The sequence below is a fragment of the Parasteatoda tepidariorum genome, chromosome 1 (genome assembly GCF_982258835.1).
Source record: "Parasteatoda tepidariorum strain Cologne lab strain chromosome 1, Ptep-v5.0, whole genome shotgun sequence".
Lineage (NCBI taxonomy): Eukaryota > Metazoa > Arthropoda > Arachnida > Araneae > Theridiidae > Parasteatoda > Parasteatoda tepidariorum.
The window spans coordinates 94,207,225-94,351,403 of record NC_141755.1 but is presented as its reverse complement, the minus strand read 5'-3'; the positions used below and the strand labels follow the sequence as shown (position 1 = coordinate 94,351,403).

General features: G+C 27.7%; 7 protein-coding genes across 19 annotated transcripts in view; 4 read left to right on the top strand and 3 right to left on the bottom strand.

The window, feature by feature from the left end:
• The window catches only part of LOC107441409 (xaa-Pro aminopeptidase 3), a 9,329-nt gene extending 9,192 nt beyond the window's left edge, over positions 1–137 (top strand). Inside the window, exon 5 of the mRNA XM_016054651.4 lies at positions 1–137. This exon is cut by the window's left edge and continues 136 nt beyond it. Coding sequence (XP_015910137.2) covers positions 1–43 — 43 coding nt within the window. The 3' untranslated portion in view covers positions 44–137.
• A 2,416-nt stretch (positions 138–2,553) lies between these two features.
• On the bottom strand, positions 2,554–39,527 carry LOC107441410 (amidophosphoribosyltransferase). 10 transcript variants are annotated; one of them, XM_016054653.4, is made up of 10 exons: positions 39,244–39,527; positions 17,837–18,104; positions 16,863–17,124; positions 14,255–14,335; positions 11,716–11,796; positions 10,183–10,269; positions 9,372–9,599; positions 7,949–8,076; positions 5,821–6,042; positions 3,596–4,807 (listed from the first exon to the last, which is right to left on the bottom strand). In XM_016054653.4, the coding sequence occupies exons 1-10, from the start codon at positions 39,378–39,380 to the stop codon at positions 4,550–4,552; spliced, it is 1,752 nt and encodes a 583-aa protein (XP_015910139.1). In that variant the 5' UTR covers positions 39,381–39,527; the 3' UTR covers positions 3,596–4,549. The 10 variants fall into 10 exon arrangements, with proteins under 10 accessions (XP_015910144.1, XP_015910139.1, XP_015910141.1 ...); XM_016054655.4 differs by having other exon boundaries at positions 10,183–10,266; XM_016054652.4 differs by having other exon boundaries at positions 11,716–11,799; positions 39,244–39,502.
• Positions 39,528–39,572: 45 nt separating this feature from the next.
• Paics (PAICS bifunctional enzyme) lies at positions 39,573–51,368 on the top strand. Of its 3 annotated transcripts, none has more exons than XM_087169054.1 (8): positions 39,573–39,712; positions 41,413–41,610; positions 41,698–41,876; positions 44,196–44,400; positions 46,094–46,263; positions 46,890–47,067; positions 48,659–48,817; positions 50,575–51,368. In XM_087169054.1, exons 2-8 carry the CDS (start codon positions 41,415–41,417, stop codon positions 50,736–50,738), a joined length of 1,251 nt encoding a protein of 416 aa, XP_087025180.1. In that variant the 5' UTR covers positions 39,573–39,712; positions 41,413–41,414; the 3' UTR covers positions 50,739–51,368. The 3 variants fall into 3 exon arrangements, with proteins under 3 accessions (XP_087025180.1, XP_087025186.1, XP_087025175.1); XM_087169060.1 differs by lacking the exon at positions 39,573–39,712 and adding an exon at positions 39,817–39,956; XM_087169049.1 differs by lacking the exon at positions 39,573–39,712 and adding an exon at positions 39,867–40,045.
• A 5,250-nt stretch (positions 51,369–56,618) lies between these two features.
• Positions 56,619–59,786, bottom strand: LOC107441413 (uncharacterized). Its single transcript, XM_071179443.2, has one exon. The coding sequence runs from the start codon at positions 58,824–58,826 to the stop codon at positions 57,822–57,824; it is 1,005 nt and encodes a 334-aa protein (XP_071035544.2). The 5' UTR covers positions 58,827–59,786; the 3' UTR covers positions 56,619–57,821.
• A 14,165-nt stretch (positions 59,787–73,951) lies between these two features.
• Positions 73,952–108,628, top strand: pds5 (cohesin associated factor B pds5). Of its 2 annotated transcripts, none has more exons than XM_016054664.4 (30): positions 73,952–74,192; positions 77,688–77,805; positions 79,145–79,342; positions 80,349–80,435; positions 80,553–80,650; positions 82,482–82,608; positions 83,711–83,791; positions 83,872–84,009; positions 84,619–84,734; positions 84,826–84,920; positions 86,111–86,256; positions 87,856–88,007; positions 89,233–89,346; positions 89,615–89,647; positions 90,847–90,947; positions 91,068–91,207; positions 91,288–91,503; positions 92,579–92,739; positions 93,162–93,285; positions 93,362–93,517; positions 94,519–94,587; positions 95,258–95,391; positions 96,629–96,752; positions 98,368–98,572; positions 99,405–99,519; positions 100,803–100,932; positions 101,565–101,687; positions 102,268–102,324; positions 103,845–104,035; positions 106,352–108,628. In XM_016054664.4, exons 2-30 carry the CDS (start codon positions 77,704–77,706, stop codon positions 106,731–106,733), a joined length of 3,915 nt encoding a protein of 1,304 aa, XP_015910150.2. In that variant the 5' UTR covers positions 73,952–74,192; positions 77,688–77,703; the 3' UTR covers positions 106,734–108,628. The 2 variants fall into 2 exon arrangements, with proteins under 2 accessions (XP_015910150.2, XP_015910149.2); XM_016054663.4 differs by having other exon boundaries at positions 73,958–74,342.
• Positions 108,629–109,364: 736 nt separating this feature from the next.
• Dera (deoxyribose-phosphate aldolase) lies at positions 109,365–121,296 on the bottom strand. Its single transcript, XM_016054665.5, has 8 exons — positions 121,204–121,296; positions 121,086–121,137; positions 119,991–120,100; positions 117,057–117,204; positions 114,793–115,023; positions 111,120–111,251; positions 109,781–109,893; positions 109,365–109,700 (listed from the first exon to the last, which is right to left on the bottom strand). Exons 2-8 carry the CDS (start codon positions 121,126–121,128, stop codon positions 109,497–109,499), a joined length of 981 nt encoding a protein of 326 aa, XP_015910151.2. The 5' UTR covers positions 121,129–121,137; positions 121,204–121,296; the 3' UTR covers positions 109,365–109,496.
• Positions 121,297–121,392: 96 nt separating this feature from the next.
• On the top strand, positions 121,393–131,701 carry LOC107441416 (uncharacterized). Its single transcript, XM_016054666.5, has 5 exons — positions 121,393–121,696; positions 123,903–124,053; positions 124,931–125,028; positions 126,004–126,092; positions 130,082–131,701. Exons 1-5 carry the CDS (start codon positions 121,543–121,545, stop codon positions 130,487–130,489), a joined length of 900 nt encoding a protein of 299 aa, XP_015910152.2. The 5' UTR covers positions 121,393–121,542; the 3' UTR covers positions 130,490–131,701.
• Positions 131,702–144,179: the final 12,478 nt, after the last annotated feature.

Here is a 144,179-nt window from a genome sequence, read left to right as displayed (position 1 = left end):
GATAGAAAAATTGTTCAAAGATCAAACTATTGTACAGCTATGAAGTTCATACAGTTTTTTTTTCTTCATATTATTAATTATTGTTCTTTGTATAGTTTAAATTAGTTTTATATTTATTAAAGTTGGTTTTACAGATTCTTTTATATGTCTTGTTTATTTTTGTAAAAGTAGCTTTAAACCTGAATTTTAATTAGTGTTACTATGTAACTAATGGGCTCATAAGCTACGACTCAATACATTTATTTTCCCTTTATTTCAAACATTAGCATCTCATAAGATAATTGATTTTTTGCCTTGAAACTCATTACACCTGAAAGTTGCATTCGGTCGTGTCCTTTGCCCTCCTTCCTCTCTTACCCAGTAAGATCTCTCTTGTAACATTCCAACTCTCCAAATAAAATTTGTTTCTCTCATTGGTCGCCATACTTTCCCATGTTCTTGATCTACCTCTCCCCATGTTTCTATCTGGTCACCAAATCAATGCAATTCTCTTTGGCATGTTTTCTTCCTATGTGGCCAGTCCAGCTCTATTCTCTTATATGTACTATATGGATGCATAGATATATATATTAGTGGCTTGGTACTGGATTTACGGTATAGATCCCTGTTCAATTTGTTTGGCATTATATTTTTAAGTATTTTATTTGAAATGCTTCTATTTTGTTTTCTTAGTGGCTGCTATTTCCACAATACATATTTTTAATTATATTAATCTTTCCTGGCATAGAAACTATTGATTTTAAACAAACATTTATATATTTTTTAGACGCATTTAAACTAAGCGTATAGAACAATTAAAGAGCTATCTCTTTTAATGAAAAACCAATACTTCGTATTGTATTAGTGTCTGAAATAGTTTAAAGTTTTTTAATCGAGCAGTTTTAAAATAATAAAGATAAATTATCATTAGAAATTTAACCGATAATCAAAAACAGTAATGATGACTTTTAAAAGAGTTCAATTAATTGGTTCTATATATTAATACTTATATGAATATGTAAAGATTATAAAAAGAACTAGTAAGATTACAAAAGTTTAAGTATTATTATATTTACTTGGCCAGAACAATTTTAATTTTTGTCCATATTGAAGCTATGAATTTAAAGCACATGTGCATCAAATGTTCTTATTTTGTTACTATTATTACAAACAGTAAATATGTTAAACAAAATTTTAGAACAGTAATGTCCTTTTGAAAAACATATAATTTTCATGGCTAAAAATTTTTAGCCATCTGAATAAAAAAAACAGTGATGTCAAGAAATTTAATGAATTAATTTGAGTTGTAATTGAGAGTAATATTTGAGTTGTAATTGAGAGCCCTGTATATAGGCAGTAAAGACTTTTAAAGGGAGAAAATAAGTTCTTCAAAAATGACCTGCAATTTGTGAAGTCAAAGATAGAAAAGTAATGTACGGTTTACTACGTTCTACTTAAAAACAAGGCATTTATTTTAAATTTCAAAGTTTTTCAACAAATAGTTATATTAACTGGATAAAAGAATGTTTTCAAAATAATTATTTGAAAAAACATGGCGCAGTCTGAAGACAAAATTAACTGAAGCCTATATCTGACATATCGAAGAATAAATGTTTTTCTTTTAAGTCAGCATTACCATGCGTTGAAAAACTACTACTCATTTTGAAACTTGGTGTAAATTAATTACCTGACTTTATAAGCAGAACACAACAAACTGTAATTTTTATCTCCTTATATTTCTGCAAAATTAGTTTTTCTAACTGTCTCATTTTTGGAACATCTAATAAAATACATTGAGGAAAAAGTTTCATACTACATGCTTAATCTGACCATGCAATAAAACAATTACATTAACTACATCATTAAGTTAATTAAACACCATATTTAAAATGAAGCTTATGCGTATATGGCACAAATTTTTATATTGAATAGACTTGAATGCGATAATATTTATGTAATGGCTGATGAAATGCAATGGAATCGATGGTTGCCATTTCAAATAACTGTTGTAATAATACAGTTGAATAAGTTAGTTGAAAAAAGAATATGTTTATATTTTATTAATGAATTGTGATAGTTATTTTTTCAAATTTTTTTTTAATATAGTACATGATGGCAAAATATCAATTATTTGATAGTATTTTTTAACAAAAATTGGTGCTTTTCATAATAAAACAAAAACTTGAGAACTGTATTTTGGTTAATTTTTTTCAAGATCATCCAGCCTTATTTATCTCATTGAATTCAATCATTCTGTTAATTTAATCATATGTAGCTTCCAATCTACCTGCACTCTCTCTTTTTACTCACTTAAATATTTTTTAATGCTGAACTGTAAATTTGTGAAGAGTTGGAATTCCTTGATTATGTGGAAAATAGGAACTAACTATTTAAATTTAAGAAAAAATGATCATATTCTTTTAAAGGGTGGCTGTAACTTGTTTTAATCTTATAATAATTTGATTTAAAAGAGTGACAGATTTTATATTCCAGTGATTTTATGAATGGCGATAACTTACATAGTCTTAATTAACAGTGAGAGAAATTTTTCTAAGAATGTTTCTTTTACAAACGTTATATGTAAAACATAGTTTATTAAACAAAATTTATACATATAAGTGCAATAAATCATTATAAAAAAATATATGTAGTAATCTTTTTTATAACAGATATGGTATTATTTATTTTATCAATAGAATATCTGAATATTTACAGAAATAATGGGTTAGTGGCTATATACAGCTGATAGATAAAAGTATGAAAATATCACTATGTTAACTATATGGGGCTATTTTAATATATGGAAGTATTACATTCATGTTAACTCTTTCCACTAAAAATATGCCTTAGAAAGGATGTTTCTTAACATTCCAGAAATTTTCACTTCGTAATTTAAAAGCTACATTTTTAAGTAATTATAACAGCATCAAATTAATTAACTATGAAGGTACTAATATGAATCGAATCTTATTTATGGAAAAAAAAATCATTTGTCACTTAGAGTTAAAAAAGAAATTTTATACATTCAAATTTTTTAAAACAAAAATTTTACTATGAGAAAGTTAAAATTACTTCTAAAAACATGTTAATATAAGTTTCAACTTAATAATTTAATAAGGACGTAGCACATTTGTGTAACTTTTGTTTTTACCCATAGAATTAACATAGTGAACATTCTATAGTTGTATCTAACATCTGTGTTTATACATGTATATATAATCTTTTCTATTTCAATTGAGCAAATATTAATATAGAAAATTTTATTTTGATACAAAATAAAATTTTCTAATAAAAATATGTTTAGAACTTTTTTCTGAGTTAAGAAATAATCAGGTATACAAACTATCAGGAAAGACATGATTTCTTTAAAATTGAATGTCAAAAATAATTTTAAATCTTTACTATTTAATTTCACACAATGAAAGTTTTGATGTTTATTTTTAAATTGGCATGATATGACTATTTCTGTAAATGTTTGTGTTATAATGCATACATACATAAAAAAAATTTACCTTAAGCAATAAAGAATGTAATAAAGTTTACATTTATTCTCAATATTAAATCTAAATAGAAAATTTTTCTTAAATTGTTTTAGTTAAGTTTTAATTAAATCATATTTTTTTTTTATTAACCTTTTAATATAGGACCTGCAAAGCCTGTTATTTTGGTCCACTATTAGCCTTTAGAAAAGGGTTAAAAAAAAGTTTCTGTAATATATGTAATTGAGAAAAAATAAGTAAATTAAAATTTTATTACTGAATGTCTTGAATTAATATTCTTTATGCCTTTAGTGAATGAATCTATTAGACCTTAATTCACCTATTAAGTTTTATGAAAATTTTAGTAACCTACAAATAAATTTTCATAATATAAATATAATATTTATATATACATACAAATATGAATGTTATTCAAATTTAAAGCATAAATTTTATAGAAAGCATTACTTAAAATCTGAAACATACGAATATGAATGCTATTCTTTAAATTTAAAGCATAAATTTTATAGAAAGCATTACTTAATTTCTTATAAGAATGGAATATTTCAATTTAATTATAACTGCTAGCTGAATACATATTTGTGAAAATATATATCTTTGTATGCTGTTCATAGTTTACGAAAATTTTATGTAGCATATTTGTAATATATAATTGTAATTTAAATCAGTAACTACTTCCACAATGTCTACATTTATAAGAATTGACTTACTCATATATAAGCAGGTACTTGTGTACAATTGACATAATTTTAAGGCTGTCAATTGCTTTTTACAATATCATTTATCACAGTGCTAGAATTAGTTTAATTTATGTATGCCCCTTTGCACTCAAGTGTCCAAAACATCATTAATTAAATTGCCAACTGGTGGGCAAATGGCACTTATAAAAATATCCATATACAAAAATTCTGCTTTAGCCTCAGTCATTAAAACAAACAATTGAAAATACATATAAAAAAATCTTGAATTTCAGAATAAATATATGTGTTGTGAGCTCTGAAATTCATTGTACGATTGTTGATCTATGAGATCATGAAATAGGAACAATAATAAATATTTCTGAAGAGCATCTACCACTCCAAGGCAACGGGATATTCTCCTGTCAAACACGCTGTACAATGTCTCTCAGATTTTTTATCCATTGTTGAATTTGCTTTTACTGCATTTTTCAAGTTGGCAACATCGAGGTAAACTAAACTGTTGGCGCCAATTTGTTCAGCTAGCTGATCAGCATTCAATTTGTTGGCGATAAGCTCTTCCCTGGTTGGAATATTTATTCCCATATAACATGGATGATGAAGAGGTGGTGATGCTATACGTATATGAACCTAAAACAGAAAAATTATCTTAATTAATTAAAAACCATTAATCTTCATTATTAAATTAACATTGGCGTTATTTTTTTCACTCCTAATTCATCTCTAATCAGTATTTTTTTAATTTCATTTTTTTTCGAGAATTCTAAAAATATAAATTTAGGATGATCATTTTAATACACACTGTATGATAAATAATATTATTAAACATAATTCAAAAAAGTTATATTAAAAAAATAAAACAGTATTTACCAAGAATTTGGAAAATTGGATCTTCGTTGAATTGTTTAATTATTATTTGCATTATAACTAAAAGTGTAGTTTAGTAAAATACTAACAATTAGGAGTGAAATAACAAAAATGTTTTTAAATAATATTAAACTGTTTTTGTTCCTCTAACTGATTTTTTTTCTTAACTGTTACAATTACAAACAATCATTTGCTTCGATTCAAAAATTTTCAACAACAATAAAACTAACACCCAATATTATAGAGATTGGCCATTTGATGAGTAATTTAGAAGTTAAATATGATTTTCTTGTTTACACACAAGAAATGTATTGATGGTCTATTGGTGTCAGTTTGGGATTTATCCTAGAGGTGAACATTATATGTTTTTAAATATATTGTATGTTAAATAAGTTTCAAATAGATATTAAATATGTTTATCAAAAATATGTTTATCAGCTTTGATTTTTGGGAATCTTTGTTTAGATGGCAAATTTTTTGTTTCTGAAGTAAAATAACAATGGATTAAAGTGGATTCTTTCTTTTTGGGGGGAGGAGCTGGTCTCACACTTTGTCAAACACTGAAACTATGTAGACAAAACAAATATTTTACTCATAACTACTAAACTATAAACCTTAACAAACCTATTTCTTTCCTTATTTCTAAAAAAAAAAATTATGTTTTATTTTATTTACTGCCTTGCATCACAATGAAGAAAAGTTACTACATTCAGTCCCTTTTTTAAAAATTATTTTTAAAAAAAATAATAATTTTGTGTGTTAATTGTTTAAATTACCTCTTCTGCTCCTGCTTCCCTTAGCATTCTGATTATGGCCCCCATTGTGTTCCCCCTTACAATTGAATCATCAATCAGTACTATTCTTTTCCCTTTGAAGTTGGCACTCAGAGGACCAAATTTCTTGAGAACTGCCAACTGTCTTAGTCTTGTGCTTGGCTGGATGAAAGTTCTTCCCACATATCTGTTTTTACAGAGTACTTCCATGTAAGGGATTTTTGCCTGGAATAAGAATTTGTTAATTATTTGAATTATTACATCTATTTCAGAATAATTAATTATAAAATTAAAAAAATATTACTTATTTGCTAAATTGTAAGTCGTCATATTTTGAATTATATTTCATTCTGTGTTAAAAAAAAAAAAAAAGTTTCTAAGTTGACAAAATTAAAAAGTTAACAAAATTTCTAAGTTAACAAAAATGGAAAATATTTGTATAATTTCAATTAGCCTATATGGTCAAAAAAATAGATAAATAAATATTCAGTTTATGATGAAATTGTAGAAATATTGATGCTTAAAACAACTACTGTAACTTTAACTATATGTCATTATAAAAACATATTACTTTATGTTAAATAATGAGTAAAAGTGTATCCATAATTATGAATTCATTTAATTTATGAAAAGTTATATGAATCATAGTTTAATGAATTTAATATGTTGCAATAATAAACTTTTTAGCAGCTTGCCTTTTAAATGATCTTTTTAGTACTTCTTTTTATGATCGAAATTACTTAATATTGCATATAGTCAGATTTAGATATCAGAGTAAAAGATAAGTGTAACACAATTATACATGCCTCAATTCTTCATAAACCACATTAACTTTACAATCTCTTAAAGTAAACCGAAATTGGTAAATTTGTTGGTTTTTAGTCCTAATGCAATTGACAATTTTTTCTGTAAATGATTAATACTTATGTGCATATTTTTGCAATTCAAATTAATTGCATTCAAAAAATATTTTAAAACAATAATATTGATCCACTTTTAGAATGAGTGACTGAAATCCTGTAAAAAGGCTTGTTTTTGTAACGATGAGAAGGGCTCAAATTGTGATGGATAGTTGCAGTTGAGAGAGATTTTGGAATTTTAATAAGTGAGGAACCATTGTCAGAAAAAGGATTGCTTGCAACTTCTTCCCACCCCTTGGACAGTGCCCCCCTCATGATGACGATGAATATTGATCTGTTTCAGATATGTATGTTTTTATGTTTAATTTTATGTGAAATAACACAAAATTCTATTCAAAAGTCTTCAAAAGCATGATGTTTGAAAGAAAAAATATTTTACGGGAATTAAAATTTTTTTAAACTTGTGGCCACTGTTGGGAATTCAGTTTGTCATCTTTTATCTATAGCATTTATTTCTTTATTTTAACTTCAGATGATATCATAACTTTTAAAAAATATGATGTTAAAATTGAGTCTTATTTAATACATCTGCAATATAGCATGATATATGTATGTCATTGTAAAGTATTAAAATCTTGCAAAAGTGGCATACATTGATTTCACTCAAATAAATGCATTAATGTATGTCTGAAATACTTGTTATGTGAGCAAATACACGTATAGCTAGTATTTTATTAATTAATTAATTATTTTTTTAATATCATTATTTTATAACTTACACCTTTAAATGTTAACAGTCAGCATGTAGTGTTTGGAAAGCAAGTGAGCAAAAATGACATCTTTCTTTTCAAAGATCACTATCAGAACATGCTATTTTAAAAAATATTTTGGAAAAAAAATACTAAGAAATAAAACACTCTCCAGAGAATACATTAATTTTAGACTTGTATTGTGCAGTTTGGCTCTTCATTGTATTGTATCACAGTAATAAACACATGTAAGAAAAACATTTTCATAATTTTAAGCTGTACCATGTCTTAAAAGCCATGTCTTATTCAAAACCAGCTATAAATTTCAAAAACTGAATAAACTAGAATAGAAAAATACAAATGCACCAATGAAGAACATATAGCTCGGCTGAATTATTTTTGTCATGCAATTTGTTAACCTAATCTTCCTCTCTGACACCTATTTTATATTTAAATGGAGCAGTGGTTGATAAAGAACAAGTACTGCATAAAGAGAAAAGCTTAAAACAAATGAATACTAACTTGTTCTGCATATCCAATTGCAGCTGGAGTTGCAGATTCTGGCACTGCACTTACAACATCTGCTTCAATAGGAGCTTGTATTGCAAGCTGTCTACCACATTCCATTCTTGCTGTGTACACCATTTGACCTATAATAGTAATTAACAAATAGTTATTGATAAAAATTAGAAGTAAAAAATATTAAATTCGTTTGTATAAAAATAACTCCTCATTGCATTGTATCATGCATTTGAATTTGTAGCTTTTTATGTCTCTCCAAAGAAAAAGAAAAACAGAATACAATGATTTAAAAATTCTACTAAAATGATTTAAAAATTTTACTAAATTACTTAAATGTTAGTGTTTCCATTATTATTAAATGTCTATTTTAATTCACTATCTAGATCAGGGTTTCTTAACCTGTGGTTCATGAACCCCTAAGGGGTCCATGAGTTATAATTTGGGGGTCCGCTGACTACTAATTTTTAAAACGTTTGAAAGCCTACCCATTGCTTGTAAAGCGAGCTATGTCAGCTATTATTCCGTTTGCTACAGTGTATCTTTGCGAAGCGGGATTTTCCACAATTGTGACAATAAAAACATAACATTGAAATCGATTGAATGTTGAACATGATATGCACGTTGCTTTGTCGAAAACCATCCCCCAATGCAATTTATTAATTAAGGAAAAGCAGCAGCAACCTTCACATTAAAAATTTTAATTTAAAAAATTTTGTATACTATTAAAATAATAAAATTAAATGTTTTCTAATAATTGATGTTTTTTGCTTTTGATGTTTTTTGATTTTATTTTTTTCACAGGGGGGTGGTCCGTGACTTCTTAAAAATTTTTAAAAGGGGTCCATTATATCAAAAAGGTTAAGGAACACTGATCTAGATGGATAGAGATTTAATTTATCGATATCTGACGTACTCTATATAACAAGTTGATAATGTATTTGAAATATATACCTTGCCAACGTTGGAAAAATAAAATAACGGAGATTTTACTATCGACATTTTTTTAGGCTATGAGTGATTGATACATGATGTAAGTCAATTAGCAAAGTAAAAAATATGTATATAAGTCATATAATCTAAAGAAGATTTATTTAAACCTTTGTTTATAATTACTTAAACTATTAACACTCAATATACTGGAGTACTGGCAGTAACACCATCTGTTGAGGTATAAGAGAAGTAATTTTGCCATCAGCAGATATTTTATAGGCAAAAATATATTTTTTATTATATATATTATATATTTTTTTTTAAATTTCTGCAACAAATACGGGTAAATAGCAGACAGTCATAAAATGCAGGAGTCTTCGTTAAAAAACAGGAGACTTGGCAGTTTTGTATATAATACAGTATCTAGTAAATATAACAAATATGTTAGCAAGTTATATGGAATTTAATGAGGAGATAGTAGGGATTTACAAACCTTCCATCATGCTGTCTGGTCTTGCAAAATAAACATATTCAAAAATACAAAATGCTGGATTGCTGCTCCCTTTTGGTCTGGGAAGAATGCATATGGATCGAATACCCTTTTTCGTTATCTCAACAATCTCACCAGGCTCGACTTCACGAACCAGTCGTCCTGCGACAGAAGGAAATGCACAAGACTCCGACGACACAACATAACCTTCTAGTTCACTTTCATCATCATCTGCAAGATATATTTCATTAATAAATAAATAAAATAATTATACAATTTCTACTTTATGTTTACATTCATTTGTATGTGTATTTTTTTTTTAAATTTTATTTTCTTATATCCGTCATAATATATAAACTCAATTCTGTAGTTGCTGACATGGACTATAGATTGAAAAGAGACTTTATTTGTTTCGTGTTTGTTTATTTCTTACTTTTATTGTATTGTATTGAATTAACAAATTTACTCTTATTATTATTATTATCAAACTTGAATACTTCAACAACAGATTGCAAATAAATTGTCACAAAAATATCTCTCAAAGTTTAATAATTCACTCTAATAATTATAAATAAATTCACAGTATAAATGGGTTTCAAATTTGAACAATTCAAAAAAATAATGCGCAATCAAAAATTAACTACTTCTTAAATAAATTGAAATACCTTACAAGTTACAATAATTCAACAAAGCTATAACTACAGACAAATATAATTTTTAATAAACTATTATTAATACTTAAAAATTTATTATTCTTAAATTTATTATAATCTATTATTTTTACACAAAAATTATAACATGAACTCTCATATACCATTCAAATGACAAAAAGCATTCTGTAAGGTATCATATTCATTAGTTGGTTTAGACTTCACATCTTTCTTTTTCAAATCTTTGGCTGCTTTTAGGGACATGAAAACAAGCATTATTACATGTATGCTAAGCAAGCAACATTAACAAAAAAGCACAAGCAAAGGGAAAATGTATACAAGGATTACAAAAAGCAAGGTAAACTAAACTTATATACTTCTTAATGTAAATAATTTCATACTCTAATTTTAACTTTTTATTAATTATTTTTTTTTAAATATGTGTTAATTTCATAAAATTTTTAATGAAAGTAAATTTATTTCTAGTTTGTTGCTTGACCTAAGAGTTTTTCTTTTGAGAAATCAAGATTACTAGAATTTTAGCCAAAATTACTAGAATCAAGATTACTAGAATTTTAGCCAAAATTACTAGAATCACGATTACTAGAATTTTAGCCAAGATAACTAGAAGAGTTTGTTGCTTGACCTAAGAGTTTTTCTTTTGAGAAGTCAAGATTTGCTAGAAGAGTTTGTTGCTTGACCACCTAAGAGTTTTTCTTTTGAGAAGTCAAGATTAATATAATATTAAGATTGATTTTAAGTAAGGACAGCAAAAACGTTTTATAATAGAATTGTAAATGCTTTGGCAAGTAAAGTTTATAGTTTTTCTGAAAACTTTTCTACTTAACTCATTTAATAATTATGGTATAAACCATAATAACTATAGAATAAAAATTTTCCACATTATTTGTTTACTTTAAAAAGTAAGTAATGAAAATTGAATAAAACAGTTATCGAATGAGCCAGAAAACTGCAAAATTTAGAAGTTTTTGATTTCAGAATTTATAATATTATTTTTAAATAAGTGTTGATTTCATAAAATTTTTAATTAAAGTAAATTCATCCCTCGTTTGTTGCTTGACCTAAGAGTTTTTCTTTTGAGAAGTCAAGATTACTAGAAGAGTTTGTTGCTTGACCTAAGAGTTTTTCTTTTGAGAAGTCAAGATTACTAGAATATTGAGATTGAATTTTAACATTAAGGACAGCAAAAACGTTTTATAATAGAATTGTAAATGCTTAGGCAAGTAAAGTTCCTAGATTTTCTTAAAACTTTTCTACTTTAACTCATTTAATGATTATACTGTAAACTGTAATAACTATAGACTAAAGATTTTCAACATTATTTGTTTACTTTAAAAAGTAAGTAATGAAAATTGAATAAAAACAGTTATAAAATGAGCCAGAAACCTGCCAAATTTAGAAGTTTTTGATTTTCCTGAATTTATAATTTTAACTACCACTATTAGTCACATCTTAAATGAAAAATTTATGATGTTTTAATTTATGTAATTTTTTGAAGCATGCAAAAATAATAATAAGTAATGTAAATAATTGATATAAAATGAAAAAATTAATTTGTTTATTCAAAATTCATCTATAAAGAAATGAAATAATTCATCAACAGATATAGATTTCAATAAGCATTTTACAAATTAGCATGCAATTAAGACCTAGTTATAATAAGAACTTTTGTATACCATTTCGATGACTAACGCCATTGCGAAAAGTATGTCCATTTGCGAGGTTAGACTGCTCACCATTTTTTCGTAAACCTTTAGCTGCTTTTACAACATAAAAACAATCATTAATAGAGGAACTCTAAGCTGGCAACAAGATAAAAACAAAAGCAGAGGAGAAATGTTTATTGATTACAACAAAGGACAAAGCAAAATATAAAATAATTGATAAATTTTACTAATTACTATAATAAAATAAACACCAAATTTTAAGTTTAGCTATTTTTCACATACTTTTATTGAAACTTGCACATCAAATTATAATTTAGAAATCGAATATAAAAAATTATAACTGAAATTTTAGAGAATTAAAATATTAAATTATATGAGTCATTCAACAGCTAAACTTGATAAAAATGTATTACTACAAGTGGTTTGTGTAAGGTAAGCTTAACTTAGAAAATCTGAAATATTTTCGCTCAAATGTAACTTAAAATTATGTAATAAATAACATTTATTCAATAAAAAAAAAGAGAAAAAAATTAAAATATTTTTTAATTCGTTATCTTTTACAAATATTGAAAATGTATGGAATTTAGTCTTTTTACACAGCTAAATTTATTAGTATTAAATTCAAATTTACTGTAAGTAAGATCATCAGATACTATTTTATTTATCTCTATTTCTAAATAACAGAAATATAGGCATATATTTGTCACTAATTTGTATTTTGATAGCTTGACTCCAATTCTAACGGAAATATTAATAAAATTTCAGAGCTTTAATTAAAACAATTCATACTTAAGGTTTTTGAAAGATATTTGAAAACTCAATTCATAAGTGATAGCCACTGAATTAAAAGATTTAGGGAAAAAAATTACAAAATAAAACCTCAGAAACAATAAGAATTTGATAATTAATTAAAAAATTTCACATGAACATTTATCTTAGTTTGAAATATACTACAGTACAGAATCCGTTATCCGGAAATCAGAAAACCAAAAAACCGGAACGAAATTCGATACATTTTCCCACCATTTAAAAAATAAAAAAATTTTTTCCTCATAAGATTTTAGGATTTTTCTTTCTTTCTGAAAGATGTTTACCTTACCATCATTTTGGAAATAATCATTAGTGTATTACTTCATCGTTTTTTCTTCTTTTTAAGATTATTTCCTAATATATATATTTTTAGTTGGGTTTAACAATTAAAAAACGGATTTTCGTAGCGATTCAGAAAACCGGAAAATCAGTTATCCGGAATAGCGATGATCCCGATCGTTCCGGATAATCGGTTCCCTACTGTATTATAAAATAATTATAATTAAATTATAACTTCACACAATTCCTATAAACCTATTTTAAAAAATTAGAAGTATATAATCCAATCCTTACATTATATATTTCTATTCATAATTGTAATATTTCCCAATTTATATTAAAATACTTAAAAAAATTTATTTTAAATTTTATTTTCCCAAATTATTTTAATCTGAAAATGCATTAAAATGTTGATGGCTTCAGCACTATGGCTTGCAATGATAAAATTAAACACTTCCTGGATGAAATGTTTTCTTCTAGAGCATGCATTTTGTACCTCTGACTGTATTAGAAAAATTCATTTTGATTTTGAGCTTAATATTATTTAAAATTAATAAGCTATAACAAATTTAACTTAATATCACAATTAGAAATGCATAATGAATGTGATTATTATTGGCTTAAACCTTTGAAGCAGAATTTTTATTAAACATATTTTTCATACTTTTTTTATTATTCTATAAATTATGGTTATAAAATGCAGCATTTTTTTTTTTTTAAAGGTAAAATTTTTCAAACAAGGCTCACTTACAAAGAAAAATTTTCATTTATTTGCCCTTATTTAGATCTAAGAGAAACAGTTATTTATCACTGGAATATATTTAATTTAACAAATCAATTATTGATATATTTTTGAATATGAATGGAAAAATACTACATTTCATACTACATTTTCAGATTTTAGTGCAAATATAATTCTGATAGTTGGACAAAAAATTTTTAGTAACTATTAGACTGTTTTTAATAATTAAAAAATATCAAAATAGATTTTTGTTTGTAATTGGAGCATCAAAAAAGATATATAAAAGTGGTCCTGGCATTTCATCTGCATCAAAGGATTAATAAATTCTGAAATATCACAATAAAGTCTAAAAAACCAAGTTAGTTAAAGTACCTTTCTAAACAAAATAATTTTTTCCCTTTTTACAACCCCAACATCTACTAGAATTCAAAATTTATTTCACCTATCAAACCTTTCATGTGAGTTTTAAATAACAATGAAATAGTTAAATAATAGTTTAATAAAATGGTTACAAAGAAAAAAATTCATCACTTTACTAAATAAAAAAGATATCTGATATCACATATTATCGATTGGTACAAATTTAAGTCACTTTATTTCCTTAACATCAATTTAAGACCAATACAAATGCATGCAGTTAGTAGTATTTTATGAAAAACAAAGCAAGAAAAATCATGCAATGGTTAGTGTAATTTAAATCAACCTCTTATGTTATACCACACTGATTTTTAAGTGAATAATCTTCTGTTCCATTTCCATTTTGTAGACTGCCGTCTCTATTATTAATTAATTCATCTTCTAAAATTTGGATGCAAAAATAAAATGCATTAAAGCAAAGCAAACATAAGCATTTATTGTGTCATAATTAGAGTGTTTGTTTCTAAACCAACCTCTACTATTTTCAAAAATTTTGCAGGATTTTTAAAGGAAGAAATTAAATTTCAAGGCATATGGTTAGCATCCTGTATCTGAGTTACAACACTCTCGAGTTAAATAGACATGAGAACTACTAGACATGAAAATTTTAAATTTCCTGTCAGTTACCAGTGGCCAGTAGTTTAATAATTAAGTAGCCGCTTTTTCCTCAAACCTAACGAATCTGTGAACGATATTGATAGATCCTACTTTTTGCTTTTATTAAATTATATTTTTTAAATAAAAATCATATTAGAAACAATTTACCACTACAAAAAGTTAATTCAACAATAAAAATAATATAAATATATGACAAAATTTAGTTAAACATACTAAACATCATTTTAAAATATTTGAGGCGGCAAAATACATTTAATGCATACATTACAACTTTGAAATATATACGAGTAAATTGTTAAAGAACTCTCCTTCCAAATAAATCTTTCCATCACAAATTGATAGATTCAGAAGGATCAAAATTTTAAATAGAGACAGAATATTTTAATGAAAATTCTAGAATCTTTCTGCGTTATTTTACTTTTATCATTAAAAGATTAAAAAGCCACCAGTTGCTTCTATAATTTAAATCACTATTTTTTTTTCTCGTTATTGTTGTTGACTTGCCGTGAGAAGAGTGGTTATTTTCAGGTCTAGGAACTAACTAAGATATTCCAGAGAAAATTCTTCTGAGACAAGTCTGTTGCTTAGCAACCATATGGGGATATGATCAACAGGGAAAATCAAAGGGTTTTACAAAAGTTTTCTTGGTTGCCTAGCAACAGAGAAATTAGAAAAAAAATTCTGGGCTGTGGATTTATTGGATTTCTTTTTGACACAGCAAAAAGTTCCCTTCATAATTTTTTCTTCTTCTTTTTTTAAGAAGAACAGTGGGACATAATTGGTCTTACAGACATGTAACTCAATTAGAAAAAAAATACTAAAATAGTGCATGATTAATGATTCTATACTAACAAATTTGTTAGTATATTTTAAGACATTGAATATTATCCACCTTCACTAAGCAATTGTGTGTAAAAACTGCTTAGTAAAAGTGGATATTAATCAAAAAAAAAAATTTCATGAACAAAATCTTTTCCTCTTTTCCTAAAAAAATTACTGGAAAATCTCATATCTGGTTTTGGAATCAAACACTTTAATTATAGCAATAAAATATGGCAAGCCAGCAAATAAATAAATAAAAATAAAGCAAAAAACATAAAAATCAAAGCAAAATAAATTTCAGCATAATAGCAAATTAAATAGCAACGCTAAAGAAAAACTAAACTAAAGCACAATGAGCAACACTAATTTTCAAGAAACAAACTTATATGTGATTAATTAAATTTAATATTTAGAAAGTTCTTAAGAAAAGTATTTACTTAAACAAACACACACATATTTAAACCAAACCTTCAACATTTTTTATGTGATATTAATAATTTCAATGAAACAGAGAAATATGATCATTTTTTAAATTTCCAGTGAAAAATATTTTTTAATAAATGCTGATATAATATAGTGAAAAACTTCTTAAAATACTGTCAAAAATATTTATTCAAAAGTGTAGAAACTAAACAGAAAATATGAAAATAATATTAAAATATATCTCAAGGTATATAAAAAGCAATTATTCAAATTGCATAACCATTCTCAAGACCAAAAATATTTTTTGTTGGGATTAAAAAAATTAAATCTATTATCTATAACAAACAGTTACTAAATGAAATATCCTAATATTTAGTTTTAAAGATTTATTTAATAAAATATTCATTGTTGTTGTTGACGTATGCCTGCTAAGACAGAGGGGTGTGATTGATCTTGTTTCCTAGTGGCGCCATCTATGGCCAAGAATTCGACTTCTGCCACACCCATACGTCCCACTCGTTTATAGGGCAGACCTATCCATACATTCATCCATTCATCCACAGACCATAATTTTGACCTGAATCAGAGAACGATCAATCTCCAATTCAGTACCCCCAGTGGTATTTATTTGTTATGGGAACATGGTGGACTTTGCAACTCGACAGATTTAACGTGCATCAGTCACCATTTACTACATGAGGAATCTTCGGCCGGAGGAGTTCGAACCCACGAACTCTCGGACATGAGCCCAGCGCCCTTCCGATCAGGCTATCCCGATCGAAAATATTCATTCATTTGGTTAATAAGAGTAGATTTATACATAATTTTGTGTTTGGAATATGAAATAAACATGCTACAGTGCTCCAACAATCACATTTTACAGATGTACATACCAAATCTGCATAACTTGATGAATTAAATTTTATTCTTTCATGCATTAAATTCTAGACTATATCACGCAACTGAGCAATCTAGTTTAGGCTTAAAATCAAGTATTAAATAATGGAAAATCATATACAAAAGGAACTACACTAATTAAACTAACCCAATGAGCCCCTTGGTGGCACCAGTTTTCCAATACACAAAGGTCGGTTACCATATGGGTCTCTAACAGCATAAATTGTGTCACCATTCATTATAAGTAGAGCATAAGAGGTTTTTGTGCGACTCATAAGATTTTTTATCCTGGCTGGCCAGTCTGGTTTTCCTTCACATTCATTGTTTGGTTCTGGGGGTGGCATGCACAGGATCTGAACCATAAGTTCACTGTCCGATTCTGTTGACAAGCCAACGCCTTTCTCAATAATCTGAAAGAAAAGACTTGTTAATTTAGAACCATGGTTGAAATAAAGCAAAATCATAGAAGTGTGGAGAAAAGTAGCATTAAACAATGAATTTTCAATTAAAAAATAAAATAATAGCACAATTTTGTGAAACTTACAAGAAGAAAAATAGCTTCTGAAAAGAATAACGCTAATCCCGTTCGAAAAACTTGTCGTCAATGAAAAAGTGCAAAAGAATGTAAAACTAGAGCAAAACAAAGTTTTTAGCTAAAAGAATTACACAAAATAAAAATTGTGGTAAAAAGAATAGCTCACATTTCCCAGAACTACCTAGTGCAAGATTATCTTGCACCAGTCAGAACCAAATTATAATAACAACATAAAAATTATTACGTTTTTAGATAAAGGAACAACACAAAACTGAGCTTAAAAAAAGCATACAAACCACAGGGCTTGTTAGCAAATTCTTTGAAAATTAGGAGGGTATTGAACCATAATATCATTCAAATTTGCAGAACTTTAACATGGTACTCAAATAAATCATATTATCAGACTCCTTAAACGTAATTGCACGTTACTATGGCCTCACCTGAACAGTAACATGGTGCAAATAAACACCTTATTAACACCGTACTATGGTTCAAGGAACCGATATCACGGTTCAACATTAAATCAATATTCCTGAGATTGTAAAAATAATAAACAAAAAAAAATTTACACAGTTAAAAGAACTCACTTCTCTGCGAAGCTGTGGAGCATTGACTAGTTCACCATTATGGGCTATAGCAAGAACTCCATGCTTCGTATGAACGACGAACGGCTGCGTATTCAAGTGTTGCGTTCCTCCGGCTGTGGAGTACCTTGTGTGACCAATACCCAAGTTACCTTTCAGTTTTGCCAGATCCTCTTCCTTGAAGGCATGGGTCACTAAGCCAGCCATTTTATGGGTGTTCACATTGCTCAAATCTCCATTGCTGGTGGTGATTCCGCAACTTTCCTGACCTCTAAGAAAAGGGTTAAAAATTAATTAATTTACTTTAAAACAATAGCACTTTTCTACTGAAAAATTCGGAAAAGTCGGACTTGGAAATAAAATAGGACAAAACCAAACAAACGCTTGACAAGAGATGTTTTTTTAAAAGGAAGAAGAAGAAAAAAACGGGCGTCGGACAGCCGACCCAATTTTTGTAATTTTAAGACCAATCCAAAAGACAAAGAAACTCTTCGATCCAATATTGGGAGAAATTTGTCTTCGTAAAGGACTTTTTGATGGAACTAACCTATACTCGCGTTACATGGAGAGGAAAACCACGAAAACCTTCCACGGTCAGCATGGTGCAAGGGGACTGATTCGTCTACCACTGAGGATATTTTACGTCAGGACTGTGGTCGACTCAAACCGGATGCGGAATTCGTATCGACCAGACATCGCTGGAATTCAAACCTGGTTAACCTCATTGGAAAGCGAACCATCGCGGCTCTGTGTTATACGTATCAAAAACTAATTGCTGTGAGTTAACAGAGATGGGTAAAAATGCACTTTAGTACTAATAATAGTACTTTATTTACGTTGCACAAGAGCAGCACAATGGGCTTTTGTTGACGGTTTTGGAAACATTCCTGAGGATGATCTGAAGGTTGTAATTTTGATCCTCTGCAGAGGGAATGGCTTCTCCTCTTTGGTAGCCCGTCGATCTGCGCGCAAAGTTGAGCACTTTACGATCAAACAGTTTAACGAGGACCGATACCACACACCCTCAGTGCCTTCGCTGGCTGATCAAACTAGCCAAGCACTAGCTCGCTGATCGCTACCAGTGATATTTGACTTCGGTGAAAAACGCGCTGTAAATTGAGCAAAACTTAACAATATTTATATTCAAAATCGCATAATGAAACAGTGGTAATTTTTAAAAAGATAGGAAATTTTTTAAAAAGAAAAAGCAATACCGTGTAATTAGCGAAATAACATTGTCATTAGTTCTTTATTTAGACCCGAAGACCGTTAAAATTTATGTTTACAAAAAAAATAAGCCAATTCATATTTACTAAAGCAAAAAGTTACATGCAAAATTCTACAGATAATGTTTACGCTTAATTTTGACTTTAGTTTTTAAATATACATGTTTTAAGTTAATTTATCTTAACCTTAATTTTTCTCTAAAAGTTGCGAACGTTAAAATATTTGTATTCTTTTTAATTTGTTTGCCAGTTTTTTTAATTTTCCATGGTACGCGAGTAAGAGTTTAACAATTTTTGTGTATAGCATACAAAAATAAATAAAATGTTTATTGAATAGTGTATAATAAAACGAAGTAAATCAGTTTTCTATTCTTTGATCATTCTTCCTCCCTTTGATTTCTCAAACATCGATAGCTTAAATGTATGTTGAAGTGACGAGTATATACGCTATTTAGGTTCTTATCAGTCGGATGAGGGACATCTTGTAAGAGATAAGTTGCAGAAAGAAGATTGACGCAACAGTTGTACGATGTTACGTTATAAGGTGAGATGAAAGTTGTTTAACTAAAAAATTCAGATAAGATTACAAAATATTACATATTTGGGATTGCTACAGCTACTTTAAGACGCGTGTTTGAAAAATAAGCACTTTCGTTTGATCTACTTCTTTAAAATTGAAGTACAAGCATAATTAAACTCCCCCAGTATTTTGCAGACAAATGCCCTCTTTATAAATGAAAACGTTTTTTCAATGTAGGCTTCGACACCTGTTGGAGTCTATTGAATAAATAAATATCTATCTTTTGTTTGATAAATTATTTTTGCTTGGTTTGCTGCGTCTGTTGTCAGTGGAGTAAATATAGTTTGTCTATGGAAAGAACTTCCCTCGCCACAAAGTCTGAGGACGTCTGCTGCTATGGCAACAAGAAACAGTAAAAGACGGGAGCTTCTCTTTCCCCTGGTTCCCTTTCTCCCTCTGACTCGAGCTAAAACCTGCTTAAATATTGACTTAAAGCCCTTACAAGAAATAATTAAACCTCGTAACAATAGTCACCGCCACTATACCAGACGAATGGAGAGGGAAGTTAGTTCCATAGACAGACTGTAACACCCCCGAGATCAGGGGGGGAGCACGAGGTTTGAAGGTGCACTCGTCAGATAAAAATAACACAATGAGTTAAAATTAAAAACACTTTTTATTTATAAACAATTTTTAGTTTACTTTTAAATAGTAATAACACTTAACTAAACTTTGAATATAATTACTATAAGTTAGTGGGATTTCTCTTCTTATAATTAAAAAAAAAAAAATTCATTTCAATATGGTAAGTGTGCAACAGTGTTTCAATTTATTAATTTAATTCTACTTTTTCAGTTTCTTAAATTAAAATAAAATTAATGATTTTTAATATCAGAATATCTCTTCACCATAGTGATTTTGTTTCTTTTTATAATTTTAAACTTTTTATGGTAAGTCTAAGATAAGGAGCTGCTAAGTCTGTTGTCAAAATTTCATGTCATCATGACTCATATGACGCCCTGCACACCCCTACAAAGAGCTGAACCTACAACATCGAACTACAGCTGTTAGGCACTTCCAACCATAAAACTGACTAAATTTAAAAAATTTAAGCGTTCTGTTTCCGTTCTAGTTCTGCTATACTATCGTGCAAGAAAGCTGAAATTGCACACCAATAATATTCTACTTGATGAACATCTTATTATGGTAGTAGAATATTGCACAATATTACAGTTTAACGACCATTAAATATTTTCCACGGTTAAAAACATTACCAAAACATAACATACTATTCTATATTCATTACTATTTTTTTTTCTCGCTGAAGCTCAAAATTTTTTAGGTTCAAATATAATTTTGAGCAACCAATTCATTAAAACTGAAGAGAGGATGCTGTTAATGACAAAGGAGCAGGCGGCTAAACTTTTCTACTTTTAAAATAAATTATCTTTTTTTTTTCCCTCGTATGTTTGATTATATGTAATGGGAGCTAATGATTTATTGTAGTTAACTCTAAATAATAATTAGTGTTATAGATTATAATTCTTTGCTGTTGTGTGGTTTGAACTACGAAAAAAAATAGAGTTTTTAATTTGCATTCCTCATCACAATCGTAAACAATTGTGATTTAAAAAAAAGGATTTTTTATGTCTTTAATTTACATTCGTAAAGGACTAATACATTTCTTGGAAATTTGGTTAATATAATGTTTTTCAAAATCAACAGACACATAATTAAGTTTCATCCTTAAGTATTTTGAATGAAACAACACTTCGCATAGTGAAAAAGTAATAACATGAATCAATATATCTCTAATTATTCCTAGATTTTAAGAAGGGAAAAAAAAAGCTTTGTCGCTAAGCGAAAGAAAGGAATTTGAAGAAGGAAAAAAAAAAGCTAATTTCATAATTCGAAGATTCTTTTTCTTTCGAAAAAAAGCTTATAGCTATTAATCTCTTTACATCAATATCACATCTTATCTCAATACTTGCGTCGCAAATATCCTTGAAATTTGAAAAAGTTATCTTTCAAGATTAATTAATTCTTCATGATTCATCATTTCCGACTTCAAATTTGAAACCCATAATTGAGCTGATTATCTTGAGTATAGTTTTTCTTCTTTTTTTTTTTTTTTGTTGAAAATACTGTATCTAAGAGAGAACGCTACAGTAACTGGTATGAAAAATAAATAAATAAATAAAATAAAATAAAATGGCATAATTAAATTGCATTAGTACGTGTACGTTATTTTCTAATTTATTTAAATACTTTATCAAAGAATGTCTTTAAAACTAAACGCGTGTATGATCCAAGGTAAGGGGACCAGACGCCCTAAAATATTGAGGACCTCGAATTGCATTGATTATTCTCAAATTCTTTCATACTCCTTGAGGACAAGAAGTGTTTCTAAATTTTAACACGCGTTCTCAAATGTTCCTGAATTTTTTCGAAAACTTTTTTTTAAATACATGAAGTGAAACATCAATAAAAAAAATCAGAAATGTTCCAGTTTTTTTTAACAAGATAGTCTTGTCTTATAGCGAATACAAACGAAAAGCTAAAATACACCATGTAAAGCTGAAAACGCAAAACTAGTCTTAAAATAATAAACAAATTTTAATTTAACAGAATATCATATGATACTGCTTGGTAATGAAATCAAGTTTGATGAAAATGGCTTTGTACCTGATATTAGTTATCAATTATAAAAAAAATTTTTAGTTGTACTTCTAAATCAAAATTTTCCGTAAATATATGGCGCACTCAAATCGTAATATTTTTCGACAACACTCAGCTGATTAGACCTCAATGTTTATAAATCAGTGGGCTAGATCAATGGGCTGTTTTTGCAAAAAGAATTTATTTCCACTATTCTTTTTTACTGAATGGCAACAGAATCGAACCCAAGAATGAGATAACATTTTGGAATTTACAATTATTTCTTTCAGATTAGTGCTTCCGGATAATGTTTTTTTTTTTCTTTTTTTTCAATAAAATGTTTACTGTAGAATCATAATAATAAAATAACAATTCTATATCTAAAAAAAAAATCATTGATCGTAAGTTGAGTCAAACCCACTTAATTTTAACAATAATATAAACCACTAAAATTGTATTACCTTTAATCTGTTTAACTAGTCAGTTTTTAATCGTCCATCACTCAAAATTTTTGAAAATATAGATAAACCAGATCTCTAAACTTTGATTTTGACGAAAAGAACAATTCTTATGGCTTTTCTTCACTAAATTTTCAGACTAAAATTTCCTGCCCTTTAAAGGGTTGAAGGTTGGATGTTTTGGAGGGTACCAAAGGCAAACAACATTTCAGACTCTAAAAAAGCTGATCATATGATGTAGTAAACTAGGTCTGACGGCTAAAAAGAAAGAAACATCACTGGAGTGGAATACCTTAAGTAGGGCCGTGTTCCCTTAAAAAACCGAGATAATGGCATAACATACAAATGTTAAGCTAATCAAACGATTTATGTTGTAAAACAAGAGTTCCGCAAATTCTTTAAACTCGGGATTGATGCCCAGTGCCCCCTCCATGCCATTAGACAACATATAGAAGCAAATAATAATAAAATTCCAGTAATTGACAAAAACAAGTGACAAAAGCACTGATCCCTCTTATGATCAAAACTATCCCCCCCCCCCTCTTCCACCACCGTAGTTAAGAATCGGTGTTGTAAACTAAGTCCGACGAAGAAAAGAGGAAGTATTACTAGGGCACCTCGGAGTGCCCTAGTATTCGGAGTTTTTATCGCAGAACCAAACGCTTTCCCTTACAAAAATTTAAGGTGTTTTGAGCTGTCAAGGTTGATTTGAGGTTTATTTGAAGTTGACTTCAAAAACAACCTTAAAAGATCAACCTCCCAAGGGGTATAATCAAGGTATGTGAAATTGTTTAATTCACACTTGAGGTTGGTTTTAGGTTGATGGAAATCTACTTAAGAGCAACCAAGTTTTGAGAGGTTATTTTTGAGATATACTGGTTATTTTTTCGACACTTCAGGCAAATAAGTATATTTGAGATGTGAATTTTATCACCCAATCTCAACTAATAGTATTGCTGAGTTATAAATGAGGTTGATTTTATGAGGTGTAAATTGAGGTTATTTTTGCTGCAAAACATAACCTTATTTTCTACCTGGAGTCCTTTTTTTTTTTTTTTTTTAACATTCGTCAACCTCAAAAATACTATTTGTAAGAGTTACGATATTAAATACCTTCGATCAAACGGGAAAAAAAGGAAAAATCAGTAGCGCCTGAAGAGGCTAAATGTAGAGGACTTTACTTAGTAAGGCGAGGTCTGACGAAAAAAAAAAAAGAAGAAAGATCACTGAGACAGCGCGACCTGAGGAGGCCGGCCCAAATGTAAACAAAATTACGCTCCCCAGAAAAATCTAACTGTGTTGTAAATTAAATCTGAGGGGTGACGACAAAATCTCCACTCTTTCTAATAGAAATTTCAAAAGAAAGGCGATTTTAAATTTTAAAAAAATAAAAATCTCGTACGCACTAAATGAACATGAAATCTACAACACTATTACATCATGCATGGGAAAATTCTTCCTGCTTCAAAACAAGCAACTATCAGACTCTTAACATCGTAGAGTAATCTAACCATCGTAAATCATCGAAGATAAATGGATGATCCGTGTTATGAAACTAAAGTATCATTCATTGACCTCGGAGCTTGTTTTTGAACAAATTCAAACTTCATTCAGAATAAAAGGAAGGAAAAAAAATACACGCTAGTTTTATCGAACTTCGAACTAGATATAAATTTTATGGAAATCAATAATACTTGAAAACAGAGTGGGGGGGGAATAAAACGGAACGACGACAAAATAACTTTACAGAATCCATGACTGATGACTCCATGTGACAGACTTTCTAGAATTGATGACACATCAAACATACCACCACAAAAGATTAAGCATGATAATTTATTCATTAATTTTTTTTTACATTTTTTACCTACACTAAACCGACTTTTACATTCAATGTATTATCAATTTACAATAAGTGTTTAATGCACATATGATTATGACGCATAGTTAGTATTAAAAAAAAAAAATTCCTTCAAATTCTTAAAGAAAGAATGCGCGAATGGAACACTCAACATTTTTGTTCCATTACGTAAGCACTGCTTCTTCATCATACACAAAGCTATTAGCTACGTTCTCCATTGTAAGAACATGCTAATCTGAATAGTAATAGAATGTTTAAGAGAAAAAAGAGAGGTAGGCATACGCACATAATCGTCTGATGCTAGTAGGTCAAATTACCTCTGTAATGTATACAAAAACAAAATATTTCTTAATACTAAATATCTTCTGATGTTTTTATTCCGTGGTTGTTGGCAGCATATTTTTTTTCTTATCTTCCAATTACACAATAGTTAAGAGCAATAAATATAAACCTGATAATTTGTAACATTCGAGCACAATTATCTCTAACTTCATCTCTTTTAAGATAAAATGTTGCCACTATAATTTAATTATCATGCAAACTAATGCGACTTGAAAAATTGACACCGTCTTGAATGCACATTCTTATACGGATGATATAGTTGGCATTATTTACATTAAAAATTATTCATGTATTGTAGGAAAAACAAAAGTGGAAGGGGAAAAAAATGTTACGCATAAGAAAGAAAAAGCCAAAAGTCAGCGATAAACTTTTAAATTGAGACTTTTACATAAACCAATTCTATACCGTCCACGGAGTGTTCGGAGCGCACCAATCGAGATTTTTTCAGAAATCATCTAGCTGCAAATACTGAGGCAAAAGCCAAACGGTTCAACATCTAAATTCTCGACACGCCGGGGGAATCATATTAACATCAGGGAACCAATCGAAAAGTGGTGCAGAACAAAACAACAGCAACAAATCATAAGAGAAATTATTAAAAGCACACTAGAAGATACCATTACAATGGACGATCCGATGGACCCTATACACTTAGGTTAACTTGATGTCTCCCCTCAATACCCTGATCTGCCAATCCACTTCTATTTTAACGCGTCATTCCCATTTTATATTTTTCAAACTTGAGCATCCTGGGGGACTCCGTTGGTCTTCTGTTCTATCACCTCAACACTAATTTTAATTCATCTTGATGTTTTTACTCACTTGTATATTCGCTTTTAGCGTTTTTATCAACAAAAATAGACGGGAAAGGAAAAGAAAGGGTTTTTTTTTATTTTTTATTGTATTCATATCTTTAATTGAGATGTTTATATCTTGTAACTACTCATTATGTATTGTAACACATACTGTATTCTCTGTAACTTTGTTGGGGTCTTCAATACTATTGTAATTTGGCTCAGTATAAGGGTGGGCCGTCGGCTTTAAGCACTGTAAGGCGGCCCTCCCAGCTGTTGGCATATGACTCTTGTATTTTATGCACTTTTTGCTTTTTATGTTCTTTTCTGTTTTTACTTGGTTTTAATAAACATTTACCCGTATGCCCTGAATTGGGGCAGGTCGGGGTAAATATTTTCATAAGAAAGAAAAAGGATAAATTCGTTCAATAAAATGGTGACAAAAATTTTCAATCGGTTGCACAAAATTTTCGAAACGAATTTCTTTATTATTAACTCCTCAAAATTAGTTTTTAAGAGATAAATCAAATTTTAAACAATAATTTTCGAAATTAATAAAAAAAAAATTTGGAATTCATTTTCAGAATTAATTTTGTAATGAAATTGCCACGATCAATAATAATTCAGCAATTAATAAAAATACAATAATTTACTATAATTAACATTTACCTAAGTAATTCAGGTGGATAAGTAATAACGCAGATGATTTTGAAAATTATTACGAACTGCAAATTATCGCAATTAAAAACAAATGGAAATAAAATTTTGAAAAAGTGGTATTGATTAAGAAAGTTTTTGAATATTTTCAAATTGATTAATTTATTTATAAATAAGTCTATTCACCGCTTCGCCCATTTACTAACGGTGTCGTAGTTGTTTCATCCTCGGGTCCAGGTTTTCATTTTCCCTCCCCTTCGACTCAAAGCCTCATATGATTCTACTGCTTAGCCCGTAAACTAGCTTGGCGCGATTATCGCCGCTCTTACACAAAATGTTTATTGCCGATGAAACTTATAGAATAAAATATATAACGAGTGTTCTTCCTCACATTTGGGTGGTGCGCTTGTAACCTTTTCAGCAATTTCTTGGGGGAAAAAAAGACTGCAAGATCATGTACTTACTTTGTTTGAAACTGAAAGGGGAACTAACAGTATTATGTTTTCAACAATCAAGAAGTTAGAGACATGCTTCTTTAAATTTTGTTTTTAAAAATTATATTTTTTAAAATAAAAGTTTGTTTTTTAAAAGAAATTTAATAGGAATTTCTTGTTTTTAAAAATATAAGCATTCTTATTGAAGGAATTTTTATTTTTAATAACAATATTTGTAAGTTTAAGGAAATTCTTAATTTCAAAAATCTAAATAGATTTTTTAAAATCATTATTTATTTTTATTACTGGTTGAAGGGAATTATTATTATTATTTTTTAAATATTGCTTTTTTATTTAAAGAAAATCAAATTTTTATTATTATTTATTAGAAAATTCTTATTTTGTTGAATATTATTTATTTTAAAAAAACATTCTTTGTTTAAAAAATATTTAATTGCTTTTTAAAAACCTTATTTCTATTTAAAAACATTATTTTCTATATTTAAATTTTTCTTAAAAGAAATTCTTTATTTTAAAATATAATTTATTTTTTAAAACTATTACTTGTTTGGGGATTTTAATTACATGGTACATTTATAAGTAAAAAATTTTATTTTTTAAATCTTATTTTACTCTTCCTGTTAGCGATTTTTCTAGTAAATTTTATTCAAACATTTATTTGATTACATGATTACCTCTTCTAATATTAATTAATATTTTATATTAATATTTTTAGAATATATATATCTTAATATTTTTAAAAACTATTATCTTCATTTATATCGAAACACAGCTAAATTATGCTAATAAATTTTTAAAAAAACTGTGGTTAAATATTTAAACTTTTAATCAAATTAGACTTTGAGTTTTCTATACATGGGATGTCAAAAACTGTGCAGTGAATACCTCTTGATCTAAGGGTTATAGAAACATGGTTAAAATTCCAAATATTTTTCAAATTAAGTTAGTATCATATAATAGTTATGATTGCGTGACTTGTTTTAGTAAGTTTTTAGAAAAGTAACCTTTTTAAACCTTGTTTTAATGCTTAAACCTAAAATCAGTACGCTCATTAAGTACTTTTATACAATAGTCAGTAAAAAAAGTTTTTAAAAAAAAATGGTAAAGTTTACCTCAAAAAAGAATTAAAAAAATCTTTTATTACTTTCTCACAAAGAAATAGGAGAAAGAAGTCGTCTGCATAACATTTTAGAAACCACAATAAAAACTTTCTCACTAACATGGTTACAAACTTAACTGAACTGCAAACTAATGAAAATTAAATTGAACTTCACTAAACTGAATATTTCAATCTTATGATAAGAGCCATGATGGCTCAGGAAAAGAGCGTTCGCCTTCAAATTAGATGAACAGGTTTCAAAAGCGGTAGACGGATCAAGGGTTAGTGTCCCTTTACCGTCAGCCTAACCATGATATGTTTTTGTGGTTTTCCACTCCATGTAACACAAATACAGATTAGTTCCATCAAAAAGTCCTCGACGAAGACACATTTCTCCCAACACTTGGTTCAGGAGTTCCCTTGTCTTCTGGATTGGGTTCAAAATAACAAGGATACGGAGTTGAAGTGGGACTAAACATATGAAAAGTTTAAAATTGAAATACCTAAGAATGAAAGATTTTTAAATGCAATGGCCTCTTAAATGGATTGCATTATAAAATTTATTCTTATTTGGTTGAAATTATCCAAAGCTAATAGCACTGAAAAATGTATAAATGAAATGCATTGATAGAAAGAAAATAGTTATAATTAATATTTAATTATTTTTACAAAGTTTATCTCGAAGTTGATGGTTGACAGTTAGCAATTTTTCATAAATTTGAAAGAAATAATGAAAATTTTACTTCGATTTACTTTTTTTTTGTTGAAATATTTAAATAAAACTTTCACTTAATAATATGAAGCATATTTATGAAAATTGCTCAAGGAAAATAAGAAAGAATTAAAACACAGAAATCTCAATTAAGTAATAATACTATTTTATAAATTTTGTAAAGTGTATTTTACAGATACTTTGAAGTATGAAAATATTGAAGTTATTTCAGTTAAAATTAAAGTTCGGTTAAAATAAATAATAGTTTTAAAAAAAATCGAACAATTTTATATCATATTCTAAATTTTTAATCTTGTTTTATAATCAGTTAATCCTTTTTTCTTAACTATAAACGAATGGATTTTTAGCAATAAATAAAAATAAATATTATTTCTTCATTTTGACAAGTTTTTTTTTATAATTATTCCCCTAATCAGTCAATTTTGACATCTAAAAAATACTATTTATTAATATACTCTAAAAAAACTATTTGAAAAACTGTTTAAAAAAATAAAAAACTATTTACACATTTATTTCGCCAATCTTCCTATTTCTAAACTAAGAAAATTGTACTACTCATGAAGTGAAATTGTGAAAGTTGCACCTACTAATTTTATTAAGAAATTAAGAAGTTTATTAAGAATTTATTAAAATATTACGACATATCTTGATTCTCACAATCAAAATATAAGTCAGTGAATAAGAATTAATCTAAAATAATACAGCATAAAGTAAAATTAATACTTGACCCATGAACATCATGCGCTTTTATCACGCACTTTTAAATATACGAGTGTTTTACAAAGTTTTGAAATATTAAAAATTCCAACTCACAAAATTTTTTTCCCAATTGAAATTCGAAATAAAATATTCTTAGATCAAAAAATCATGACAAGTAAACAAGCCTTTATTAATATGTAATATTAATATATAGTATAAATAAGGATGTATATAAGTATTTGGATAATGAATTAGAGCTGATAAAAATGAAGTTAAGATTAAGGTATGAGTAAGAATTAGCTTAGGTAAAGCCATATTAGACAGGTCTCTTTAAAAAAAAAAAATTTTTTTTTAGTATGTTTTAGTCTTACTCTGTAATACGAGCTTGATTGTTAATATACAGGGTGTTTATAAAGTCCCGGACCCATTTTGACGTCTAATAACTCATAAAATAATAAAGATAGATTAAAATTAATAACATAAATTGTTAGATAGACTCAAAAAGTTTCATGACCCCTGTCAATGAACTTCCACGTGTGCCCCCTTCGTCGCACGGAGAATATCAAGTCGATAGTCAATTTCACGCCAGGTAGCGACAAGCATGTCGATGTATGCATTCTCCTTAATATCTGCTCGAATAAAACATCACATAGAAAGTAAACATAGCATTGCAATAGTTGCCAAAAAAATGCAATTAATAAGCAGACGATATTTAGAAAAGTACAGATATTTAGACAGGAAAATGAAATTATCTGAAATTAACCACACGTGCAGACGATATTTACAAAAGTAAAGATATTCAAACCTGAAAAGGAAAATATAGGAGTTATTCCATCAATAAATGCCATAAGTTTGTTTATATCTTCATTATTTTATGAGTTATTAAACAGCAAAATGGGTCCGGGAATTTATAAACACCCTGTTATACATACCCTCCAACTGCTACGGAATTTCCGTAGTTTCAGAAATCTTCTTTTCAGACGGTAGCAAAATTAATGTCTTAATATTTAAAAGAAATTAATTTTAGCTTAACTTGTCCACTATTACTAATAAAAGTGCATGTCATATGGCTAGATTCTTAAGTTCTGATAAAAGTTTTATGAGAGATCCATTTGCTTTAAAAATTTCTACTTTGGTTCGCTACCACTAGAAAGAATTATTTTCAAAATCCTCATAAGTTGGAGGGTATGCCTGTATATATAGAATTCAATCAATTTGATTTAAATCAAGCAATTATATTTCATTTAAGTTCAGATTTTCTAATAAAATAATTTAAAAATTTTACCACTGAAACCCTTGTTAAAAATTATAATATTGAAGAAATCTTTACTATTCAAAAAAAGAAGAGAAAGAAAATAATAATAATTTAATAACTGCTCAAATTTGTTTTAAATTGTTTTAATATTTGCTTAAATATTTAAAATAATTCTCATATGACTGTAAAAAAAGAAGAATTTAGTTCGTAATACAAGGTTGATTGCTAATATATAGAATTCGATCAATATACCACTGAACCACTTGCTAAAAATTATAATATTAAAGTGATCTTAACTATTCAAAAAAATTTAAATAATTATTTAAATTCTTTTAAATAATTTTAATATTTGTTTAAATACTTAAAATAAGTCCCATATCTCTGTAAAATATATCAAAAAAGTGAAGTTAACTATCGATTAAATATCTGATGTAAAAATAACTTTAATTGACTGAATGCTTCAAATGATTTCAATCAATGACAATTAAATAAAAAATAAAGAATTAAATAAATTTCTCCAACTTTAAAATGAATATTAATCCAAACCTTCATTAAGTTTATATGCTATGTTTTAGTTACAGAAAATAACATTCTTTGGGAAAAACTGACCAAGTTTTGATGTCCTAAAAAATTTCTTATGAAGTTTTCTTATGATTTCTAGAAAAAAAAATTTAAAAATAAGATTCCTTAGTTTTAGAATTTTTTAAGTACGATGTTCCTCAAAAGAGAATAAATCAGAATTAAAAGAGAATAAATTTTACAAATTATTAATATCGAGTTGCTCAGATATATATTAAATTTAATGCAATAAGTACTATTCATGAAAAAGTATGATATAATTTAATTTAAAGACTAAACCTATTGGGTGCTGCTATGTCGATTGAGAATATTTCTTTTTCTTTCCAATTTCTTAGAATTATTGCATTTAATAATGAACATATAAAGCAGAAAAAAAGATTTTGTAATAAACAAATTGCTTTACTTTTATAGATAATTCCACACTTCCAACCAAAGCTCCCATTTCGGGACAGACGAACTGGGAGTCATTATCAAGTGCTAGTAATAAATTTTTTGAATTAGCTGGTATTAAGGAAAGCTTATTACCAAGCATTTTCTGCAATTAATGTTTTTAGCATTGTGTTAAAAAAAGCGATGGAAAAAAACCCACTATTTTCATATTTTACTTATTTTTATTATAAAAATCGAATACAAATAATTGAACTTCTGGGGTTGTATCTAATATAAGGTTTTTACCCTCTCTTGATGTTTGCACGAAATATAATGTCATAATATATTTAGCCAAGAAAAATAAACGGCTATTGAGGATAAGTTTTGCGATTTGTGGGAAAGAAAGGGATCTACATCTTTTTTTTAGATTAATATTTTGGCAAAATAATCTGCTGCGAACTCGTACGTTTGTGGAATGAGTATTTATAACATCAATTTCTACTTATGATATCGATATTGGAGTGCGATTTTCCATTATTTTGCAGTTTCGATTTCTCGAGCACGCGCAGTTAACTTTTTCAGGAGAATAGGGGTATATTTTTACATTATGAGCTGCCAAGTTGCGATTCCCCACATTGGCGAAATTTGTATCTAGTCCTTGGCATGACAATGACTGCAAACATACACTAACCCCTTTGCCCTACCCAGCCACTCACTTTCAGCGATTGGAAGGGGGGTGACAAACACGATGCGAGGATGAAAACTACATGTAACCTTACTAACAGATCCACTCATTAGTTCTTAGCACGCTTTACTTTCTTTTCCTCAACTTTTTCTTCTTTTTTTTATCTATAATATGAATAATTCTATATTCATAATAATTGTTGTCATAGTGACGCTAATCAATTTATAATATTCTTTTAAAACTAAAACATATTTGTAAAAAACATGTAAAATAAAGTAACTAAACAAACACAAAAAAATCTTAAAATGACAATAGACAAAATATGGGCCGTGGTGACTAGCATGATAGAGCACTCAAATCCCAATGAGGTGTCCCAGGTTCGAATCCCAGCGATTGATGATCAATACGAATTCTGCACCCGGCTTGCACCGACCATAGTACTGTCGTAAAGTATCCAAAGTGGTAGTTAGATCCTCTTGCCATTAAGGCGAATCCTCTACATGTAAAGCAAACGCTGACTAGTTTCATCAAAAAGTCTTCCACGAACGAAAATTTCTCCCAATACTCGATCCAGAAGTACCCTTGTCGTCTGGATTGGATTCAAAATCACAAGGTTACGGAGATGAACGTTGGTAGTTGTACGCTCAAAATTGGGTCGGCTGTTCAACGAGAATTGTAAAATTAAATAGATAAAATATAAAATTACGTCGTTAGTGATACAGAGTTAAAAAGCTATACATCAAACTATAAATATCGGAGCTTTGATTTTTTTTTTAAATATTATTTCTCTAAAATTTAATAAAAAAGATATCTATTTTTACACAGAAAACAAAAACACCAAAATATTTATTGAAAAAAATGGATTTATTGTAGAAAGATTTATTGGATGACTCGAAGCTAAAAATAATGAACGTGAAAACCCGATTACGAAACTGTCTGATGAAAAGCTATTAACCTTTCATGGTCAACCTTCTGCTTCCGCTTTATAAGTAAAGGAAATACTTTGTTCATTTCATTAAGGTGCTACAGAGGCGCTAAAACTAGAAGGAAAATTATCAGAAACTGAAAATGTCATAATTGCTGTGTCAAAAATGTCATAACAAAAAAATCCTAGTCTCTTAAACCGAAAAATTACAGTTGAGATCTTATACGAATTATTTTATGGTGAAAAAATAGATCCTTCACAAATTATTTTGTCACAAAAATAGATATTTAGCAAATTATTTCATCCCAAAAATAAATTATTCAAAACTTATTTATTATTTTCTTTTTTATCATAAAGACGGATTTTTTACGTATGATTTTATTTTAAAGACGAATCTTTCACAAATTATTTTGTCCTACAAATAAAAAACCCTTACACAAAATTCTTCCCTTAAAAAATTTAATCGACGACGTCATTAACTCTGCCCTTGGTGGTCAATAATTAAAAAAAAAAAAAATCAAGAATTAAATCGTGGCTCAAATCAAATCGAAATAAATCATCTTAACCCTGATTTAAAGCAAAATTTTTATAACAAAAATCCTTTCTTTTTTTTACCCACTTAAAAAGGGGAAGAAGTGCAGTAAATAAGAATAGCAAGTTTTTTTTAAGAATTTAAAAATTATATCGATATTTTTTGCAATAATTCCAATAGCGACTTTCCTTAAATAAAAACTTATCCTGCACACAATTGAATATTTTAAGTAAAATTGTTTCAAGGATCAAATAAATTCATAAAACACCTGTAAAGCCGTTCTTGTAGTTCATCTAAAGGTGCAGGAAAAATCCATTCCTTTACAATGCAGTAACATGTTTAGTAAATTCGATTAATCAATTATCTGTAGTTTTAAATTTGCTTCAAAGTTTTTCAACTGCTTACAATTAGTAATTTTTTTTTTTCAAAGAAAAGTTTTTTGTACAGAAATGCTTCAGCAAAATTACGCAATAAAATCCCCTGTAAAACTGTTCTTCTCGCACATTAACTAATAATGCAGAAAAAACAAATTTCCATCCGTTGCGGGGACATGTTTACCGTTTAAACAATTCTTTATAAATATAAAATTATACCGAAAATTTTTCGATGCTTTAAGAGCATGAAAAATCAGGCTAAATTTAGGAAAAATATGAAACAACTCAACAAAATATATTAAAAAGCAGACGACATTTTTGGAACTCTTTTTGATCAATTCAAGTAAAGTTGCTCCTGAAAGATTTTTTTCCATAGAGAAATGTGAATTAGCCGTTAAAGGATGAGAAAAATAAAAAATTACTGAAGGAGTTTGAATTTATTATATCATCAACTAAAGAATTATCATGGTATGGAATCGTCTGAATGGATGGAATTGTTAGTATCGTGTATTAGTTAGAAATCGATATACATATGTATACATATTTTTTTTTTTTCTAACGAGAATATAAAACGTATTTTTAATCTGACATGTAAGGAAACTAATTATTTACAACTCTAAATTAATAGGGGTAGGTATTTCTGAAAGATTATTCCTTATGCTTTGTTAGAATGTTAATTTAACAAAGCTGTCAATAGGAAGAATTGAATCACTGAATGGAGAGGGGGGGGGAGGCAAGAATGATCTCATTTTCTTGTTTATGAAGTAGGCAACAGGATAAGCCTTTTTGATATGAATAGTAAGTATTCTTGAGATTTTCAAGTGTTAAGGGAGATAATTTTACTTGAATGTAAAGAAACATATTTTCATAAAGAAATTTCTCAACCTTTGTTCAATGTAGGTGGTCAGTTTTCTTCCACTCTTACAAGTCATTTTGAGAAATTGTTGTTGCTGATTACTGCATTTCTATTACGAGTGTGAACTGAAACATGAAGAAAGAAAAAATTTTCTTCTTTCTTAAAATTTCATTAACAAATACTATGGTCAGACGTCAGCACTTTCTAATTTATTTTTTTTCTTTCTGCAAAATGAAGCTGACTTTCTTTTTTTTAAAACTCTTTTCGAATTACATCAAAACTAATATACACATTTTTTAAAATTTCTTTATCAGTTAATTATCTTTATAATTTACAAAATACTAATTTCTATTTATGGGGATGAAACGTTTCAATATTAGGATAAAAATTAGAACACTTTTGTTGGCATAAAATATGCATTATTCGGCATATTCACAATAGGAATTTATGTATAGAAAATGTATGCAACATATAGTTAATATTAAATGCCTACACATACACATGAAATTATTTATTCATAATATTTTATTTAAATTGTTTGAAATTGTATTATCAACTACATTTTCCTTTAATTTCAGCTTATTTTGTATAAAACTGAACTCTTCTTTGAAATTAAACTTTATTTGAGTGAAATCTATGTTTCAAAGAAGTTACAAAACGAAACCTGGTATATTCTTTGGTAGAGAGGGATATACATCCACATAACAATGAAAATGATAAGCAATAGCGTCTAAACAGATTTTTATAAGTTTTAAAATTATTTCGAAATGTTTTGCAATTATTTTTATGATTTTAGAATGCAGTTATCGATAAAGATACGAATTCATCTAGTTTCATCAAATGCGAAGTTTTTTACCCTTGACATACTCTGAAATCCATACAGTTGGTAGATTAAGATAATTTGGGGTTTCAAAAATTTGCTGACGATTTAAAAAAAAGTATTATCTGAACAAAATTTCATCATAAGCAATTGAGGAAAGACAAATTCATTTCTTACAGCATTATTTTAATTTTTCAAAATCAAAGTCTTTAAAAATAATCACAACCCGTATCTGCGGAAGTTACGAGAAAAACTATTATTTTTTCTGAGGTAAGACTAAAATTTTAAAGTAATAATAATCGGAAAATTTTAAATTTTAATCAACAACTCATTTCTCACTCAATATTTTTCAAAATACGAGGTAGTTTCTCTTTCCCTTTTGTTATTATAATTATTTTCATTAAAATCATATTCCTTAAAAAAAATTATAACTCTATTACTACTCATTTATCTTGTGATTCAAGAATTATTATTAATAAGACGAATCTTAAGTTTTAGAGCAAAGAATGTAAGCGAAATGTTTGTCAATCCTGTATATGTATTTCATGCAAGAATTTTATAATCATCTGATTTGGGTTTTGCAGACGTCCGCTGTGAGACAATACAGATTTCAAAGAGTCTGCAATAGCGTCAAATAATGATAAAACAGATATAAGTCGACTGATTTCGATTTGTGTGGTCTGTGTTTTCCAGATTTAGCGACGTCCAGATTTAGCGTTGTTTGACAGTACAGATTTCAAAATCTATGATAGCGTCAAATAATAAGTCGATTAGTTTCAATTTGTGATGACATTCAGTTTGAATGACAACTGTCATTATGAAGAACTGGGGAACGCACTTCAGTGGATGCTTGAAGCCCATTCACCTTCAGATTGGTGGGCACTAGCTTGCCATCGAAGTAAAATTGACTTGTGTGCGATGCTGACCATTGCCACATGCATGCCGTTGGTCACGAAATTGTGGAGCCTCAACTTCCATGACTCCTAACAAGCTGTTGTGGGAATATCTTAAACATTAATATTATAATTTGCATTTATTTAGATATAAATTAATTCGTTTTTGATTACGTTAATTAGATCATGGAATACCTATAGCATCTCATTCCTTATTGAAGGATATGGGGAAAATTTGGGGATTCAAATTATTTAAGTTGGTTAAAGCATGTAAAATCGGAAATTTTTAAAATATAATTTCACACAATTTTAAAAATAATTACAATTAGGAAAATTTGGGAAACTAAACTTTTAAAAACAGTTTCCTTGTCATAAATGAGCATTATAGATATAAACATTAAATATTAAGTGATTTGGTTCCAACTTTAACATTCGAATATTTTAAGATAAATTACTGGTAGAACATTTTTCTCTTTTTCTTTATTTAGCATTTTTCTGATTTCCCAACATAACCAATTGATGACTTTATATTTAAATTCGAAATCATATTTGCTTTTTTGAAAGGATAAAAGCTAAATTAATCACTAGAAATAGAATGTATCCACTTAGGTTAAACATAAATGCTCCATACGAAATCATTGTCAATAGAATGCTATTGTAGCTTTTATTTTTTAAAAAAATATCGTTAAAAAAAGTTTTAATACTAAAACTGATACAGGCTTAAATTGATATAATTTATCAGCGCCTGACTACCCAGTTAGAAAATTATTTAAGCTCGTAAAATTCATTCTTTATGATTCAAGTAAGTACCCGATTGTAAAACTAGTATAGTTCCAGCAACTTTATCATTTAATTGTAACAGCGGCACAAATAAAAACAATTTCGTAATTGTTATCACAAAACCATTGTCAAGAAAATTCGATTGAATGATAAAGAATACAAGCGTTATCTGACATCTTCATGTTAAAGTAAGGTAGTGACTAGTGAAGTCAATTTTAAAATGATAAGAGAGTGATAAGACTCTTGATAATTATCACCCTGAGACCGCTAAGCCTGATCGAACCTGAACAACCATTTTATGAACAATCATTTTATATTATATATATAAGTAAAATCAAAAGTAAACTTAAACTGTCTTTATCAACGAAGCTCAATGTTTGATCTAGTCGGTAAGACATCTGTTTTAATGCTGCAAACCAGCATGCTGATAAAACAAGAGCAAGAACCTAAAACGGAGGGAATTAATTCATCTTCGTTTTCATTGACTATGATGATTGTCATTAGCATAACTGCTACTTGTTAGCTACTGAAAAGTAAAGTAGATACCAGTTCACTACAAGCTAGCTATGTTGTGATGAACTTAAACGCTAGAAGCAAATATGGGTTATTACTAGTTGCAAATACGGGTAGTAGTAGTCTGGTAATAGCAAATATGGGTTATTACTAGTAGCAAGCACGACAAATTCTTTTTAATATTTTAGTTATCTAAATTTAATTCTGATACTCTAATACGCAATATCACAATTTTTAATAGTTCAGTATAGCTGAATTGGTTTCTTAATGGTATTACATACTGAAATAGAACGACTAGTTTGGACATTTGTTTAAAAAAGAAGAAGGAAAAAAAACATGTTATACAAAATTTTCTAAAAATCATTAATGATTTATAGCTAGTAATTTTACTAAAAGAGAAAATGGTTGCTACAAAAATTGACAAAATATCATAATAAAGTTAACTGAATATCTCGAATTTGTGAATATTTTCTTATTTATTTAGGTTCATTCAATGATTTTTCCTTCAAACTATACTCACACAAGCATAGTATGATTCAATTATATACAAATATCAGTATATTCAGTTATATACAGTTAGTCTAGCTTAGAAAATGAAATTATCTACTTAACAATAGAAAATAAAATTAATTTTTTCTTTTATTTTGTGTTCAGGGCAGTGTCGAAATATTAGCAAAATAGGAGAGTATCTAGTTAGAATATGATTGTACTTTAACCTGTAAAATAATTTTATAATGCTTTTAAAAATTATATTCCCGGTCTTATTAATTAAAATTCTTTTCTTTTCATAGTTTTACAGATGAATAATTTTAGGCCCTATCGAAATAAAATCCTTGCTGTAATAAATATAAAACAACTTTCGACAGACAGTAAAAAAAGTATTAAGACTATTTAAAAATCTAACAAAACTTTTATCAGAAAAACTTTTCACCTCGAACATATTTTTCAATGAAATAAAATTTAAGTTATTGAAATTCATTCGTTCAATAAAGTTAACAACACAACTTTAGTAGATAAAATAATCAAATTCCAACCAATAGTCGAAATAAAATAGAAAAAGTTATCTATAATCTATTAAATTGAAATAAAATTCCTTCTAATATATTCAAATAATGTCTCATTGATAATATCTTTCTCAAAAAAGAAAAATTATAATAAAAATTTAACTATTGACATAAAAATAATCATTTTGAAATAATTGTTTTATCTTTAACAACGTTTTGCGAGCTACATTTGATTTAAATCAATATAGTAAAATGAAAATATTTCTTAATAAAATAGATAATTACATTAAAATATTTTGAGCAAAATTGAATCAAAAACTTACCTATGCTGCAATGCGATCAAACCTAGGTAAATAATGTGGGCAACATCTAAATTAGTCGGCCACTCTCCCGTAGCTAGGCAACCAAAGATGCCGCAAGCTGTTTGCAGTTCAAAATCTTCATATTTAGACAAACTCATGTTAAATTATAGTTATTGACAGGCTAAACTATGCGCACATGTATAAACTTATTCAACGATTTGAGGTGGGCGCCAATATCAGCTCGAATAAAATCCACCACGTGATTTTACTACAAGGTCGCTTGTTTACGCTCAATCAGAAATATAACTCGCTGGTTGGCTGTAAAAGTTTTACTCTATCTGCTGATCAAACATGTATTCTTCCGCAAGGAAACAAGTTTTTACAAATTACTCAATTTAGCGCTCCATTTGAAAACTTTGTCAACAAACCCAGGCGTACAAATTGTCTGAATAACTAAAATTTTGTCAACTGCGTAGTATTCAAAATTCAAGTAAGTTTCTTGTAATCAATACTTAATTATGACTTCGTTTGTTTCATTTTTTATTTCTTTTTACCATTTCAATTTTTCTGAGAGAACCAAATGCTGTCTTGATGTGTGATATCAGTTTTTAAGTGCTTATTCAATTTAGATAACACTTATCTTGTCCTCCGTAGATAAAAACATTTTGAAATCAGTGATAACATTGAAATCATCTTATCTTATTTAGTCACTAAAGCGTTTCATCATTCCAAAGGTATAAATCTTCAGTTGGAATTAAGATTCCTAATCATTATTTCTTTACTCTTTTCTGCTACTAATTTTATTTTTCAAAAATGGTTTACGGTAAGTTTTTCTTTAAACAAACAAAATCCAATTTTTTAAATTTTAAACATATCTAAAGGTTTTATACCGCTTAAATGAATCTAAACTATAACAACACTTATTATTTGTCTTATCTTTATTTTGCAGGGTGGAATCTAGTAATACTTTGATTAGAGAATTATTTCATCATTAGCTACTGCTTTTTTTTTTTTAATTATTTAAATTTTTCCTGGCTTCATTTGATAACCTTTGAGCATAATCTGCCAGTAGTCAACTTTTTAACTTAGGCATTTTGAAATTATTTATGCATGGGAAAATGCCATCTTCGCTCAAATTTTTATATAAAATCTGAATCTGACCCATTTTAATTAATTTAATTCCATTAATTAAAAAAATAAATGTTTTAAATTTCAATCATGATCAATTTGTTACCTTATGCATTTAAAAATAATTTTCATACACTAATTTAACTTGCTCAATTAACCTGCTTGACTAATTAATCTGCTCAATTGATGCAATATAGCTTTTTAATCATCAACTGGTTTGCTGAAGACTTTATGAAAGTGATATTATTACCGCACCAATTTATTCTTGATCTAAAATGAGCATTCGATTGGAAGCTTTTCTTGTGCAGTTTCATATTTCAAAACAGAAGAATTTCTAAAAATTTCAAAAGCTTTTGCTTAAAATTAAATGTTTACAAAAAAGCTTTTATTGCAAATGCAATAAAAAGACTTATTTGGTAATTTTAGTTTAGTTTATATCATTTAAAAATTTTTTAGTGAATTTAAGAAGAAAAAAATTCTAATTTTAAACAGATACATACAGATGAACCGGAACTAATACTTATATGTATCTTAAACAATATGGAAGCTATTTCAAATCAGAACTAACAAGCAATTTATTTAAATTTTTACTAAGATGGAGAAAATAATCCAAATTACTTAACAGCACTCTGACTGCAAATTTTTTTTAAAAAATAATGCACTTAATTTCACAAACATGTTTAATATTTTTAATATTGAACATTACAGAAATTACTAAACTACTTTAACTTGAATTACTGCCTGTGCTAATTAATTAGCCTATATTTATTAAGTTTAGGCTCTCAAGCCTGTAAGATTGTTATAGTAATCCTTGAATTGCATCCATTGAAGAAAATTGAAATGTTTTTTGATACCTTGAATTAATATATCTCTACATTTTGGAATTTTAAAGCTATAATTTTGTCATACTTTTTCAAAGATTATCCGGAATTAGTTTGAATGATAGTTATAAAATTTTTGACATTATTTATATTGGTTTTTTCTAATTAACTATAAGTTGTAATTTATAATGAATGCCAAGATCATAATATGAAAATAAATGCATTACTATTTTATTTTTAGAAATGAAAGTAGGAGACCTTATAATTGAAGGCAAAACCAAGCAGATCTTCAATATTCTCAATGAGCCAGATAATGTCTTAATGATATCAAAAGATAGAATAACTGCTGGTGATGGAGCAAAAGCCCATGACATGGAAGGAAAATCGGTAATCTCGACTGCTACTACTGCCATGATCTTCAAATATCTAAATGAAATAGGTAGTCTGATTTTTCTTTTACAATATACTTTGTTCTGCTTATTTTTAATTTTTTTAACTAGCTTTTATTAAATTTTTAATATTTTAGGAATTAAAACTCACTTTATTAATCAACATGATGAGAAATCTTTGGTAGCCAAAAAATGCAGTATGATTCCCATTGAATGGGTTGCTCGACGCCATGCCACTGGCTCCTTTTTGCGAAGAAATCCAGGCGTGAAAGAAGGGTATCGTTTTTGCCCCTTAAAACTTGAGACGTTCTACAAGGTAAGTTGTAGCCAGTTGTTAGAAATACTTTTATTTCATTTATATGCATTTTGTGTGTGTGTGTAATGTAATATTAAAATCTGTTGTAATATTATGCATAATTTGTATTTATGTAAACCTGATTCAGAGAAAGGACTATGTATAAACTGTGAAATATACTCAGATTACTTGAAAAATTTTGAAACAAGCACTTGACTAACTATTTCAGAAATTTAATTATTTCATTGCTTTTACTAAAGTAGCAGACAAACGCAAAAAGTTATACTGTTGAAATATAATTTAGAAAAAATCTCCTAATTTATTTTTCTGGTTAAAATGTATTGAATGATTTTAAAATTAATCTAACAGCAGGAATTATCATCATGTTTTGTGATCTAAGTAAATATTCATTAAGTGATCAAAGTATTTCCTTCGTAATATGTGATAAAAGTAATAAAAAAGAACTTCAAATTAATTAGTAGTTCTTTATTATCTCAAGAAGAAGCGTACTAAATTTAAAGAAAGATATGCAGATACTACACTAGACTTTGCAAAGCTGTTTAGATATACTTCCTGTTCTTATCCTAGAAAAACAGATCCCTCTGGCCCATTTTATTAAAATGAATACCTTTTTTAACTAATTTTTTTACAACTAATTTTTTTTTAATTTGCTACTGTTTCTTTAACAGCATTTGTTGCCCTTAGAAGCAACGCATTTTGCATTTGAATGCTAAAGGTTGATGCCTTAGTTTGGACAATTGTGTCCACTAACTTAAAATATAGAATTTTGAAAACATTCTATTTTTGCTATTGATTGATTCAGGTATGAGATTCTTCCGCGGATTCGCGGATTTCCGCTTTTTCTCAGATTTTTCCATTTTTTCCGCTAATTTCCGCTGAAATTGTTATTTGCACAAGTTAAAATATTTTATGAGGAATTTAATTTTCCGCGGAGCGAAATTATTGAAGTCCTCATTCCTTCATCTGAAGTTTCTCTAAAAATCATTTTCTTGGGATAAAACTGGTTGACCTTTATACAGGGATGAGATTTTTTTCGCTTTTGTCTCTCGAATTTCAGCCTTTTTATCAAAAACTCAGATTATCTAAAAGCTTTTTTTTTTATTTATTTATAAATATCCCCTTTTTTTAAAAAAAAAATTCAGTCGTTGAAGTCAAATAATTATATTTATTTACGATTTTCAACGAAAAACAGAAAATTCAAACTACGTCCTAGCTGCTAACCCTTCCGCAATGTTTACTTATATTAGCTATTTTCTCTGATTTCACGCACAGAAAATAAGATTTTCCGTATTTTTCATCCGTCAGCGGGATAGCTCGTATTTTCGTAATTTAGACGTGGCTGTTTCTTGTATTCTGGAGTGAAAGCAAACAAAAAAAGCGAAAAAAAATAGAGGTGAAATTATTTATTTGCTCATTCAATTAATCTTGTAAATTTTTATTTATTGTGTAAACAAAAAATAATTCAAACAAGCTTTTTAGAAATTCCAAGTCCAGACTCTGCAAATATCTCGATTTTTATTCACGCGATTTTAATATCAATCATCGATTTTCGTATTTACCTGATTTAAAAGTTGCGCATTGCAATTCTGACTTACGCTTTTTAAATATCGTACATTATGACTCGTATTTACGAGATTTAAAAATCTAATATCGTGTTTTGTATTTTTGAATTTTTAAAATCGCGATTTTATTATCAATCATCGATTTTCGTATTTACCTGATTTAAAAGTTGAACGTTGCGATTCTTATTCAGGCCATTTAAATATTGTACATTGCGATTTTTATTTACGAGATTTTAAAACCCTATGTAGCTACGCGAGCTTAAAATCCAATATCGTGATTCGTTTTTGCCGTTGTAATATCTCGCGATTTTAAAATTATGCATCATGATTTGTATGTTCGCATTTTTTAAATTCGATGTAGAGTTTCATATTCACGTGATTTAAAAGCCTCATATCGGGATTTATAATCACATGGCTTACAAGTTTAAAAATCGCACTTTTTTTGTCAAATGTTTGTTTATATATGGATTTCCATATGGTTTATATATGGATTTCCATTTTGTTTATATATGGACATAACATTCTTGGATTTCCTCTTTTTTACTTTCTGACTACTCTCATCCCTGTTGATTGAACCTAAATGAAGGAATTTGCAAAGGCTCTCTATTTTTTACAATTCTACTCTGATTGCCTTAAAAGCTAATGAAAATATTCTCGGAGTGATGATTTTGTTGATGAAATACTTACGATATGCTGTGTTTTTGTTTATCTAATTTATATTCTGTGTATAGTTTTATAATTTCATTGATTTTAATAGGATGATGCTAATCATGATCCTCAGTGGTCAGATGAACAATTGATTTGTGCCGAGTTAGTTGTTGGTGGTCTTAAAATTGGAAAATATGAAGTAAAAATAATGCACAAGACAACAGCTTGCATTTTTGAAGTTCTGGAAAAAGCTTGGGCTTCTTTAGGATGCAGTTTAATTGATATGAAAGTTGAATACGGTGTTACAACTAATGGTTAGTATTTTTTTTATTTATTATTATTTATACGTTTTCTATTTATATTGTTTTCTTATCAGCTATTAATCTATCATGATATTTTAATCAATTTAGTGTTAAATATGCTTACATAATTTAAAGAATGCTACAATTATTAGTTAACTTCAACAAATAGTTTTAATTTTTGATGTTCATGATCAAATAACTGCATATTTAAGTAGAAACAGGGACATTAACGAGAACATGAAAAAGTCAGGGAATTTTATTATTTAGGGAAATATCAAAAAATTTAATAAATAACAGAGAATATTAATTTATATTCTCCTAATAACCCCCTCCAAAAAAGCAGAGAAAATTGATTATAGGTAACTAAAACAGGGTTGCCACAGGTGAGTAAAATGCGACTATTTGCAACTATTTTCGACATGAAGCAACTATGGCTAATTTTTTTTGCCTGAAAAGGCTATAAAAGCAACTATTTTCAGGAAAAGGGGAATTTTCTGTGCTCCTAGCAATGTTTTTTTTTTTTTTTAGCATAAATTAGGTTGACAGCCTGCAGCCCATGGTCGCTTCTGAACGTAATGAATTTTTTTTTTCTTCTAAAAAAATATATATATACATCTATTGAATTGCAAATTTGAGTCATCGCTTTTTAATGCTCTCAATTTGCACAGATTCCATTGTGAATCTATTTTGTTTCTATAACAGTTATTGCTACGAAACTCTGCATGATTTTAAAGAACCCAATTTTTAATACGATACTATGTTGCGTGAATTTTAAATTTTAGCAGTCACTTTTTCAATCTATATATATATATATTTGCTAAATCAATTATTGATAAAAGGAAAAACTATGTGAAAGAGAAAATTAATAGAAAGAGTGTGTTTTTTTTTAACAAAAAATTATTTTTCTGCTTTAATTCTAGCGTATTTAATGTTCTGCAAATATGCTTATTTTTTTGTATAAAAATTTAGTACTAGAACACTAACGTTTATTTAAAAATTATCATTTGACAAAGTGGATCATGGTATATTACAATGAAGTCATTTAATAAAATTTTACTCATAGTATTGAAACATTTTTGTTCTTATTTAGGCAACTATTTTCATAATTTTAGGCGACTATTTTCATACTTTAGGCTACTAGAACCAACTATTTTGTTCTTTTTTTCTGTGGCAACCGTGCTGAAAAGCCTAGTATTTTTTTCCAAAAAATTAGTCTTGTAATTTTTAGAAAGAAAACAGAATTTTTTTCTCCAAATAAAGTATTTAAAATATTTATATTTTTAAAATATTTGTATTTTTCTTTACAGAATTCTTTGCATATGTTCCAAAATCGTTAGATAATTTGTTCCTGATTATCAGATTATGTTTTGTTTCTGAAATAAAAATCTGTAAAAAAATTATTGGTCTAGAATAGATTAATAAATTATTGATTTTCAGATATATAAGTCTTTATTATTACAATTTGCCCTTTCGTTAATGCTATAAATTGCGAATGCTACTCAATAATTCTCTGTCATCTTAAATTCCCTTTTACCATAACTAATTGTAAGTAATGTTGTAAAAAAGCTTTTTTACATTGTATATTTTAGATATAATTTATTCCACATTTAACATTTTTAAAATATTGCATTCTTTTAAAAAAGAACAAATTTTTTTAAACACACTTAATGAATTTATAAGTAATTGTGTGTCATCCATAATTTAGGAGAACTTGTATTAGGCGATGTTATTGATAGTGATTCATGGAGGTTATGGCCATCTGGAGACAAAAGACTTATGGTTGATAAGCAGGTCTATAGAAATTTGTCAACTGTAACACAGGAAGACTTAGATAAAGTTAAAAGAAACTTTCAATGGGTTGCTGAAAAAGTGAAGGTAACAATAAAATGAATAATTTTTTATTAAATCTTTCTATGATCTGCCAAAATGTAATGTGACTAATTGGCATAATTTGGTTTTTTTTAAGCAGAATAATGGGCTTATTTGGATTTTTTTTTTTGTTGCCAGAGATAATATTTTTAAATATTATGTTTAATATAATATGATGCTCATCAATAAATAAAAAAATCCTACCAACAGTAACGGCTTAACTCCTCCAGAAGAGCATTAAATTTCAGACTAGCAATGTCTCTCATTGATTGAATCATAAGTTATTACTTATTATATTTTTTAATACCTTCATTAAATAAGAATAAAAGCTAGGTAATTTATAATAAAGCTCAAAACAGTTTTTAGAAAATCTATGATTTAAAAATCTATCTTAAATGGAATCTATAAGAAATAGTGGTTTCTGTGCTATAACATTTATCACCCTCAATACCGGACATGTGATCAAGCTTAATACTGCAATAACATATGCTAATTTTTTTTTTCCTTTAAAAAAAAAAAGACATTGCTTTACTATTAAAGAGATTTAACAAATGATGTGTCTTCTTTCGTTTTAGCTAGAAAAGGCTTTACATTTATGGTTAAATTATGAACTAATTTAATTATTATTTCAGGAATTTTTACCTTCTGCCAAAGGCCAAGTTGTAATTCTAATGGGATCTGCATCAGATAAGAGTCATTGTGCCAAAATTAAAGAAGCCTGTGATAAATTAAAAATTCCAACTATCTTGCGAGTAATGTCAGCACATAGAGGACCTGCTGCTTTATTAAATATCATCTCTGAATTTGAAGGTATAAACAGTGCATTTAGTACGATTTTGAGTTGAATTCTGCATATGTTTTGTAACTTAGGTCTTTATTATTGTATATAATAATCTAGATAATTTTTATGAAACAATTTTTTGAAAAAAAAATCAATACTATTAAGCATTATGGGTATCTTCACTGAGCTCAGAAAAACTTCCATATTCTTTTCAAGGACAAGTTTTAGAATGTACTGTTAATCAAAATCTTCTCCAATCAGTGATCAAAACTATTAATTAAATTGCTTTTTATTGTCATACCTTTCTAAAAAATTTAATAACCTTTTCAAATATAATGATGAATGGTGCTCAAATTATTAATCCCGAAACATTGAATCTAGAAATTTACAATCAACGCTCCATATTGTGACCCCTGTTTTCCGAACAAAAACTAGTGTTATAATGTCACTATTGTGAATGCCTATAAAAATTATGTTTGGTGGATATGTGTTATTAAAAATTAAATTTAAGATTAAAACTGAATATATTTTCTTAATTGAAAAATAATTAAGAATGTGTCAAAATAATTGATAATGTGACATTTGAGAGGCTGACAATCATGGCAAAGCAAGTGTTATAACGAGGTTATTTTAAAATGAGTGTAAATATGCCATAAATATTAACTCAGGGTTTTAAAAAAAATACTTTACTAATTTTAACAAATCTGTGTTTTACTTCAATAAGAATTTGGTGACTAACAGAAAAATTGCTGAAAACTGACTTTTTTCTACATAATGTGAAAAAAGAAAAAAAAAATCCAAATATTAGGAGAATCCTGACAAAAAAACAATATGTACCTTTTATATCATACTATTATTGTTCCTTACAACTATGCTTAATGATCTAACATAATTCTACATGCCTATTTGATAGTTATTAATCTCAGAATGCATGCTTAGTAATTGCAATTAGCAGTTAATGTATATGCTGTCCATTTCTAAATTGAATTAAATAGTTCAAGCTTGAAGAAGCAATTTTTTTCCATAATAAAGTGATAAATTGTAATTCCTTTATTTTTATTTTGGGAGTGGTCTTAACCCTATATAGTCCCCTATCTACGTCACTGCTTAAGGAGTAGATCTTATTCCATTGATTTCAAAAAAGCTTTACTCAGAAACAGGTGGTATGTTGATGCAGTTGGCCTTATCAATTTGGATTGGTGTCATATTTCAGCTAGGGTAGATCATTTGATCTCAAAGGACTGAAATCAAATTTAAGGGGGAAAATGTTTTCTTTTATAAATCTAAGATTAACATTTTAAACAGCAGTTTGCAAGCAGTCTTTAATGTCAAATGTTAAACTTTATTTCTTTCACACGTGATTAAATATGTCTTTGGAAAAACCTGTTTAGTACAACTAAGAATTCTAATTACTTATATCAGTTTGGTAATTCTAAAATTTGTAGTCTATATACTATTGCCAATGTGTTTATTTCGTAAATGTATAGCAATATACTTTCAGTATACTCTACTATATTCTAACAAGTCAATCAATTTTTGATGAAACTGATTTTCTTTCTTAACACTGCTGCACCTTTTTTTATTTGATGACTAATTAATTAATATCCTTTTTTATTCAAGGTCATGGTCAACCAACTGTATTCATAGCTGTTGCTGGCAGAAGTAATGGATTAGGTCCTGTTACATCAGGGAATACAATAGCTCCAGTAATTAATTGCCCACCCATTTCTTCTAACTGGGCTAGTGAAGATATTTGGTCTTCTCTTAGGTTGCCATCAGGTAAAAAATTAATACAAAACTTCTGTCACTTATTTTTATTTTCATAATCATTTGGTTAAACCTCATTACTTAAATTATTAGTCTTTAATTTTGCTGAATAAATTCAGATGTTTTTGTTTTCTGTGGGAGTAAAAAAAAAAAAATTTTCTTCGAAATTTTAATTACTGTTGTCCTTCAATTGTCTGAAGAATTGTAGCTAACCACTAATAAGCAAATTATATACATAATTCTCATAACATTTGCAGAAATATTTGGTTTGTATATATATTTTATAGTGTTATTTGCAAAATTGGTTTTATTAATGACAATTATAGTTTATAGATTTTACTTAAAGAAATTACTAGGTGACAGTATTTGAATGTTTTTAGTGAGAAGAACATTCTGAAATTTCGAAAGCTTCTTCTTTTTTTTCATTAGTAGCTTTCAGACAAGTTATAAAGGCATAATATATTTTGTTATACAAAAGACTTAATAAATTTGTGATTTTAGCAGGGTTTGAAAAAAAACCAACCCGCCTGTGTTTTATTGAAAAAACCTGGGGGAAATTGGGTTTTTTGATTTAGTGCTCATAAATTTTAAGTTTTACTTAGCAAATATTTTTATTTATTCAAAAGTGTTGTATGAGCTTAAAACTAGAAATAAATCCAAAAAGTTATTTTAATTTTGTTATATGTATTTTATATTAAGTTTAAATAATGCATTATCACTAATATATATTTGAATCTTCTTTATTGTTAAGTACATAACGTTTCACAATTTTTAACCCAAGCATTATAATATATAAATGCAGTAATATAAAAGGAATAAGTTTATTAATCTTTTTGTTTCAACATGCATTTATTTACTATATTTATTAAACATATATATTACCCATTATGAAATTATAGTCAGTAAAAACTAAAATTTCATCTGACTTTTGTTTTTAATAAAAAACTGAGATAAATATTGAATGGTTTACCATGGTTTTATATTAAGATTAATAGAAAATAAATTAAAATTATGTATAATTATAAAGAGTATCAGTTACTTCTCCATTATTTTCAAGTAATTAACCCTAAGAAAATAATTTCATTTTTAGATAAATAATTTTAAAAAGTTCTCTTTATAAAAAGTTTTAGCTTATTTTTTTAAGACTTGAAAATAAAACTGTTTAAATTTGTTAATGTATCACTTAGTTAAAAAAAAAAAAAGTTTCTTTTCAATTTTTTAACCATATGAATTAATAATAATAACCTGTTTATTTATATAAAAAGCATGCAACTATATTTGAAAAATTGATCTTTTCAGACTATATTATTTAAATTTCTATTTGATTTAATTTCATTAAAATATTACTTTTTGAAAAAACCCACTTAAAGTTTTCAATGCTACTATAAAATTATAGATTCAAGTTTCTTTTACTTTATAAATATTAAAAACTTAATCATATAAATCCTGCAACTCTATTTGACAGATATTTATGCCGCACAATAAATTATATAAAATTAAAATTAAATTATATACAATATAAATTTTAATTTAAATTTTTTTTTTTTTTTTTTTTTTTTTTGAAAAAATCATTCCAAGTGGTTTTTTTCAAGGTGGGCCCACCCAATAAAACCCGGGCGGGTTTTATGGATTTTTGCAATGTTGTGGTATCTGCTATCAAAAATAGTAATTAAAAAAATAATTTTTACATTTTTGTCGTTGTCAATTGAAATGTGTTCTAAGAAATTTATTTTATACATTGATTTATTTTTCTTTAAAAAAATTTTTAGGTCTTGGATGCACTACAATATTATTACCAGATGGTGCTGCAATTGCTGCTGCCCAAATCTTAGCATTGAACGATCATGTCATCTGGTCTCGACTTAGAGCAAGGCAATTGAATGTGTGGGTTGCTATGCTACAGACTGATAAGGATATAGTATCTGAAGAATAGTGCACATTTTAGGGTGTTCTTTTTTGTAAAAGAATCAAACATTTTAGTTGTCATTCCTAAATGTCTTTCAAATCAAAGTAATGTTTTTCTATATTCTATGGAAAACTCAAGCACCAATAATTCCTAGTTCTATTCTTATACGGGTTCTTAATCAGCACGCTAATATATATTTTAAGAATTCTTAAATTTTTCGAAAAAGTGTGCACAATAAGATACGGAAATAAATTTTTCGATAAGGAAAAGGAAAACTTTAATAAATCTTTGATACACAATGCAAAGTTTAAAAAAAATAAGATTTTATTTGATGCCTGAAAAAAATGAGTAGATATAAAAAGCCACTATCAGAAACATCTCTAAGTTTTATCAGCCAAATTGGTTTTGATGTTTATAATTTAGTGTTTCTCGATAATGATTTGTATTGCAACCCTAAATACCTATTCTTTTCTTACGCTACAATATTTTAAATGTTGCTCTATATATATATTTTTGAGACTGAAGAATTTTAAATGAATTTTTTGTTCCATTTATAAAAAAAAAAACAATAAAATATATTGATCATAGATCTAATGTGATCATTTACTGTAGATTTCTGTTTCATTTTTTATGTATATTAAATGCAAAATTTTTCAATTCTGTGTGATGTTGCCAATCCTTTGAAAATATTTTTATGGAACTATTGCCAAAATAAAAGTTTTATCAGTATAAATGGAATCCAACTTGGTTATCAGAGTGTACTGTATTCACTGCCCTTATTATACAAGAATGAAGTCAATATTATATACACATTAGATAACAGAACATTATTTAATGTAGAAAAACAAAAAAAAATGAATTTTTTTTTTTTAGATTGCGATGTTATCAAACTCTCAATTCAAGGAATAAGAAACTTTGATTGTATATGATTTTTCTAAGTTTGTCTAAATGAATTTTGCAATAAATTGCTGAATGGTTAATTTTAAATAAAAAGAATATTTCTATGATCTTTTGTTACAGTAATTTTAAAATAAGTTATTAAATTAAGTACATATAGCATTGTAAAAAATTAAGTTAAAAATTTTTTCAATTAATCAATACTGAGTTATTTATTATATTTTTTAAATCTTAATGCTTAATATTAAAAAGGAAAAATATTTCTTATATTAATGCTACGCTCAGTGGTCGGAAAAACTACATACTTTGTGTATTTTGCTACGACTACTTTGTTACAAATGTAACAAACTAAAACTTTTTTTAAATGTGTCTATAAACTACTTTCAAAATGTAGTAAATCATGTTTAAAATTGAAAAGAAAAAATTTGCTTTTATTCATGTTTACATGAGCAGATTGCTATTTTACAATTTTCCATACCCTTCTTGACAGTGAATATTTAGAATACTTACAATTTCATTGTGTTTAATGCTCTTTTCCTTTAAGAAATTATTTACCTCGAAAATATGTTCCCTTCCTTTAAAATAACATCAATGTTTCACGAGTGTACATTCACATGTGAAAGTGTGATTGATGTGATAAATAATTCATAATAGTTAGAAAATATGTGTAATTCTTGATAATGCTGAGCTGCAGCCACGGGCTTCTGAATTTCGTCCATAGACGGACCCGCGAAGATTTGCACCTATCAAATTCGAAAAATTAGTTGCATTAGAACTTCCTTACTAAACTAACGTTAAAGGTAGTTCGCAGAAATCACTGCAAAAAGATTTAACTACAGTAATTCAGGGCTGATTGTGCTCCGGAAAAAATCCAGAATTTTTGCTAACCATGATCCGGAGATCGAAGGTTCGGACGTTTCAAAAAATCGTTGATCACATAAGTTTCTGGGAATCAAATTTTCAAAGGTGGAACTTAAAAACACAGTTTATTTTATTTGTAAGGGAGAGTCAGATACTTTATAAGCTTATATTCAAGATTAATATTCATTTTTTATTAGTAAATAGTTATAATCATAAACTCAAGAAAAAAAGACATATTTGTGAATTTTAATTACTTCTCCAGGTCGACATAGGTATTTGTAAATGGTATAGGTATGTGTAAAATTTTAAATATATTTTAAGTAAACTAAGAAATATGAGAAAAAGGAAAAAACCTTGTTTAAATGTTTTTCGATTTAAAATTTTTTTTACTCAAGAAATTTTCACTTGGGCTCACAATCACCCCTGGTAATTTCACTACTTGTAGTGCGCTACTTCCGACCGCTGACTATGCATGTTTCTTATTTATAATTAGGAAAGTATTCATTGCAATTTCCCTAACTGCCTATAAGATAAAATCAGATTTTTTTTAAAAATTCAAATGTATTTAGATGTAAATCAGCTGAGTTATTCGCATAATATAATTTTTTATAATAAAATATTCAATAAAATTTTCTATTCAATATGAGCTTGTCCAACAGAAGGGCCAGAATGACAGGCTTCACCAAGCTCAGCGCTGTAAGCTAAAGGGTTAAAAAAGTAATGGATTATTTATACAAATTAGAATTTTTAGATTTAGGTTGTCAAAAAATTTATGCAAAATGTAATGATCTAATATTATGGGTTTATTTATACTTAACATTCTATAATGTTCATAAAATATTGAGAAGTTAATAGGTATTCTTTATATTAGATCATAGTTTTTAAAGGATTAGTATATATTTCCATATTATCAAATAAAAATATCCCTGAGACATCCAGATATCACACAAAATTAACATCTGATAAAAGTCTTCTAGTGCTATGTTATGTGCTGGATATCTGCAATAAGTCACTATATCTAAAAATGTCTATGAGATTTCTAGTAGATGTCGCAATATTCAAATATCTGTTCTCACATTGCAACCTCTACATTTATGAAGGGTATTTGGGAGATGTCAGTTGGATTTGGAAATATCCAGCTTTGCATAAGATCCACTCTTACTACATACGTTCTGGGTCGCATTGAACCTATCTTAACTTTGTTAAGAGAGTTGAGGGTTTGCAGCTGTCCCGATATTTCTGATACAAAACATTCTGCCCCAATTGTTTAGCCTTTTGTGTATGTTCAGAACAATCTAATTTCTATGAATACTAGTGCGGGTTTTAAATATTCGATTTCAAAAATCAAAAAAAAACTTTTATTTCTTATTTTAATAATACTACTAAAACTCAGTTGTTCAAGTTATCTTGTTTCAGACTATTGGTCATCTTATTGGAAAGAAACTCAAAATTTTTGAGAATTTTTTTTTTATCCATCTAATTACAGTGAAAATACTTTTTCATTTAATTAATTACACATATAGGATGTAATAAAAAATTTTACTATCTGTGATTTTAAACATTGTTTTTAATGAAATTTAACCATCACCATTTAATCACCTCGTAATTTTACAAGTGTGTTGTGTAATTTTAGTTGCAACTGCATATGAAAGTGTAAAAACAGTTTTGTAATATTGTAAAAATTTCGACTGATAAATGACAGAATTCTTCTGTCTTCATTTAACTCTTTTATCCTTATTATCTCCCCATTTATTATAGTCTTGATTTTAATCCTCATGGCAAAATTTGTACATTACATGCCCAGAATTCTGTAACAAAAATCAACATTAAACATGGGTGATTTCCAAACGTTTTTCTGTAACTCAATCATGGATGATCTATGATGGTTGAGGCACAAACATCTGATAGACAACAATGGTAGTTAAGTGTTTATTATGTATGATAGTGCATTATTACTCTTGATATAGTGCCTAGAATTCTATCACAAAAATCAACCTCATACACCAAACATAAGTGATTTCCGAATGTTTTTCTTTAACTCGATCGTGGATGGCACACACATCTGATAGGCAGCTATAATAGTTAGACTTAGAAGTGGGCAGCTCTAAAGAGCAGGGCACATCGACCTGAGGTCTATTGTATGCAAGCTATAATAGTTAGATGAACATTATGCATGATAAATATTGCAGGATCCCCTGATGCAGTGTAAAATCTAATCTTTCATGCTGTGCTATATGGGAAATATATAATCATGATTGATTGTAAAGGTTTTTTTATAACATATATTAAAGCAAAATTTTTTCCTGTTGAATTTTGTTATTATAGGTAAAGGAGCAGTGTAACAAGTCACTAAAAAAAAATTTCTTGAAGAGTGTGACGAGTCATAAGTATCTATATAAGTATAAATCTCTCAACGAGTCCTAAGTATCTTGAACCATTAAAATTGCATAAGGGAAACTGGGCAAAGTAAAAAAAATCGTCAAACATCTCAAGAAAAACAGATGGAGCATAAAAAGTTGCCAGTGCCAACATTAGGATTGCTACAAAGAAATGATTTATCACTTTAGGGAGAAATATTGATAAGTGATTTTTTACCATTAAAGCAAACAAAAAACCTCTTTTTTAAACAGAAGGTTTAAACAAAAATCCTGCAATACCCAGGTAAACCCCAAACACAATTACACCTGATTGAAGTTTAAACAGATTCTTTTTTCCCCGCACAACAGCAAAAATATCAAGACTTCAATTTTTTTTTATTTTCAAAAGAAAAAATTTAAAATAAAGATTTTTAATATTAACATTCAAAGAATAATATATGTATTTTATGTTTATTTTAATCAATGCCAAAATCTAAACAGTAATTTGTTTGAAATTTAATTTTATTCTTTCAGGCTTGTCTTTAAAACACATCTTATTTCTTTGTTCATAACAGTTGTATTAAAAAGAACCTAAAATAATTTTTTTCTCAATAAAAAAAAATCATATATATTTTACAAAATTTTTTACATTCATTTTAAAACTGCAGTAGAAATGTAATTGATTTGAAAAAACACTTGCATCATCTAAATAGACAATTAGATTTTTTTCTCAGTTTGATCCCAATTTTTTTTTTCCGGTTACGAAATCCTAAATCATGAAGCTTCTTTTGGCAGAACCCCGACTTTATAGAAACCAGGATATGATTTCATTTTTCAAAATCAGTATTAAAGTTTGCTTGAGCTAAAAAATACTACTAGCAAAATCTGAGTTCATCAAGCATTTTTTAAAGTAGTATCACAATATATTTTGTGATGCTGAAAATTTGATGTGGAAATTGTTGGGCCAGAAGACAACTAACTGTATTAACTGCCAAGAAAAGGATGTGAAAATATCATTGATTAACTAGTTCATAATCACTAATTGAGCGTTACGTCGAAAAATAATAGAAAATCCAGATCATCAGAAGTTACAAATAATTTTTGCTAATGAGTTTTTGAAACCAGCATTGCGTTTTTTTAACAAGCAATTTGCTAGTCGATGAAAATTGCTTTCTGTTATCAACTCTTAATATACTAAGCAGCAAAAAAAAAAAAAGACTACAAATTAATTTAGAAGAAATTTTTTCTTCTTTTATCACAATCTTAATTTTTATGCTAGGCAACTGAATTAGAAAGTCTGCAGTGGTTTCTAGTTTATGTAATATGCGTAAATTGAATGAAATAAACTGATTTATAGTTTTCGAAAAAGAACTTGTAAACTATAAGAATGGTTATCAGAGAAAAATATTCTTCATTTTTAAATTTGGTAACTTTATTTTGAATTGTAAAGTTTGATGATAGATGCTGATACAGTTATTGGTAAATGCATGTTCTTTTCGTAATTCATTGTATTTTCTTTTCCTGTTATTGAAAAGTATATGCACTTATTTAAAAGTTATTTCTTTTTTCATTGGCATTTTATTTCAATAATGTCATAAAATTAATCAAAATATTAATTAAATAATAAATTATTAGTTGGCTAAAAACATAGTTGCAGGTTTCAAAAATCATAATTGGTTAAAAAAAAAATCCTGATTCACTGAACCACAGTGGTCTTTCCATGGAACCCTAAAGTTCCACGGGACACCTTTTGGGAACCTTTGATTTAGTATATAATTTTCCATTAGTCTTATTTTTCAGATTTATTTTATTATGAATTATCTAGACTTATCTGAATAAAGTTTCTCTTTTTATAAAAAGGAAAATATTTAAATAAATTTTCTCTGAGATTATTTTATTAAACAATGCACATAAAAAAGTTTCTCACAAGAATGAACAAAATAGTTCTAATACTTAGTGTTCACACTAGCAATAAAAAATTAGTGGTCCAATAGGACCACCTAGGTATTAATCTAGTGGTCCAAAAACTTAATACAGTAGACAAACTTGAGAAAAAAAACAACCTTACAATTACATAATTCATGTTATGGAATCTATCAAAATTTATTGAATGCCATCTATAATAAATACCCTAAAACAATTTAATTTCTTCAACTATTATCCCATAATAATTAAAGATTAGTATTTATTAAAATTAATTAGAAACATTAGCAAAATTAAATAAAACATTAGCTAACGGATTAAACATAAGAGATTAAAATGCTCTGCCAACTAACAAAATATGAGAGCTAACGAAATATGTAGACAAAGAACAAATTATATTGTATATCAGAACATGAATGCAAAGCACAGCACAACATATAAATTTGAAATTCCAACATTTTATTTAAAAACGCTTGTACTATACTTTCAGTTATTCTATTTGAATAACACGCATCTAAATTTCATATCATACACAGTACAATAAAATTAATACAACATATTTTTTAAATGCATGGAATTCGATGCAAAAAAAAAATAATTATTATTTTCGTTAGAATTTTGTAAATATTAAGCAAATATCAAGGCGACAAATTTGCTGCTTATGTATAAGATTTTAGAGACATTTGTAGAACATTTGGTGACAATTAGTGTCATGTTGCCATACTGACTTAAACCCTATTAATATTACATGGTGGCCACAAATGTGAAAATTTCAGAAAGCGAAACAAATGACAATTCATGAGATTAATTACAATTCACTTTTTGAAATTAGTTTATTTTACCGGCTAGATATATATTTGCTTTAATATACAAATTCATCTTTATAGAAGAAAAGATTTAATAAAATCAGTTATTTTTCTCGTTTTGGCCATCCCGTATTAATAGGTTTTCTGCAAGAATCATACAGACAACAGATTTCTTTCTCCAGCATAATCAACTTAACATTTGTTATTTTCAGGGCACAGTTTTATTTACACGAGATTTATGAGACAGACATTGCATGAGGCTTTAGTTAATGATGTTTAGATAAATGATGTTTAGTTACATGATGTTTAGTTAAATTAGATTTCCTTATGAAAGATTTTTCACATATAGTGCATGAATAAGGTTTAGTTCCAGTATGAACTACACAATGCTCAGTCAAACTAGTTTTCCGTGAGAAAGTTTTTTCACACACACTGCATGTATAGGGTTTTTCTCCAGTATGGAGAAGATAGTGTCGATTTAAATTAGCTTTCTGCGTGAAAGTTTTGTAACACACACTGCAAGAGTAAGGCTTCTCTCCAGTATGAACAATATAATGCTTTTTTAAATGAACTTTCTGTGAAAATGTTTTATGGCATACACTGCATGAATAAGGTTTTTCTTCACCATGAACAACAGAGTGTTCTTTTAAAAGATTTTTCTCTGAGAACATTTTATCGCATATATTGCACGAATAAGGTATTTCTCCGCTGTGAACAAGAGAGTGTTCGTTTAAAAGAATTTTCTCTGAGAATGTTTTATTACATACATTGCATGAATAAGATATCTCTCCAATATGAACAAGAGAGTGCACTTTTAAATGAGCTTTCCGTGAAAATTTTTTATCACAGACATTGCATGAAAAAGGTTTTTCTCCAGTATGGACAACACTGTGTTTATTTAAACCTTCTTTGCGAGAGAAAGTTTTATCACACACGGGGCATGAATAGGGTTTTTCTCCGGTATGAACTATAGAATGTTCTTTCAAATGACTTACACGTGAGAATGCTTTATTACACACATTGCATAAATATGGTTTCTCTTCAGTATGAGTACTATAATGTCCAATCAAACTATCTTTATAAGTGAAAGATTTATGACAAATACTGCAAGAAAAAGGTTTCTTTTCAGTGTGAATAAGAGAGTGTTCCTTTAAACGACTTTTTCGAGTGAATGTTTTATCGCACACACCGCATGAATAAGGCTTCTTGCCAGTAGGAAAAATATTCTTTATATTTAAATTGCTCTTATCTATTTCAGGTTTTTCAGACATTCTGCTTGAATGAGATACGAACAAAAGTGTTTATTAAAAATTTTTGATTTTTTATTCAAGATTTTACAAAGGCAGGGAATGGATAACGCTTCTTCCCAATATTAAGAGAATGTGTTTAAACCAATTTTCTGCCTTTCGCATATATTCTTCCTTTATTTAAACCATCGCTGCATGTAAATTTAATCTGACATGGATAAAGTTTTTCTTTGAGATATAGAGATGATATTTTTAAGTTAATGGCATGAGTAAAAGATTTAGTGTTGAGCTATCACCAAAACAACAAGAGGATTTTGACACTTTGAGTTGATCCCTTTTCTGTTTCCCCCCCCCCCTCAAATCTTGGCGATTAATTTGGAGTGGAAACCGATTCTGAAACCTTCATGGAAGAATAAGGCTTTTTTTCAGATTTAACAAGTTAAGTGTTACAAATGTTTCATAAATGAGTCGATTTTATTAGGCACTACTTTTTCTTCAGCAATTTTAGTGATACAATTTTTGAATAAATAAATTTCTATAGTAAAGTATCAGTTTTTAAGTTTTAAAAAATTTCTGCCAGAATTTTTTCTCCCCCTAATAGACGCCCTTTTAATCGAGTTAGAACTACTTATTAAATAAAAACAAGGCAAATGATTGCATCAATATAGAATCGCAAGTACATAAAATTAGCATCGAAATTAAAATTGCCATGTTATTAAGGGATATAATCATAAACAACTGTGATATTTGTCGAAATTCGCCGTTTTCAATTATTTCCCATTCATGTTACTTCTATTATTTCACATACATCTATTAAAGGCCATGAGTAGACTTGAGTGCTCACATGAAACCTTTCTTAAATAGAACATATAGCGAAATTCAAAGAAGGCCAGCAGGAACATACATCTAGAGGATTCGATAAAAGTAGCTTTATTTTTTGTTATTGTTCCTCAGTCCTGGTTTAACAAAGTCTATTTTTGTTCACTTACAGAATCGTTTGAAAGATGTGGCTTTTAAGTTCAGAGCTAATTACGGCCTATTCTCACTAAATATAATCTTTTCCGCCGGCGAATGAGAGTCTGGCTTTATTCGGGTGCAAAAAATCACATCCAATGAAAAAGGTCCTCACCCTTTTCCCGCAGTGTACTAATCGTTAAGCACGGTTCTCAGTAGAAGACCGAAGTCAAACATCACTGGCTGCAGTCAGTAAGCGGATGGGTGACTACTTTGATCAGCCCGCGAATGGACCGAGGGGGCACGGTATTGATTTTCGGTTAACTGTTCTACCGTAAAGTGGTCAACTTCGCGCTCAGGTCGTTGGACTAGCAAAGTATAAGACCCTCTAGTCCCCCAGACAAACATGGATTTTCCATTCTTTCAAGATAATTTGATCATTTTTCAAATGCTATAATTGTAATCTGTTAATAATGAAAATTTATTTAAACTAAAACTTGCTAGAAATTATTATAAACAGTATTAAATGTAAAAATTTTCAAAGTAAAAACAAAATGTAATCTTCTAAAATCCTTTTCTTCTTCATTCTTCAATTTTTTTTATTTCACATATTTTTGTTCTATTTTATTTATTTATTGATTTATTTATTTAGTTTCAATATCATGTCTATTAATATTTCAAAATTAATATTTAATAAATATTATTTTTCTAGTTAATGTTTACAGTGGACTGTCCCAACTGCGAAGAGAGGGTGCTCTTTTATGCTTTAATCGAAATTCTGGCTACGGGCTTTCACGCTTTTAGGAGTTACTTTAAATAAAGAATCTAAATGAAAATTTATATTTATTACAGGTTGGTTAACAGTTTGTGTATTTTCTGAAGAAAAAAAAATTTGTGCACCACTTCCAACTCACTATAAAATATAAAAAGGTGAAAAAATACTGTTTGCATTGTATTCTGTCTTAAAAAATCTCAATAGACAGTCTATCTATTGGGATTCTTTAATAACAGCACTTTTGTTTCATATAAGCTTCAAACACAGGAAACTTATGAAACAATGTAAAAATATGTTAATTAAACAAAATAAAGGAAACGAAGGAAATAAAAAATATGACCACCGAAGCCGATGTCTTCAGGGGGTACCGACCCCGGTAGCCATAAAACAAAACCATTTCTAATTGAGAGAGAAGCAAATGCCTAAATTAACTCCCTCAGTACCCCGATGGTTTTGTATAGAAGACCAGGAATTAACATGAAATACAAATAACCAATTTAGAAAAGAAACTCAAACGAAATCATCAGAAAATAAAAACTCACTTAACCAGGTCGAACATCGATTTCACAAGCAAGCGGAATGAAAAAGAAACACTGAAAACTAAAGAAAACAACGCCCTCTATTACAATACGCAGATAGAAAATAAAATAAAAGAAGTCAAGAGAAAGAGATACGTAACAAACTAATAGAATGCTCAACTGGGGCTGCTCAGTTAAGACTTGAATTGCGCCCTGTTAAAAGAAAAAAATATATAAAAACCTAGAATTCTTCAATCAATTTCTTAATTAAAAAATTAACATTACAAAAATTAAAAGAAAAATCATTATTACTCAAATTTTTCAAAAAATTATTCACAGCTTCCCGAAAACTTTCAACATTATAGCAAATATTTTTGATCCTAACCAATTGTGAAAAAACTAAATTTTTTAAATTTTGTTACACAAATTAGTATAAAAGTTGCAGAAAAAAATAACTTTAAATTTAAAAGCTTTTCTTTTATCAAAAACGCCAATTTTAATAAAACTGTTAACAATATCAATTTTAAAATCTAAATATTCAACATTTAAAGAGAATTTTTCTCCGCCGTAATGCTGGTTTTTGAAAGAAAGAAAAAATTGCTTTAACATTTATGCCAAATGCATCTTTTATGCTCTTGTCAATTATGATTTTAAAAAAAAAAACTTTATTCTTGAAAATTTGTTTATTGTTTTTTTTCCTGATAGCAAAGAGTACAGATGAATAAATTAATCTGCATTTTTTTTTCCCTTTCATCGAAGTTTTCGAATAAAAATTAGAATAACATTTGACCGAAAAGTGACATCACAAAAACATTATATATTAGTCACCGGTGAACTTTTTATTCTGGACATAGCTCAAAATGCGTATTTAAGAAAATGGACACAGCTCGAAAGGCATTTTTAACCCTCTGAGCGTTATCCCGGCTCTTTCGAAACTTCCAAAAAAACGATTTCTGTTTGTTATTGAAAAGGAAAATAGTGCATAGATGAAAATTTCTGTACAATTTTACACTGGTGCTCAACGCTTGGAGAGTTAAGAAAACGGACATGGTTCAAAATTAATTTTTTTAAAAAAAATGAACATAGCTATTTAAGAAAATAGACATCGTTTTTCGTTATTTAAACTTCCCCTTTGAGAATTATTCATTTACTAAAGAATTAACCATTAATGAGGTCATAAGAATGGGCAAAGGAGGGCTTGAAATCATATGAATTTATCTGACACAGTGAATATAAAATAATTAAATATTTAAATGTTCGCAATAAACTAGTTTTTGTTCAAATAGAGCTATAAGTCAGAAATTATTACTGATGTTATTTTCATAATATGTGAAAAAACTGAATTGCTTATAGAAAAATTTAAAACAATGACGAACGCTTAACCAATCAGAAAATTCCATTTCGTTTTTCATTCATCACAATTTAATGAATGAATTAATATGTTAAAAAACTGCATTAATATCAAGTATCATCCACTACAAATTTCAAAAAATGTATTTGAACTTGTGTGAATGAATAAAAAGTATTTTATTAACGATTGAAAAATTGAGCAAGATATAGGGAGAGTGTGAACTAATAGTAAGAATGTTAAAAAATTAACAGTATTCTGAAGAAAAAATATAGTAAATAAAAAAACTTGAACAATTATTTCAAAATAATTAATTTTCGAATGCTTGAAGTAAATAGGAAAAAAGTGATCATCAAAAAGCAGGTGTTTCATATTTTAAAAAGATTAAAGGTAATAATTATTATTAATCAAATCTAAGGGATGTTCCCTAATCAACGTATTTCGGTATTCTTATCAAAAAGAAAGTCAATAAAGTGCCAGCTTTAAGGATTGCAAATCACTAGTAAGGAATATGGTATGAAAAGTTTGAAAACCAGTTTGATTGCCTGAATGAAACTTGAAGATTGAATTAAAATTCTTTGAAGGTTTTTCTAATATGCCTCTTTCATCTTTTCCCCTCTGTTTCTTTAAGTAAAAAATACAATAAAAGAAACAACGCATTGTACAATAAAAAAGTGCTATAAAAAACTCTCTTAGTTGAATAATTTTTAACTATGATACAATTATCCGTTCATCGTTTAGAAATGAAAACTGTGTATTAATCAAGCGGGCAGAAGTTGAAGGGGAACCTCTTAGTATATCTATAATAGTTTATATTAGTATATGTAATATGCATAGCCCTTTGGGACACCGGTATCCCTTTTATAAATTTTTTTCTGCCGCTCTAATTGCAAGCAAAAATATATTTTGGTATTCTTTAATCATAAAAAAACAATCTAATAGTTATCAAAAAAGCCTGGTAGATTATCGGAATTATATTCGTACTAAAATATAAAATCCAAAAAAAGTAGTTTTTTTTTTTTTAATATTCACATTCAAAAATTTATCAAAAATTGATTTAGTATATTAAAGAAATTTGAATGATGAATAATTGTTTCTTTTAGATCAAAATAGCTGCAAATAAGTGCTAATTGGAAAAAGAAAGAAACCGGTGTTTCGTTTTATATTTCATGACCATAAATTATATTAAAAAAACAAACATAATAATTTCACTTTTTTTGTCCAATATTAATACAAAATAATAATAAAAAAAGAGTACGAAAAGTATTTTTCGTAAAAATTCTGTGTCAGCAATTGTTTTGATGGTAATCTTGTTTAATAACATTGCTATATCAATCTATAAAATCGATGAAAATATTTTCTTTTATTTAACTGCTTTATTGCATATAAAAATATCAATAACATTAAATACGTAACGATCGTTTAAGAGTCTATCAGCTAACCTCAAGGTGATCTTTATTGGAATTGGGGGCCTGTTTTGAGGGGTTCCTTATTGTGATTCTTCTACCGGAAATCAAGCGTGAGAACGCGTCGATTTTATTCCATTTTCTGTGTCAAGAGTTACGAGATATCGCATTTTTAAGTTCGGCATGCCTTTATCATATTTGGGAATATTACTTTTGTAGAAGCGAAATTTGTAAATTAAAGAGTGAATATCCCTCATTTTCATGTCTTTTTTTTTTTTTTTTTTTCATACTAAGAAGTTAAGTTAATTTTGTTTGTCTTTTTAATATTAAATTCTTTGATTTTCAAAAAAAAAATCAGTCTATTATGTTTTAGTTTAATATCAATTTTTATAGAAAAAATTCTTAAATTACATATTTTATTGCCAAAATTAAAATTTTTAAGAGAATCCTCGTATTAAAATGGTCTAAAAATAAAATAAAAAATCAATCGCAGTTTATCTTTTTTTTTTCGAGGATTGATTCTGAATTTTTGAAAAAAAAGAAGACAATTTTATTATTAAACCGACCATTTAATGTCGAAGTGTTGTCGACTGTCTTTAAAGGGTTAAATCTTTGATTTAATTTTTTGGGTTAAATTTTCGATCATGCTTAGCTTCGATTAAGTTAGCAAACTTTTAACGATAAAGAATATTATTTGACAACACAATTCCTTTCAAAAAAGGTGAGAATAAAAAGGGGCAGCTTTATTAGTTTAGAAGAAATAGCTCTTAATAATTTTTAGAACTTCCATGAAATTTTCCGCAGAACCTTAAAGCAATAAAAATAGTAAGCGATTTGTGACTTTGAGTCAAAAATTTAAAAATACACATTTTTTTAGTTCTTAGATTTTTTAAAATTTATTTTCATTACAGTTCAAACTGGTGAAAAGCGATTCGGGTGATGCTTTAAAATTCTTATAACGTAAACTGCACAATCACAAAAATCTCTAACATAAAGATTATAAAGATATTTAAGATATTAAAACAGACGAATGTATATTTTATATTTCAAAAACAGCTGATTGCAAGACTGCGTTATAAGATTTTGTCAGAAAAACAAAAAGAAAATCTGTACCGCATGCCTCATATCTCGAATAATGATTGGCCTGTATTTTTCACGCATCGAAAGATATTGCAGAATCGAGTAAAAAAAAATCCACCATCAGTTTGTTGGCGAAAATCAAATAAAGAGGATTACAGGCATATTTATCTCTTTGAAGCAGACTTCTTATTAAACATATTTTCATACTTTTTCCTTATTTTGAATGCATTTAAGTCAGAATAAATGAAAAATATTGTATTTAGGGTTTTAATAATTTATGGTTATGAAATAAGGTAAAATCTTCCTAACATGGCTCACTTCCGAACAATAATTTTCAAATTTGCACTTATTTAGATCCAAGAGGAACACACATCAGTAAAATTTGACTAATTTACAAAATCAATTACTGATAAATTTCAGAATAATGAAGAAAAAAAATTGTCAAACTACTATTTTTATAAAACTTAATTTTTAAAAACCATTTTTACTAAACTTATATTTTAGTACAAATATAATTCCGATAATTTACAACAGATTTTTCGGCAACTATTGAACTGATTTTTTTATGTATAAAAAGAAAAAAATGTATTTATGCTTGACATTAGAACGTCAGAAAAAAAAATATATATATAAGGGACACCACTATCCATTTGCGTTAAAGGGTTGTAACTTATCCCCTCCCCCGCCTTCAGATAGTTGAGTTCGATCCTGAAAAGAGAGGGCCCTGAAGTGATAATGGTATTTTTTGTTTAATTTTTTTTTAATGGCGGGCACTTGGGATGTATTGTCCCATTGGCCAGGAGTGCCAGAACAGAACTGCTACTCTCTTCTCGTTACCCAATGGGCACCTGTAGCGAAGCCACGGTAGTGGAGCAGCGTCGCCCACGTCACACAACCACAAACCCGTTTATAGGGCGGATCACAATCACACATAGGACATAGAACACAGAGAGAAAGAAACATCCATGCCCTGAGCTGGATTCGAACCCGCAATCATCGGCTCCGCAGTAAGGCACGCTTACCACTTGGCCACCTGGTCAGCTATTTTTTTTTTTTAAATAAAAGTACAAATAGTTTTTAATGCTTTACATACACCTTTAATTGACAATATTTATCTTCAAAAATAAGTTAATAATTTCCAATTTTTTTAAATTACAAACGAAATCCCAATTTTAAAATTTCTAACAAGATTTTATTTTTGCATACTTATTTTATACTGTTTTTATTTTTGCATACTTATTTTATACTGTTTTTATTTTTGCAGACTAGCAAGCCACCTGCTAGCTAATGCTCGACAAATCACGGAATTCGATTAAGTGATTCCTATCTGGTCTCTCTACTCACGCTCTTGGACATGTTCGTCAGCAGTGGCGTAGCGAGGGGGGAGCAAGGGGGGCATCATGCCCCGGGCGCTACTCACAAAGGGGCGCCAAATGGTCAACAAAACAAAAAAATTGTTGGATAATTTTTATTATGATTTATTTCTGGAAAATATATTTAAAATTTAGTGCTTGTGAAATATAATAAATGTTAATTCGTAAATAAAAAGTAACACTAATCAAACTGTAATAATATATTAATAATAGAAATGACACGTCTTTTCTAATGGCAAGGCTGACTCGACCTGTGTCTGTCAGCACTTCCTTATGGCATCTTCGCTGTGTGGTTACATATATTATCTCCAAATACTTGCAGTGTACAAAGAACAAACATCAGTGTATAAAGTGTTTGTATGTTTGTACAGTGTACAAAATCCAATCGATGTGATATGTTTCAGAATAATTGAAAACATATATCTCTTTTCTCACGTTCAACGTTACGATGGGAATTATTAAAAAATGCTTTAACAAAAACTGTCAAACATGAATCTGCAACACGATGGAGAGCCAGAATACAAGCGGTTAACGTTATCATCGATGGGCTAACGATTATAGTAGAACTATTAGGAAAATTCGCAGAGGACACTACCACTACAAGTGACACCAGAAGTGAAGCTACAATTCTGTTGCGAAATATACTAACTTTTAGTTTCATAACTTTAGTTCATTTCTGATATGAAATCTTAAGGAGGATTGATCGTGTGCAGCTCAGATTACAAGATCCTAGAATGAATTTTAGAGAAGCGTTCCATGATCTTGAATCATTAGCGACTGAACTAGCCGAAATTCGAGACAAGCTCTGTGAAGAGGCAATAGAAAAAGCGAAGTCTCTTTGTGAAAAATGGGATATTGATGCAACAATACGTGTAAGAAGACGCCGCAAAATGCCCGGAGAATTGGCTAGAGATGTCAGTCTTTCCGCAGAAAGTGAAATTTCTCGCGTTATGAAAAGTGTTCTTGATCGTCTCCAACAAGAAATATGTACACGATTTACACAATTAAGTGACCTTAATTTCAAATTTGGATTTCTACTAGACGTTGAAAATTTATTAAACAAGGATAATGTTGATAACGACCTTGAAATTTTTTTTTTAAATTTGGTGGATATTTATAATACAGATTTAAATGGAATAGAACTCTTTATTGAAGTATGTGACTGCAAAATGTTACTCCGCAGTAGAAAAGAAATTGAACTTAAAACTCCATTAGAATCTCTTACTTTTATAATCCCGTATGGAGAAGATGTTTTTCCAAACCTGAGAGTGGCACTTCAAATACTCCTGACTATCTCAGTATCAATTGCTAGCTGCGAATGGTCATTCAGCAAATTAAAATTAATTTTGACGTATCTACGATCAACGATGGGATAAGATCGCCTAAGTGACCTAGCATTTTTAAGTGTGGAAAGAGAAACATTTGAAATGATAAACTTTGATAATATTATTGATAAATTTGCTTCATCAAAAGAGGAAAATTTATACATAGTAATTAGTTTTATTAATGTATTATAATCATATTATTAAATATATGTATCTCCTTAGAGATAATAAATATTTACTTTTTTATTGTTTTAAAACTGCGTGTTTTTAAAATATTTCTTTATAAATATGTAAAATAAATAATAGGTATCTTTTGAACTAATTCTAGATGATCATATACATTTCAAAATCTAGTCTTGTTTTCGCTCGCTACGGCACTGTTCGTCAGCCCATCTTTATATTTTCATTTCTTTTGTACTTTATTTTAAATATATCAGAGGTCTCCACCCCACAGTTGGACGTCTGATGGATAAAGAAATAAAAAATTCAAGATATTGGCGTGGATTGAAATTCGTTCCAGTCGCACAAATTTCAAATTTTAAGATTGATTATTCCTAAATATTTAGCTGCTAAAATTGTAGCTTGAATTTCGTATTTTAGCTTATTTTATTATGAAAGCAAAGAATAAATTGGATTATGCATAAAATGGCTAAAAATGTATCAATTTATGAAGGCCGATTTCGCAACCAATTTTAATTCACTCTTAAATAGCATAGATAAAAACTACGTAATTCATTTCGACTGACAAGTGGGTATACAAGTTTTGTTATTTTTCCCTTTAAAAATGATGTTATCTTATTTAAAATTGCAGAAATTTGCTGAATATTATTTTTTATGACATATATGGAAATTAAATAGCGAAACCGTTTTAAGATTACATAATAACGAAGAATCATGCTCAATTTTCAATAATTGTTATTGCTATAAACGCTTATAATCTTGAAAAGATGTAACACAAATTTTAATTTTTTTTCGAAATTTCACCTTTGTTCAAATTTTGCCTGATATTTTTCTGCAATAAACCCCCATCATATTCCTTTAACTGTTTTCTATAAAAATATCATGTAAAAATAAAGATTTTAATCTTTTTTTCTTGTGGAGAAAAATGTTCCTGCTCTTCTTTTTCTCCTTTTTTTATTTATTTATTTTTTTTTTTAATTTGCGCCCTCTTTCTGCTCGCTACAGCTCGTCTAACCCTAAAACTACTTGCCTAAGGAATTTTTAAAACATTTCTTAATATGGGGTAGAACAGGACCGCCTCGAAAGAAGGAGGAGTTACAGTTCTTCAACTGTAACTCCTCCTTTCGGTAAAAATCATGATATCAAATAAAAAAATTTCTTTTTTTCTTTGCACGAAAATCGGAAATCCTAAAGATTTGAGGAGGTAATATTCGTTTATGTGGTTTGAATTTTATGTTTTAACCCAGTGGTTACCAACTGGCAGCCCGCGAGCCGCAATCGGCCTGCGAAGCCTTTATTGCGGCCCGCGAACCAAGCTATATTAGTTATCATTTTTTCCAGACAATTTTCGTAAAAAATCTATATAAAAAATCTATTTGAAATATCTATATGAAATATTCGTACAAAATCTATATTTTCGTAAAAAATATATAAATACTTTCTTTCCTTAAAAAAAACCTAATTTCTTCGTTTCTGTCAAATTTAACATAACAACGGTTTAAAAAAATTATTTCTCACGTTATGCATCCAAGAAAATATTGATTCAAGAAAATATTTATCATTATTTGTACTTCAATACTTTTGTTTTGTACAACTTGTTAAAAATCTGACAGTACTATTTAATGTTCCTTCAAACAAAGAGTCCTATATAAAATTTTGATGCAGCTGCGGCCCGCCATTTGACTGGTGTTTTTAATTGCGGCCCCATGCCTCATCTAAGTTGGAAACCTCTGTTTTAACCGTTTTCACACATAATATATATTTATGAAATATTATAAAAACCACTTATAGCTTGAGCTAAAATATGTAAAATACCATGCCATCTTCATAAAAAAAGGAAAAAATATAAGATTTTATTAATCTTTCGTTATTAATATTTTCATTATGTCGATTGATTTTATCAAAAACGACAAAACATATTTAAAATTCAGTAATAAATCAAATTTGAATAAAAGCCAAAAGTTTTCTTATATTTAAGAATAAGAGTATATGACTCCGAAAAATTAACCCTTTATTATCCATCTGGATTATAATTAAATTATAACCTTGGTTAGTTCAATAGTTCTTGGTTAGCTCTTCGTATCCATTAAGAAAACGTTGGGAAGAGACGATAATGAAAAATTAACATTTTCGAAAACTACCTCGATTTTTTTAAACTTCTAATGCTTATTTTAAGACAAAAAAGAACTTCTATAAAAAATATATAATTCTACTGAGAAAAAAAATAATAATAAGCAATTTAATAATAATTTATTAATATATTTAATTTATTAATATTTCATAAATCATTGATAATAATTTCTAATAATATTTGAAAAATTGAAAAAAAGTCCACTTGTTTTAACATAAAATTGCTCAAAGACCAATGTCTGCATCAATAACATTTAACATTTTCATATTCGATGTCCTGAAACTAATTATTTAAAATTGTAAATTTTTTTTAATATTTGCGACGATTAGTGATTGCGTTTTGAGAGAGTAAAACACGCGCTATGAAAACTTTAGGAAACAGTAGTAGCAGTGATGGCAACGGAAGTAAATCTTATTTATTTTATTATAGATAGGTGCATTCATTTGTTTACAATGATGAACTATGTAATTTTAGAATTCTTTTCACAAATGATGGCGAAAAAGGATAGAAATTAGTGGTCACCAACAAATACAGTTGGAGAAAAACAAGAACTTAAAAGAAATGCCTCGAATCACAAGTGAGGAAATAGGAATTAAAAATATCAAAACCTGTTCGATTCTCTGACGAAACTTGAAAATGTTTCTAATACTCACCTTGTAAAGTTTCTCCTTTTTCTCAAAAAATCAAGCAAGGCTTGATATTCTATAGTAATTTGTTAGATTTCGGTAGCGTTTTTGCTTTTCCGTCCCTTAAATATTAACTTGAAAACCCTGAAGCGTATACTTCTTGATTGATTTTCGATATGTATTCTAAAAATATGCATTAAGGGTGATCATTGCGGAATCAGATGTACAATAATCCAAGAAAGAAAAAGAAAATGGCACCCTAAATGACCTTTCCCTAATGATCGTATTTTCACTCACTAAAAAGGGTTTACAAGTTTCACTTCAAATATGCTAATTATTTCTAACTATTAACTAAGTTGAGTTATTAAATATAAAAACTCTTGTAGAATAAACACACCTTTAGTATTTGGATTCTTGACTATCAAAACATGGGAGGTGGCCGCGTTCTAGATAATCTGGCCCCTATAGTTTAATCAGAAGAGCAGTTGCAAATTTGGATCCTTTATCTAGCTATAGCCGCAAAATTCTTGGGGATTCGTATAATTTGAAAATACAGTAAAATCATTAATGAGAATTTTCATCGTCTCTTACTATATTGCATTCACTATCAATATTAGTTTTCGACACCAAATTTGTGTTTTTTTTTAAGAAAAATATTTTTTTAAATTTATTTATTTGACAAAAACTTTAATATGTACTAAAAGTGAAGATTACAGAATACTTCGACACAGAAAAAAAAAAAAGATACAGGAAGCGAAAATACAGAATACATATTTAAATCGAATTGTAGACTATTGACCTATAGCATTGAACAATATTGCTTACCGGTCTATATTGCATACCTGTTTAGGTTTAGTGGTGGTGAATGGAATTTCATGATTTAGAGTTCATTTCTGAATCTAAACATTTATCATTAGTATATTCAAGGGCGCCGGCAGAATAATATAAAAGGGGGTGCAACCCTCTGACAAACTACCCTCCCCACGAAAAAAATTTAAAATATTCTGCTATTACATTTTGTTTTGTTATTACATATACTTTCATCTGTTCATTTTTTCAAGATACATTTCTTCATTGTTAGCAAGATATTTAAAAAAAAGTACGAATTTCTTGTACTTGCAAATTTTGCGATCGCGCTGGCATAGCTACTGACTTTGAAACACAAATAACTACAAACAGTTGTGTTGATGAAGTTTTACAGTTGCGAGAAGTCAACTTGTGTTATACACCTTTGTTAAACTGAATAACTAATAGAAAATATAATATTATTTACATTTATTAAATGAAATTTAAAAATATAGCTTAGATATCTGCCAAGTTTGTGAATGCTCAGTGTCCATAAGAAAAGAATCAAAGATGACTCAGAATTCATTGAAAAAGTTAAAAACAGATTTGGACAGCAAACAAGACGATTACAATTCTTGTTTGATTAAACAATTTTTTAATTGTTATGTGTCAATAATTACTTAATTATTTGTTTTTCCATAAAAATATGTTTAATAAAAAAAATTTATAACACATTTTTTTTGTATCTCTTTAATTGCTTTAAAAAAAAAGCCAGGGGGGTGCAAGTGCACCCCTTGCACCCCGCTGCCGGCGCCCTTGAGTATATTTTATAACGAAATGCTACGCATAATAATTTAAAAAGTAAATTTAAAAACAAAATCGCTGTCCATTGCACAAAATAAAAAGGGATCATATATAAATTTTAATCTTATAATTGCCTTTCCGCATATTAGGACTTAATAGCCCTAGAGCTTGGACTCAAATATGCTAATTGATTAGCTCAGTCGATCTTTTAAGTTACGAAATTAGACACAAACACGTATTTTCTTTGAATAATCATACTTTTGTTGTTTTTAAAGGATATGAATTTTTGGTATGGGGGCAGCCAAGCTCTATAAAATATGCTCCTAATTGTTTCATCAGGAGAGCGTCAAAAGTTCGATCCCTTTAATGTTTAGTTCACTTTTTGCGTATTTTACCATATCTCCAATTTTTTAATCTCCAATTCTCGAATTTTTTAAGCAAATTAAAACATTTTTGCTCACAATTATAAAATTCATTTATCCAAAGGTAATTCCACACGAAAAATTTTTTTTACTAACTATTTTTTTTATTTTTATTACGAGTATTTCAGCTAATAATGTTATAAAATTTTTTGTATAATAAGGTATACAATACTTTACATCATTTTAAAGAATGTAATTTAATATAAAAAAAGGCAAAATATGAGCGAAATCAATCAGAAAGAAATTTAAATCGATTTAAAAATTTGTGTATCCTACAATTTAATTTTTTTTCGATAATTATTAAATAGAAGTATAAATAAATATTAAAAATTAGCATTTTGCTTGGAATTATCTTTGGATAAACGGATTTTATAATTGTTTGCCTTTTGCCAGCTACTTTCCTGCCCAAACTATTGGGACGAAATTCGTCGGGGAAAAAAATTGTATGTTTATTCAAAAAAAGTACATTTATTCATTTTTTTTTCATAAATAGTTTCGGATAATAACACCACAATAAATTCTGGTTTATTAGTGAAAAATATAAATAAAGTCCTTCTGGAAAATTTTAATGATTAGTTTATCTGAATGGAATTAGGAAGAGTTTTAAGCACTGTGTAAGTTTATATATATGTCTTTCTGTCTGTAAAAAAAAAAGAAGAAGAAAAAAAAAAGACCATAGTAGGCTATTAAGATTTAAGTGCCCCTTTGTCCAAGTATACGCCCAAAAATTCAATAATTTATTAGGGTATATTTTCCCTTCTCAATAATCAATTTTTGAGATTAGACAGCAAGCACCTCATACTTTTGTTTGGAGAGTATGTGATGATTGGGTCCTTACGAAGCACTCAGTAAACCTTGAGATGGAGATCTCAGTCTTCGAGAACGTATCCAGTATTTTAAAAACTTGGAAATTGAAAAAACTTTGGATGCAATGACACTGTGGGTGACAGTCCTAAGACGCGTATGTGAATGTTTAGAAACTACATGTCAGAATAACTGCATTGAATTGCTAGTGCGAATTGCATTGACGACTCACAAACAACGAGAATGCTTGATCTGAAAATTCTGCAGAGAATTTATTAGAGATGCGTGAACTGCAAGAACCGCACTAGAGCTGCACATCGGGAAATTGGTGACGGTTTGGGAAACATCCCTGAGAATGATCCGAAGACATGATATCAAAATTTTGATCCTCTGCAGAGAGCATGGCCCTCCCGCTTCAGTAGCCCAACGACCTGCGCACGAAGTCGAGAACTTTTTGGTAGAACAGTTCACACAGGACCAATACTGCATACCCTTGGACCCTTCGCAGACTGATTCAATTAGTCACCCACCACCAGATTCAAACTTTTAGAAATTTCAGAAATAACTGAGGCTGTGAAGGCAGCACAACGTAAAAAGCATAATGTATATTTTTATTTAACGACGAATGGCAACGTTAAGGTTCGCTCCAATTCGGTCATGTTTATTGTTTGTTCGTGATGGAATTAATAATTTTAAGATGAAGTTGTTTAATTTCTGTTTTATTTATTGACAAATAATTTATTTGAATTGCCCGTGACTAACTTATGTTTTATGGATACTTTTAAAAATTTACCGTTCCTATATTGTAAACGTTGTGAGCCAACTTTGTGACTATTTGACAGGAAGAAAATAAAAAGCGTCAGTGTACTGCCTGTTCTCATAAAAATATTTAACTTGTTTTAAATATTATATCGATTATGTTATATAGTAATTTACGTGTTGTTTACAAAATAATGAACTATATATTTATTTGAAATATTTGTGATTATTTGTATATTTGGTAAATTGGTAAGTAAATTTGTAAGATTAATGATGCTCAATAATACTAAAAAACTCAACAGTTATTTTATAATTTAATTTTAAAACTTATGTGACATTGAAAGACCTGTATTAATAATGATATAGGGTTGCCAATTTTAAAATTAAAGTAAGTCTATTAAATACCATATCGATGTTTCTTCGTAAACATAATAAAATGGCTTTAGTTATTTATATCCTATTTTAGCGATGTGATTGTTGTTGGGATTGTTCCAAACTACTTAATCTTTATTACTTAAACTTATGCCGAGTTGTACTGCTTTTTAATTAGTAATGGCTTCTATCTTCAACTTATCTAAGGTTTTTTTATAGGATTTCTCCAGTGAAAAACATTTTTCAGAATTTTTGCCATATCTGTTCCAGCTTGCTCTAAGGCATTTTAATAAAATATCACTATATTTGCATAAAAAACTATTTTGCATAAAGTAAAAGTTTATTGAATATATGATGTTTTTCTTAAAAGTTATAAATCAGCTCTAGATATTTGATTTAATCTAGTGATTTAATTACTCTGTCAATTATTCCAAAATTGATGATTGATTGTTAGACTTTGAAAAGCATGGACCCAGGACTTGTAAATTCACTTTTTTTCTTGTTCCCTTTAGATTCATCAAATTTTAAATGATATTAATCATGTTTTTAAAGATTTATATGAAAAGTAAATATCTTATGTCTAGAAAAAAATAAATAAAAATACAATTGGCTTAGCAATAATTCAACTAAAATTTAAAACCAAAATTTTTATATCAATTGTCTAAACATTTCAAATTGATATTTTTCAAAGTTAATAAAATATTGTATAATTTTTTTTTTCCATCTGTAACACATGAAACTATACTTAATGCTGATTTAATCATTTAAAACTATATTATACTAAGAGAAGGATAAGACCATTATCATTCAGAACTGAATTGTATGTATGTTTTAAGTGTGTGAAAAAAAAATGTTTAATAAGGAAATAGCATTTTGACTGTTAAAGAATGATTTTAGATAAACAACAAACATTAAGAAAAAAATGTGTTCTCATAAAGAAATATAAAAGAAATTATGATTTGTCCTTTTCAAAGTTTTAGTTTTAAACATGCATAAATCATTAAAATATGAAATTTATTACCAATACATTTTTTAGTTACGATTATACCTTGTGAAAAATATAAGTAAGTTGCTGCAGATTTTGTGATGAAAGTTAAAATCGTGATTGTGGCATATATCTGTCTTAAATTCAAAATGAAATTATTTTATTCTAAATCAGTTATTTTATTGGGAAGTTGTTTATAAGTCTGTATAAATTATTGCAAAAAATAAATAATAAATATTGTATAGAGAAAAAAAGAAAATGAAGTCCCCCGTAAGGAAAAATAAGTAAAAAAGGATATATTGAACAGATAATCTATCCACTTTCTCATCCATCCATTAATATGCCCATTTATAAATCTATATTTTGAAGTATCAAAATTATGCATTACAACTGATCAAACACCTGCACCAAAGGAAGAACTGATGTGATTTGATGCACTTCCTCTGCTGTTAATGTAGTGGAAGACAAAAAAAACTTTTTATTTATTTTTATTTTAAAAGCTTGGTTAAATCTAGCCTTCAACACCCAAATGACTATGCACTAATAAATTCTCTTTTTTTTCTTTTCTTTTGTCATGTAACTTGAAGAATAGATCTTGAATTTCTTTCCTTGTCTTGTCAATCATATATAATTATGCTGAATTACTAACAACTTTTAATTCATCCTAGTTGTCTGATCATTACTATAATTATTGCATCTTATCTGCAATTTATTTCTCAAATTTCTTACTCCAATTATATACTTAAATTCATATTAGTTTTGTATTGCAGTTATTCAAAATTTTTTTTTTTCCGAACTTGCTTTAAAAATTACACATTGTTTGCAAAATGACCCTAAACTCTTTTAAAAATTATTTTTTGTTGCAAAAAGAAGAAATTAATAGTTTTGGTTCAATTTATAATAATCTAGCTAATTTATCTTATTGTTTTTTAAAAAAAATAATTTTCAATTAAAATTTTTATATTGAGTAAATTGAATTATGTCTCACAGAGTAAAAACATGCTATGTCAAAATCAAAATAATATTACTGCATTACTATTAATCTGTACCAAAACTTTTTTTATTGGTAATTGCAAACAATTAGTCACACCATTGTTTATTCTTAAATATTTTTGTCTCCTGTTAGAGTTTGTAATATATAATTTTAGTAGCAGAATTTTCTGAGTGAATCCTCATAAATTTCATTTAATAAACTTTACTCTCTTATCCATACAGTCAGATATAGACAATTACTGTAAAAATTAGGCTTGATATAGCTTTAAAAGCAAAATTTACAGTTATAAAGAAAAAGGTAGTTCAATAATTTTTATTTTTAAATTTAATTTGATATTTATGCAATAATAGGTAGAAAATAGAATAAATTCATTTACAGTGAAAACCTTTATTTTATTATTAAGTAACTAAAAGTTTAAAAAAGAAATAGTAAGAGAAGAAAATGATAATTATAAAAATCTATTGAAACATTTAAAAATCTATAAATTATTATTAATATTTTTTTAAATTCTTTATCAGCATTTATAATAAATTTGTATTAATCAGCATAATATAAATTCATTTATAATAAATTCAATCAGCATTTATAAAACTCTAATTTAAAGATTTTCTTTATTTTTTAAAATTTTCTTAATTAAAACGTTATTAATTGATTTTATAAGTCATAATTATTCTGCATATGAGAATAACTCTTTATTTTTAGAATTTAAATGTTTTGAACAAATTTGTTCAGAGAACATTTGCTTGGAGGTATGTAATAAATAATCCATATCTGCCGCAATTAGATTTAATAATTTTTTTTTACTTTCCCTATTAAAAGTTATTCTTTTTTATTTTTAATTAGTATAATTTTATTTGCACTTGTAGCGTACCTATGTAGATCCAAGAATTATTAAAAAATTAGTAAACCAGTTGAAAAATGCCATTTTATTTATGCATATTTTAGTGCAATACTGTAATTATATAAGATTTTTGACAGGGGTGTTTTATGAGTAACCTTATTGTTTGTATGAATGAATTTATTGGTTAGTGTTGTTTTTAAAAAAAATAACTATGCCACTGTCTGTTAATGTAGATGAGTAACTTAACTATGAAACTTTTTTGTATGTTATAGTAACACAGTAACATATATTATTGAATTTTTTCATAGAATACCACCAACAAGTTTTGTAAGTTGGATTACTCTATCTAAAGTATATGTATTTTCAGTCGCAACTTTTCATTGAGTGTTCTTTTAATTTTAGTCCAAAGACTTGAAAAATGCCTAAAGCTACATTAAAACAGCCAAGAATTGTGTATCCACCCGGAGTAAAAGAAATTGGTAATGATCTCAGTACTGATGATTTGGTACGGAGGCTTAAGGTAAGTTAACCATTTCACATTTTTTTTTTAACGATTTGTAATAAATTGTGTATTGTTCAAGTTAAGAGATTTTTTTAAATTTTTTGATAACTCGTTTTCCATTTATTTTATCAAAAATCTAAGTTATATTTTATTATAATAACAAGAATAAGTTTAGGCTCTACCATGTTACATTATTACTTAAGAATGCTGTCTGAATTTCTCCTAAATCTAGTTTGTGCAATCAAGCATATTCTGCACTCTCTCCTTAGTAGAACCCTTTACCTGCTGAGTCTGTTTTCTCCCATATAATCACTTATGGTCCTGTTTTTCAGTTTTTGCTTCCTTAAGTCATAAATTTTTATTCTTAATTTTTTAAAATCAGATTCTTTTACCAATTGTAATAAGCAAATTGAAAAGTAATTAAAAAAAATTTTTGTATCAAGAGCAAAAATTCGCGTATTAAAATCGCTTAACTATATTGAAAAACATAAAATCTTACTTGAATTGCCACTTTTTTTTTAAAAAAAAATTTCACATCTTTTTATGCAGACTTCCATAGTTGATGAACGAAAGCAAATTACTAATTTTCACTAAAAGTGTTCATTTTTAAAAAATCTAAAGTAGCTGCACCAGTTCAAATTCTTTTTCCGATTGCCCTGAAATATTTTAACAGTTTAAATTTAAAATAAAAAAATTAATATTTAGTTATGAAATTTGAGGCACTATTCACTAATCTAGTTTTTTTTTTTTTTTTAAACAAATATTAGCGACTGTCCTCTTTTTCAGTCATACAGTGACATATCTTTGTTTTGGTTTGTGAAAACCTTCTAAGTGAATTTTCTAGCCTAGTCTTGGTTGACTAATAAAGCTTGAGCACACTGAATAATTTGAACTATTCTGGCATTTCAGCAAGAGTTAGATTTGAATGGAAAATTTTAAAAATTCTGACTTTTTTATAGGAGAGGGAATTTTCTGATGATCCAAAAAGTGTGTGACTGAACTGAAAATAGAGTAATGTCACTAAAAATTCAGGAAAAAAAATTGAAACATAATGACTTTTAGTGTTTTAAGCAGGCTTCTACAGGTCATAAATGAAATAAACTTAAATAATCAGTTTTTAATGTATGTATAAAAAAAATTGATTTCTTGCTTCAGTTTGTTTCTGAAATTAATAAGAAATTTTCTGGTTCAAAATTTTCTGATCTTGACAAGTCTGATATTATTTTAAATATTTTTTTCTAAAATTTTGTGGGAGCTCTGATATTGCTTTCATTTTATTACAAAGAATTCTCAGATAATTAGTGTAATTTCAGATACTTAATGCAATTTTTTTGTTTACATATGAAATTTTTTTTAGGAATGTGCCCAGTCATTCCAAAACATGAGCCAGGAAGATGATAATTCAGCATACATTCCACTTGCACTACATTTAGCTGGAGAATTATTTTTAGAACATCCTAGTAAAGACGTTAAACTGCTTGTTGCTTGTTGTATAGCTGATGTATTTAGAGTGTTTGCACCAGATGCTCCATACAAAGATCCCGAACAGTTAAAAGTATGTGACTCTTAATCATTCATATATTTTTTTTATTTATTGGCACCTTGCATAGCATTTATAGTTTTGAAAATTCGTCAGAAAAACTGATAGTTTAATATTATATACTCTAGCATTTAGCTATGGGCCTCAAGAAATTCAGTTTATATGTAACGTTCAGTTTAATTGTGTATAATTCTTACTTATTCCTTTGTTTAATGAGACCAATATTAATTTATATTGAATATTCAAAGATAAAGGACACATTGTATTTTTGAATTAAAAATATATTAATTTTTTTGCATATTTTTGCAAATTCCAATGTGTTACTTTTTTTACTGACATAAGTTATTTACATTTTTAATTTGTAAATAATCCTTGAACTTAATTTAGTTAAGCCAAAAAAAAATTTTTTTTTTGAATGATTTAATTTTACATTTCATTTCTAAGGAATGGTACTTTTATATTTCTAAAGTTCTGATTTTAAAATTTTTATGTGTTTTTAAAGTTTATTGAAATAAGTTTAAAAAAACAATTATTATTTTTCTTGTGGTAATTACAATTAATTTTTCTTTGAAATGCGGGTGGTCATAGATTGATCCAATAAAGGTCCCTATTTTAATTGAATCAATGTTGTAAGGACATAAAAACATTGCATCAGTATCTTTTTTTTCACTACAAATGAAGCAATTGTAGTTACATAAGTTTACAAATTTGAGCTTAATCACAGTTAAATTATGTTATAATCAATGTTAAAGCTACATTCATCTTAACTTGAACTTAAATAAAGTATGTTTAAAATATGCTCTTTCTCAAATAATTAAAAAAGTTTTAATAATCTTAAAAACATTCAATGCCTGATATCAATATTTTAATGCAATTAAGGAAAAAAAAGATTTTTTTTCTTTTAAATATTTTTTATTAACATTCTGTTGTTTAAACCTGTGTAATACTATCTGAACCTAATTTTAAAGATGCTTATAACTTGTGCATATTTTATTTACTAACTAATTAATTTTTTTTTCAGGCAATTTTTTATTTTTTTATTGAGCAACTTCAAGGTTTAGAAGACCCCAAGGATACTATATTTAAACGATATTTTTATCTTCTTGAGGTAAGGAAATACTCTTCTCTCATTTTGCTTGCAGTTGATCTGTTACTTAACAGATCAAATTTTAAGAATCAATTCAAGAATTTATGTTCTACATAAATGATTTTTTAATTTTAACAGAATTTAGCATGGGTCAAAACATTCAATATCTGTATAGAGTTAGAAGAAAATCAAGAAATATTTACAAAATTGTTTCAACTCATCTTTTCCATTGTAAAGTAAGTATTTAAGCAAATTTATGAACTGACTTTTTATTGTTTCTTCGTAGTTTTCTATTTTACCTGGTTACATTTTTAATTTTATAATATCTTTTTCAGTAATTTTTTTGGTTGTGTTAAGAGTTGAAAGAGGATGCATTAGAGAAATTTCGCATAGCATTTACCTTTCCTTTATTTGTAACACGAACCACAAAATATTTCTATGCATGTTCGTAAATATTCCTGATAAAAAAGTATTTTGTCTTTATTTTTGTTGGTTTTATTTTCTGATAATGCTGATTTTTGTAAGTGTTCAAAACATTAAATTTTAAAAATAAGAAAACAAAAAGCACATTTTAAAAATATAGATTTAGAGAATCAAAAAATGTTGTTTTTTTTTATTTATCCAAAAAAATTTGTTTTTTTTTTAAATTAATAATGCTGGTACAAAATACATTAGTCAATAATTCCAAACTAAGGACTCTCTGTCGATTATGTACACTATTCTGGTGTACATAGCTTTACCAACAGAATCCACTGTTTAAACCTTTTTTAGGAATTCAGTCATTTTATGGAAAGGAAATTTTGTTAATAATTTTCCATCATCAAATTGTTCTGATGTTGAGTTCAGGGGTCATATGCTTATTTATTATTTTCAGTAAATGCAGTAAAAAATCTTATCAAATGAATTATTGATTTGTCTCTTTTTACGATTTTATTGATTTTTACGTATTTTATTGATTTTAAATCGACAATCAGCAATTATTTCATAGAATTTTTAGATCAGTAATTTGGGAATTAATCATAATCTAAATTTATTTTTGAACAAAAACATTCAGCGGCACCATCAGTCAGTTTTAATTTAATATTATTGTAAACCTATTTTAAAATCTTTATCTCTTTATCTTATTTCAATCATGCATATGCTCTAAACGTCAAAAAGAGTAAACATTTTAGTTTGGAAAAGCTGAATGTTGTCTTTGTGTAAAAGTTCTTTATTGTGCTAATTCATTAAATTTTTATTTTGATTTAAGTGTCTTAAGTGTTTCCTCTTTAAAAAACAAGTTTACTATTTATTAAGTTGGCTTAAAAGTACTGCCTCTTAAAATTGATGAATGTAAAAAAATTTTCGTTTCCTCTTTTTTTTTATTTAATTTTATTTATATTTTTGCTTGTTTATTGATTTATTTTCAAAAGCAATGAAAATGATTTTTGACAACATATTTAAAGCCGTTTTATAGTACATTTAAGATTTTTTTTTTTTTTTTACATAAAATTTAGTGTAGCAAACAATTATATTCAGGGATATGATAATACATAAAATCTTATATATGTTATTTCCTGCAAATGTTTATATAGAAGCAAAAAGAATGTCTCTTTTTCTATGCATTTAATTTGAAATGATGCTTTAATATACTGGTATTACTTAGTTAATGTGTATTTGATTTTGCTACATGTTGAGAAATAAAATAATTGTTATTGTATTTTTTCTATTGTTTTTTTTGTCATGGAAGTAGCAATTATTATAATTCAGAATGGAAGTTTTAATCAATACTAGTATGACACTGAAAATTCTAAGGGAAACTAGTTATGAATTTTGATAAACCTATGATTGCTCTGAGCTTTTGAAAAAAACTCTTCAAGGTGTTTTTGAAGTTTGCTCATGAAAAATAAAAAAAAGTTGAATTTGAAGTGTAATTAATTTAAAATTTAGCATTATTTTAATTTAAGGCTTTATTCTATGCATTGTTCTTTCTTATATTAAGTAATCAGTTGGAAGACTAATTAAAAATTTAAAAAAAGTAATAATTTTATAATATTTTTTATTGAAGTTTTATACTTAATGTTTTAGTGATAATCATTCTACTAAAGTCAAGAACTTCATGCTTGATATGATGTGTCCTCTTATTCTTGAAGCTGATATAGTTTCTCAGCCAATGTTGGATGCGATTTTGAGTCAGATAGTGGAACCAAGAAAGGTAATTTTTAATTTATTTGTTTATACCATATAAAAAAATAAATCAGTAATTCATTTGGCCATACTAAGCATTTTTTTTTACCTGCATCTGAGTGTATAATTTGCCACTTTCTGGCTTACTCATCTTGATAGACACAGAAAGCATTCTGATAGGAAAGAAGTTTCATGTAACTTAAATATATTAACCAATTTATCATTTCCTTTATCTATTATATAATTTCATCTCTTCATATTATAAGTGGGCTTCTAAATTTCTACCGAATTTTCTTTACACATCATGTTTATTGTAATTAAATGAAATGCAAATTATAGCAATAATAAATTATTAAATACAGCAATTAATACAAGTTTTTAAACTCTCTTTTGAGACTTGAGGTTTGTGGTATTAAAACAAAAAGCATTTTGCGTTCATTTAGCAGTATGCACATTTTCATATTATTTTTAAATTTAGTTATACAGAGGAAGCTGGATACCTTATTTGTCCAAACAAAAATAGATACTATAACATGAGATTGTACCAGTTGTTAGTGCTCAAAAATATCTCCTACTCTGTAATGACTCAGGCTTATGATTGTTTCAGTATTTTAATGGATACAGTAATTTTTGCAGAGAATAAGGTTATATTTTCAATATAAAATGTAGCATTATGGAAGGGGAAATGGGAAAGATAGGAATATGGAAGTGGAACTCCTTGTGGAAATTAACTCATTTAACGCATGGTCATCATCATGTCATTGGTCTTGAAACTGTGGAGCCCTTATTCTCCTTGGCCTTGATTTTGTTTGTTATTTCAGTGTTTTCAGTTCTAAATGCGTAACAGGGCTGAGTTTAAACATTTTATTAAAATTATTTATTGTTTATTTAAAACAACCAATTATCAACTCTGAAAAAATTGGAACAATTTTAAGAATTTGAAATAATGAACGTTTTCCATTATATTCATTTCCAAGATGTGTGCCATTTTCATTTCCGAGCTATGTTCAAGCATATCTTGGAATATTTGATCATTTCTTTGTATCTTTCAAGATCATTTCTTTGTATGTTTTCTGTTTTTTAATTTTAATAAAATTGCACTGTTTTGCCTAAATTAAATTTATTTTCAGACGCAGAACAAAAATTCCTACAACTTAGCAAGAGATATTTTAAAGCGAACACAAGCGACTATTGAACCATATATCCATGCTGTAACTATGTTTTTCATTAATATTTAACATTTGTTTTACTTTCTGTAAAATGGAAGTTAATCAGCTTTAATTTTTTTTAGTTCTTCAACAATGCCTTAATTTTGGGAAAAGTGGAAAGTATTTTAATAAACAAACTATATGATTTGATTTATGAGCTAAATGCGATTTGTCCAACTATGCTTACTGGTGTTTTGCCTCAGCTGGAATTCAAACTTAAGGTACATTTTTTATTTATCTTTCTTTTATATGTACTTGTTTGTTTTTAATTATTAACATAGTTTATGACCTGCATTGTCCCAAACTGTTACAAAGCTAGTATTCAAAACTCAATATAAATATAATGTATTCTATAATATATAAAAATTTAATAGAATAAAATGAAAATCGGAAGTTAATAAAAAAAGTTTTTTTTTAATGTAAAATTAATGTTTAATGATTGTGCCTACATAGAGGCAACTATACAGTGACAAAGTCCAAAGAACAAAAGTTCAGAAAACTCATTTGCATTTCATTACTGAATGCATATTTATTTAAGAAGAAAATAAAAGATTAGATAACAAAACATGGCGTGATTAGTAGATAAAGCTTTATAACTTATTAAAAATTTTTTTTTAAGATTGTGTATTTTAATTCTTTTTGTTGCTAATTTTCAATAAATGTGTTAATTTAAAGTAATTTTTTGTATGCATATAGGTAAAAAATATAATAACAATTCTTCTTAAACCGAATAAACTTTGTTTGATTAAGTGTAAAAAATATCACCCCCAATAAAATTTTTTTGACAGCTTTTGACTAATTTTATTTATTATTTATTTTTGGAATAATAGAGCAGTCTTGAAAAAGAACGCTTGGATGTGACCAAATTGTTAGCCAGAATGTTCTCTGACAGAAATTCTGATTTAGCAACTCAGAACAAGACATTGTGGACATGCTTTCTCGGCAGGTTAGTTTGTGTTTCATTTCTGTATGTTTTGAAAGTATATGTATATATATTGTAAAAGTGAAATAATTTTTTATTTAAATTTCATTTATAGATTTAATGATATTAGCAGTCATGTGAGGATACGTTGTGTACAATATGCTATGCATTTTCTCCTGAATCATCCTGAATTGCGTCCCGACATCACAGGTATATTTAGATGTCTATTACATTTATTTCATATGATTAATAGAATTTTCACATGCTCTATTTAATTATAATGCATCAAAGTATTAAAGAATATTAATATAGAGTCAATTTTACCTTAAATTTTTGAATTTTAAATATAATTTTGATTTGCAAAGTAAAAGTATAGTATACTATAAAGTATTATATTATACATTATATATTACTTTATAGTATATATTATTATTTGAGTCTATCATACATTTGAGTGAGTATACTAAATTTAGTGAGTAAACTATACATTTACTGTTGTATATTATTTTTTTATTGTCTGTCGTAAAACTACTTGATAGTTGTGGGAAATCTCAATGGAAACCAAATGTATCAACAATTAATTACCAGTAGTTCTTTTATGCTTATTGTCTTTACTGACTGACCAAATATAAAATTAAAAATCAAATATAAGGATTATTAAAATCTAAAATTTGGAAATTCTCATCCCTTTTCTCCAAAAAACTCTAATCCTGATGTAAAAATTGCATTTACTAAATTATATATTTTTTTAATTTTAGTTAATTACTTAATAAATAATTAAACTAATCACTCTTTTTTATATTTTCATTGGGAGAATTTTCAAGTTTTATTTGAAAATTAAATACTCTATTGTCAACCAGTTGATTCATAAATACTTTTGTATATAAAATTGTAGAAAAGTGAATACCTAAATTTATATATATAAAAAATATTTAATGTAAGTATGTTTTAGAATTTTAAATTCTTAAAGAATGTTTGTATTATGAATGTATTGATGTTTAGTATTATGAATGCATCAATAGTGAAGTCAAAATCACACTAGAATTTGTTTTGATTGTATTTTATAAAAAGTGGCTCTTAAAAAAAAATGAAGTTCAATATTTATAAATAATAATTTTATATAAATTGAGGGTAGAAAAGTATCTATGTCACATTTTCCTGAATTAAACAAAATATTTAAAAATCAAATGCTTAGCTATATAACAGTAAATGTTGCCAATTAATGACTTAATCTTTAAAATTGTATTTGAGTGACATATGCATATTTTTTTTGAGAAATATTTATTCAAGCAAAACTGTAATTGAATATAATTAAGCATTTATGGGAAATAGTACTATGAAGATTTCATATAAATTATTTTTGCTTTCATAATAAATACTGACTTTTTTGTTTATTATAGAACAAATGAGACTTCGCCAGCATGATCCTGATGAAACTGTCAGATATGAAGTTGTCATGGCAATTATTAGTGCTGCCAAAAAAGATTTTAACTCTGTAACAGATGATCTTTTAAATTTTGTCAAGGAAAGGACTTTAGATAAAAAGGTAATAATTTTCTTCAAAAAACTTATGGGTATTAAATACTGTCCCTAATTAAAAATTATTTTATTTACTTATTACTTTTTACTTCTTACATTACTTATTTACATGCATAGATTCAGCAGCTCCATGATTGTGAATTCAACTGCCAGACATAAGACTTATTTTAAGAATGATAAAATTATGAAAAACCTTCCTTATTCGAATATTATAACCCTGCTTTGAATAGCCGACAGAATTCTCAGTTTGCGACTATCAATGTTTATCCACATAGCCTTGTAATTTTGAACCCAATCCAGAAGATAAGGGAACTCCTTGATCAAGCATTGGGACAAACTAGTCTTCGTGTAGGACTTTTTGATTGAACTTGCCTCCCATGGTTCACCCGAGGGCAAGGTGATTCTAACCTATGATCCCACTAGTTGTGAGGATATTTTACTTCATCACTTGTTGTGTGTGTTATGAAGTAGAATTCGTATTGACCAGCCGTAGATGGAATTCGAACTCGGATCATCTCGTTAGGAGTGGAGTGCTCTATCTCTTGAGCCACTTCAGCTCTTCATTCCTCTAATTAAATATTTTCAAAATCAAGCATTTTATAGGTGCACACACAAAATTCCCGTAATAAATTTTATAAGAACGAGGTTCCTCTGAAAGAAAGTTGATTATTTAGGTATGGGACAACTTACCCCTCTCCTGACCTATGCAGTAAGGAAGGGGGGTAAAAAGTTGAAAGTAGTACAATTTAAAGAATTGAAATGTGTTTTGGGACTATGTGAACAAATCTCACTGTCATATTTTTTTGATTCTGAGTTCTAATATGTGTACTTAAACATTAAAAGCTTATTTGTTTAGGTTATTTCCTTATATAAGTGTATACTTATTCCGTTTTACTGTAGAGGCTGAAAAAGCGTTCATTAATACACTGTAAAATAGGGTAGTTATGAGTTCACAACTTAGATTCACACAATGATACTAAAGCTATTTCAGTTTGTCTTTCATGGTTCCCACCCCTGTGGCAGAATTTCTTCGGACCTTCTATGGCAAACTTTTGCAATTTTTTTGCCAGACATTTTTAGTAATAACAATTACTAATTTAAAGTAAAAGAAGCATTGCGCTTACAAAAGAAAAAACTTATCCGTAGTAAATAAAACTGCATATAATTTTTTTAATTGTTAATTTTTTTAATTATCACATTATGGACAATATTCTTACATTTTGTAGGTGGAAAAATTCACTAGTTATTTACTTTTTCTATTTTTGTAAATTATCATTACATTAAACAAAAATAATTAAAAAGTATCCCATTTTGTTAGTTTGTTGTAATCTCCCATTAGATATTTTTCCTTTACACTATATAAATATATATATTTTTTAATGAAATGATTTTTATTATTATATTCCGAGTTACGTTATGGTAATCCATAATCCTCGTTTTCTTTTCTTTTTTTTTCTTCTTCAAATTTCTAAGTTTTTTTTTCTCCTCTCCCCTAAACAAATTCAATTCTGGGGAAAATCTGACCCTTTCCTTAAATTGTTACAGTTGAAATTTGCCTAATTTTAATTTGTTACTAATATGAATTTTTTTAATTATTTTATTATAGTTCAAAATTCGAAAAGAAGCTCTGTTGGGACTTGCTATGCTTTACAAACAGCATATGAGTAATCCTGAAATTCCAGAATCTACTAAGGAATGTATCTCTTGGATTAAGAATAAAGTTTTGCATGTTTATTACCAAACAGCTTTGGAAGACAGGTCAGTATTAAAATTATGTTTAGAAAATTAATTTTTGTTTATTTTTGTAATTAGGTAAAATTCATTAACATTTAAGGCCAAAAATGATAGAACTGGTATCCTGATTGATTTATGATGCATTGGATCTGTGTATTTGTTTTAAATTTGTTTCAATCTCTATGAGGTATCTGTTTTTAATTATAATTATATACTTTCTCTACTTCTAAAAATATTTTCAAGATTTTTATGATTATGAGATTTGCTTACAAAACTATTACTGAGAAGAGTTTCTTTTTTTTTTGTGCAAAATTTTGCTCTTTTCTATTTAATAAAAAGAATAATTCTTCTTTTTCAAAAAAAGTTTCACTTCTTTGATTATTTACGTTTTTTCTTACCTATGCAAATACTATTAAAATTACAGACTCTAAATTTAAAATGCTGCCGAGGTTCATAATTCAACATTTTAAAATTACCCATTACAATTCTTATTCCCTTGATTTAAAGATCTCATATTAATATTCGTATTCATGCAATTTAAAAATCACACATCAAGATCTGTATTCATGAAATTAAGAATCACATTGAGATTCATATTCACATGATTAAAATATCTCATAGTGAATGTTCATGTTCACGAAATGTTAAAAAAAAAGAAAAAAGAAAATAGTTTGTTGATATATTTTATTAAAATGTTTATAATATTCTATAGGTATATGCTTCCTATATACTATACTATATACTATATATAGGTATATACTCTTTTTTCCTTGCCTAAATTTTATGTATTTTTATATTCACTTATTTAAAATTAATTTTGCTCATAACATTTTTAGATTTCTATTTTCAATTTTTTAAATTTTTTTTATTTACCAAATTTATGTTTGTTTCATTAGGTGTTACTGATTTTTGTTATCTAATTCTTATATAATCATACTACATATAGCACTTAAATCAACACAACTTCAAGAATAAATTATTTTGTTTCTTTATCACATTGTGACAACTTTGATACGGGATGTCCTTTTGTAAAAAACATGTGATTTTATTTCTCTGTAAATGATTAAACTATTTTCTCAGTGGTTTATGTTGTTGTCTTAAGAAAATTCATAAGCAAAAATTTGTAACTTATTGTTATTTCACAGTGAGTTTCTTTTTCCATAATATTTTAAATTTTCATTTTTAGTGATTTTTGTTGCTATGCTCTTCATTTCGTTGTAATGTCTGTTAAATTTTTGTCTTGTTATAGGTTACTGGTTGAACGGATATTGCATACCTGTCTTGTACCTTATCAAAGTCCTTTAGAAGAAAGGATGAAGAAACTTTATCAGTTATTTTGTTCTGTAGATGAATATGCTATTAAGTAAGATTTTGAATTAATTAAATATTGTCTTGATAATTAAAGTAATAAGTTACTTTTTGTGCCCCCAAAAAAATGTAAAATGTTTTTAACACACTGTTCAAATTTATTTTTTGACATTCATGATTTAAAAGAAAGAGTTGTTGTACATTTAAATTAGCATTATGGTTGTTAAAATTTGCATCATTTTTGTTTACTATTGTATAAATTTTATGCATATTTTTTATTTTATAAGTATTTTTTTAAACCACTTTTACATTTTTTTTTCCAGGGCTTTCAATGAACTATTGAAGTGTCAAAATACGTAAGTATAATTTTATTTATTTCTTAATTTTGTCACTTAATTTTAAATATAAAGTATTGTAAAGTAAACTCTCTTGGATGCCAGTGGAAAGATCTTCATTCTCTCTGATTAATTTCATAATCTATAAATTGCTATTAGAAATTTTTTTATATCCCACATTTAATTGTTTGTAAATTTTTGTATAATATTTAAGATTTCTAATATTTTTTATTTAAAAGAAATGTTCCACTTTTATTTATAAGTTATTAATTGTATTACAGTATTTGAAATTTCTTAGCTATTTTTATAATTATAAAATGAGTAAAAATCGATAAAAGAAGTAAAATGATGAAAGAAATGACAAAGCACAATTGATTTTGACTAAATGCAATTTATTGGTTAATTTATCGTAATTTTTGTATTTATTTATTAAGTCGAATAAAATTAGTATTTGTGCGAAATTATAGGATTATTCACTGCATATTATGTGAAACATATAAACCCCAAACTATATAAAATAACACCAAATAATGTAAAATAGAGAAAGTTTTTGCTCGTAATGCTTTTTTCTCTTTCTAAGGATATGGTTAGTTATTTTCTTTGTTCCATTTTCAAATGTCAATGATAACTGCTTTAGTTTTGATAATATATTTGACAATATTCCAATTTCATGAAATATTTAAATTTAATTGAAACAGGGATATACATGGATGCTGCCATTTGTGTCCTAAGGCATTTTAAAAGAGAACATAGCATGTGTAAACAACTTATTATGTCTATATAAGCTATATAATAGCTATATGGGGTATATTATGGTTGTTAGGCCTGGATAGGTACTACAATAAAATATAATTTTAAAAATAAAATTTCGTGCAAAATATATTTTCTAAAAGATATATATATATATCTTCCTTTTGTTATTACTCTTTTGAACATTTTGTAAATTTGTCAGTTTTAATGCTAAATTCTAAACTGTAATTCATATACACTCCTGTAATGTTACAATGATGTATAAATCTTGATAAAATTTTATAACTAAGTGCTGGAATTTTGGTTTTAGTAATTTGAATTACCATGACTAATATCTTAAATTTCACATAAATTTATTTGAAGTTATAAATGTGATTTATCTTGTAATGTTTGAAATCAGTATGTTCATAGAATTTTTCGTAAAATAATATTTTTCATAAATTTTTATAATAATCATAATTTTTTTTTAGTGTTAGAAACTATGTGAAAGATGTCTTAGAAGTATTGTTTCAAACTCCCAAGTTAGAGGGTTATGAGAAAAATCTTACTAACAAAATTGTTATTCTATCAAGTAAGTGCTATATGTGATGAAATTGTAATTATTTGCTTTTAACTACTTCGCCTACACTTTTTGGAACAAATTTTATTTTTATTTTTATACTACTTTATTGAAATAAATTTTCTTTTTTAGAAACTCTTCCAGAACCAATTAAGTGCCAAGAATTTTTGAAGAAATTTTTTGGAATGCTTCAAAACAATAACAGGCTCAAAAGTCACATGGATACAATTTTAAAAGGTTCAGCTACTTGTTCAGAAATTGAACATAGTGTTGTAAGTAATGAAGCTTTTAAAACATTTTCGTGAATGGTGTTAAATTATTTGTATAATAAACCTTTCTTTAATGATTTCAGAAAGAAGTTTTGAAAGCACTTGGGTTACCCGTTCAAACCAACAGTTTCTACATGATTGTGAAACAGATGTTAGAGCGTGTGGCTCCAGTGATGATAGATCTTGCGGGAATAAAACAACTTCTTCTTTATATTAAAGACTCTCTGACTGGTTCAGGGGACATTGATATACAATTGGGATTGTTCAATTCATCAGAAAGAGGATTGCAACTTCTCCAAGTATGTTTATTTGCTGTAGCATAAATAACACCTCCGCTTTGAGGGCGCACTCACCAGAATAATAACAAAAATAAGTTAAAATAAAATTATTTTTATTCATAAAATAGTTTTTAGTTCACTTTATATATAATAATAATGCATAACAAAACTTTGAATATGAGTGTGTTATTTTTTTCTAATATTAAGAAAAAAAAGTCAATTAGGTATGGTAAGCGTTTAAGAATGCTTCAGTTTAATATCTTAATTCTACATTTTCACTGCAATTGCTATTTTCATTTTCTTAAATTAAAATAAAATTAATGATTATATAATTCTAATGTCATTTAATATCTCTTTTCTAATGTCATATCCGAATATCTCTTTACTACAGTGTTTTTATTTCATATTATAATTTTATATTTTTTATGATAAGTCTAAGATAGGGTGCACCTAAGTCTATGTATGCTACTGTTTTCTTGATATGTATACAGTCAAAACTCAATATTACAATAGGCATTTTTCTACTTTCATATTTTGTAATCTGACAAACTTATAAAACATTTTTTAAAAATGCCTTTAAATGTAGGTACATTTGAATTCGTTAATTGCTATACATTACATTTTGATTTTTATTCGAAATTTTCTAGAATTTTTATTTTCTATTTTTGCTTGATTGTTGTCTTTTGCATTTTTTTTTTTCATTTACATTTTATGCTTAGTAAGTTCTATTTTTGTTTAAAATTTTTTTGGTGCTTCTCACACTATTGTATTAATATGTTTTGCTTTGGCTGTATTAATACATTAATTCGAAAGCACTATTTTTTCACTAAGCTGATGACGAGATTATATCTTTTTCTTATTTTATTTTCCAATTTTCTTTTCTAATTTTAAATTTTTTTTTTTTAAAATTTGTAAATATTTATTAAAAACATTAAAAAGATTTATGTAAAAATTGCCATTAAGAGTGTGACATCAATATTTAAAATCTTAATGCAACATTTATATTTGCATAGTTAATAGAAAATTAATTTTGTGCTTTCATTTCCTTATTTTTCTTATACTTGTATGAGCCAAGCTAATTTTCTTTTAATTACAGATTTTATCTGCAATATTTCCTGGAGCTTTCTGCAACAATTTTGTTTTTGAAGAACTCTTACATATATTGCGAGTTGAAGATGAAGTGGCTGTTGATATCACTATTCTTATTTTTACAAATATTGGTTATGTTTTAGAAGGACAATATCCTAATATCTGCTCGTAAGTATTTGTTTAATTAAATGTGAGTGACCAAAAGAATAATTGTTGAATTTTTTTTTAATTTATTGAATTTTGTCAGATTCTCCTGCTAACTATATTTACAATTTTTAAATTTTGACTGGAAAGTTACAACCTATAATTTCTATAGCTTGTAGCTTTATATATGAAATTATTGATAAAAAGAGGGAATTGTTCATTTTTTAATGGCTTAGTAACGCTAATCCTGTTATAAAATCATTTTTTTAAGGCCTTCCTGTAGAGAAAAACTAAAATTTTTAAAAGATTTTCAAGATTGTAGGCTAAAATTGTTATTTGTCACCATTGTTCAAATTTCTTAGAACTCTTAGTTCTAAATTTTTTAGTTATGCACTTAGATATAAATTTTTTTTCATTATTTAATGTAATTTGTGTTTTTGTTGTAGGCGCTTGCAACCAATGCTGGAACGTTTTATTGAAAATGGGACTGTAAAACAAGCCAAACATGCTGTTGGATGTCTAAATGTTATGGTCTCCAACAAGGAACGTGTCTTCGGACAAATTATTGATGTAAGTTTTCTTGATTTTTGTTTTTAATCACGAGTTTCATTAAAAATCGGGCTAGTAATTCAACTTTTCTTTTCAGCGTTTGAAACTGAGCCTCACTCTCCATTCTGAGTACTTCCGAACAGCGCTTGTTTCCTTGGGCCATATTGCTATGGTGTGCCCTGATTTGTTTGGAATGCAGATCAAAAGTATTGTTTCTAAAGTGGTTGTGAAAGATCTGCTAATGGTAGACTTTGTAAGTATTGGTTGATTTAATAATATTACAAACATTTAATTAACAAACTGAGTGTTATGTAAACTACTAGTAGTTATTAAATAAGATAAGATAACAAAATAGATATGTCTGTTATCATAAATTTGAGAAATCTTCATTTGCTTCATTATTGGAATCTTGACTTTAAATTCAATTTTGACAATCCTAAAACTATTTCCACCCCAATTACATCAGCTCATCTTGATGCCCTGGAATCATATTTTATTCATTTGAAGGCTGATGCCCTTGTTATTGACGTTAGTTACTCACCATCATGGCTCATGGAAATACATTTTACCCTGATTTGTCTCTTGACCTCTGTGATTTTTCTTGTTCTCTTTTTTATTTTTTCTCTCTCTCGCCTTCTGTGTTTTTTTATTTAAAATGTTTTTTTTTATGGTTTTCTGTGTGTTTTTTTTTCTTGTCTTTGTTTTTCCATTTTTCGTTGGTAACTATGTTTTTCTTTCTTTACATTTCATTTTTGTCTCTTTTGTTTCTGTCAAGTCTTGAAAATTAGTGCCTATTTTTGATGCACTTGAAACATGTCTACTGTTATTCCTTATTTATTTATCTCTGACTTGAATAAAGTTTACATGAAGTGAACTATTAAGTGAATGAAGTTTACAATCAGGTAATGTTGGTAGCTATATTTTCCTAGTAAATATGAATTCTATTTTTCTTTTATTTATCCGTTTATTTTTTTGCATCAGTGTTATTTTAGCACAATGTTTGATTTTCCACTTTTGATTTTGTATTTGGTGCAACAAAGCTGCTTCTGACTGTTGTGCCATTCAATGCTACATTTATTCCAATTTTTTACAAAAAGCTCTCTAAAGGATATGATACCTCTTAACAAGTACATGCTAATTTTAAAGCGATTCTGCATTATTTTATCTTTTAGGTATACATGTAAACTATTTTTTATTGAATAAAAACTGTAGAAGAGAGTTGTTAAATGTTTTAAATTTATTTTTCTTTGTTAGGAAATAACAAGATCTGATGACTCAATGTGGATTGATTTTGATATGCTTCCAGAAGAAACCAAAGTGAAGGTAAAGTTATGATTTCTTTTTTTGTTGAAAGTAATGAATTTTTTTTTTTTACCTTGCTTATGTAAGAAGTCCCCCCCCTTTTTTTTGCTTTTTCTTTTTCAAAAATTTTAAAATTTTAATTCTCAGCTGAAAGTGAAAGAGATATTTCTAGATTTCAGCTAAAAGTGAAAGAAATGTCTTATTTTGTATTGATTTTATTTATTTTTTTTCTGTTCCAGAAGGAAAATTAATAGTGTGAAATAAAATTTCTTAACAATTAAGTTTTTTTTCTTAATTATAAAAAATAATAATCTAAAATTATAGCTTTGCTGGAACACTTAGCTTTAAATCAAAAGTGAATTTTTTTTATCTCTGAATTTTTTTTCTTATATCTCTGAATTTTTTCTTTTATCTCTGAAGTTTTTTCTCCTTTGTGCCATTTATTGATAAGTTGGTGTATTGTAAAGCAAGTGAGCTTTGTTCATGTGTTGGGTATGTTGAGAGTATTTCAAGTATAATTCAGCATTTGGTATTTCTACTTTAGTGTGCTTGATCCTAATGCATGTGTGCCCTGTAAATTAGATTTATAAGAGTTACTAAAATAAGTGAATATACACGATATGTACTGAAATATACCGAATGTATCAAAACTTTTAATTGTTTCTAATTATAATATTGTTCTATTTTTTAGGTTGAAGGCATGAAAATGATTGTTAGGTGGTTGTTGGGCCTAAAAACTGCATCACAATCAGCTGTATCTACTTTACGCTTATTAACCACTGTGATCTTACATAGAGGTGATTTAATGGAAAAAGGACATGTTTCGTAAGTAAAACTGCATTTTGGCATGATACAGACCATCGCTAATGTGAATTTTTAGAATCCATTAAAAAAAGTAAAGAAAAAAAGAATATAGATTAGTCTTTAAAATTAATCTTTATGTGAGAGGAAAAATGAACTATCGAAATCTGACAAATCATAGTTGAGGATGGCACCATCAAAACCTCTTTGATTGTGGGTGGAAACAAAGTACAGTTGAAAGAGAATTGTCATAAATAGTTTAAAGCTTTAACTTGCAATTAGATAGGTTTTGATGTTCTATACATCCCTTTCCTGATTTTTGATCTGTGAGATTTTGAGCACATTTTTTTTTATCCTTGCTTTGAATATTAATTTGCAACCACAGTTGTGATTATTTTATGTGTGGAATTTATGGATTTAGATTTTAACAATATCTGTTTAGCTTGATCTTTATGGAATGTACTGCATGATGTATATATCTAAAATGTTACATATCATGTGCATCTATAATTTGTTATATATGTTACAGTCATATTAAATCAGTTGTTAATAATAATTGGTGATTGTTATTGATTTTTACCAAGTATGTTTGTTTTAAGTGATTAATCTTTTAGAATTGATCTCATTTATCAGTTATTGTTAATAATTACGCATGAAGTTTAGTCAATGTAATAATTTTCAACACAGTTGGCTAGAGATTTATAATATGCATGTGTAATGTTATTTTCCAGCACAAACAGTTGCTTGTTTACTTTGGATGCAGACACCAGTTTTTTCTGTGCGTTGGAACCGTATTTCAGAAACTAATAATTAATCTTTTGTTGTGATATTAAAATTTATAAACTCAAGATTTCAATAGATATAATGATATATATATATTGAACTTTTAAGGTATTATTTTAAATTAAAACATGAGTAAAAATCCATATTTGGTGTAGTCATTTATTTTTTAACTCTCTTAATCTCTACTATGGCAGATTTCTTATCACAGTACCTTGGCATAAAAATTAAGTTGAAATAAAAGTGGTAAATAAAAATTATATGAAGTTTCAATAAATTAAGCCTATTTAATCATTCACCAGACTTTACTGGCAGTTATTAATAATTACTGATTAATGTTTATAATTTATCATGGTTACCAAAAAATGGAGCTATAAATGACAATTAGCTTTATTATTTTAAACGTAAAACACACATAGATGTTTATTTATATATACTAATCTTATAATCAGAGTCTTATTCTTTGACATTTCAATTTTAGGCCATCTGAAAAGTCTTGGTTGAGATTGACTGCTGCAACTTGCATGCTTAAATTGTGTCAAGAACCCAGTTATTCTGAAGTTATCAGCCTAGAACAGTTTCAAGTATTAGCTCTTATGATTAATGTAAGTAATCAATTTCCTAAATTATTTGTAAACATAATGCGATTTGTTCAAATTTACACTTAAATATTAATGAAAAAATACATGTTTAACATTATTGAAAATTGAGCATTTATTATATATTTTATGATTGTTTTATTTTATTTATTAAATTTTTCTTTTACCATTTCATTACCATAATTCCAACTACCAAAAGTTTATTTAAGAGTTTTATTTTCTGCTCGATAAAGTTTTCTGAGAATAATATTTAAATTATTTTTTGATAAAATTTATGTTGGAAAAATCTATAACTAAATATAGTTAGAAAATAGTTTTTTGAAATTAACTGTTTATTAGTTTAATTCAAATTAGAGAAAAATAGTTAAGATGATTCGTAACCATCTTTTATATATTTTAATTTTTATATATCTTAAATTATTTTTTATGATTATAAAAATTCTTTATAGATTTTAAATTTTAAGTAAATAATTATAATTTATTAAATGTTTTTCTTGTATTAACGACAAAGTGAAAAGCTGAGTTTGATAAATTAATGCTTCAAAAACATTAAGTAAACTTAAATTCATAAGCAGCAAAAACAAATAAATAAATAAATAAATAAAAGAAATAATGAATTTTTTTTCTGACATTGCGAAATTAGTTACATTTACTCCCCACTAATTAACAAAACTAAATGGAGTGTGTTTCGAAATATTAAGTATGAAGAATTGATTCTCCATTATTATTTTAATTTAAATGCTAACATGAAATTAATGATATAAAAAGTAAAATTCTGTATGACGGAGTCATCACTCACTTATCTAAATAATACTTAAAAGAAGACTGGTTATTTGTTTTCTGACAAATAGGGCACCAAAGTTGAACGCCTTAATGTTAATCTTTTTGCGTTCTTCACCATATCGCAAGAACTTTTTATATTGCATGCAATTATTAAATTCATTTATCGGAAGACAATTCCACGCAAAAAATACATTTTAGTTAATATTTATTATTTTTTATTGATTAAAATAAAGGTAAAAAAAAATTGAGTTATAAGCTGTATAATTTTTTCTATCATTTTAAAATATAAAATTTTACATGGCAAAGAATGAAATTTGACCGAAATTGGTTGAACAGTTGCTAAGAAATCAAATTTTAAAAAAGTCATGTTATTAAAATTTGATTTCTCAGGAATTATTAAACCAATTTCGCTCAAATTTTGTATTTGATCTTGTAAATTTGCATACTTTAGAATGATGTAAGAAATTTTATACCTTACAATTCGATCTTTTTTTTTGACAATTATTAAATAAGATAATTAAAAATATTTCTAAACTTTATTTTTTTGCATGGGATTTTATTTGGATAAACGAATTTTATAATTGTGTGCAAAAGTTTTTAAATTTGTTTAAAAATTTCTTGATATAGCAAAATTAGTAAAAAGTAAAATTAACATAAGGGGTCCAGACTTTTGAAACGCTCTCCTGACCAAACTATTGAGACCTTATTTCCAATATCGCGGCTTCCCCCTCTTTTGGGGGTCTCAATTCTAGGTAGTCCATTTTTCTATTAAACATTCATAAATAAAGTTGTTTTTTTAAGTGAAACTTAATAAATTTAAATGTAACTTTATATGTAGGACGAATGCTACCAAGTTCGTGACAGATTTTCGCAAAAGTTGCACAAAGCTTTGATGCTGCTAAAACTACCATTGGAGTTCATGGCCATTTTTTCACTTGGTGGTTTGGAAAAAACTCGTGATTTGAAAGCACAATTCAAACAGTATCTTCTAGCAAACATAAATAAAAGGAGGGACTATTTAAAGCAAAACCCAATAACTACTGGTAAGTGACTAAAATTTATTTTTAAATGTTTCACATAAAATGCATTTTATGAAATAAATTCAGTAGTCCATTATTTTTTTTCTTCTCAAAGCTCCTGTTTTGATTCATCTTTACAATTTGTAACATTGTTTAAAATTTAAAATTTGGTAAAAACAAAAATAATAAGTTAAACCTCTGATGGATTGAGCCCAAAATATACACTATGAATTTTTTAAAGCCAGTTATGCACTGGAAATATTTTATTGTTCTCTATTTAGGCATATCTCTATAATTTGTAACAATGTTTGAAGTTCAAAAAATTAGTAAAAACCAAACATAATAAGAAAAACTAAACAAGGATTTTTTGAATTTTGAACCTAAGGTGTACACTATGAATTTTTAAGCTTCGCAATGCATCAAAAATAGTTTATTGTTCTCTGTTTATACATTTACTTATAATTTGTAAAATTATTTGAAGTTTTAATAATTAGTGAAAACAAAACATAAGAAAAAACCTAGGGTTACTCTTTTGAGAACGAAGTGCACAGTATTAAATTGGTATTAATTTAAGTCTGCTTGGCATAATTTATAATTTTTTGTTCTTTGTTAGGAATTATATTTATACTGTTTAACATTGTTTGAAGTTAGAAAATTGGTAAAACAAAACATAATAAGAAAAATCAGGATTTTCTTTTGAAAATGATAATTTTTGAGGTTTATTGCATAAGGTGTAAGCTATAAGCATTTTAGTTTAGTATGCTTCAGAAATAGCTTCTTGTTCTCTGTTAAAACATATCTTTATAACTTTCAGCATTTCTTCCATTGTGCTTGAATTCATATTTTTTTATTCCAGCAAAGTTATTCAACTACTTGCCAGACTATGTGTTGCCTTATACAATCCATTTGTTAGCTCATGATCCAGCTTTCAAAAAAGTTGATGACATTCCTTCTTTGCTTAAGCTAAAAGAGTGAGTTCTTTCTTTTTATTTCGCAATGAAATTCTTTATTAATTTAAAATTTTTTTTAAATTGAAATTTGTTACAGTATTGTTTCATATTTTTCTGAATAAAATTTGTGTTTTATTTTATACCTGCTTGTGGTTTTGTTCCAATATCATTAAAAATGTAATTGCTCATATTAGCATAAATAATTCATTTGTGTTTATTTATGTAATATTTTGCTATAATTATAGAAACCAGTAATATCCAAGTTGAATAAAATAAGATTAAAAAAAAATATTTTTTAAAAAAATATTCAAATTCAGTTTGAAATTTAAATCTCAATAATTTTGTCGATTCCATTTCAATTTTTTTAAAGTTCAATTGCTCCTTCAGCTCTTTTTTGTTTCTGGTATAAAAAATAATTTTCAGAACTTTAATGAACCAATGACATTTGAATCTATTACGTAAGTGTACGAATATATGTGAGCAGTAGTTAATAGACTTAGGGGTAGCAGTGAGAATTGAGAACCCTAATAAGGCTAAATATGTTTAAATTTGTTTAATGCTTAAGAAATGCTAAAAGTTATGCTTACATTTAAATATTCTTGTTAAGAATAGAATCTTGTTAAGAAAGTTATGCTTAAATAGAAGGGCAGAATGGGAAAACTTCTGAGGAAGGCCCAGGCTCACAAAGGGCTGTCGTGCCAATGCTGATGATGAAATAGGCCCACTAGGGATTTCTAAAATTTTAAAACTGTATTTTAAATGAGAGATTTAAAAAGATGTAGCTAATAAAGCATTGTTACTTATTAGTATTTATAGATGGATTATTTTATGAACTTATTATTATGATTATTTATTTTTATGATAACATTTATTTTTATTTCACTTATGTTTTTAAGCAAATTAACCAAATAGGCTAATGTTAGACAAGAGTCTGTCTGAACACTGAATACCACTAATAATAAATGCTTTTGTTGATGTCATACTGCACGGAAGGACAATTTATTGTCTTAAATTATTATGCTATCATTTTTGTTAAGAGCCTTTCCTTCATGACCAAACTCATCTGTCTAAGGATGTAGACAAAGGTGTAATGATAAAAATGCTTCTAGTCATATTTATTTCAATTTCCCAATTATATAAACTTGGGATTGATATTTACCCTAATTGGCAATAATAGTAATTTGCCTACTTGACAAATAAAGCACTTAACTTTACACCTGTGTTTATATAAATTGTGATGCCAGCAAGTAATTTTATGTTTTTTATTTAAATATTTTTACTTTAATTGTTGTTTAATTTTTCAGCTGCTTATGGTTTTTATTGGAACCTCTTATGAAGCATGAAAATTATAGTTTTAGTTTTTATAAGAGACTTCTGGAAGCAGTCAAACAGACCAAGGATAAACAAGCTCCCACTGATGACATAGCAAACTTAGTTAGTAAAATATTTATTTTTTAAAATGTCATCTCTTATTTAAACTATTGCTTTGCTTATAGTTATAAATTTGTTAGATTATTATCTTGTTATTATTAAATTTGTTGGGTAAGGTTTTTTTTATCTTTCACAGTGTGAATTTTGATGTAGAGTATTTTTTCTATAGATAAGAATCTTTATATATAAATATTTATGTGTATTTTATTATATAGTTAAGAAGTTAAATATTTTTAGTGAAAACAGTTGGCTTTTTATTTTAGCTTAAATATAATATTTAATTATATCCAAGTTTAATTTTTTGTAGCTGTGTCGTTCCAACACTAAGTTATTATTATTTTTTTGTATTCTAATTTTTTTTTTAAAAAAAAAAAGTTTTTTTTAATTTTTTATAGAGAAATAAAGCTTGAAAAAAACATTTAACAGTTAATGCTATTATATTAAGACCTTAATGGCATTAAGGTTTGGCCTAGTGAAGTATAAGTTACCTTTTTTTAAAAAAAACCTGAGCTTTCTAGATTTAAAAACATGTTATAGTTACTCATATGCATAGATCATATTTATTTCTCAAAAAATTTAACGAGAGTGTTATCAATATTTGTGATTCTTAACCTTGGTTCTTATTTTATTTTTAGAAATTGTATGCTGTGAGTGATCTAGCTATGAGTATAATTATCTCAAAAACTACTAATTTTGTTGTAAAAGAATTTCCAGTTGAAGCTACTTTGCCTTCTAAACTATACACAGACCAGGATAAGGTAAGTTTGAAACCTATCAGTCACATATCTGAAAATTCTAAGGCACCGATGCAAAACTTGAGAACAGGCCCCAACCTCTCTAACAGTTCACAAAAATAAATTTTAAATGTTTTTTTTTTTCTGTGAGGCTTTTTGAGAGATTTCAAATAAATCGACTTTTGTTTATTTTGATCAGCTCTACTTTTTAAGAATAAATTTATGTATAAATTTAAAGATTAAATTTTTTTTTAAAAAATAAGGTGCACATACAGAGTTGCTGGTATTGAATGGGGGCTATAAATTTCAAGAACGGGTTATGAGAAACAGAAATTATTAGTACAGTTTTATATTACAATTAGTGAATTCCTTTTAAGAAAAAAAATCGAGAACATTCCCAAGAAAGTTCATACTTGAAGTTATATTTTATTGGAGTTTTGGTCGAAAAATTTATTTTGTTTAAATATTTTACGATCCTTTTTTTATGTGCAGGAGTGGCATTCTCTGCCATTCCTGTTAACTTTGCATCTGCATGTTAAGTTTTGTTGACCTTTTTTTAAAATTCTGTTTTATTGTTGTATAAATATTTTTTTTTTCCTTCCAGACTTATATTAACTTGAAAACCTATCTTCCACCAGAATTGATTGTTAACCCTCCAAAGGTAATTTTGTTTTATGTTTCACATTTCTAAAGCTATATGTAAATTTGCAAAATGCATCCTCAATATTCTATTCAAATCAATATTACATACCCTACCAGAGTGTCAACAATTTAAATCAGTAATTTATTTAATATTGATTGATTTAAAAAGAACAATGATTAAGATTTAATCCTTCTTAAAATAATATAAGCCGTAAAAATAAGAATAATGCAAGCATATCTTTTGAAGCTAACAATGTCATATGTACTGTCTAATTTTTTAAAATTGTCATTAACGATTCAAAAAAAAAAAAAGAAAAATGAATGGTTATGTGTTAAAAATATGCAGATTACCAATATTGGGTGCGCTTCTTATATATTTTATTTGCTGCATATGTAATGTAATGCATATGTAAATAGCTAATGAGTAAAATAAAAAATTTGTAAATTTTTTCAAATCAACTCCACAAGAGGAATTTATGAGACCTAAAATTAAAAATGTTGGGTGCATTACCTTAAAAGATGTGGTAAGAGGATAGAAGTTTATCACGAAAGTGTTATGCCCTACTTTTTTAGTTGTAGATCTCATAAAAATAAAATTATTTTCCCATATCGAGTCTACTTGAATAACATTGTTTTTAAAATTGTTTTTCTTTCTTTCTAATATTGTGCTATATGGTCAACGTTTCGATTGGCGACAACTTTTGCTTGCACCATTTCAGGGACAATTGTAATTGTATCATGCAGTTAAAATTTATTACTTGCTAGAAAAAAGGTGTTTTAAATATTAATTGCAGCTAAGACAACCATTCTGGATGTAGGTGTCAGTAAATGCTTAAAATTTGTAATACCACTCAGTTCAAGGCACCAGTTAAAATTATAGCTTTCTAGTTAATAAAAAAAATGGATAAAAATGGAATTTTGATTGATTATTTAAATTTTCTTTACCGATAAAATGATAAAATTCTGCTTGTATCAATTAGTAAACAATCGAAACTTGCATTGCTCCGGGTTCAAGTTCTAGTTTGTGCTTACTAGCTGAGTGATAAGTGGTTATAAATTTTATTTACACTGAATACTGGAGACAGTTGAAACTTTCATTTTCACCTTAATAAAAAAAATTTGAGCTATTCGGAAAATTATTGATAAATTCCCTTTAGTAATGGTAATATTTTCTTTGTTAAGAAGTTAAAGAGTGTTTGTCATCCAGAAAAACAACCTTACCCAGGAAAAAAACCAGATTAAAATTTTAGTTTTCAAGCTTGTCAGAAAGTGGCCAGAATAGTAATCAATAATAAATTCCCTATAGTGGTGATAAAATGAATTAAAACTTTCTTGTATTGGGAAACAATTTAAATTAGAATTATTAAGCAGAAGAGGGCTCCATTTAAATTTGAGCTTTCTTGCTAGCTGGAAAGTGTCCAGAATTTTCATTAATGATAAATTCTGTTTGTAGCAGTCAGGAAAGTTCTGAAACTTGTGTAGAGTTCAAAAGAAAAAAATTATTATTCCTGACTCTAATTCATTACTTATAAATTTCAGAAATCTGGCCTTGAATTAGAGATGTTGTTTGCAAATGCTCGAACTAATGCCAAGAAAATGGTCATAGCCGATTCTCCATCTTTGGAAGACCAACAATGTAGCAGCCAAAATGTATATGATGTAGACAGTGTCATGGCAAATGAAGAATTGGATGAAAACTTTGTAGATAGTGACCTTCCACCTCAACATAGGTTTGCTAAAATTATCCTTTTCTTAATCATGTTCTTTTCTTTCGCATTGTGTGCAATGAAATTTAAATACTAGTAATTCTTGTATTAGTTAGGAGTTCCTTAATTTGAAGATTCAATAACATTACAAACAATGCTTTAACATAATTTATTATTTTTTTATTGATAATCTCTTATTTAAATATGGTTAAAGTAGAAAGCATGTCATGTAACTATTTCCAGTGACTCCAAATACTAGTTATTATGGTCTATGAGAGTTACAATCAATTCTACGGAACAGTTAGATTGTGATAGTTTTTTCCCGCCATTTCCTCCCCTGTTTTCAAATTCCTATGCACATAATACGATTTTTGTATGGAAGTTATTATTTTCTTTTTAATGAGCTCTGATTAAAGACTTCCATTGCAAAGCCATCATTTTCAGATTGCTTTTCAACAGCTTTTTATAGTGTTTTAAGCCATTTCCCTAAGATTTATAAAATTTCTGATATATAAAGTACAACTGGCAGTTTACACATTTAAGTAATTACTTGTCATTTTTTAAAAATCCTTTTTCAGTCCTTTATTTATAGTTTATATAAGTTATAATCAGGGTGCGTACAGACTCCTTGGAAATAAAGTCTCCAAGGAGTACTTGGAACTACTTAGGTTTCTAAATTAGCCCTTAGAAACTCCTTAGATTATTGTGTTGCATAGATGAACTTACTAAGTACGCTGATGAATTTGCTATCCAAACAGGGAAATTAAATTATATGACTTAGCTGTCGAAATCTAATAGTTTAAGAAAAACTTTAAGAGGAAAAAAAATTTAATTGCAAGAGTTAGAAGAGAAAAATAATAGCAAAAAATGTTTATTTTACATGTTACAAGAAAACTTAATAATTTACTGTGATTTTTTTTCTACTTATAAAATGCCTTAGATTTTCTTATGTATTCAAATTTAAAAATATAAGATTGATAGGTTTTTATGTTAATCTTTAACATCTGTACTTTAACAAGATTTATTAAAATATTTGAAATTGGAAAATGTATTTATGTGTAAAAGTGATAACTTTTTTTATTTTTCTTGATGAAGTTTGACAAAGTCTAAATTTATTTCAAAAGGGCTAGAAAAAAATATGCAAACTACAAATTTTTGCAAGTTCCTTATAATAACTGCTTTTTAACTAAAAAAAACTGTCTAGTAATCTTTTACACAAAGTTTTTTAATTTTTGATAAGTCCTTAAAATTTTGGACTCCTTGGATTTTTCTGATTGTAATTTTTTTGTCGTGTCCAAATTTCAACGATTCCACCTTAAATCCAAGCCATTTTCGTTTTTACTTCATTTCCACTTGTTATTTTTTTTAATTCTCAAATTTTTTATGGTGTTATTACGATACACGAATTTCAGAAACGAGTAATAATTTTTTATGCACTCAGTTAGCAATGATCCCATCATAAATCATTGGTGTATCCTAATCTTTTTAGCCCATTTTCAAATTCCAATATTTTTAAAACGGTGTAAACAAGCGACTTATTCTGTAGTGAAGCAACGCTTTTTGCCGGTAATTTTTCGACAGTTACTGTTTGTCACTGTTATAACATTTATTTATAGTTTTATTTATTGTGTTAGCAACCATTTCCACCTAGTTTTTAATATTTTAAATACAATATTATTATTATTATTACACACAAAATAAGTCCGAAAAAATAGTTACTTTTTAATTTTAATTGCTAGTTGTTTCATGCCTTAAATTTGCCCAAGCATATTTCGTTAACTACTGAAAGTTTTCTCGGTTACTACTGTAAAAATCTGATCAGAGGTTAGAGTCAATATTGTATTTATGCTAATGAGATAATTTTTGTTATATTGATTATTAATATCTATATAAAAATATTATTTTCTCTAAGTCCACTTTATAATTGGTAGTTTTTCAAAATTCTCTTTTATTTATTTATTTTATTAATTAATTTTTTTTTCATTTTGTGTCTGTTAGTTTATGCCAGAATTCCACACATAAGCAAATTAATAAAAACATAGTTATAAATGTATACATATAATTTTTATGAATCAAACTCAAACTTCCTGTTATATATATATATATATAAACCTAGGTAAAATCGAGGTTTATAAAACATAATATGAGCACAGATTTTTGCTATTCATAATCACTAACTATTAGTAAATATATTTCAATTTGTTATTTTGTAAAACGAGTTAAAATTTTTATATATATAAAAAAATTTTTTTAACCACTCGTAGAATATGTCTTTGTAACTAATTTTTATCTGCTTTTCATTTGCCATTTGTTCAATTAATTTCTTATTTTCAATTTTAGTTATCGTGTTGAAACTACTGATAACATGACTATAACGGAGCTGAGGAATGTGTCAGCACCCGTCGTCAACTCCAACACTGCCGTCAAACGTCGCAGAGGAAGACCGAGGGTACATCCTATCGCACCTTCATCATCCATTCAATCTTCCAGTGAGAATGAAATTTGTGAAAACACTCCTCCCAACTCTGTAGATAAGAGAAAAGAAAGTGATACCGAAAATGAGACCGAACCAAAGCGACAAAAAGTAGACGAAGACAACATGGATGAAACTCGAACGAAGTATCAGCAGTACTGGGAAAAACACTGCACGTCTCGCTCATCAAGAAACTCTGCTAACAAAGCTGATAAATCTGGCAGATCAGATGAGCAGGATAATCGGTAGACTGTGAAAGTTAAAAATCATTTCATTTATACAGAAGTTAATTTATGAATTCTTTTTTTTTTATTTTAACTGTTTTTGTTTATTCATGCATACTTCCAGACTGTTTAAAAAAAAAAAAATCCTTTCATTCTTGAACTATTGAAAGACACTATGCAAACATTATGTATATCATGTTCTCCATCAAACTTCTAGAATAAATGCTATTTTAAACTCCAATAAAAAGAAATCGCTACTTTGTCCTATTTTTTATTTCAATATTGTGAAACTTTTGTTTTTAAAGGAAAGAAAATCTGTAAATAAGATTTTCTTTGTAATAAAAAAATAAAACTTGTTTTTAAAACTATGTTGCTCTTAATATGCTGTTTTTATTAAGAAGTAGTTCAAATGGGTTAGATCAGATAATATCAAAATATGAGCATATCAGATTTAGTGGGATATAAGAAAATTGTTTTATTTATACATATGTTAGATTATACTACTGTTTCTCTAGCATTATTTTTTTCTTTAAAAAAAATTTCAATCTTGAACTATTGGATATATCATGTTCAAGGGGGCCACTCTTCAGTCTTGAGAAAAAATCAGTAGACTAAATTTTCTCAACTAATACTTTTTTTCTCCATTTGTTTTTTAAGTTAAAATGTGTTTTTATCCTTAAAAATTTTGTAAATATTCTCTGTTAAAAATATAATAAATTGTAATGAAAACATAGTTATTATTCATAATTATTGCATAATTATCAAGTAATGATGTCACAACGAAATGAAAAAATGGGATTGATGCTTCAATTACACAAGTATTCAAAAACATAAATATTATGCAAAAAAATGAGTGTCTTCAAACAATGCTTTAGTGCCTGCTTGCTTGCACAAAATTTGTACCATGTGTCTAAATTTGCTTCAGTTTTACTCCTAAGTTTTGAAAGCTGATAAAAGTTAAAATATGGTTGTTGTTTTTAAAAAAAAAAAATTAGAGAAAGACAAAAATAAAGATGGAAAAAAAAAAGTAGAGATCTGAATAGCTTTATGAAAAAAATAGTGATTTATTATTGCGGTTAAAAAATTAATAAAATGAGAAAAAATTTTAAAAATATAATCAAATTCTTGATTTAATATATGTGCCATTATCATAAAAAGGTACAGATTTCCGAGTCAGTAAGTTATAAATTTCTGAAAATTCCGGTAAACAAAGTTAGATCATATTAATTGGTCAAAAAATAAGTTCTGTTTTAGAGTGGCACCCACACATGTTCTTCTTCAGACTTAAATAAACGAAGAACAGCCACATAAGAGAAAAGTTAAGGAATGTAGCTAAAATTCTCACAAGTCATGGGAAAAATTTATGTGCAAGGTTCCTAAAACATGGGTTTTTATAAAAAAAAATTGGTCTTATAATTTTTTTTTTTTAAATTTGTTTATCTTCAACCTTAATTTTCACTCTGCAGGAATAAAATTGAACTGTATTTATTGTTTTGCTTCCATATTATTAAACTTGATACTTTCTTTTTATTTTAAATTAAAGAAAATCTCAAAATAAAATTCTTTTTGATAAATCTATATCATTAAATGGATCTCATATTAAAAGGTTAAATTTTTTTTATTTATACAGAAGTTACTTAAAGGATATTTTTATGGCTTTCTATCAAGCAGACAACCTTCCTATCATTCTTGAATAATTTAAGAACTCTGAATATTTATGGCTGTGCTGTGTATTGTATATCATGTTCTCCCTCAGATACTTTTCTAGAATGAACACCAATAAAAAGTTTAAAAATTTATTCTTTATGTTCTATTTTTTATTTTATTATTGTAAAACTTATTATTCCTTTTTATTTTTAAAGTCAAGAAAATCTGTACAGAATTTTTTTGTAATGAAAAAATAAACTTTTTCTAAAGTTATGTTGCTTTTAATTAATGTTTACATTATTGGACACTGTACTAAAAATGGTAAAATAGGAAAATTTCATTTGCTGGTTTTGTGACAGAGATAATTCTATATGACACTTCTGTTGTATTTTCATTTTGAGGAATTTTGTAGAACACTTAGCAACACATGTTTTATTTATGATTGGAGAAATGTATTGCAAACTTGTTATTAATAAGGAAGGATGATTGAGAAACATCAAAACCAGAGTTTGATTGCTGACTGAAACTTGAAAGGTATTTCTAAAAATCATCATTCAACTTTTTATTTTCTCCACCAAGCAAATAGTTCTTTAATTTCACTTTCTTTAATAATGATTCGTCATATTTTTATAGTGCTTTTTTTTTCTAACTTAAATATTAATGTTTACACTATTACTTTATTTTTGGCATTAAGTCTAAAAATTTATTTACAGTTGGCCGGTGTACAATGCTGTGCTCATTAATGAGGTCAGCATCATACTGGGGGTTACAAAATTGTGGGAGTGTTGACCTCTATGACCCCATTGGCTCACAATGGATTATTGGGAGAAAGCTTTTTCTGTGATAACGTAAACATCCTAAATATCATGAAAAATGGGTGGTATCTTTTGGTTATGCAACTTAGAATTAAATGTTATTTATACGTGCAAAAATAATTAAGTTGCACCTTAAAGTGTGCTCAGCATAGATTCATACATTAAAAAGTGAGAAGCAAAGGTAGGCTCAGTAATTATTATTTTAAACAATTTTTTATTGAAATATTTTTAAACATAAATATAATTTATCTTAAAATTTATAGAAAAATATATTTTTTGGCAGGAATATGGCTTTAAGATTGGTATACTAAATAAAAATGTATTATTTAAAAAGGAAATATATGCTTAGGTGCATAACAACCATATACAGATTGATATAGACTTTGTTCAATATCCCCTAACAAACTACTGGCACCAATACGAAATAAATCTGGAAAAAGCCATTTTCTTCCTAATTCCATCTTCATCAATGATTGCCACATAAGTACATCTTTGGAAGTACGGATTCCTCCAGCTGGCTTGAAGCCAACCTGAAATATAATTAGTTTTATGTTAAAATATAAACATAGATTAATGTAATTATATAATTTTTTTTTTAAACAGCACCTACCTCATATCCAGTTTCAAATAGATAATCTCTTATGGCTCTGGTCATAACAAAACCAATAGGTAAAGTGGCATTCACCGATTCTTTACCAGTAGAAGTTTTTATAAAATCAGCTCCTAATAAATTAGATGATTAAAACATGGTTAAAACATTAATCAAGTGCTTTAAAAAGTCAAAACTAAAAAGGTTTTATTTATAACAGATTAATTCTTAATGCTTATAGCCATTAGGAATCGCTAGTCTTTTGAGAACAATGAACAAGAAATGACAATTTTATTTGATGAACTACAAATTACAGCACAAATTCATTACTTTTTTTAAAAAACTTTTTTATTCAAACCTAGATCATAATTGACAGATAAATTATATAAAGTAGACACACTAGAATTAGTGCTAGAATATTTAACCAAAAAAATTATACCACATTTTTTTCAATTTTTTCACCTTTTACTAGTTAATTAGACTAAGGTTTAAAAAAAAAAGAATTTTTTTTTCTAAATAAAATACATGAAATGTAAATTTTTTTTTCCGTACTTTTTTTCGTTTTCACCATTTATCAGAATGTTCGAAACTTGTGCAACAGGTGACACTTTCATTGGTAACTTGAAAAAGGTATCCTTCGCAAAACAATTAAAGGAGTTCATCTGATCGCTTCAAAGCTAGATTTTAGTTTTGAGTAGTAAAAACTAAGGATAATTATTTATTTTAAAAATATATAATCAATTAAAATTATATTAATTATTTTGAAATATTTTAATATTATTTAATGAATGAATTAAGAATGTGTATTTAATGAATGAATTAAGACCTTTAAGCAGAACCCCGAGACTTAAAAGAAATTTACTAAGGATAATTATTTATTTTAAAAATATATAATCAATTAAAATTATATTAATTATTTTGAAAATATTTTAATATTATTTAATGAATGAATTAAGAATGTGTAATTGAATGAATTAAGATTGTGTATTTAATAAGTGAATTAAGAATCTTTTTCATCGTGCAGTTTTAACAATACTAGTCTTAAAATTGGGTTTTATGTCAGACAGTTGAATTTACAGGGCTTAAGTGGCGTCAAGTCTAGTTCATAATTTGATTTCATTGTATGCATAAACTGAAAACGAATGAACTGAAAACCTGTTCTCATTTAAATAAAAATTAAAAAAGGAAAATGAACATTGAGAATAGTTATGAGATCAATATTGAATTACTAATGAAAAATAAATTGGACATTTATGAATAGCTTTATGCCAGAGAAACATATGAATCAAAACTAGCACATTTTAACTCTAGTTCTCCCAGCATTAAATGTGTGCATATAAGTGTTATAAAATGTCATTACCAGCTGCCATACAAGCTACACTTGCTTTATAAATGTTTGAATAGGAACCCAATTCTCCTGCAGCAATAATTGTTTTGAGGGATGCCTCTGGACCACAAGCTTCTTTCATTTGTTTCACCTGTTCATACAATTCTGAAACAAAAGGTGGAAAGATTAATTTTTGTTTAATAACAATAAAATGTCACATTCTACTTATAATAATTAGACTTAAATTATATTTTATAGTATTTGATTTTTTACACCATATTGATACTTGGGGTTTTTAAACATGGTGCATATCATTTTTAAAAAGTGCTTAAAGGTGCTCATTTTCGATTTTCCTTATTTAAAAGCTCTTACAGGTGCTTTTTTCATTCGGTGTTTTTAAAAAGTGCATAATTTTCTCTTTTCAAAAATGTGTTTTTTTCCCGTTACCATGTCCATTTTTGCCATGTATTATGCAAAAGCGTGCTTTTCACATTGTTTTATTCAACGTTTTCACAATTCATTTCAGTGTACCGTCAGTCCATAGCGTATGAAAGCGCCAGTCATTTTACATGTCTGATGAAATACTTGCGAGTCTGTATGTGCATTTACTGAGCTGGGTTCGATGAGATTATTGCCTTCTCATGTGACACTGCTGCATTTTGCAAGATATTCCCAATTTCTGACTTTTCCTCCCTCTGATATCGAACCGAAAAATCTCTCGATCATTTTATAATGGCTAATACAATCAAGAAAAGAGTTCTTTGTCAGAAACTAGTTATTTTCTCATGATCATATGAAGTCTTTGAAAATTATTTTGCATTTTGTCAATGTATATAGTGCTTAAAAATATTTTTTGAGTGCTTAAACAGGGTTCCCACTCTATGATGAGATTGAAATTCAAGGACTTTCCAGGACTTTTCAAGGACCTCAACAAAATTTTCAAGGACCTTAATCTAAGACCAATTTTAAAAATTATTCTCTTCTATTTTACTAGAAGCAACAATGCTTGTTGTGGCAATAATTAATTTCAAATATAATACCTAAATGCTTTGTCTATATAGAGAGAAGAGAGTATATGTTTTATGGACTAAAATTTATATTTTTTTAAAAACAACCCTACTGGTTTTACATATTAATTCACAAAATCATTTTCAGCACAATCTATAACTATAATGGTAATGAGGTGTTAATGGTGAAATCCTTTAATCCTGTGTATTTCCATGTGAAGGCTGCATGAAAGACAGAGCTAAATCTTAGGTATTCCATATTCCATGACTATTCCATAACCCCCTCCTCTCCTCTATTAAACATCGTTTCTGAAATTATACATCCATAATTTACACAACCTTCTCTAAATGTTATGCAGCAACAATTCTTTCTGAAAATAAAAATTAGAAGGAACATATCCCATTTTCACCATGTGTAATCCACAACTGCCAATGAATATGACCTGGTGGGAATATTTCTCTTTTAATTCACACTGAAGCTTCTAATAGAATTTCCAATTGACGTAGGGTCCATCCATGGATAATTGAAGTATTTTAGAGAGCTATTAACCATAATCCATGCATTTGTAAAAAGAGGACAAAATATTTTCTGCAGTTCCATGACCCATAAATTGGGAGGTAAGATACTTAGTGCAAACTTTATTATCAATTCCTTACCATAATGTCCATCTGCTTAGATTGTAGAGACTGATTTAACGTCTCATCAAAGAGTACAGTGTAGCAATCAACATTCTTCAGCTCATTTATAAGAATCCCTTTGAAGTATAGTGCCAATCCAAAGGAGCCCAAATAGGCTCACTTTGTGGCACTACAAAAAAATTGTCTCGCTATACAGCTATCAGCAAACATTTTGGAGAACAATTTACTAATCCCTTCACAGGAGTTACATGAATAATTACTAGTGGTGCACATCAGACTCCAGAGAATTTCAGCATCAAGCACATTCCTTTTGACCAGATAAGAAGACAATGTTACCTCGGCCACTAAAGTTTCTGTTTCACATGGGGCACACGATGTTGAAGGAGTATTTACACCAGATGAATTAGATGTTGATGTCTCTGGAAAAAGAGAACTCAGGGCATGAGACTGCTTTTTTGTTTTACCTTTCTTTCATGTGTGATTTCAGAGCAGATTCTTCCATTTTCGCGATATCGATCTCCTTCATGCATAATCGGCACTTAGCTCTGAACTTCTTTTCGGGCATCGATAAAATCCATTCTTTATAAGCTTGATTATCCATCCATTGGGGATTAAAATAGCACTTCCCAGGCATAACTAGTCTAAACTACATAACACAAATACGAAGCCGTGCCTTTGCGAATACGCTTTACAATAAAGTTTTGAAATGACGCAAACGTATAAGGACAAGTGCGGATGGTAAAACGGCAAATTTATTGAAAACTACAAGGTACATATTGTTACGAAATTTGAGAGTATTCCAGTTTCGATAAGAAAAAAGAAGATCTAAGCATATGCGACAGAAGATGAAGTGGGGTCTCGCCCCGAACGCATTGATTGTCTGCTGTGCTCCGTGCGCTTGGCAGACACCAAGACGCTAAGCCCGGTTAGAAACGGTGGCGTTAAAAACCACGTGAGAGAGCTCGGTAACAAAACAGAAAAAATGAGAAAGATCCGCGGGTGTTTTATAAAAAGGGCCGTCGGCAGTATTGGACAAATTCAAGGACCTAAGATGTTTTTCAAGCACTTTCAAGGACCTAAATTTAGCAAAAAAAAATGCAAGGACTTTCAAGGACCGTGGGAACCCTGTTAAAAAGTACTTAAAAGGTGCTTTTTTTGTTGAAAGATTTGGCTACGCACCGTGTTTAAGCATATAGAAAATTAGGGTTTCTTAATTATAAAGATTTTCTTCAATGTTTTCACAGTCTTCAAAAGTTCCTAGAATATTGCAGAATTATCAAGTATCTTATTTACAAAAAAATCATGTAATTGAAAAAGCATCAAATAACTTTTCATGTTTTCAAATATTAAAAAAAATAGTCACTGTTCTTTGCATCTGTGCTATTATTAAATAACTTTAAAAAAATCTCATCAGAACTGCTAAAGAGTTAATTATAACTTTGTTTTAATTAATACAAGGTGTGTAGCGTTTTTAAAAGGTGCTTATTTTCGATTTTTGTTCTTTAAAAGCACTTAAAGGTGCTTTTTTTCATTGGGTGTTTTTAAAAAGTGCTTAATTTCCCATATTCAAAATGAGATTTTTCCTTTTCCACGTTGGATTTTCCCTTCGAATTATATAAAAAGACACAGTTCACATTGTTCTATTCAACGTTTTCACAATTAATTCAACCCAAATCTATTTCGGCGTATTGTTAGTCCGTAGTGTATGAAAACGCCTTTCATTTTACATGATTCAAAATTTCATGATTTCTGACAATTGTCGAAAACAATGCCAATTTTTTTTTTTGACATGACGGTTAAAACAAGATAAAACCGTCAATTGTCAAAAACTTTCCAACACTGCCTAATTATGATTTTTTTTAAAGTGCTTAAAAATATTTTTTGAGTGCTTGAAAAGTTCTTATTTTTTGTTGAATAATTTGGTTACGCACCCTGTAATAATTTTCTTTTAAAAAATAACTCGAAAATATGAATTGATCAGATAAGTCACAAATACAAATCTTAAGAAGAGGTAGAAGCTTAGAGAACGAAAAAAAGATTAATGTAAAAATTCCAGATACCTTCCCAATCTCCTTGTAACACCAAGTCTCGACTAATAACAATATCTATTTCTCGAGCTCCATCTCTAACACAACATTCGATTTCGGAAAGTCTAGTTTCCATGTGATATTGCCCACTTGGAAATCCAGCAGCAACCGATGCAATTGGAATGTCTGCATTCATGCACTTAAAGGTTTTTGCACAATCTTTTATTCTTGCAGGGTAAACACATACTGCCCCAGTATGAAATTCTAAAATATATAAATAAAAAAGACGGAAAAATTATTGATTTACATTGATATTTTAATTTTAAAAAATTAGTCTGAGTGTTAAATAAAAAACCAACTATTCAGACAGCATTCTTAGTAACATTTAAAAAATTTACAAATAAATAGTTTGACATAAAATATTTGAGATATGGAAATTCATACTAAACATAATAAAATATTTTATAAATACATGTAAAAAGCTTGGGCAAGAAAAAGATGAGCCACACAGTTTCCATAGGTGACATTTTTGTATCAAACTTTTCCTTAGTATTATTTTCAGATAAGTACTTAACAAGTTTCTGGTATTTCCACCCGATACCAGATCAATATACAGAAATACTTTATTATCTAAATAGAGATAGTGGTGCTTTCAACAAAAAAAAAAAAAAACTCCATATTGAACAGTTTAATTCATGCGGGATATCATTACATTATATATATATTTACATACATAAGTATTACTTGTTTAAAACCTATTATCATTTTGAGCTTTTTTTAAAAAAAGTACAAAGACTACTTAGAAAATTGCTGGAAACTTTTTAAATATTTAAGATATTTTAATCAAACTTTTTTCATTAGTTACCAAATATGATTAACTACAAAAGTATGAAGAAAAAAAAAAGTGAAAATTTTCCAAGCATGCGCAGTATAAAAAAAACACACTTTAAATACTCATATCTTAGACAGTTTTTAATGACTTTTTTTAAAGTTCAAATCAAAGTTCAAGTTTTTTTTTCAGAAAAAAATTTACTTTCCATAATAATCTCTATAAATATTTAAGTATAATAATCTCCATAAATATTTAAGGTACGTTTACGAAATTTTTGTGTGCTTTTATTGCAAATAACAACCATATCAATATAAGTTATTACAAACTTATTGAGGCATATGGTGTTCAAAATACTTGTTTTCTTTTGTAATTTATTATCGGTCTCTAAAGCCTCTGAAAGCTTTAATCTTTATTGTTAAGTATGAAAAATCGCATGAAGTAAATACCTCTTAAGTTACAAAATAATCCTCTATGTATTTGAGAAATCTATAAAAATGTTTAAAACTAAAACTTCCATTATTGTAGGGTAGTGTAAAATTTTCTTTTTATTGCAGAAGTTTCTTTTTATTTTATTATAACTTTAATGAAAAATGCCTTAAGATAAAAGAAAATGTGTAAAAATAATACATGCATATTAAGTGCATTGAAGTTAAATAGTAGGTTATGTTGAAGAATAAGTATTCAGATTGAAAACTTAAGAATGTTACCAGCATATCATATGTTGTCATTAAGATAAAATCAATAATTGAATTATACTCTGTTGCTAGTAAGGAAAAACTGTGTGCATCTAACTGTACACCAAATGGACACTAAGCTCACTCAGCAAGCATATACTAGGCATATACTAGGCAAGCATATACAGCAAGCATCACCAATTCTTGAAATAACGTTGTACAGCCTTCTTTTAGCTTTCTTTCTTAAATCGTTTGAAATGAGGAAAACAAAATTTATTGAATAATCAATTAATTAATAGTAAGAATTAATAAAAATTTCATCTAAAAACCATAACAAATGTACATCTTTCTATTCACATTTAAAGAAACTGATAAAAAAACAATAAATATTGCTTTTTTTTTTTTTTTGCAGACTAGTTTATTCTACAGCGAAATAAAAGTAAAAATTTTAATCCAATTCAAGCATTCTCTTGCAGCATCATATAGTTGTTTCTCTTTCAAGAATGACTGTTCTTTTTATTTATTGAAATATTTTGCATAGACTAGGATTCTAGTTAAACTTTGAAACTATAAGCTGTTTTTAATAATTCTGCCATATATATATCGTAAAAGATAGCACAAATTAAACTTCTATTTGACGTGTTTAACTTTTAAACTGTTCTGAAAGCATATTTGTAGAATCTGATAATGAAATAAAATAGAACTACTTGCACTCGCGGATGATTACTTAAATCTTATACTACAATGATCTTTTCTTAACTTGCAACGGAGTTTAACAATGTTAGTATTACCTTTTGCCTCTATTCCTAAGTTCAATAGCAAATCAGGCTTTATTGGATGTAATGCTTTGTAACAAAGTCGTTCAACATTGCTAGGTGTGTCATCAGCATTGAGTGTTGTTAAATCGAGGCATGTGACAGCCCTCAACAAATGAGCTAACTAGAACAAACATATATAAAATAATATTAAATTTATGTTCATAAACAATATTTTAAAAATAAAAACAGAGGGTTAAAAATGCATTTGAATATATGAGATTATCAGCTAGAAATAAAACAGTTATAAATATCTAGAAATCAAATAGTTCATAGATAATATATAATAAAAGATTATAAAAATCAAAATTATAACTATCTGTTGGAATATAAATATGTAACATTACACTTCTGAATAAATTAAAATTTCCAATTTGATTTTTCTGACAAACTTTCTCCCAATACTTGATCCAGGAATTCTCTTGTTTTCTGGATTGGGATCAAAATTATATGGCTACTAAGTTGAACATTTAATAGTCGCAAACTCTAAATTGGAAGTCAGCATTAGCATTAATGTAACTGAAGCTACCAATCAGTTACACTACAAATAAGGAGATTTTCAAAAGGGGAAAAAAGTGAAACAGCAAACCTGTGCAGCATAAGGTGTAAAATAAATAATATTTATCATTACACCATAATAGAGATTAAAAGAGAATTATGTGTTCATTTACTTCTCACACATTACACATCAAGCACAACATTTATATAGCTCAGCTGATCAGTCAAAATATTATTTTTTCCCCTCAATAAAATATCAATGAATCTGTTACAAGTACTAGAATAAACCAGCATTAAAATTTTATCACAAAAATTTACTTCTAGAAAAATATAATTTTAAACACTAGTACACATTATTGAAAATGAGTTAAAACGTGAAAGCTTTGGCTGTTTAAAAAAAATTACTTTTGATACACTTTCTTTAAGTGTAAATTTTATAATTATGTATAGTTGATGTTTACGATAGACAAGTAAAATTAAAGTAAATAATTTACAATACTACATAAAACCTGCAAATAAGGCATCTTAATAATTAAATGGTTAAATAAGATATTTGAATATAGGAAAACTTAAAAGAAAAAAAAAATACATAAATATTTTTCTTACAAAAAAATACATAAATATTTTTCTTACAAAAAAATACATAAATATTTTTCTTACAAAAAAATACATAAATATTTTTCTTACAAAAAATTTAATTATGTGTAGATGAATGGTCAATAAATGCATATGTCATAGGTAGGCTAATTAAAAATATGCTTCCCTGCAAACTGCCGATGTTACTTTACAGTGCACTTAACAAATGCTGTCCTTAATTTGCAAAATAGGAGTTTTTCCAATTAGTCTACAACATATATAACTATCCGTAATTACTACATGACATGACACCTGAAGTTTTAATATAATTATTTTATATCAAACAAATTAAGGGATAATCCTTGTTGTTCATTGACTTATAATTGATTTCAAACAATTTACTAATTTAAAACTTAGAACATACACCTTGTAACATTTTGGTGTTTCATAGTATTTATTAATCCCTCTCTATTACTGCGTGAACACGGGCTGGCTCAAGTGGGATTTTCTAGAACCCTGAACCAGCTTTGAGAATTTCTCCCACATCATTCAGGGTATCTATATTCAAGCTCTATGGCAAAATTGCCCATGAGCTCAACTCGGTTCAAATAATAATAAAAAAATTAGGTGAATTTATCTGAAGCCGGTTAATAGAGAAGCACTTTTTCTTTCAATAATCAGCTATCTTAGTTATATATATACTATTTACATACAAAAGAAAACATGACAACAAACATAAAAAAAATTTAAAAAAAAAAAGCAAAAAAATTACTAGTAATGCTTTTACAGGGTGCGTAGCCAAATTATTCAACAAAAAATAAGCACCTCTTAAGCACTTTTCAAGCACTCAAAAAATACTTGTAAGCACTTTAAAAAAATCTAATAACTAGGCAGGGTTGGAAAGTTTTCGATAATTGTCGGTTTTATCTTGTTTTAACCGTCATGGAAAAAAAAAAAAGAAAAAAAAAAAAAACCTTTTGGCATTGTTTTTGACAATTGTTTGTTAAAAAGCATGAAATTTTGAATCACCTAAAACGAAAGGCGTTTTCATACGCTGTGGACTGACAATACGCTGGAATAGATTGGGGTTTAATTAATTGTGAAAATTTTGAATAGAACAATGTGAACTTCGTCCTTTTGCATAATTCATAGCGAAAATCATCGTAAAGGAAAAATCTCATTCTGAAAAAGGGAAAATTGAGCACTTTTTAAAAACACCCAGGGGTAGAAATTTTTTAAAAAAATTACTGGTCCATAGGACCAGTAACTAAAACATTTTACTAGTCCGCACAAAACTTTACTGGTCTGTCTACGCGTTCCTATTAGCTGCAAATAAATAAAAAAAAATTTAAATTTTTGATTGAAAAAATCATGATTTTTTTTTAAAAATCATAAATTTTTGATTTAAATCGCATTTTTTTGATTAATATTAATTTTGTATAAAAAATTTAAAAAAAAAATGTGAATAAGCTCTAAAATAGTTTTAAGTAAGATCGTTTAAGTTTCATAAGATCGAGAATATATCGGCTGCAAGAATAGATTAACGGAGATCGGCTGCAGCGGATGGTGGTCCGGCGGACCACTGTTTATCATTTTATGCTGGTCCGACTCCGATTTTAGTGGTCACGGACCAACGGACCACCGTTAATTTCGAGCCCTGACACCCAATGTAAAAAAGCACATTTAAGGGCTTTAAAAAACGAAAATCAAAAATAAGCACCTTTAAGCACTTTTTAAAAACGCTACGCACCTTGTTTTAGTAGAATAGTTCTTTTATAGCTCAATGAGCACAAGAATAATTTCAATTGATACAAATGCAAATATGAAACTGCTCACCTCTCCATTTTTATCCAGTTTTCTTTTACCTAAAATTGAGATACCACTTTCCAGTGCTGGTACGTTAATAGACACATAATTTTTAGATCCCCAGAGTTTTCTACAAACATCTAACAAATGGAAGAAAAGAATCAAGTAAAAACAAAAAAGTACACTTAAAAAATTAAAGTTGGAATTAAATTATCTTAAGAGAATGTGAGAAAGTCACTAAAATAAAATTTTAAAAAAGAAAAGACAAAAAAGCCAAAAAAGTTAGGAAAATATTTTTAGTCCTGTTGCAAAATTTTTTCGAGCTTTCTGCGACAAAACTCTCCAGCACTAATATTTTTCTAATTTAAGATAACAAAAGCGCTATGTTTACGAAAAAAAACTACAATATTTTTTTAAAATATAATATATATGTATCTGTACATAATTTTTTAAAATTAAACATGTAATAGTTTTTTATTGCAATATTAAGGGTGATATTCTCGCATTGTGTTGGTGGGGGAATCGCACAAATTATTTTGTTTTTATAAATAATCAACACAATAAAATTTTTTTTCAAAATAATGAAATCGTTAGTAGTAGCGAGAAACACACACATACAAAAAACAATCCACAAAATTTATCTAATCTGTAGCCACTTCCAAGCAAATATCTTCTCGTTAATTTTTTTTCTTCTTAAATTTGCTAGTTTAAAATCCATTAGGCACCTTGGAGATTGTAGTTGGAGCGAAAAATCACTTCATTATTGAAAATATGTGTTTTCAATAATGAAGTCATTTAAATAACATATACCTGATCTACGTTCCGCCTCAATAAAAAGTATCGGAATGTCGTGCTCGTCTCATTACACTTCTGAACCTAATAATGATAAGGCGAAGTAAGTCGCACGTCAAAAAAATTATAAGATGAAAAATAATTATAGCTCTTTGTAGTGATTTTAATTTTTTCAAACAATTGTCGATTCAAAAATCAATTCAAAAGATTGTCGTGAGAGTTCACGGTCTAATTTAATATTATTTATAAATTGGGGAATTTTTATATTTTATTTTCATAAAATTCGTTTTAATTATATCATTAACAGTAGGAATAGAATTATATAAAAATTACCAAAATCAGTCCCTAAATTTGGATGTTCAATCGATTTCCCCATCTTTTCATTGAGTATTGAGTATAGTTAAGTGCTGCGAGCTCTCTGCTTATCGCTTATAGCTCTGCGTTTTTCATTATCTTTCGCTTTGTTGACAAACAACAAGCTGTTCTCTTCTCTTCATCTTCAGATTAGGATACCCGAAAATAAGTGCTTAAAATCACCAATGCATTAAAATCGTTGCCAAGAAACTTGTTTTATATACTTCTGCTCTTTTCCGGAAATGCGAATAAAGCTAATGCGGCAAAAATTTTGTACATGCGTGCCACATTCGCTGCATCCGGATCACCGCATCGGACCGGTTTTTCCGGAAGTACGATAATTTTTGATAGAACGGAGTCGAGGAAATTCGAATAATTCAGTTGTTTGTCAACAGAGAGCAAAATATTTTCTCTTGCAAAGTTTGTGTTTTCAGTAATGAAGTCATTTAAAGATCGACTAGACAATGAAAACTTAATTACACTTGTGGAGGAACATCCCTGCCTCTATAATCCATTTTTAAAAAATTATAGAAATAAAAAAGTTAGATATCTTACATGGCAGAAAATAGCTGGTATTCTGGGAGTTGATTGTGAGAAAAATTTGTTTATTGTGATTAAAATGTTGTTTTAACTATTATTTTATTGTGTATTTATTATAGGTTGATAATATATGTGTATTTTTGCTCTTGAATTTGAAGCTGTTATTTGTTTCTTATAGAAAGAAATTCAAATAATAAGATAAAAATAGTAAATTCAGGAGTGTCAGAACCTGTGGCTAAATAATCACTAAGTTTTGACCATTTTTTGGCAGTGGCTCATCAGAAACTTGCATGTTTAAAAAAAGGGGTGAATACGAATTATACCTTGCGAGTTAGTCCCTTTCTGAGAAATTTTTTTTTAGTTTCTCTTGGATCGCTGCCCGGAATTTGCCAAGATTTGGTGGTTATTCTTCCACAGATCATGATATGAATATCTCCCCTAAAACACCACAGAAAGGGACTAACTAGTTGGTGGCTGTATCTTTTATCGACCACGGAACATGCCTCCATATTAAATTTTTGAATATTAAAAATATCTTTGGTGATTGCAGTTTTTGCAAAAGGGTACAGATAGGAAAATTTCCCCGCCAGTTACAATCCTCAAAAGGTTTTTGAACAAATTAATAATAACAAAAAAAATGAGGGATTTGACCTTCAAGTTGGTCCCCTATGTGATTTTTTGTGTGTGTTTGTTTTCCCATATGCCACTGCTCAGAAGTTGTTAAAACTTGATTATTGTTTTGGTGCAGGTACTAATGCAGAAATCTTTTGGCCAAATTTCAGTCTATTTCAATCTTGTGAAAGGAAAAGATGTTTATTATGATATTATATTTATTTTGCATTTGCAAACATATTGCATTTGGACTTAGTTTCATTAAAACCTTACCAATAATTTAATTTCTCTATTTTGTTTTGGAAGCAATGGGAGTATTTCTATATTGTGATCTGTAAGGTCTGTACAATTACCAATGCGCCAAATAGAATTTGCAAATTTAAGAAAAAAAATTTTGTTTGGGGAGTTGCTTAAATTAATACTCTTTAAGCAGTTCTTTTCTGTTTTTTTTTTTTTTTTTTTTTTTTTTTTTTTTTAAATTTAAGTTTCTCTATGAGACCATTACCCTGAAGTTGCCAAGACTTGATGATTATTTTGGCGTAGATCTTGACATGAAAATCTTCCCCAAACAATTATCAGGCTTTTCAGTTAGACTTTCATTGGTAAAACATGCATGCAAGCAATTATTTTGAGAGGAAATTTAAGAATTTTTTTGAAACTTTATCTTTTAGAGTAAGAATTTAAAAAATTTAATTCATACATTTATAAAGTTTCTCCAATGAACTCTATGGTAAGTTTTCTGAGTTAAATTAAGTTAAATATCATGGTAAGATTAAATATTGGGCACATTCTTAAAAAAGAAACTCTTGAATGCCCTATGTAGTCAATTGCTTCCAACTTTTGGGTTTACTAGCATTATTATTTGTAGATTTTATAAATGCTTAACTGACACTTAGATTAAAATTATTAGTGTTACTTATAACAGTGTTGTATAGCAATGTCACCCTTTAAATTAGAAATGCAGATTCTTTAAATGCAAAATGTTTCTTTTAACTGTGACAGTTCAAAAATATGGATTTGTTTTTTTTCCCAATGTAATGGAATAATTTTATATGTAATGTTAAATGTAATTGAATAATTTTATAATTTAAGCCACAGCTAGCTTCATTATATAATTGGAAGTTTGTAAGCAAGAGCTATTTTTTTCGCATGAATATGTAATTTTTTTTATTATTTAAAATAATGTTTTGGTATGTATATTTCTTTCTTCTTATTTTTATTATATTTTATAGAATTAAAGCTTCGTATTAGCGTATCGTGAGAAATTTGTTGTAATGACAATTTATGTTCTGTTTGTGTACATTTATACTAAGTTTGAGATAAAAAACAATTTTTTTTTAGAAAAAAGATATGTTTCATATTGTTATTATCTTTAAAAGTGTAGAAATAATTAAATTTTTCACTTTGTATGCTTGGACAAGGTGGAAAAAAATTTCCTTTTAAACTAAAAAGGTTATTTTATTCTTATTTCAGTGCATTTTCCTTATGATTCCTTTTTATTTCATAAACAAATTAAAAAATAAGGGCTTAACTATATTATGAGTTATAAGAGGCACAGTTTGAATTTTTGTTATTTTAAAAAACCTTATTTTAGTCTTGTGGTGCCATATTGATATTAGTAATACTTATTTTTTATTTTTTCAGCTGAATCCTGCCAAAAACGATGGAGGACTTTACGTGACAGATATAAGAAAGAAAAATCTGGGACTGTTCTAAACAAAAATAACAAATCATGGGAATATGCATCTATGATGTCTTTTCTGGACAAAATGTATCAAGAACACTCTGATAATCTGTATGTTTCAGTTGGTTTAGTAATTTAATTTTACTTTAAGAGCAAGTGTTTAAGTTATTAACTCGTCTCCGAAAATAATACTTAACCACAAAACTTATCTGTATTTTTATTAGCCTGTTAAAAATGTCTTACATTTGATTAATTTTTAGTAGATATAATTGGAGTTCTTAGATTCACACATTTTCAAGGGAATAACTTCCCTTCAGCCAGATTTTAGAAATGGAAAGTTGAATATTAATAATAGAAGCAAACTCTATGCAGTATAACTTCTAAAATTTGCAAACCTCCGAAAATAAGATAATTTGTGTCAACTCTTGACTAAAAAAAAATTAGCTAAATCAATTTTAAATTATAGGTAAGATGCATAAAAGCACATGTCTTTTTGGACCCTCTCAACTCTCTAGTAGTCTGTATTTTTGATGTTATACAATATTTAGACTTCATGCAGTTTATACAAGAGTCATGTCTATTTGTTTGACGAATTTTAGTGTTATTTGACTAAACAGTAGAAATGGTTGCTTTGTTAGATCTACTCAAAATATTTAAATCTAGTCATTCAATACTTTCAATTAACATACTTTAAAAAAATTAATGTAAATAATTTTGTTCATGAAGAAGTATTTCCTATGAGTAATTGTAGTAAAACTTGTGGTGAATCTAGAATTTTGAGTGAAAATGCTTCATTTTATTCACACATAACCTTGTACATGTTTAACATAGAACTAAAAGCAAGTGTCTTTATTCATATATTAGTTTATGCTTATTTCCATGACTTAAGTTCATTTTTTAAATGTAAGAAAAAAAAAGTTATACTAATAAAATTTTAATTTCTTTTTGCAGTTCATTTAATTTATTTATTTACTTATTTTTATTTTAGCCCTAGGAAAAAAAACTTGCCTGTTATTCAGCCTTTTACAAGTCAGCCTGTTATTATAACCGTACCAAAAAACAGGGGCCTAAGACCAATTGCTCCAAGTATGAAATATTGATTTTGTCAATCAAATATTTTATTTATTTTTAAGAAACTAAATCATTTAAAAATGTTTTAATGAAAATAAACATTACATAAGAAGTGTGACGATCATCAATAAATATTTCTAATTTCTTTTTTAATTTGTCAAAAGCTTTTTAATGTTAGTTTTTTTTAAATAAGGTTTTGAATTTTTAGGACATTAAAAGATTTAGAAATATTTTATTTTATAACTTAAAAGGTTAATGTAAAAAGAGAGAAAAGTAATAGTGATGCTACCGATGTCGATTTGGCACAGATATTATTACTTATTACAGGTTTGTTATGAGTAATGTTTGTAGTATTTAATATTTTTGATCAAAAATGTGTTGTAATTTATAATCAAATTTTGTATAACTGAGAAATTGTTAGTATAACCACATATTTTAAAATTTTGGAATTAACTTCTTGCTAAATATTTTGAATATTTTTTTAATTTACATTTTATTTTAAGTTATATTTTCACTAAAATTTAGATTATGTTATAATTATTTATCCAAGTAAGTACTCACAATAGTAGGCTTCAAAATTAAAATCCTGAATCGGTTCCCAATATTATACTAAATTAAAATGCCTAGGAGAGAGTTTTTTTTGTGTATCCAGTAAAATTTCTGTTAAGTCATTTATTCTGTAGTTGTAAAGTAAAGTATTTCTTTAAAGTATTATTAGTTGGCTATATGCTAATACCTGACTCCTTTGCTACTGTAATTTTAAGTTCTTCAATGTGCTTTGCAGAACTTTCTTTGATAGGTCTAAGTGTTTGCCCTGTCAAATCTTTCTATAAAATTGGAAATCGGTTTGCTTGATGGGGAATAATCCTAAATAAAAGGCATGAAAGAGATTCAGGATTGCTAAGATTTTATCTAATAATTTAAATCTTGTGTATTAAGTATCTTATTTGAATCACAATAAATGTTTTGAATTCTTTTGTTTCTTTTCAGAAATAGAAGAGTGTACTACTTCTAAATCTTCTATGTCTCCAGATGTCTATGATACAAATCAGGATTCGGTTACTGAAAATGAATCTGAAGCAAGTTTTTATTCAGCATTTGTGATTTTGCTTTTAACCACACTTTATTACTTGATTTTATTACCCTAATATCTTATCCAAGCACATAACTATATAATTCTATGTCTATATTTTCCCCATTTAATTTAACATAAAATTAAAAACTATCTAATCACACATAAGTATGTACCTAGTGTCTTAAATATTACAGATTTGAAGAAAATTGAAAAATGTACTGTTAGTTTTATTCTGCTTAGGAAACCAAGTTTGTTCTCACCAAGTGTCAAAATTAGTTATTAATTTTATCAACAGATGGTGACTGGAATTAATTATAGCTACGAGACACTGTTTGCTGCTACATTTCAGATCGTACTAACTGAAATATTTGCAGGAATGTCTGTTAACTTTGTCCTCAGACTGTGATATGTTGTTGCAGCAATTTTTTTTAAAAATGTTCTTTGGATTTTTTTCATCTGCCCCATTTTTTGATGAACTTTGTAACTAATTTTAAACTTTGTGGGAAACAAATTATCTGGTTTTGTAAGGATACTCTTCCGCACTTTCCATTTTCCTTTAATTTATATTTTAAATGTCCACCATTTTTGTGACGTTCATTAAGTAGGGTTTTATAAAATAATGTAAACTAATTAACACTAAGCACCTTCCATGATTCCATGACTTATAATTTTTTTTTTATATATTTCAATGAGAATGCGTAGTTTAGAACAATAATTCGATTAAATATTGATGCTGAAAATTACTTTTGATTCTGAATTCAGTGGAAACAATGGTCTTACTATGTTTTTAGTTAACACGAGTTACATAATTACCTTCCTTCACAATTTGTATACAAAATAGGTAAAAATTGGCAATTACTATAATTTGAAGTCAAAATGGCTATTTACTTTGTTTATAATTATTTCTTAATAGCACTGTTTGCAGCTAGTGAAAAAAACATTTTTCCAGCATATTTTTTATTTGTTTTAATACTTGAGTATCAATGCATGCAAAAATTGATAATTGAAACACAAATTCGGCATTAATTCTGAGTTCGGCCTATTTCATACTTTGATACTGAAGCTTTCATTCTCTCCAATTAAATCTAAAAAGACTTTATATTAACTGTTTATATTACATACAAATTAGTTTTCTTATTTTATCTAATGTAGAAATCGAAGCTAAGAGACCCTTTGGCATATTTATAGTTAATTAAAATATAATTTTCTTTTAAATATTTTAAAATCAATAAATTAAAGCTCGAAATAATACATTATTGGAATTGTTTTTAATTATTATTATAATTTTTTTTTGGATTTCAGATCTTTTTACAGTTAGGGACTCGGTGCTAAATTATTTACAATATATGTCTAAAGTAAATATAAAAGCTGTTTCTGTTTTATTATTTAGGATAAAAAACTTGAATGCATTTGTGTGATATTTTAATTTGAAAGGATTTATGTCAGTTCAAATTGCCACTATCCATTCGTGGTTATGAAATCTTTTAGAATAACAGACGTTTGTATAAAAATGCTTTAAATTATCAAATGAAGTTAGGAAGAGATGATTAGGTACATAATGTTTCATGTTTTAATTTTTTTCAATGGTCTACAGAAGCTTTTCATTTGCTAGTTGACTACTGATGAATGATGATATGTTTATGCCTTCACATTTTCAAAAATGATGTTAAAACTTTTAATACTATTCCTGAAATCAATTCAAGTGAGTTTTTTAAGTTTCTGGGTGTAAACATTCGCAAGGTTTTAATTGGCTTTCAGATATGATGCAGTGATTTATGTACTGAGAAGTACTAATACTTTATCAGGCTCTCTACCCTGCTATTAGGGTTTTTCAGACTTTCTCTTAAGCTGAGAGTTGGTGGTGTCTCTAAAAAGAACCAGATTTTTTCACCCTTTTGCATCCCAGAAAATGAGAATTATATTATTGACCTAAGGAAAAACATTTATAGAAGGGAAGGAATTAATATTGTATATGAACATTCGTTATATACCAACTCAAATTACCAGTAATATACTTCATTTTATTGTCTTGGCATGACTGTTTAGTCTTCCCAAATTTGAGGCTAGAAGCGCTACTAAAAAGTACTAGATTTTATCTTTTTGTATTTAAAAAGGAAAAGAAAATGGGACACTAGCTGACATTAAGTAGAAATGAGTATTATGAAAAAAAAAATCCAGCTTTTGCATGAGTATTGTTTATAAAAGTGTATGTTCCAAGGATTTACATACTAAATATTAAAGTCAGATTTAGGGCAAAATTAACAGGTCATAGGGCAACTAAATATAAAAAATGGTTAGTTAAAAAGTTGTTTGCCAGCTGTAATATCCTAGTCACCAGATCGCAACTTTTTGGTCAAAAATGCACCCCATTATTTTTTGATCAATATGGAATTATATCTGTTTTATATTATTATGAAAATTACCTTATTTTATGCTTGTTTCTTAAAATATTTCTTCGTTTTAGATAGGAACTTCGTAATGTTTAGCTTATGTTGAGAAATGCTTCTGAAGAAATGCCTTACATTATTACACTACTGTAATTACTATATTACAAATAATTTTGGATAGTTCTACTGCTAGTGTTGGTTCATTAATATGAATTAGTTCACATTTTATTCCATCTGGTAAAGCAGATCAGTTGTGATTTAATTATGAATCGTAAATTTAAATGTGATTGTTTAAACTGATTGCTAGTAAATTTAACTGTAATTGTTTAATTGTAAGCTCCACTTCACACAAACTTCAGGGATGAGATTCTTCCGCAGATTCGCGGATTTCCGCTTTTTTTCAGATTTTTCCATTTTTCCCGCTAATTTCCGCTGAAATTTTTTTTTGCCCAAGTTATAATGTTTTATGAGGAATTTAATTTTCCGCGGAGGGAAATTGTTGAAGTCCCTTTTCCTCCCTCTGAAGTTTCTCTAAAAATCATTTCTTTGGGATAAAACTGGTTGACCTTTATACAGGGATGAGATTTTTTTTGTCTCTCGAATTTCAGCCTTTTTATCAAAAACTCCGATTCTCTAAAAGTTTCGTTTTTTTAAATAAATATCCCGTTTTTTTTAAATTCAGTCATTGAAGTAAAATAATTATATTTATTTACGATTTTCAGAGATAAACAGAAAATTCAATCTACGCCCTAGCTGCTAACCCCTCCGCATTTTTACTTATTTTAGCTATTTTCTCCGATTTCATGCACAGAAAATAAGATTTTCCGTATTTTTTATCCGTCGGCTGGATAGCTCGTATTTTCGTAATTCAGATCTCGATTTTTATTCACGCGATTTTAATATCAATAATCGATTTTCGTATTTACCTGATTTAAAAGTTGCACATTGCGATTCTTATTTACGCTATTTAAATATCGTATATTATGATTCTTATTTACGACATTTAAAAATCCAATATCGTGTTTTGTATTTATGCATTTTTAAAATCTCGATTTTATTATCAAATCTCGATTTTCGTATTTACCTGATTTAAAAGTTGAACGTTGCGATTCTTATTCAGGCGATTTAAATACTGTACAGTGCGATTCTTACTTACGAGATTTAAAAAATCAATATCGCGATTTGTATTTTCGAGCTTTTAAAGCCCTATGTAGCAATTCGTATTCACGTGAGCTTAAAATCCAATATCGTGATTCGTTTTTGTGGTTGTAATATCGCGCGATTTAAAAATTATGCATCGTGATCAAAAAATTAAAAAATCATGATTTCTATTTTCGCATTTTTTAAATTCGATGTAGTTTCATATTTACGTGATTTAAAAGTCTCATATCGGGATTTATATTCACATGGCTTACAAGTTTAAAAATCGCACTTTTTTGTCAAATTTTTGTTTATATATATATATATTTTTTTTCCTTTTTTTTTTTTTGTTTGTTTTTTGGATTTCCTCTTTTTTACTTTCTGACTACTCTCATCCCTGAAACTTGGTGGAGTAAATTCTTTAATTTGTCCAGATAAATATTTATATATATGCTATATATTTTAGGAACAGTTACCACAAGAGCCAGAAATATATTTGGTGACACCAACTCTTTTCAATGAGGGAGAAAGGACACTGTTTAAAAATAGTCTTAATACTCCAAAGAGGAAAGCAAGTCATTCGATCCAAGATGAAGAAACGGTAGTAATTAGTTCACAGGCGAAAAGGGCAGCAAGGGAAGAAGATACTTTGCTTCGAAGACAAGAATTTGAATATAGACTGCAGTGGGATGAAAAAGAACACTTTTTAAGAGTGAAATGCCAAGAAGAAGAACATAAAATGAAAATGAAAGTTGAGCAAGCTAAGTTGAGAGTTGAGGAAGAAAACTTAAGAATCAAAGAACAAAAGCTTAAGGTACTCATTGCCAAAGAGGCATATTTCAAATCATTAATAAAAACCTCAAATGCAGAATAAGCGTTTTGCATTTAATACAAAAAATACTGTAAAAAGGAAAATGTTTAGTATAAAAATATTATAAAAATACACAATAACATTAGATATACTTTAAAAATAAATTAATCATTATGCATTATTTTAAATTAAATTCATTAAAAGTATTTTTTATTGGGGAAAAAAAATTATTTCATAATTATTGGTTTTTGACATTAAATGTATAATATATTTCATATATTTAATGTTAAAAATAAAATCACCCTTTTTTAATTGATGAAAAAATTTTTTTATATTGTATTTTAAGACACAGGTTAAAGTTCTCATTTTTTTTAAACCTTTTAAAATGTTATTTTGTATGTGAGGCCTTGTATGTGATTTTCTTAATCCTTCATATTGAAGGTACTAAAAAAAAATCATTGTTTTTAATATTACAATTTCTGTAGAAGAAAGGTAATTTTACTAGAAATCTAGAAAGATTCTAGAAATGTGAAAAAATATAAATTATTACATAGTAAAAACATAAAATAACATATTTGTGATGCATAGAACTGTCATGATGTTCAGAATATGTACTCACATTTGTAATCTTGTACCTTTGTAAAAACTTTAGCAGACATTCTGAAAATTTTGTATATTAAATTTTTCACATTTTACTTTAGCATAAAGCCTGTTTCATCAAATTTTGGCTTTTCATTTTTGCAAAATTATCAACTGCTATTCAACACATTTTATTTATTCATCTCATATATTTTGTTATGTTATTTGTATAATAATATTTTCATACATTTATCAGTTAAATGTTATTTTGCTAGAACTACATTTGATAAGCAATTTTATTTGCTTTTTTTGAAAAAAAAGATTTCAAACTCACCTGAATGATGTGTATATAAGTAATATCTAGATTGAAATTTCATACAGGTTATTATTTCCTTACCTTATTAAATATATTGTATTATATTCTTTTACTTTTCCTTTGCTGTGATTTTATATAAAATTCCATTATTTATGTGGTATATTTTTAAGTTTTATCATATTGTCTTCATTTACACATGCAACATTTTCACTTCAATTAGCACATCTTTGTTACTTTTTCTCCAAATATGCACAAAGTACTATGATAATTTGATTTGTTCATTCAGTTGGATTTAATTTATGCAGTTATTGTTTCATAACTAATTTTAGTGTAGTTATTTCTTTGTTATTTTTAAATAAAGGATTGAATTTATTTTCAAACTTATCAGTTTCCAGTTTTATTTGATTTGTATGGTCATATTATTAATAAGAATTATGGCTCAAGTAGGAAAAAAAAAAGCAAGATCCACTTTTTATTGAGATCTTTCATTATATAAAAATGTTGCTTTAGTTCTTTTTTTTAATGAAATAATTTTTTTTAATTATTGTGTACTATTACTTTAATTTGAGGACTGATTAACCATATTAAAGTTTGGTTAGTTTTACAGTGCTGGTAAATGTAGTTTGACTATGGCAATATTTTTGTGTCCATTTTGTAACATATTGAAATATTAATGTCTTTTTTGAAGAAATACTTCTTTTAATTTTAGCCTGCCAATACTTTAATTTGTACTAATATAACAATACCATGCAAAAATTTACTTTGCTTTTGCAGCAAAAAAGAAGAAAAATCTGCACTTTTCGATGTGTTGACCTTATTGAAACATTTTGTTATATTACAGGAAGTTTTTAAGATTAATCGAATTGTTTTTTTTTTTTTTTTTGCCCGCAATTATTATAAAGTTAGTTTTTCTAACAATAATACCATGTAAACAATAATTTTTAATAATTATTTATTATTTTATTGAATAATTGTCAAAATATTTATCCACTGTGAAGTATACGAATTTTTGGTTTAAATTTAAACTGTGTAATCTGAAATGATAAAAAGTCAAAATTAGTCGAATATTTCTTGAGAAATTAAAGATAAAAAATGGCTGTCTTGAAATTTTATATCTCAGAAACTATTTAATTGATTTCGTTAAAATTTTTGTAATTTAAAATTGTATAGTATAAAATGGTGTAAAAATTTGTATTCCTTATGATTCAATTTTATTTCGATCCTAAAATAATAAAAAAATATAAATTATCATTAAAACACTGAATAATCTTTGAATAAACAAATTTTACAATTGCGTTAAAAAAATTTATCGATTTGCTCAAAAAGTTTCCAAGCTGTGGAGGAATATATTAAGGTGAAATATTAAATTAACATTAAGAATACCAACTGTTTCTGCTGGTCTCCTATCAAAACTATTAGGACCTTATTTTTCAGGTTGCAGCTAGCCCTCATATTTTGATGGTTAGAGACTCAAAAACTTTGTAAAAAATGTATGTTTATTCAGAAAAAGACCATGAGAATTATTATATATGTAAGCATTCTATCGAATGCTTATTAATGCATAATAATGCTCTTTTGGCAAAATAGGAAATGAAAATCTTGAAAAGGTTTTTATTTAAAACACGTTCATTCCTGAAAAATACTGTTGTTGGGTCAATTCATAAGTTCTTTTGAAAGTAGATTCGTAGGATTTTCCTTTTGTTTGAATGGTTGTAACTGAATAAACTCCTTGCATTGGTACAAGTAAATCACGGAGAAGAAACTGCATATTATTATTTGAAATATTACCGAGCTGAGGTCTGAAGGAAACATCTTCTTTATACAATAAGCCAGTTTTTTTTCTTTCACAGATTTTAATTTAACCGGCTTATTTAGTTATTATTTAGAATATTCGATAAGGCCTGTAAAAGACAAGTGTGTGGAATGCTGGGACATCACTAATTTCTTCATGCTTTTCATTGTGCGACAAATAGGTAATGATATTTCCTATTTCGCTGGTTTGTTCTTTGGCATTCTATATTCTGTCGGATTTCATATATTGCGGGTAAATATATTATACAGTACAGAACCCGTTATCCGGAAATCAGAAAACCGGAAAACGAAGAAACCGGAACAAAATTCGATAAATTTTCTCGCCATTTAAAAAAATTTTTTTTTTTCCTCATAAGATTTTACGATTTTTCTTTCTTTTTTTAAAGATGTTTACCTTACCATCATTTTGGAAATAATCATTAGTGTATTACTTCACCGTTTTTTCCTATTTTTAAGATTATTTCCGATTTTTTTTTCTTTTTAGTTGGATTTAACAATAAAAAAAAAACGGCTTTTTGTAGCGATTCAGAAAACCGGAAAAATCAGTTATCCGGAATAGCGATCATCCCGACCGTTCCGGATAATCGGTTCCCTACGTATAAGTAAAAGGTGCTCCACAATCACTGTCCTCAAATTACTTTTTTTAGAATCTTGGTCAAAAAATGAATATTATGAAATAGGTTTGGAGAAATTAAATGAATATTATGAAATAGTTTATAAATAATAGTAATACGTTGAGTAAAATTTATGAAAGTAATCAACAAAGGAAGTGTTAAGAACAGGGCATTATTTATCATAAGGCTGGAGAGATCTGAACCTAGGGTTCCTACAAGTCTGGGGACCCCCTTAAATGTTTCAAAGATTTTTTTTTTTATTTGTGATTTTCCTTAAGAATTGTCAATTAGAATTATGAATTAACGAAAATTAAAATAAATATAAGCGCAATTTTAGAAATATATTGTTATATGTATAAAAAGTTTAAAAGATGATGAAGATGTAAATGAATTAAATGTAAATTTGAGAACCAATAGGGCCCCCGGATTTCAAATTCAGGTCGTTCTTAACAAGTTATTAGTGATAGAAATAATAGTTCTAAACAAAGCAGGTGCGGAAATAATAATATTTTACCCACAGGTTATAAAAAGTCCAATTTGAATGTGGTAAAAATTTCAAACGTTATTGGCAATAAGTAAAATATTTTTCTGGAATTTTTTTTTAAAAAAAAGGATTTAAATGAAGGTGGAATCATCATGCAATGTTAATATTTTCAGCTTATTAGTCAAAAATTTTTGCAAAAAATTCTGTGTTCTTATTTTCTTAAACAGTTCTAAAGATTTGGTGATAAACGGTGCATTCTTTTGAAATGCATGAAAAACATCGGTCGAATTTTTATTCTTTTGGGAAGAGAATTACTTAGCCAGTGGTCGTACTAGCATTGCTTTATAAAATAATTTGTTCGAAGAAATCTTGTCTGTTTTTCTGTATTGATACTAATAATCAGAAGAAAAAAAATGAAATGTCTTCAAGTTAAACCTTTATCGTATAACATTGTTCACTAAAACAACAGAAAAGTGTAATTCCCTAAAACAATTTTGTCGTAATAGCGGAAGATTAGTAAGTTTTAATTCGTTATAATCTTTAATATTAGGATGTATTTTATTTTATATTATATCCGTCGTTGAACAGCCGACCCAATTTTGGGTTTACAACTACTAATGTTCAACTCTGCAGCCTTGTAATTTTGAACCAATCCAGAAGATAAGGTAACTCCTGGATCAGTACCCCCAGAGGTATTGATTTTTTATGTGAACATGGAGGACTTTGTGACTAAACAGATTTAACGTGCATCAGTCACCATTACTATATGGACAATCTTCGGCTGGCGAGGATCGAACCCACAAACTCTTGGACATGGGTCCAGTGTCCTACCAACCAGGCTTGTCTTAGAAATTTGTCATATTTCTCATAATGTACAGTACCCGTTGTATCCAGCTTTTACTGTATGGTTTCATATAATTTGTTTATCGCCCTGCAGCGTTTAATTGGATTAATTTAAACTTTGACACTTGAATCATTGGGATAGCACCATAGTGCTTAAAAATCCGATCTTTAACCCTTTCATCGCGACGGACGGGATGACTCGTCTTCTAGGAATATTCGCTGTGCTCTATTGTTGTATTAGTGAATATGGTTATCGATTGCTATTGATTATTATTTTTCAAAGTAAAATAAGCAAGTTTTAAAAGAAATTGCGTTTTGTTTCAATTTTAGTGTCGCTTGGGAACTCTAAGCGCTGAGGGTGGCACAAAGGCGCGTCATTGCCTCGATGAAAGTGTTAAATAAAAAAATATATTTCGAACAGTTTGCTTTAAACCTTTTTTTACTGGTATGTTCTAAAAGTTCCAAGTTTTCGCGATGAAATGACTATAGTGTCTGTAGTAAAAGTCTTTTATTTTTATAGCTAAATTAAGCATAGTTTTCTTTTCCTTTTTTATCTTTTTCTTTTTTATTTTATTTCAAAAAATACCACTACGAAAACTGAAATTAAATAAAGGAAAAATAAGAAAAAAAATATAATAATCAGTAAAACAATCTTTCGAGAATTATTAAGCTTAAACAATTAAAGTCGGGCAATCAGAATATTCTCAACAGCAAAGATGGTTAGTGTCTTATGCAAGCATTGCTAATATCCCTCAATCCCCTTGCAGGTAGCAATAAGCAAAACACATACTCTTCCTAAGGGCCTGTTGCACCTCCTAAGGGGAGGGCTCCCCCTTTAGGTGTTTGCGTAAAATAAAAATATGTATTTCTTAAAAACCATTAGAAATTGTGCTTAGGACGGTTCGGTTATCCAAAGATGATTCTATGCAAAAAATAACTTGCAGCAAACATTTACTATTTTTTATTATTTTATTTAATGTTAGTTGAAAAAATTTTGAATCGAAAGTCACACAATGTTTTACATCATTTTCAAGAATGTTATTTCGCATAGCAAATGGAAAATTTGAATTCGGTCGAATAGTTACTGAGAAATCGAATTTTAAATTTGTGGCTTTTTTAAAATTCGATTTCTCAGGGACTATTCGACCGATTTCGCTCAGATTTTGTACTTTGCAATCTAAAATTACGCTCTTCAAAATGATATAAAAAATTGTATAGCTTACAATTCAAAATTTTTTCCACTTTTATTAAATAAAATAATAAATATTTACAAAAAGTTATTTTGAACGGGGAATTATTTTTGGATAAATAAATCTTAGAATTGTGTACAAATTTTTTTCGATTCATTTAAAAAGTTCTCAATATGTGGTGAAATACATAAAAAGTAAAATTAACATTAAGGGGTCCAAACTTTGGATCGCTCTCCTTACCAAACTATTGAAACCACATTTCCCAGATTGCGGCTACCCCTATATATTGGGAGTCTGTATCTATCGAATCTGTATCTATCGAAAAAAAGTTATTTTTATTTAAAGAATGTACATTTGTCTGTCTGATTTCGTAACTTATATCGTCTGCATTAATTAATTATCATATTTGACGTCACCCCTTTGAATCATTAAGAGTCCTAGAACGTGAAGATCCGATCATTGGACCAAAAATTATTCAGTGTGGTCTGTTCTTTATTTTGCTCACAGTACACAAATAATACAATAATTATATACGAATTATTTATGCTACATAACTTTCTATAACGAGAAATAATATTAAAGTTTCAATTTTTAAAATATATTAAAAGATTACATAAAATACTATGATATTGTGCTCTAAAGAATAAAAAAACGTGGCTCTTTAAATCTACTGCCGGGCTGGATTACACATTAGGCCAGACTAGGCCATGCCCCAATGAGTAGGGGCCCCCTTGAAATGGATTTTATGAAAATAAATTTAAAAAAAATTAAGAAAAACAATGATTTTTCAAAATGTTATGATTATTTTTTAGTTCTAATTTAATAAAATAAAGTAAAATTTAATTTTTTATTATTTGTTTTAATTTTAAATACGCTTTCTTAAATGAAAAGATATATATAAATACTTTTATATTTGAATAAATAAAAAATATACGAGAAAAAAATTTAATCTGAGGGCCCCAAAAATTTGATAGGGCCCCGCTTACGCTTAATCCGGCCCTGATCTACGGGTTAATAATGCAGTGTTTCGGGCTCACAGTAACATGAAAACATAAAATATTAGTACTTTGAGCTGTATTATAGCAATAGTTCTTCAGAGCACTAAGTTTTTCGACTTATTTTTTATTCAAAATCCCTTATTCTTCCTTAGAATGGTGATTCCTTCTCGAATACGGAATTTATTCTAAAGAATCGTAAGAATCAGATTACAGCTTATCATATAAAAGAGGTTATATTTTGAATTGTTAAACCGATACTGGAGACTTATGTAGGGAATATTTTCTCATGTCTATTGAAAACATGAGATAGTTATGTTATTCTTAAGCCATAAATTAGATTAGGGAACAATTCTTTTCTATCAGCATTAATCTTTATAAGAAGTTCTTTTCATTAAAGAATTTAGTTAGACGCATTTTTTCTATCAAGGAATAACACATTAATACCAGGTCTATAAGAAGCTTTTTCTTCATCATTTTCAGTAGTCTCAAGTGCAAGTCTAATCGTTTTTTATGTCGATCTACTCTTATGTGAAGCCTCATATGTTTTTAGAAAAGTAGCCGAAATTTTTTCTTCGTTTCGAGCATATTCTATGGCTGCTGGGGCCGACATTTATTTATAATTGTTCCAAAACTGTCAATAATCATTTGCAACCTCCATTAAAAATTATTTCAGTTTAATGAGTTGCAATTTAAACAATCTTTAGTGGAAGTATCATTAAATTTTTTTATTACATAATTTAAAAAACATTCCTCCTATGAAATCGTTAAAGTGATAGTATTTTGCCAAAGTGTTTCGTTAGCAAATCCATTTTATTTTATTTTATAACCGTCGTTGAACAGCCGACCCAATTTCATGGGTTTACGACTACTTACGTTCAACTACGTAGCCTTGTAATTTTGAACCAATCCAGAAGACAAGGAAACTCCTGGATCAGTACCCCCAGAGGTATTGATTTGTTGTGGGAACATGGAGGACTTTGAGACTCGACAGATTTAACGTGCATCAGTCACCATTTACTACACGGGGAGTCTTCGGCCGGCGAGGATCGAACCCACGACCTCTTGGATATGGGCCCAGCGCCCTACCGACCAGGCTATCCCGGCCCCCTAGCAAATCCATTTTATTTTATTTTATAACCGTCGTTGAACAGCCGACCCAATTTCATGGATTTACGACAACTTACGTTCAACTCCGTAGCCTTGTAATTTTGAACCAATCCAGAAGACAAGGAAACTCCTGGATCAGTACCCCCAGAGGTATTGATTTGTTGTGGGAACATGGAGGACTTTGAGACTCGACAGATTTAACGTGCATCAGTCATCATTTACTACACGGGGAGTCTTCGGCCGGCGAGGATCGAACCCACGACCTCTTGGATATGGGCCCAAAAATTAGCAAATCCATTAGTGAAATTGTGCGTTCAATCGATTGAACGCACAATTTCACTTGATAGATGCCAGTTCATAGATGCAACAGCGGTCCTCTGTCCCGCTGGACATATTATGCTGTAAAATTTACATTTTTACGAACCCAATTCGATATTTTGGAAGATATTTTTAAAAGGATAAACTATCGAAAAATGCAATACATTTTTGTGAAAATTTTACTGCCTCCCCTTAATTTCTCAGTTCTTTCTCAAGGACAAATTACAATCTACAAATTTAATTACTCATTTTAAAAATATTTTTTTCACCAATTTTAGTTTTAAATAAGCAATATATATATATATACGCTCAAGATCTCGATATCTCAACTCTATAAGCCTACGAATCAATTGAAAGGCATTCAATGTTAACCCTAAATTTAATAAGCAATCTCTATAAAAATTTTCAATTGAAAATTTGTAATTAGACATCCAGATGTAACGAAAGTATTTTCGATTTTTAAAAGAGGCAAATTTTAAAAAATTAAATTTTATCCTTAAACTAAATACAGGGAAAAAAAATGGAGTAAAGCTCGTTTTAGAGTAAAAATTCCATGTTTAATCGATAGTTAATATTTTTTTGACTGATTAGAACTTTCGGCCAAAAAAGGAAAAAAAAAAAAAAAAAAAAAAGAAGGAAAGCAGGAACAAAAAAAATCCTGTGTTGAAAATGCAATGAAAGTTCTATGCTCAGAAACTATACTAACTAACTGTTAACGTGAAAATTCTTGACATAATACAAAATATATATATATTTTTTTCTGTATAATTTTTTTTCTGTGTGTTCAAAATATATATTTTATGAAAAATATTGTAAAATTCTGATATTATTAAACATTTTTATGAATTTTTTTAACTATACATTAATTGTTTAATAAACGTTACACAAATTTTTTTATGTGATTTATTGCCCAATGATGGTTTATAATAAAAGTAGAATTATTAACTTATCATATTATAAATTGGATTTCATTCCTCGGTTATCTACTCTTATATGCAAATTGATATGAACTATTTATACATTGATAAAATTTAGTAAGTTTATATTTAAATGAACTCGATGCGAGAAACAGTTCTTAAAATCTGGTACTTTGTAACAAAGTTTAAAAACATATGCCATGGTTCAATATGTAGCATGTAATGCATGTACTTCCTTTTCACTATTCGATTTGAAAGCTTTCTAGAAGGGTTAGGGTGAAAGCGGAACACTTCCGCTGTTACACAAGTGAGAAGATGATATTCGAAATAGCCCTAAAGGTATTTGAAGGTTTCTCAGAGTGTTTGGATAAATGGCCATAAAGAAAGCTATAGTTTCACACAAAACTATTTTAATTTGAAATTGTCATGACTTTTTATTCCACACAAATTACAAACATATTATTTTTTATTTTTATAATATCTGCATTAATGCTAGGTAAAGTTATATTAATTATCACAGGATGAAACATCGGCTATGCGTTTGTTTAATATTCTGATGTTTGAAAAAAAAATCGTTTAGGGATAATTTTTTCTATTAATTTGCTGTGATATGTGCAGAGAAATTTTCCATTACAGATATCATAATTTCATTAATTGAAAAAATAAAAAATAAAATAACGATATCACTGTTTTGGGTATTTAGCAATGAGTTATTTATTTATTAAATTTTGCAGCATGAAAAGTTTAAGTACACTAAAAAAGAAAAAAATTAAATTAGTTACAGTTTTTATAAAGATTAATAAAAAATTATAAAATTAGAAAACTACTTTATTTTTGAAAAATAGGCTTTTGTTTTGGTTAGAACTGCGGTTTGGGCTTTGTTTTAATTTTGTCGGAGTTGGAAAAGGATAGGATGTATGCTTATTGGTTTATATGAGTATAGATTTATCGTTTGCAGTATAGATTATCGTTTGCAGTATAGATCTATCGTTTGCAGTCGTATAGATTTATCGTTTGCAGTTGGGTGTTAGCTAGATAATATTATTTTAACGCATCTTCCTCCTTTCGCTGATCTTGAACCTTGAATCGGTTAAAAGTTTAGTTATTAATTATTGATTTAGTTCCTTCAAGAGAGTATTCCATTCTTTTTCTTTAACACACCCTTCCTATTTTCATTTAAAATCTTCTAACTTCCTCTGTACCGTGAGTATTTTATACTAGTACATATAATCTTTGATAATTAAAAAAGAAAAAAAATCACAGTTTAAGAACCCAATTTTTTTAAACCTTTATCTCAGTTTTTCTTCGTTCTCTGACTTCTTTCACAAAGAATTTCAATTAATTCTTTAGACGGTGTAATTACTTTCATCTATTGCCAATTATCTGTGATCCATATACCCATAGCAACTTAAAACAATTCATTCAAAAAAAAAAAAAAACTCTTACTTTATTTTATTTTATTTTATTATAAAAGCTTGATACAATGTAAACTAATGATGAGCATTGTTTTAGAAGCAAAAAATATTATTGCCTTCAAAAAATACAGAATTCTTGCTTCTTAGAAAATGTTACTCGTTAAAATGTTACTAAAAAGAATCGTTTTCCTCTTATTGCTATGGTTTAATGTTTATTTCTTTTTGTTAAGGGTTCACGTTAATACTAAGCAAAATAAAACAGTTAATTGTTATTATCCATATTTTTATTTCTCTTATATGTGGCATAAAAAATGCAGGTATTTATCTATCGAAATTGGCAACACTACAGTCATCTATAATGAATCCTTTTGTTATCTTAAGTAAAAATTCAAGTAGTGCTAAATAATTAGTTATAATAATAGCAAAATTAAACTGATGGGGGGAGGGAGAGAAGACTGGCTCAGGACAGGGGTGCCTGTAAAAGGAGACTTGAGGCCTTTTGTGCGCCAGTTGGCTCAAAGAGGATAGGAAAAAACTAGAAAAATACTTAGTTATATGTTAAATATTTATTTAGATTTAATTATTTATTTATTTAATATGATTTTGTATTTTTATAGAAATAAAAACTTTAAAGAAGCAATTATTAGGATTAATTTTGATCCTTTCTAAAGTGACTGTAGAATTTTTTAACATATATGGTGTCGCATATTGTCATACCAATTATTGATGGCAAAGCTTGCCTTTTTCGAACAATATTATAAAATACTCAAGTTATGGCTCGAGAGGTGTGTAAGGAAGTAGTAATAGAACAGTGGATTTCTACCTTATATCACAACAGAGATGGAAATAATTATAATATTTCTGCTGTCTCTTATGCCCCATATTATTATTGTTTATTACTTTAGCGTTATTATTTGTGTCGGTATTTGTTTTCCATTTTTAAACACAAATTTTCAGCAATTTTTTTTCTCATTTGTCGGTATTTTTTTTATTTTTGTTTGTTTGTTTATCCTTGCAGGAATTAGCAATGTTGTTTGGAACTGACTTATTGGTTCTTTCTGTTTTTACTCCGTTCGAAGAACGAGAAAGCTAATAAGAAATAAAAAAGTTAGTTAATAGAAGTTAATAAAGTAATAAGAAATGAAAAAGTATAAACATTGATTGAGGAATGGGAAGGGCAATTTAAATTTGAGATGGCTTGATTCATCAATTCGCTTATTGTATCGTACTTACTTTAATGAGCGTATCAAATTTTTCTTTTCGCAAAAGGTTCGAAAGTTCGTATCGTAAAATAATTAAAAAAAATAAAAATACTTTTTGTCAGAATTTTTTTTTGTGAAAATTAAGCCTTATGGAACATGGGAACTAACATAAAATTTTTTATGTTACCCATATGAAATTTTCTTCCGAGAAATTTGCTTTCGTGGAGGACTTTTTGATGGAGCTAACCTGTATTTCGTTACATCGAGAGGATGACCACGAGAACCTCCCATGGTTAGACTGACGGCAAGGGGACTCTAACCCATGATCCGTCTACCACTGAGGATATTTGACGTCAGCACTGTGGTCAGTGCAAGCCGGATGCGGAATTCGTACCGACTGGGATTCGAACCCGGTTCGCCGCATTGGAAAGCGAACGCTTTATCCCCTGAGCCATCGCGACTCTACTGTGAAATATTGATAAATCCATCTAAATTGTATACAAATATGAAACAATGAAAAAGTTCTAAAAATATTTCGTTCTCTCAAATGTCAAAAAGTGAAGCGGTGGCTTAAGGGATAGAGCGTTCGTGTTCCAGTGAGATGATTCAGGTTCGATTCCCAGCTGTGGCTGGTTGATACGAATTCTGCTCCCGGCCCACACCGATCTCAATGCTGATATGAATTATCCTCGTTGGTAAATGGATCATGGTTTAGAATCCCCCTGCCACCGGGCTAACCATGGGAGATTTTCGTGACTTTTCTCTCCATGAACGCAAATTTGCTGGAACAAACAGTGGGTTAGTTCCATCAAAAGCTCCTTCACGGAAGCAATGCTTTATCCAAGAGTTCCTTTGTGATCTGGGTTGGGTTCAAAATTATAAAACCATGGAGTTCAGCTATGATAGTCGTGATCATAATTTGTAAGAATGGGGTCAGCCAGTTATAAAATATAATATTATAAATTGGCAAAAAAAAATCTAGTTTTATCTACAGATGTATAATATAAATATAAATTGAAGTTTAGGTCCATCAATTTTTGTTCCACTTCAGCGGTGATAGAGGAAAACAAAAATTCTTAACACATAACGTTTCCTAACTGTATATTCCAAACAGAAAAATCCTTAGCAATCCTTTAAATTATAAGTATGGAGCTTATGTGAAATTTCCAGGAAAATTTGTAAAAAATTGAGATGTTCGGATGAAACTAAAAGAATAAAGACACAAAAATATTTCTTACTAAAAGATAAAAAATCTAACTTTCGACTAAAAAAAAATTGCCAATTGAATTATTGAAATATCATTAAAAAACTATTTTACTTAAAAATGTGTCTTGATAAAATAAAAAAAGAAGTATACTTTACTTTTCGCACAAAAATAAAATAAAATCTCATTTCGAAAATTTACTGATTTTTAATGTCTCAATTTTCCTTAAGTGAAAATAATTGTAAAATCAAATAAAATAAATCGAATAACTATACCAATAATTTTAAATTCACTTATCCCATTATAGTAAGTTTGAGGTGAATAATCATAATTTTACTTTAATGGATTAAAGATACACTTCTCATTCAAATTTCGCTTCCAATTATTATTTACGCTTCATATTGACATGTTCTCAAACCACTTCCCTATTAAATTTTCATAATTTGTTTGATCCCAACATTTAAATTTGCTACGGATGATTTACATCATACGATAAAGGATTTTGAAAGGGCTAAGGTGCCAACCGTGATTAATCATGTGTCTAATTTATGTAGAAATATATCATATTCATGTTGAAATCAATTATTAATTCGTAAATGGTTTGATCCAATTAAAGTAATGATTACATCGATATTGGCAGAGAAAAAAATGTAGTCATTAAATTTCTAAAGAATTAAGAAAAAGAACGGAATCTGAATAAATTTTTTATTTGAAATAAATTGAAAGAGTGTTTTTAATTTGTTGTACTGTTGAA

Coding starts and splice junctions, on each gene's coding strand:
- LOC107441410 (XM_016054652.4), bottom strand. CDS start 39,380: ATGAGTTTGTCTAAATATGAAGATTTTGAACTGCAAACAGCTTGCGGC. Junction 9,600..10,182: donor TGCTTTTTGTCATTTGAATG/GTATATGAGAGT, acceptor TATATCTTGCAG/ATGATGATGAAAGTGAACTA. Junction 8,077..9,371: donor ACCAGACAGCATGATGGAAG/GTTTGTAAATCC, acceptor TTACTATTATAG/GTCAAATGGTGTACACAGCA.
- Paics (XM_087169049.1), top strand. Junction 47,068..48,658: donor TATCATCTCTGAATTTGAAG/GTATAAACAGTG, acceptor TTTTTATTCAAG/GTCATGGTCAACCAACTGTA. Junction 48,818..50,574: donor TTCTCTTAGGTTGCCATCAG/GTAAAAAATTAA, acceptor AAAAATTTTTAG/GTCTTGGATGCACTACAATA.
- LOC107441413 (XM_071179443.2), bottom strand. CDS start 58,826: ATGTCTGAAAAACCTGAAATAGATAAGAGCAATTTAAATATAAAGAAT.
- pds5 (XM_016054664.4), top strand. CDS start 77,704: ATGCCTAAAGCTACATTAAAACAGCCAAGAATTGTGTATCCACCCGGA. Junction 90,948..91,067: donor CAAAATTGTTATTCTATCAA/GTAAGTGCTATA, acceptor TTTCTTTTTTAG/AAACTCTTCCAGAACCAATT. Junction 93,518..94,518: donor ATCTGCTAATGGTAGACTTT/GTAAGTATTGGT, acceptor TTTCTTTGTTAG/GAAATAACAAGATCTGATGA.
- Dera (XM_016054665.5), bottom strand. CDS start 121,128: ATGGGGAAATCGATTGAACATCCAAATTTAGGGACTGATTTTG. Junction 120,101..121,085: donor AAATTTAGGGACTGATTTTG/GTAATTTTTATA, acceptor TCCATTTGTTAG/ATGTTTGTAGAAAACTCTGG. Junction 109,701..109,780: donor TATTTGAAACTGGATATGAG/GTAGGTGCTGTT, acceptor ATTATATTTCAG/GTTGGCTTCAAGCCAGCTGG.
- LOC107441416 (XM_016054666.5), top strand. CDS start 121,543: ATGAAGTCATTTAAAGATCGACTAGACAATGAAAACTTAATTACACTT. Junction 121,697..123,902: donor TGGTATTCTGGGAGTTGATT/GTGAGAAAAATT, acceptor TTATTTTTTCAG/CTGAATCCTGCCAAAAACGA. Junction 126,093..130,081: donor TTACTGAAAATGAATCTGAA/GCAAGTTTTTAT, acceptor TATATATTTTAG/GAACAGTTACCACAAGAGCC.